At 41.8% G+C, this 144,179-nt stretch overlaps 1 protein-coding gene across 1 annotated transcript; it reads left to right on the top strand.

Annotated features, from left to right (window-relative positions):
* The first annotated feature begins 34,406 nt into the window (after nucleotides 1–34,406).
* Nucleotides 34,407–107,509, top strand: CLMN (calmin). The gene is made up of 13 exons (XM_074149654.1): nucleotides 34,407–34,488; nucleotides 87,190–87,251; nucleotides 89,762–89,857; nucleotides 91,378–91,461; nucleotides 94,208–94,300; nucleotides 95,597–95,787; nucleotides 97,995–98,188; nucleotides 99,182–99,264; nucleotides 100,695–102,014; nucleotides 103,048–103,229; nucleotides 104,566–104,626; nucleotides 105,712–105,770; nucleotides 107,318–107,509. The coding sequence occupies exons 1-13, from the start codon at nucleotides 34,407–34,409 to the stop codon at nucleotides 107,469–107,471; spliced, it is 2,661 nt and encodes an 886-aa protein (XP_074005755.1). The 3' UTR covers nucleotides 107,472–107,509.
* Nucleotides 107,510–144,179: the final 36,670 nt, after the last annotated feature.

The raw sequence follows: 144,179 nt of genomic DNA on the forward strand, positions 1-144,179 counted from the left end.
AGGAAATTTCTGTTAGACTATTTTTTTTCTTTTTGCAATGCATTTTTTCATCTCGCAGTTTATCTTCTGTGGAGCCAGAAAGTAAGCTTTTTGTGTGTATCAGACCTGTTCTTCTGGAACTTGCAGAAAAAGTTGGGACTTGATTTTGTCAAAGACGCTATACACAGATCAGGAAAGACTCTTGTCCAGCAGGGACAAGAGAAAAGTGCTTAAGAATAGATAGAACAGCTCACACTTGTACGGTGAATTAGTATTTTGTTGACCAGGTTCAGGCTGCAAACAGCTCTACAGCTGATCAGTGGGAGCTGATACAGTCAATGAGAATTATTATAAACACTTTTAGAGGACAATGAAATACTTCTGGCAGTTAGAAATCTCTTAAGCCATATATTACTGGAGAAACACCTGTTTTAGATAGCAGCCCTGCTGCTAGAGGATGGAAGTATCTGTTTAGGTTCTAGGAGCAAAAGGTGGCAAGTTCAATAAATAAAAATAAGAGGGTAAGACCCTCAAGTGGAGTAAATCAGTGTAGCTTCATTGAATCTGTTGGAGCTAAATCAGTTTACAGCAGTAAGAATCTGGCTTGTGGTCAACAGGGATTTTACAGAATTCTTAAAACCTACCCATTTAGAGAGTTCTCCTTTGCCTTATGCCTGTGCACTAAATCGTATCCGCACAAAAGTCCTCGCCTGTATAATGAGGTCATTTCGGATGTGAGCGTTCATTATACGCTTAGGTAAATTAAGGGGAAAAAAACCCACATCATTAGCAAAGTCTTAAAGGATCGAGGAAGGTTAGCAAGTGAGAACTATTTAAATAAAATCAATCTCAGCCCTGGAGAGTTGATGGGGAGTGGCTTTCCATGGAAAAGGGCTGATGGTGTGTTGATGCTGCATGTAGAAGCCGCGTTCTACAGCCATGACAGATTAAAAGCAGGGACTGAAGTTTTTTCTAGGTTAATATTTCAAGCTTTCTAAATTTCATTCTTCAACATACCACGAATGCAGCCTTGGTTTCCAACTGCAGAAAAACACTCTGATAAACACATATTGCTGGAGCAAATGAAACTGAAGGCTCATCCGGTTTTACCGTAGCACTCGTGGTATTAAGAGGGATTGTAATATAATCCTCTTCAATGAATAACCCTAACAGATGTTATCAGGGTTGCTCTGTACGAGCCGTGGACCTCTTGCTAGAACTCCCTCTGTGGAAGTCCAGTTCATAAATTGTCCTAATGGGCTGCCTGCCTCGTCCCGCTGCTGCAGCAGCATGAAAGGGAGCTGCTTACCAGCGGCCTTGAAAGCCGGCATTATTCCCATCTGGTTCGCATTACAATGCTGCTAAATATTTCATGCTTTTTGTTTTACAAACAAATAAGAGCAGAACTAATCTTTTTTGTTTAATGTTCCTTGATTGACATTTCAGTGAGGGGAAAAAAAAAAAGTTTGGGGTTTGTTTTGATTTTTTTTCTTGACTTTGGATCTTAATGTGGCTCTGCAAAAGCTTTTAATGGAAGATAGAGCAGGTCGCCGTCGACTTTTCTGGTGGGCTTTTTATGGCACCATCGATACAGGAAAAGATAGGGGGGAAATTCAGATGATGGATGTGCTGTTCAATCAGCTGGGATTTCTGTGCTTGCAAGGAGATAACTCGATGAAGTGCCAACAGAGACAGGGAGCAGACGTTGACTGGATGTCGGCTCGAGACAGAACTCCCTCTGGCTGGGGCTGCTGGAAAACACAGCAGCTATTAGTCCCCCTTTGCCCTTTCACAGTGCCCTGTCAGGGGGTCCCCAGGCACTGCAGCCAGAGCCATCCATTAAAGCAAAGAGTCTGTTTAATCACCCCCCTGTTTTACAGGGACCCTGGGGGGGGGTTCAGCCGGCATTTTAACCTCGACTTCCCTAAACTCCTGCTGAGGGGGATGAGCACAGGTGTCCCCACAGGCACGTCCCAGCATAGGGTGGGCAGCCCACCTCCAACAGGAACCTTCACCCAGGGGAGAAGAGGCCATAGGGGGAACAGGTCTCTTCCCCTCCTGTGGAAATGGTGGACAACGGTTTCCTTCCCATCCCAAGCAAGGCCAGGCACAGAGCGTGGCCTCTCAGCCAATACTTCTCCGCTCAGCCGGTTGATATGGCCTTCGGACAAACACCTTCATCAGGGTGCCCAACGAGCTACGTTAGCCGTGAGGCCTCATCACAGGATGGGGTGGAAGGTATGAAATGTCACTCAGAAAGGGCTAAATGTTGAGAAAAGGTAAATATCCGCTTTCTTGGCCTGTTGCACCTTGGCCCTGCACTGGGGTGACTGTGTTGATAGGTGCAGATAGCTAAATCACCATGCCATTTTTGACTACGTAGTCATCTTTTTTGATATCGTGGCATGAACAGAAACGAGTTTGTCTGATTCACTCTCGAGAGGAATCCTTGGCAGTTATTGCAGGATGGATTTTTCCCCGACGGTTGACGCATCAATTGCCCCATCCCTTCCTCCCGAAACCGCTGGCCTGAACTCAGAGGCAAGAGCGAGCCCCGGGGACTGACCCCAACGCTTGCCTGAAAATAGGCTTCATGACTTACGCTGAACAAGACACCCAAGCAGTAAAATTATATACTGCTTTTTATATTACATTTCTTATTTTCCTAGCATTTTCCTCCTGAGGACCTCATGGTCTGCTTGCAAGGTTTAACTAAGTCTCAACAGTCATCTGTGAATTAAGTTATTTTTGCTAATTACAGCTGAAATACTATTGCCAGAACGGAAGATTGCTGTTCTTGAGCATCTCTCTGCAACAGCACACGATAGTTTCACTCAGGATTGTAAAAATAAATTGTAACTTGTAATTGCCGCGGTTCCTCGCACTCAATCATTTTCATTGTGGATTTTGACGTTCCACTTAAAAAATTTCAAATCCAGGAATAGTAAATGCCGAGTCATAAAAGCTTAGGAAATGGGTCGAATCCAGAGTGCAAGGCAGCATTACAGTGTCTGATCTGCTGTCTCTGATAATACCCTCACAAGACAAGGGTCTCTTTTTTTTTCATCCCTGAACAAATGAATTGCAGCATGTATGAAATCTCCAGAGGCCATCTGTGACTGTAATTCATTTACCCACTGTATTATGGAACAGATTTTTCCAGTGAGTTCAAAACTCGGGAAAGGGGTGGGGGGAAGGGAGTAGTATGATGAGAAGGATCTGTGATCCATATCTAAAAATAAAAATATTATTCAATTGTCATATTTGATGGATAAAGTGTCTGACGTACCAGGCAAAGCCATAGCAACTAGATAAATATGTTTAAAACATTTAATTTTGATACATTAAGAATGAGTTGGGGCAGGGGCTTATCGACGCTGAAATTAAGCAGACATTTCTAAGTTCCTAAAAGCCTCTGATTTTGTTTAGCTTGGAAGAAATTTTCCCGTAGATAACTTGGAAGTGTAAGGGGAAGTTGGACTTGGTGCACAAAGCAGCAGCTCTGACAGGTCAGGACCAGCAATTACCTTTCTTCTTCATCTGTTATTTTCCAAGTGCCAGCAGCCCCTACCTGATTTGCATTAGACCGCACGAGGCCCCTCGGCAAACCTGCAGACCCTTGGCTTCTGCTTTTACATTGAAATTAGTACGTTCATTTATGACCTTAGCTGCTACAAAAATATTTTTATATATAGGGCCCTCTCAATATTTCTGTAGTGCTGTTAACATTCAGTAATTGTAATTAGTAACACATCTTCACGAACAGCCAATTAGTTATGTGGCTGTAAGCGTCAGATTTCCTCCCCGAGTAATTCCAAGGAGGTCACTGAAGTTACAGCAGGAATGAATTCAGCCCACGGTGGCTGGCAGGGTTGGTGTTTACACTGTGTGTCATGTTGGTGCCCGCTGCAGGGTTTTACCTTCTGCACCAGCTCCTGTGTTTCTTCATAAAATGATAACATGCAGAAGAGGAAAACGGTGCAAACTTCTAAAAATTGTTTTCTGTAGACACCTGACCGAGAGCTATGGCTGAAGGAGGAAAATGTTCACTTCCACGCAGTAATTATGGGGGCTGTATCTGAGCGGGGAGGGGTGGAAAGAAGGTGAGAGAAGGAGCAACACCCAGGAGGAGCAGTGTAGTTTGCCGCCCGTCTGAACTCAACGGAAGGAGCTGCACTGAGCCTTTTGCCCGCAGCCCCTGCCAGCTGAAAGCAACAGTGTCAATTTTTTTCTCCTAAGGCATCAGGCCCTGAAATATCTTTCTTCTGAGCCAGTGCAGAAGTGAAGACGACACACGCAGCCACTTTCTTTTCCCTGAACTTCACAGGGTTGCACACACTCATCTCGCCTAACTCGCGTGGGTGCTGCAGGGCATAAACCGAGGGGAGGCTGGGGAGCAGCTCAGCAGGGATGAGCAGGAGCAGCCCAGCTGCCAGCCTCTGGAGAAGGATTCGCAGCTCTCCAGTTGTGCAGAGCAAGCCACGCATACCGGCTCGGAGTCTGAACGTAGCCTAATACTGCTAATATCGCTACGTTACTGCTTTCAACATGACCATCACAGCCCATTAAGGATGAAGTAGCTGCAGATTGTATTTCTTTTTTGCTTATGCCTGCATGTCTATAGCAGATAAAATGCTACGTGCAGCTTTTTGACTGAGAATTATACAACACTGGCAAAACATTCACTGACGGGACACGGTTTATACAAGCAAAACTGCATCTTTTTAACAACGTTATTTTTCCAGTGGAGAACTAAGTCATATTGGCAGAAATATGCTTTTACTGATACAACTATATCTATGACACAGGCTTTTATTTACATGCCTGTATATATATATATATATATATATGTGTACTCCATGATATGTGTGATCAGCAACATTTGTAGTCTTGGGCTTGCCTTGGTGAACACAGACACAAGGCAAGAGGCTGGTAAATAGAAGCAGTTTAGGCTGCTCTCCATCTCAGCTTTGCTCATCACTCTGCAAAAGCTGAGGAAGATGATGAGGTACGTGACCGCTTTGGCATTATAGCTTAATTTACACAGGGTAGCAATTTGACCCCAGAAAACTGAAATCAAATTCAAAGAAAAACAAAAATCATTCAAAACCCAAACTGTCCAAGACAAAACCAAGGAAATGGAAATAAGGGAAAGATGCAACAGCAAGGATAAAAAAAAAAGAACAGCATTTATGTATGGAAAATAAAAAGGGTAAATGACGAATGAAGTGACGGCTTTCTAACAAAGGGAAGGGGAAAGCGGGGAGAGCCGCAGATGGAAATGCTGCACCAGGGGGAAGAGGAGAGAGCCAGCAGGGAGCGGGAGTGGGCAGGAAGGAGGGGGCTACACAGCATGCCTAGCATGGGGCTGGCCCAGCGGGAGGGTGACACAGAGGTAACGGCTCAATGCCACAACAGGCCTTTTGCGGAGGCACTGGACGAGCCTGAGATCTCTGTTCTGCCTCCGGCTGGGCCATGGGTGTCCTGGGGTCACTGGAGGAACCGGGGTGAATTCTTGCTGTCCCATGGAATCTGGCTCACAAAAGTGGAGAGGAACGGGGCGGGGGTTGATATTTTCCACGACCAGCTGTGGGTACCTGACCTGCAGGAGACCCACAAGATGCAGGACTTGGAGTTGGAGCAAAGGCACAGCCTCAGGCATGGCCGGGTGCTCTGCAGGGCACAGGAGACACATTCTGCTGCTGCCAGGGGATGCTGGTGCCACCTTCCATCCACCCCGGACAGCTGAGGTGCGGTGAGACCTCCAGGAACTGACTTGTAAATAGGGGATAAACAGGGCTTTGTAATGCTTCTGATGAAATTTGTTGCCCAGCTACATTCCCTGAAGCAGAGCTGGGTTTCCCAATGGGAGCAGAGACAGCCAGGCTCCAGCCATCAGCCTGGAGGGGCATGGCCATGTCAGGGATCTGCTGCCCACACTTCAGCCTGTTTCCTCAGAGCCCAGTAGAAAAGCAAATTGCCTTCTGCTAAAAGTCATGTCTGGAGATACTTTTTAATAACATTTTCAATCAGGAGTCACGTTGCTCATGGTAGGAAATTCCAAACTGATCTTCTTCCATGTTCGCTGTCTTGCTGTGTTTGGCTCTCCAGCTCCCTCTCGGCAGCGAGCCAGGAGGAAGAGTGCTCCTGGCTCTGGGGGATGCCTGATCTCCCACAGAGGAGCCGGAGGCTGCACAGCATCCATCCCCTGCCCGGCTCATGGCTGGCTGGCAGGCAGGCTGGCAGGGAACCAGCAAGGCTAGTCTCCATCCGACGTTTGGCAGAACTAACCCATACCCACAGAATCCTTATAACCAGCAGTTTTCTCCTGGCTCCATTTTGCCTCCAAAACCATCTCGATGGCAAACAGAAATTGGCTTCTGACCATGCCCACTGCCGCACGGCACTCACAAGCCATGCCTTTGCCTCCAGGGCTTTGTCTCCAGCCGCCTTGGACGGTCCCAGCCTGCCCTTCAGCCCCTGCCAGGGGGTGGTGGAAAGGGGCAGCACAGCTGCCCACCAGCAGCACAATCCTCTCCAGAGGGCACCTGGCAAAGCTTGAGAAAAACTAGAGGGAAAGGTTTGTTGGAGAGTAAGGTTAAATTTCTGCACGAATGCAGTCAATCTCTGCTAGTGCCTGCCTGCCATGCTGGAAGGGCAGCTGGTGGGCCTGGGTACCTCCTTTCGCTTCAGAGCAGCCCTGAAACTTGAGATTTCATCCCAGGATGAGCAAGGCTGGCCACTCTTGTCTTCCCGGGGTCAAATTTTGAGAAGAGCTGTTCCTGCTCTTGTACATGTGGTATTTGCCCTTGATAGAAGCCTTGCCTTGCCCAAGTTATTGTTATGGTGTTTTAACCACTAAGTCATCCACCTTGGTTTTGCTGCGAGAAGAGCTAAATGTGGCAATTAGCAAGAACTGGTGCAGTGCCCCAGTACTTTGTGGTGTGTTTGGCAGCTCTGTCCCCTACCCACCTGACATGGCAGAGTACGTTACCCTGTGAGTTGGCAGGGGTAACGCAGATGGGAATGGCCAATATGGGCATTGCTGGGCAGTGACAGCAAAACGTTGCTAAATTTCCTATGGCAGAAAACAGGCTCATGAGAAGAAGTCTCATGTTAAGCAGGAGGAAGAGAAATGTAAGCATTTCGTTTGGTGCCAACTGGAAGTCAACATCTCAGAGAGCTGTGTTGGATCAAGTTGGTAATCCAAGGTAGCACCACACTACTGTGAACACAGGTTTCATGCTTTCAGCATCTGCAGCTGGATGTCACATTGTTCTGGATGTCTTTGCCTAAACTTGGGGAAAAACTCAGGTTCAATAAAAATTGACAGTAATTGTGTTAGGGCACAGGAAGCTCTTGCTTGCATTTCATTGATATTGGAGAGAGAAGAAAGCCAGAACATTTCTATTGGCACGTAACCAGCATCTAACATCTAACAAAAATCACACTCAGCGCTGCCCACTCTCTGCTCAGATAAGCGCAGGCAGAAGTACTAGCAGATGGCCGAAAAAGGATCACTTCTATTTTTAAATCCATTTGTGTTAGCAACTTACCTGCGAGGAGCCTGGGATCGCTCGCTCACTCAGTAGAAAGGTGCCAGATGAGAGTGGCTGGGACTGGACTATGATCTTCAGAATGAGAGATTATCTGATTTATTTGTTTATATTTTTTGAGGATTTGGGTGATAAGGCCCTCCTAGGAGAGCCGGTGTGCTGACTTTGGATGCAATCACATTCCTAGTTTCTATCTCCAAATTGTCCTGTTGCTGTGGGAAGCTCTCTTCAGGACACATGTGTGTGCCTGCTTCCCAGGGGAAGGGGACAGGCTCCATTTCCTCTGCCCCTTTCATACCACGGCCTGAAACATTTCTGTTTAAATTCCGTCACATAGTGCAAAACCTCTTCTGTTTCAACTGGCCAAAACCAGCTGCTATTTCTTCTTTTGTTTGAAATAGTGAACCAAAGCAGTGTTTACTTTAATTCCTGAGAGTGTCACAGATAATCTGTGGGATGGAGTCCTCATTTTCCATGCACTCCAAAACCACCGAGTGTCACGCACAGCTGTCGGTAGTACGAAAAATGAAATCAAGTTGCTCAGCTCAGAGAAAAGCAGATAAAAGTTCTGTGCGTTTTCCTGTAAGGGAAAAGGAGGAAGGGATGAGGAGAAGAATCTTAATATAAAAGAGATGTGAGGATTTTAGAGACTCACAGGAGGATAAAAGAATCTGAAATCTGCCAGTAAAGAGGGATCTGTTGCCTTCCTGAAGCATGGGGATCTAATTACTCTCCCTCCCCCCCCCCCTTCATTATAAAACAACTATTGCAGAACATAAATGACCTTGTAGACTCACTAGATACTCCTGCCAAAAAGGGTATCCATTATCAAGTAATACATTTTCTGCTTGCGTAGCTCCAGTGTGCTCTTTTGAAAAGCAGTAAGTTCTCTTCTGACTCCCTTATCACATTTCAGGATGCCTGTAGTCATGGGACCCTGCTTATTCAGTAGTTCATGTCAAATTTACTTCAGTAAGCAAAACTCAAAGTTCTTTGAGAGTTGCTTTCCTGTTCGCCAGTGAGAGAGGTGTTGGGCTTGCTTCTTCTCTCACTAAAATATGTTTGAGGTTTGCTATTGATTTCATGGAGGCCACGAAAGCACAAAACAATACTTCTCAAGACCAAGTCTCTTTGGAGCTATGCTAATTCACACCATCTGAAGTGTCTTTTCCCAAGAAATCAGCAGCAAAAAGAAAATTGTGTTTGGGACAAGGACTTCAAAAGGTAGAAATGACTATGGAAGTGGGTCTGCAGAATTTTAAAATGCATCACAGTTCAAATCATCCTGACTGGCTGGTTGTCTACACAACTTGCACATCGTGAAACCTGGGTCTCTCATAGGGAATAACTTTAGATTGAAATTAGACAAAAATAATTCTTGATAAACAAAAAAACCCCAAAGACTAGAAGCCATCTGAAATGGGGTGGTTGTACCCCGGTGCCTTTGGGAGACACTCCCGGCCAGCTCTCCTTCCTCAGCTGGTCCTAGCTCAGGACCGTGCTATTCGGCGTTGGCTGCAACCCGACCACGGACCATCCCAACAGGTTAACCACAGAGATGGCCACGCGGTGGAAATGGTCACTGTGAAAAGCAGTGCAGCTTAGAGTCCCACATTCAGGTAAGTACATTGGCCTCTGATGCTGAAACCTGGATTTGAGTGCTTTGCTTCATGATATGTTAAGTGCCACAATAATAAAAGATTATAGTTTTGTTAAGAGTGAAAAAATATCCACTATTTTTGGCTTAGAGAGTGAGCCTTTTTTTTTCTCAAAATAACTCATAAATGGTAATTTTGCCCTTAATAATATATCTACTCGCTTTCATTTAAGAAAAATTAACATTGGTATTGTTACTGTGTCCCACTTTGTAGTCAACCATAATAGCACTTGGGTTTTTACTATTGTAAAGCATTCAGGTATTTCAGTCCCATGGGTGATGAAACATCAACCATCCGTATGTGATGCAGGTTTACAACAAAAGAAAAAAAAAAAGGGTTTGCAATGAAAGAGTCCCAGAATGCAGGAAATTGTTCTGATTTTTTTAAAAGATGTTTCTTTTTAGGATCTGTCAGTTATGATAGCCCCCCCTGCAGTGCTGAAATACTGTGTGTCCCACATTCATACCAGGGTCATTAACGGCTGTCCCACATGCTCCATGCACCCAGAGGAAGGCACTTTCTCTCTGTGATTTTGTGGTTTCCCCAAATTCTGATAGGAAGCAAGACAAACTTGATCTGTTCTGCATGTACACACGTCAGATACTTCAGGCTTTCTCAGTGTAAGAAGTCCAGTGTCACCTCCGAAATGAGGTTCATGGCTCTTCCCAATTCCAGTCTCGCCTCCCACCCATCCTTTTGACACATGGAAAGAGGACAACATCTGAACATGCTTTAGTACAAGTCCAAGCCACTGCTCAACAGGCTGGACAAATGAAACGATGTGCATGAATAGTCCACTTCAGCAGCAAATACTTTGGCTTTGTCATGGTTACAGCTACTCTTAACTTCCCATTGCACATAAGACCAGAAAGTTCTTTTGCAGGATCTGGAGTGACCCATATCTAGCTCATTATGTTCCTGGAAATAATAATGAATATTTGAGAGAAGGTCCCCTTCAAGGTTTGTGTCGTTGTCCCCACTTACAGAGGGAAAGGAAGGGTCACAGGCTGCCTTGCACAGGGTTACCTGGCAGCGCGAGGACTTCAGGGTGACAAGGCTGGTGTGCTGGGTCCTTCCCAAGAAATACCACTTTGGGATTGCGAGGGCTTTTCCTGAGCCCAACACCCCTCTTGAGCCAAGATCGCCCCGGGGAGCTGTGCAGTTCATGCTCTAGGGAGAGAGATGCCCAGGATTGTGCCTAAATGTCAAATCCTCCTGCCCTCTGAGCTGTGCCGGAGCCCGTGGCTTCCCCAGCCATGGGCAAAACAAACCTGGTTTCTGGCTCACTTGAAGGAAGCAAGGGCTAAACCCCACCACTTCTGCAGGAGGGGGGCTTCTGGCAAAATGTTTAAGAGCCACTGTTTTATTGGGCCAAGGAGTCTCTAAGCTCACCACAAAGTTCTCTGTGTTGATCTGAGTGGTTAAAAATTCAGTATTTACAGCTTCTGTTTTAATTTGTGCTGATTGGTTCAAATTTTTCTTCTTGTTTGCAAAACAGGCAAGTAAGTTATTTTTAAGTGAGTTTTTTCCTACTGGTAGTGTCCTAGTAGCTTCATCTGGGTGGATGTGACTCCTGGGATCCTTCCAGCCCCTCTGCTGACTTGGAAATGGTACAGTCGGATCACCTGCAGATCCCAGGCAAGTCAAGTCTGTCAGTCTCGCTGTCCTCTAGTTTTCCCTTTCTGAGGCAAAATATAGTCTTGTATTAGATAGTTCCACTTTTCTCTATCCCTGGAAAACAGCTTCATGCTGAAGGAGAAATGGTCTTCCAGGTAAGGCAGAGGACTTGTTTGATATGAACTGTCTCCATTGCTTTGCTATTGATTTCTTACATGATCTGGTCTTGAAATACAAGTTTTCCCTCTCGTAAATTCTTGGTGGTGAATGGAATGAAGTCCAGTTGGCGACCGGTCACGAGTGGTGTCCCACAGGGCTCGGTACTGGGGCCGGTTCTTTTCAACATCTTTATCAATGATCTGGACGAGGGGATCGAAAGCACCCTCAGCAAATTTGCAGACGACACCAAGCTGGGTGGCAGTGTTGATCTGCTGGAGGGTAGAGAGGCTTTGCAGAGGGATCTAGACAGGCTGGATCGATGGGCTGAGACCAACGGGATGAGGTTCAATAAGGCCAAGTGCCGGGTCCTGCACTTGGGTCACAGCAACCCCAGGCAGCGCTACAGGCTTGGGGAAGAATGGCTGGAGAGCTGCCTGGCAGAAAAGGACCTGGGGGTGTTGGTCGACTGTCGGCTGAACATGAGCCAGCAGTGTGCCCAGGTGGCCAAAAAGGCCAACAGCATCCTGGCCTGTATCAAGAACAGTGTAGTGAGTAGGACCCGAGAGGTGATCGTCCCCCTGTACTCGGCACTGGTGAGACCCCACCTCGAGTACTGCGTCCAGCTTTGGGCCCCCTACCACAGGAAAGACATTGAGGTGCTGGAGCAGGTCCAGAGAAGGGCAACGAAGCTGGTGAGGGGTCTGGAGCACAAGTCTTACGAAGAGAGGCTGAGGGAGCTGGGGTTCAGTCTGGGGAAGAGGAGACTGAGGGGAGACCTTATTGCTCTCTACAAGTACCTGAAAGGAGGCTGTAGAGAGGCGGGGGTCGGTCTCTTCTCCCAAGTTACAGATGATAGGACAAGGAGTAATGGCCTCAAGTTGCGCCAGGGGAAGTTCAGGTTAGATATTAGGAAATATTTCTTTACTGAAAGGGTTATCAGGCATTGGAATGGGCTGCCCAGGGAGGTGGTTGAGGCACCATCCCTGGAGGTATTCAAGAGAGGAGTTGACATAGTGCTTGGGAATATGGATTAGTGTTGGGTGGTGTGGTGGTGTGTGTGTGGGTTGCGTGTGTGGTGGTTTTTGGTTTTGTGGTTTGTTTTTTTTTTTTTTTTTTTTTTTTTTCATTGGTTGGACTAGATGATCTTAAAAGGTCCCTTCCAACCTCTGTGATTCTGTGATTCTGTAAATAAAGATATTTATATGTGTGGCAGCTTAAATGGAAATATATATTGATGTTTTTGAGACTACTAGTAACACAAATGCCATAGAACAGCTTTATAACTACCTCTAAGCAAATATTCACATCTATCAGCATCAGAAGAAGCAGATCCTGGTTTGAGGTGAATTTGCATCTTGTAGCTGATTTTTTTTTTAAACTCAGCGGGCTAAAGCTGCAACATATGCTTGCAAGAGAAGACTTTATGAATGCCCCTAGCACCGGAGAGAGCTTAATCAGAATTACCTTTTATTACACACAGGATATGTACTTCATCTTGGAAAGACAACTTGAATGATGGGTGGATTTTTATGCCTAATAAAGTATTAACCGTGATCTAAACTTTTCCGGCAGTTAAAGTATTTAGAATGGCTCTTGCCTGTGTGGATTCTCTGATGTCTCTCTCTTCTACCTGGCTGCTTATTTAACATGGAAATTGCAGGAATATCCTGTCTTTGTGATTTCTACTCCTCAATCAAATCTGGTTGACACTGGTCCATGAGTTCAAAAGTTATTATGAGAAGGTCAGATGGAGATGCACAAACACGGAGTGTCATCACATAAGCCTTTTTATTCAAGCTAAAAATAGAAAACTGATGAAAAACCCAAAAACTACTTTAAAAGGTAAGGCTTGGGCTGGAGAAACTTGTTTCCATCTCCAGTATTAGCCATCAGTATTTTACCATCTGCCCTCAGTGTGTCTGTGGGGTGCAGGGTAACCTACTGGCCCTGGTGATAGTTTCTGTGATATGAACACTGGGAAGTTGTACCGCAACCTCATTACCTGAAGGACTAGTACATGAGTGCAACTGTTGCCTTTGGGGAGGAAAAGCTTCTGGTCCTTCCCTGTGTAGCACGGTTACCAAATCATCCCTTCTACAGGAGCCTCTCCAGGGAATGCCACTGCCCCCTAACTTACATATTTAGATATCACAAATAACCATGGAAACAGGATGAAGCCAAGACTCATATGGGAGTTTCTGACAAAATTTGGATCAAAATCCTCATGGTGGGACCCTGGGAGGGTTGGGAGCCTCGAGCATTGGTACCTTGCTGACACGCCTGTGAGGGTACATCACTCTTTCCCCATAAGACCTTCCCCAGGACAACAAACCCACCAGCCTGTAAAGCACCAAATCCACCTCTCTCGGTGAAGATGATGGACGCTGATGAATCCCAGTGGAGCGTGGCTTACCCAAGCCAAAGCCATCAGGTCACTTTATCACAGAGTAGCTTTTTGCAGGCACGAGACTTGCTTTTCTTTGTCTACCCAAAGCCTAGGGGTTTCCGGTGTTGCAGAGAACTGTTTCCATTCCACCTGCTGCTTGCCACAAAGGTGTAGTTGTGCTGCCACGCAAAATGGAGACGGCTGCAGAAAAGCACCCAGACTGCCTCAACAAAAGGCCCTAAACGTGAGGGAAACGTCAAAAAAAAAAAGCAGGGTAGCTCAGCCAATGCAAACATGTAAGAAACTGTGCAAGGGCTCAGAAGAGAAACCAGATTGCTGTTGAAATAGCTGGTTAACATTTTGTCTGGAAGCACAGCTTCAATAAAATAGGTAAGGAAACCAGCTAAGGACCCCCAATGGCAAACATATTTATTGAGAATCCAATAAAAGTCTCAGAACAAATAGCCTGAAGGACCTGTAGACACAGCCTCTGCTGTAATAAAAATGCAATACAAGGCATCAGGGAAATGGTAAGGGAAAAGGGCTGCTCCATGAGAAAACCAAACAAGAATCCCAGAGCACGAGGCCTGGAGACACAGGCTGGGATGTAATAAAATAAATGCCATTGGGGAAAAAGAAAGAAAAACAAAACATCTAACAAAGGCACAAAGAAGCCCCAGATACCCCAGCTAGTCTAGAAAATCAGCACAAGTTGCCGTAAAAACACATGGGAAAATAGGAAAAGAATAATGGCTGCAAAGTGATCGGCTCCTGCAGGTACCTAAAGGCAGCGCGCAGGCGAAGGTCCACAGGAAGCCATGTCAGCTGCAGTAAACTCTGAGGGGGCCTAGGAGACAAACCTGTAAAAGGTGACAAAACAGCGGCCTCGGAGGGGCTAAATCTCTGCACTGGAGAGAGATTGACATTAAATGCAAACCTCCACATTGCACGGAGCTGCGATTTTTGTTTTATTTATCTTGGTCAGTAAAACTTTTCTGTAGGTACAAAAAGATGCTAGAGAATTTCATTATAAGTGCACAGGAAAAATTGGTTTCAGGTAAAATTATTGCCTCAAAAAGTTCAATCTATATCCGCTTATTGTGAATTTTCATGTACCTTAAAAGCAGCCGGGAAAACGGGCAATTATTTATTGTCAAAGTCATTGTCATGTTAAGTACTGTTAATGAAAATGACATAAAATAAGGGTTGGTAGGAATAAGCAAGAAGTTTTATTAAGGCAAATGAGCAAATTGAGAAAGAAGGTGATTTTCATTTCCTGGCTTCAGTTGCACGCTGCAGGTTATGGCCGTAATAAAGCCGTTGCCTGTCACAAGGCAAGGACCTGCATCCTCGGGGTGTGCTGCTCCCTGGACCCCTGCCCTGCTAACAGAAAGTGTGTATGGACAGGAGAGGTCTAGGCTGGCATCTCAGGAGGACATCGTCCTAGCTGGCGGCAATTTAGCCTGCCTTGCTAGGGAGAGATGTTTCAATATAGGTGGGTCTGCCATTGCTACCCCTGGTTTTACCACCAGTGAGCCAGGGCAGCGTGCCATGGTTCTGCCTGGGCTTGGGCAAGGATGCCCTCAGGACAAGCCAAGGTGCAGATGCCACCTGATTCTCTCCAGATAAATGCCAGCCTTGGAGGAGCTGTAGCACACGTGCTACAAATAACACATCTCCGCAGTTGGGATTTTTGAGTCTCTTCAAAAATTCATTCAACCCATGCCTGGAGGTTTTGTTTTGATTTTTTTTTTTTTTTTTAATATATATACTTCTCCGGAACAACCACAGAGTTAATTTGCTTAGAAATGTGTAAGAAGTTGGCAGTACAAAGTATTTTTTTGTTTACAAGCCTCTGAGCTAGGAAACCTAACACTGACTATTAAGTCAGATCCATGAATTCACTTATCACGTTTTACTTTACATCGCTGGCAAAGAAACATGTGCTTTTTCAACAACTTTCCTTCCACCTGTTTGTTACCTCTGTTCCTTGCACCAATCCCTCTAACGCCACCTACACTCCTGAAATTGTCCTTCCTGAACTGGGCTTCCTGGGCTGCAACGGTCCTAGGGTTTGCTGGGCACCTGCTTTAATGGTAGAGGATGGTATTTTTAAAATTCCTGGATGACTCTTCAGTCGAGCAGGTGACAGGCTGTTCCTCACTGCCTAGATCTCTCCAGCTCCCGTCGACACCTTGGGGTGGATTTTGCCACCCTCAGGTTATTCACAGTGTCGCTCCTTGCCGAGGAGACCTCAAGTTATAGCCACTTTTTCCAGCTGTCAGGACAACTGGTGTGGGTTTATCTGCCATTACTGTGATGCCACAAAGTGCTCCGAGGACACAGGGGTGTCTGCAGTTCACAAAGCCATACGAGCAGGGGGTGCTCTCATCACACGCAGCTCTGGAAGGAAGAAAACCTGAAAAGCCCGGTTAGAGCAAAAAGGTTAAGCTGTTATTATGTCTGTGGTCCAAAAAAGTGGCGAGCTGAGCTCATTCCACCAAGTCTCTTGCTAATCTGGTGCTCTCATGGGTGTGAAATATTATCAGCTGTTAGAGTTATTAACCAGTGTTAACCAGGTAGTGCATGCACTGAGCTGTGTTTAAGGTTAACTGTGCCATTAAGGGCTTACAAACTCAATTAAAGATTTTAGTGCTCAACAGTTAATGGTTAATTTCTGCAGATGTCCTGTTTCCAATTACTATTCATATATAATGTAAGCAGCATGGCATCACACTTCAATTCAAGACAGACCGATTTTTTTTTTAATATATTTTATACCAGCAGAAGGTTTCACTTAATTGTGTAATACCCAATATTTAGTATTCCTGAAGTGTCTTTGAAATCTCTTTTAAATCCTGAGTATTTTCACCTTTCTTTTTCCATTATTATCACTGCTCCCTGCCTCACATGTGCTCATCTAACCCTGCAAGGGTGTGGAGGTGTTCTCCACGTTGTGCCATCACCCTGCAACCAGTAGGGAGGAGGACACACTGAGAAACACGCTCTGGCACTCCTGGTCCCCCGGTCACCATGAGAGACTCCGAGCTTTTCTTTTTTCTCTCTCATTGGAAATGACTTGGGAAGCTCACAACCCACAAACGGTACTGAGGAGCTCAAACATAGATCTAAAAGCCTAAATTTGAGCCCCCTGAGTTTGGAAAAAATTAGCAACAATAGCCTTCTTGTAAGACCAACTCTGATAAGGAAGCGTTTGACTAAATCTGCAGATGGAGTTAACTGGAAAGTTCCGAGTCCTGGAGTTACACCTGCGTGGAAGAAAAGCAGCTACTGTCAGTAAAGAGAAAGAGTGAATAAATCAGCTCTCCACTAATGAGACAAATAAATTCATAACTAGAAGCTGCATTCTTACCAACTCACCCATTAGGAAAAATCAATTCCTTTCTATACACGCAATTGTGATATTCCTCCTGAGAAATACTCTCAGTTCAGCACAGAACATGAACGCATACCTAACTCTGCACATGCGAGTAAATCTACGCTTATCATTAAATCGAAGTAAAGAATATAATTAAATTGAAATTAAATATGAAATGCCTTGGGAATTACTCATGAGCTTGAAATTCAGTCATTTAAATGCAATGTTGAACTGGGGCATCTGGGAGAAAAGGACCCAGGGAGACGCACAGGGCGCTAGGCTTGCAAAACTCTCTGAGATGGTTTCACAAGCACTTTCAGCCACCTGATGATTGCACTGTTATTAAAAAGGCATGCCCCACCTCTTCACCCTGTCGCGCTTCCCCAGCACAGCAATCATCCAGATTTTTTGGCCAACAGACTCAGCAAACTGATCCGGACAAAAAACAATCCCACAAAAAACCCAATCGTTTTTAGATGGGTGTGCCCTCCGATTGCTCTAACTGCATGGCCACGCAACTGCAGGCACTGGCTTGTGAGAGAGAGGGGTGAGGGTACAGGGGTGATCCCACCTCTTGTGGTGGCTGCAGAGTCTTCAGCTGGTCAAGCCGATAAGGAAACCTGATGTGCTCTGAGGGCCTGTTACAAAGTTTGTGTCATTTGGAAAGTCTTTGCAGTCACTTCTGATCTGTCCTATTGCATGTGAAATCATGGCTCTTTGAGTCATTCTTTCAGGTAGATGAGTTTTTTGGAGGATATCTAGAGAGATAATGTTCTTTGAGATTCACAGAGTTGCAGCACCAATGCCTCATATGGCTATATAGGCTATTGTTACAGTTCTGCTTTCCCTGCAGAAAAGATGTGGGCCACCCAATGGTAGAAATCTATCTTTTTTCTAAAATAAACATCAAGAGGAGTCACTAACCCCAGTGGTGTAAGTTCATGTGATGGCATATCTAAAAATTACCATGAATGGAGATAACAGGTGGTTGGGGCCCAGAATTTGTCTAGGCATCTCCAAAGTTTTGGGGTGAGATCCATTCTTCCCAGACGTACAGAGGTTTTATGGTACCGGTACAGCTGTTCTGGACAGAAGTCTCCACTCTGGTGGTTGTTCAGAAGCTGTGGAAGAAACTCCAGCAAGATGTAAGGTCCGTCCTAACCCTCGGTGCTTCTTGCTCCAAATGTTAGGAGCACTTTTTAACCTTGTTGTCTCCCACAGAAAGACAGACTATTGGGCACCTCTAAATTGCCCCCACCGAGTCCCCATATGGGAGAGACCAGCCCACAAAAACCTGTCAGCAAAGAGCAGGAATGAAGCATGCATGACAGATATTCATCAGGTCCTTTGTGGCATCACTGGATGAGATTCACATGGATCACGCAAGTATGAGCAGTATAGAATGGATCCGAAAACGTAAGATTTAACTATTAAAAGATAATGTGTGGCTAATTTTTTCTTTCATCTAAGCTACTGAAAATGCAGGAGCAGACAGTCCTGCTTAAGGATGTGTTTCCACTTAGTGCTGAGCACCTCACTGAAGACATTTATTTTTATCAGGCATTTATTTTACAATAGCGGTGGCACCTCTAACCAAGACCAGGCCACCAGAGTAGAGAATAACCCCAGCTCCCTACAAAGAGACTAAATCAACTGACGAGCTGAAAGGCTTTCTCAGACCTCATAGGATTTTTCTTTGTTTTTGTTTTTGTTTTTTTTTGCCTCAGTGAAAACTCAGAAAAACACTCAAGTGGATGGCAAAGTGTCTCACAAATATCTTGTATAATTTGGCAACCACCAAGTTTCACATCTAATTTCATTACAGCACATTAAATGTTTTGGGAGGTTTTATAATGGTTTTTGCACCTTTAACAACATGTTGATTATTGCATTTTGAAATAACTCACTTCTTTAAGAATAACTTAAGTGAAAATTTCATTTAGAATTGCAACACCTGGAGAAAATCAACATCATGTGACTTGTAGGCACTTCTAAACAGGAAATACTCCATTTATTTTTTTAGCTGTGTTTGTGTAATAAAGTCTAGCATCCAAGTGCGAGCAACACATTTTCTTGTTTTATTAAACAGCATGAAAGGATTTATTACTTCTTCACTGAATGCACTTCTGGCACCAAATGGAGCTGGACGATAATTGTCAGGCACTGAGTTTAACATTACGAGAAAACACCTTTGGTGCAGTTCAGAGTTTATTGTATAATGAAAAATACACCTAGATGGTGAGGCTTCCTTTGAGAATTTGCTTGGTGAGTGTAATCTCAGGTACTGCTGCTTAATAAATTGGATTCTTTGAAATAGAAATTAAAGTACTGAAATAACATCTAAGAAGGTTATTTTTCTTTTCTTCCTCCAGCTATATGAAGTTCCTTGAGGAGGAAAATAAAAATAGAGGGAACGGAGAACACTTCTTTTACCACTCAACAGGTTAGGGCCATGAGATGCTCTCAAAGAGCAGTGCACCATGCTCGGGACTTTTCTCCCCTTCTCCTCTGATCTCTCTCAACTGCAGTAGCTGCTCCTGTCCCTGTGGTCCTACCCCAGGCCAGAGCTGGGCATGAAGGACTTTTCTCTCTGTTTTTATTCCCTGTATTGTAAGGGAAACGTAAGGCAGGGTAGGAAATGTGCCCCCGAGAAGATGGGCTTGGCTGGAAAGAAGCTGCAGAGTCTTTTGCAGGTGTGCAGTGTTCTTGCACTCTCAGGAGTTCCCCAGAAACAGAGGCTGATGAGCAAAGGGAGAGATGTGGTTAAAATCCAAGTCCTGCTCTTTAGATGATGAGCAGAGGGGGCCAATCTGCAACACTCTGCTCAAAAGTCTCCTGCACCTCGTACAGGCAAACGTCCCCATGGAAAGTGGCTGGAAATGGGGCAACAGAGCTTTTATGCTCTCTTGACACTGTCACAAATGACTGCTCAAGGTCGAAATGAGGAAAAGACCCTGTATATCTCGAGTCCTGGACTGACAAATTCCCCCCAAGGTCTCAGTGGAGCATTGCAACACTCAACATACGATTCCTTTTCCACCAAGACTGGCGGTGCATGTGTTAGAGGTTTCGGGTTAACTACAGGAATGGGAAAATGCTTTACACAATCCCCAAATTAGGGGTTCCGAGTAATGAAAAAGCTCTCCCATTAACTGCCTTCCTCGGTGCAGGACAGCAGGCTCCGGGCACCGCGGCATGTCCCGGCCCCTGCCCCCGGGGGAAAGGCAGGAAGACGGGGAAGGAGCACGGGTGGGCCCGGTCCCCCCTCATGCAGGGAAACACTGAAAAGCTCCTTTCTGAGAACTACCACACTCTTTGTCTTTAACGCACACACACAAACACACACATCTTTAGTGATCTGTAAATTAGTAAGTTGGGTTATAGCCGAGAAACCTCACTTTTATTTCCTGCATCGTGTTATCCCATGGTGCGGGTTTAACACTCCCACCCCCCGAGCGCCACATCTCAAAAGCGTGCCCGGGCCACCCGAAGCAAACCGAGATGCTGGAAGGCGCCAGGAGAGGGCAGCGGTGCCCAGGGCTGGGCTGCCCCAGGGTGGGAGCCCTGCCCAGCGGCGGGGGGCTGCGGCCGGCTGGGCTCCCCCCGACCCGCTGCCACCGGCACTGCCATCCCACCCCTCCCCACCCCCCAAAAGAGGGAGGGTGCACACAGGCAATGCATTAAGGGTGATTTTCTGCATCAACCGTACGGACTTCCAATTTGCTTCTCAGCTGAGGTTCAGTGTTTCCTTTGACAGTGCATTACTCACCATAGAATCATAGAATCGTCTAGGTTGGAAGGGACCTTTAAGATCATCGAGTCCAACCATTAACCTAACACTGACAAAGCCACTGCTAAACCATGTCCCTCAGCACCACGTCTACCCGTCTTTTAAATACCTCCAGGGACGGTGACTCAACCACTCCCTTGGGCAGCCTGTTCCAATGCTTGAGAATCCGTTCTGTGAAGAAATTTTTCCACATAGCCATCCTGAACCTCCCCTGGCACAACTTGAGGCCATTTCCTGCTACTTGGGAGACATATAGAAAACCATCTTGTGATCATCACCCAACTGTAGTACAGGCAATTTCTTAAGGAGCTGCAAGTTTTAAGGTCAGGTGAGAGCTTTACAGTGAGACACTTCGCTCTCCTGTCTGAAATGAGCCTTGCATTGTGATCCCTGTGAACAGCACAGATCCCTGTGGAGAACTCTCCTGTGTGTTTGGAACGTGGAGCATGGTGGATGTGTAGTGGGAAAGAGGGGTCCTCCTCTTGTTGCACCTTTTGATTCTCCCAGTGCCAGCCAGTTCCAGGAGAGCACACCAGACAAGATGCCCCTCCTGCCTGACTCCATCTGACCAAGTCTGTGCTCCCATTTCTCCGTAGTGAAGAAAAGTTGCCATGTATGTTTTCTTTAAATGGTGTTTATTGGTTACTTTTAGTTGCTGCTTGTGAGTTTAAATGATCCTTTTCATTTGGGTGGACTGCAGATCCCATTGGCAATGCAGGAGAACAACAGGTGAAGCAAACTGGAAACAAAATAAAAACCTGTTGATGAGTCTCACTGCAGGAAATGCAGAAAATCACAGCCAGTAAATATAATTAAAAGTGAGATACATCTCCAAAACTGTTTATGCTTTTACACACTAATGTCTTCATCCAGAAAATAGTTATGCACATAGGTAATGTTACCACCATGATAACCCCATCATGGCACCTTTGCCATGGGTATTTGCATTTTTATAGAACTAGAAGCCACGAGAAGATCTTTCAGTTCTACCTCAGTTACACAAATTGCAAGATATGACATCCTTAAGAACGTGTAGAAAAATGACATTTTGAGGAAAATTATTATAATTAATAGATATTATAGGCTCAAGACCTGATTATAAATAACAAGGTCATTGCTAAAATGGGGATGCTTTCCAACCAGTTTTAAAATTGGTCTGGCAAAAAATAGGTCAGGCCATCCTAAGTGGCATTTGCAGCGTGGTTCCAGGCAGTTCTGAAATCAATTTGGAGGAACTGATTTAAAACCTATATGAGATGTATCATACAAATTACAACCTCAGGGAACTCATAGTGTTTTTATGAGATTCTGCTCTGAGCATGAGACTTTGGTTTCAAAAAAGCAGAATAATACCTGAACCTAAGAAATCAAATGTGAGAGAGAAGTGATCAGAAAATGTCCTGAAAACAGTCTTTCTCTTATACTATAGGTGTGTATGGGAAATGAAAGGTGAACTTTTGAAGCAGTTCTTAGGGCCATCCTCATTACCTTCATAACTCCCCCTCCTTACAGATCACAGATGTCTCCTTGCAATCAGACCCTGGGGTCACTGATCCAGGGCATCAAGCCTTCATTTGGCTGGGAAATTACTCCTTCTGAGTACTGCCGTTGCACACACAAATGTACACACTGTATGAAGCCTGTTCCTATGGAAAAATGCAGCTGGGATTCGAGCCATTGCTTATATTTATACTGTGTGTGCTTTTTCATAAAAAATATTGTGTGTGATACTGATGGCAATTCTTGGGTGACTAGACAGCCCCGTGCCCGGAGACTGTTTCCACAGACAGAAAAACCTAGCCTGATAACTCATATTTGGTGAAACTGAAGTCTGGTAGGAGTAAAAATAATTACAAGTATTTTTTAAGATGTGATTGCTTCCAAGTCTCTACACAGAAAGCTAGAGCTGGCACTCTTATCTCATGCTAACAGACGGGACATTGTTCCTGTCTGACAACTCAGCAAAGCAGCTAAGCATGTGCTTAGATATGAACGAGGGAGGGAGAAAAACACGATTGAATTTAGCTGTTCTTCCTAGGTGGCCTGGACCCCAGAGGTGTGTTGGGATGAGGAGGCGGTCATTAGAAATCAGGTAATTACATCAGGATTAGCAAGAAAAGATTCCCTCTCAAGAAGGGAGGGAATTGGGAAGACTCACATGGCATTGACAAAATGTATGACAATCTAAAACCAAGCCAATAAACCCATAGCCAGCCTCCAAGTCAAGTCCTCTCCAGCATCAACCCCATGAAACACATGCAGATGGGAATAATTCCATCACCCCAGTGTTTGGGACCTGTGCAGGAAGAGGTTAATTCCCTCTCAGCCTTTATGGCACAAAGTAAAAGCTCTTGTTATTTTTGTTTTGTTTTGGTTGTTGGTTTTTTTTAAGAATGGTGTGGAGAAAGAGGCAGGCTTTAAATATTTGCGTAGGCTGCTTGGCAACAAATTGCACGTGATCTTTATAAAAACAATGAGTTCTCATAGAATTTACATTGTGTTTGAACTGGGTGCTAAGGGCTCCCACTCAATGGATGGTTTGTGGGAAGAAACAGGGAGAGAGAGGGGAGATATTGTGCATTGTATGCCACTATTCCAGCTCTCCAGCTGTCAGAAGTTGAGGACTAGAGCTGAAATAAAGCTGGGGCTTTTGGAAAACATCAAATGTGTTGGGTGAGAACTGACACTGGCTGTGGTGGGGCGCTGAAGGCCACTGCTGTGGGGTGCAATCCATACACACAGCATGGTGCTCCCGAATACAGGTGATGGCTGCAGACCTGTCTCCCTTCCCCTTCAGGAAATCAGCTGCCTACCCAGTATTTTTCCTTCAGAGATGATATCTACTTGTCTGCGGTAAAGGTGCTATTAAACAGATTGTAATCCTTTCCCTATCAGCTGAGAACTGATTTAAAACTGATGTATCGTCTCTTCAGCCATGCAGAAAGGCAAAGCATACCTGCACTTTAGGTGCTCAAAGATCATTGAAACCCACTCAGAAATCATGAGATTTCTCACAACAGTAAGCACTACTTACTTTTTTCTTTCTTTTTCTCCCACCTCCCCTCCCTGCCCCCCCCCCCCATCCATTTTGTCCCTTTCACCTTTAGGATACAACTATATCATGTTTTCTTAGGTTTCTTCCACTACTACTGAAGCCAAAAACATACTTTGCCCCCACCAAAATTATCTTCCTGTTGGGAAAATGGACTTTTAAGCAAGTATCATTTGCAAAAGCAGGAAAAGAAACCAGTGATGATTCCTGGTACTGGGTTTGCAACCCCTCTCATAATCCGGGGAGGTTACACCATTTCCCTGCATGGATGGCCTTGGTTAGGACCTGTTGAACCATTCCCGGTGAGGGTAGAGGGGATAAGCACATGCAATACCAATGGAGTTCCAACTGAGCTTCCAGTCTTGTAAATAAGAAAATATTATTTCAGAGAAGTTCAGTGCCTTGCACATGATCCTGTGTGCCCTAAGCCAGAGCCAAGGACAAACTAATGTCCAAATTTTCCAAATTCAGATGCTCTGAATTCAGTGAATGGTGATGGTAACTTCCTGTAGGTGTGTACTACTTGTGTTTTAACTCTCAGAACATACCAAAATGAAGAAAAGGAACTCTCAAAAAGTGTCACCCAGTAGCAGAGCACCCACTGGCTATCTGAGCCTCTCTCTGCAGATATCATGTGAGTGTTATGAGTCTTCATGAAGTTGCATGAGAGGAGCATAAGGCAGTGGCTTCTTGTGCACAGATGTGTATGACTGGTAGAGATGGCCCTGAACGAATGCAGATGTGTTCACATGTTCATGTTCTACCAACGCCACTCTTCTGTTTACTCCTATATTAATTAATTATATATATATGTGTATGTATATGTACATACATAGATAATTTTATACACGCTGGTGGCAGAGGGGACAAACAGGCTACATACATATGCAGGTATGAACGGTGCTATAACAAATATCTAGCAACATGTGCTTTCAAATGTTGTGGCAATAGTTTTGTCTATAAATGCAGGATAACCCTGCAAAAAATGGACTGTGTGTTTTAGTGACTGTCTTGCTGAATTGATAGCAGAGGATTAAATTATGACTATCAAACCATTCACCTTTGTCAATGGATCTAATCGTCATCTGTTTGATAGTGACAAAAAAAAAAGCCGTCTGACGGCAGCTTTGCAGCTTTGTGAATGAGTGAATTAGTTCCCACTGGCTGAGCACTAACTGCAAACTGTTATCACTTCGCAGTTGCTGTTACTGCTTTTCCTTTACTCAATAGCTTCATTTTCCAAGGTAGAAACCTGTAAGGAATGGAATTAAAACTCTTTGACCTAGTCTGTGTAAGAGCTGGAAAAATAAGAAGAAAAACAATACCCTTTTAAGATAAACCTCACAAAACTAAAGGCAAAGGACCATTAGACAGATCCTCTGATCTGGCTTTTATATTACAGGCCATTACACTTCACACAATTAACCCACTTTTGAATAAACTGTACTGTGTTTGAGTATGGCACATCTTCTAGAAAGGCATGCTCTCTTTCTGAAGACAGTAAGAGTTGGCAAATTGTCATTTCTCTGGATGACTGACTCACTATTAAAATCTCCTCATTTGGATTCGTCTTGGCTTCAGCTTCTGGCCATTGGTCTTTGTCTTCCTTGTCCCCAGTGCATTTAAAAACCCCTTGATGCCTGGTGTTTTCTTCTTAAGAAGAAAATTAACCATATGTGTGAAGAGCCCTGAACACTTTTGCCTCTTCAAGAAAGACTTCAATGGTATTTCAGCAATCTTCGTGAGAAAGAGCTCCTGGACAGTTACATATTTTTTAAACCAAATTGTGCAATGAAATGCAACAAGATGTGTAAAAGCAGGTAAAAATCTCTGAATACAAAAAGCAGAACTTTCTAGCACAATGGCATGTGGTTACACGTTCACCGCATCCTGGAATCTCAAAGAGCTCCCATAGAAGTTTGTTTGAATTAAATGGGATAAGCCATTGACTTGTATAAAACAAATATATATATAAAAAAAATAAATCTTTGAATGTTCAAGCTCTGGGAATTGGGCAGCCTTACTTGATCTTACCAAATCTAGGAGATTTGGCAGATTTTTACACTGGCACTTCTACAGTCTTGGAAACAGTTACTGCTATTGGGACTTCCATTCAAACCCATCACACACTACTGGGCTGGTTTTGGGAGGTAGGAGATTGCACCAAATGTCTTTTTTTTTTTTTTTTTTTTTTTCCTCACTAGTTCTTCCAAGGGGAAAATTAGTGTTTTCCATCCCCAAACTTTCTTTTCAAATTACACCAGTTGAATTTTGTACTGTGATATCATCTGCCAATTCAAGTCAAGGGAGTTGTAACATAACTGGATGTATCCCTGAACCTTTCTCAGAAGCAAAGTACAAACATTTCTATCAAAGCTGGCTAAAGAATATTTGCCAAGTGATGATCCCTCATACTCATGTCTTCCTCCTTAGCTGCTGTTCATTTTTGCAAAGAAGTTATTAAACCAGGGAGAACTTCATAAATACATACAAATCCATCCATTTCCTAGCCCCATCAACACTCATCTCTGCGATCCAGGCGTGACTGGGTGATGCAGGGGGAGGCTGGACATGGGGAGAGGCAACTTTAATGAAATCCCCATGATGAACCATTGGCAATTTATCACTTCAGCCTGCATTTCTCTGCTCATGCACAGACAAATACCTACAAACTGAGCACAGGAAGCTCTTTTTGGTGTGCCACACCCTGCAAACAGCACTGGGTTTTTTCTCTCCAGATTTTTCGGTTTAAAGGAAATGTTTGAAAGCCAGAGCTTGACTCTCATCTATTCTCGTCCCCTTTTACCAAATGCACAGTGATAGGAAGCAGGCAGCCACCTCCCAGTAGAAACACATCCTTACTGGGGTGCTGCTCTCAAACCCAACACCAAGGGCCTTGCTGATCCCAGCAAAGCAGGGATATAAAAATTTGCTTAAGCAAAGGCTCCACTGTGTTCTCTAACATGACTTTTAAAGTGTTCAGTCTTCAATGTCATATTGGTTAGCGGTTGATAAACCCTGATGCTTGCAGTTAACTGTGGTCAGGTGAAGTACCACTGACCATGACTTCTAAACCTTGTCTAACATTGGTAGTGCTCCTCAAGGTCATACTTTGAAACTGGGTAAAGAAAAACCTCAAAATCATCAGCCTCCTTTTGCTAAGAAATCACTGCTGGCTTTTTTTCCTCCCTATTTTCAGAGGCTTCTGGCAGAACTGTTACATTAAATATTCAGTGAAATACAAGTAAGGTTTGAAAATGCCTGCACTGAAAAAGCTTGGAATCATTAGTGCATCTCATACTGAAAAAGCCTCCGCCTGGCAGGTTATGTATCAGAGCCATCCACTTTTTACCTCAAAAAGAGATCAACTTATTTATCAGCTGTCCCTGGGGAAGTGCCCCTCCATTTGACTCATATATTTCTGTTACTTGCAAGGCTAATGTTTTTTGGGATGGTCAGGGAAGGAATCTCTTCTCAAATCTCTTTCCCAGTCAAGCTGACTTGACATTGGATGGAAAATTGAAACCACTTCTTCAAATAGAAACAAACAAATAGGGGACAGGTTGAAGTACTCCTGAAAGGAGCTGCATTGACAGGCGGTTTAGCTGAATGTGGCATTTGGAGAATATTTGACATCTCCAGTGCTGTGAGAGAGGTCAGGCAGATCAAAGGGAGCCTTCTTGCTTGCTTGCTTCTAAGAAACTAATTCGTGTTGTTATTATGATGAAGTACACAGAATAGATCACACATAATTCATTCTTCCACAAACATTTTATTGCAAAAATATGCAGGTTGTTTTCCATAATACAAAATATTATTTCAAGACTTGTAGATTTTGTTTCAGGCAGGTTAAGCCAGGAAATTACAGAAAATTGCAATATACAAGAGATTTGAGATGTGCAGATGGAAAGCTGTGTATAAAAGCCAGCAATGCTATCATTATTTTTACAGCATCTGAAACTGCAGTGCTTAAACAGCGTAATAACTGCTGCCCTGCTTCCAGTCCTAGTATTCGCAGGGTAAAATCCAGATCATTCAATCTCCATTTTCTACTTGAAGCATTCGCTTCTGGTTGGTGTTGGAGACGGCTGATTTATAATTTACAGTGTGTTAAATATTTGTCGTTTTGTCCAGAAATAGTCTTTGCCAGTGAATATTACTGCAGAGGCCTTGACTTGTATTTGCTGTGTATACAGTGAAAGCACCCAAAGTTTCTCTAATCAAGGTAATTCAGGCAGAAGAAGGTAACCTGTCCAGCTGGGGTCACCTGCAGTTGAACATTGTGCAGCAGAGTTGGCCTGCCCAGAGCAATGTTCAGCTGTGGCTGGATTGCTTCTTCCTGCATAGCTTCACCAGCTTACTTACCTCTACAGGATCCTACCAGCAGCCATCGCCATCTACAGAAATACCCACCACACCAAATCACCGCTGCATGGTCCCTCCTTCCTAACATGAAGGAAACCCCTACATGGCATAGGCTCTTCCGCTTCTTGGGTCATTGGTTAAGCTGCTGCTTGCACCAGGTTGGCATCACTGCCTTTGCACTGGGATTGGATAGGACAAAACAATGAAACTCACGTTGCCAGAGCAGGTTGTGGAAGAGTTGGAAACTCCTAAGAGACACTCAGATGCTCTCAAGATGAGAGCCTTAACTGATCGGTCTTTTTCCTGGCCTTTAGGGTGCTAGACAACATCTATACCTGGAAAAATGGTTCCCTTACTGCTACACATTGCAAACTTCGTTCAGTATCTACTGGCACACCAAATCTTTATAGTGTGCTGGAGCGTACAGAAGTGAACCTGAAGGTCCTGAATTCAGTTGGTCACACATGACTGAGAGCAACTGGGCTCAAAGGGGCAGAATTACACAGTACTGTCACATGGATGAGACCAGCTGCATTCTGCATCCATCAGAAATGGAGGAAAAATAGGAAGGGGAAAAAAGGGAAAAATAATAAAGTTTCCAAAAACTAGACCGAGTTTTTACTGTGTCAAGTCTTCTTGGAATCAAGGAAGGGTTTTCCCCTAGTAAATGGGGAGATTTTGAATTAAAGGCCCATGGCAACAGAAACAAATCAGCTCCACGAGTACATAATATTCAAATGAGTTTTACATAACTACCCTCCTTTTCTTCCAACTTTCAGACTGCATGAAAGAGTGGCAGAAAACCAAACTGAATGTAAGAAAACCAGCCTGCAGGCCAGGGAAGGGCCTTTCCCACTTCCTCTGTCAAATAAAGCACGCATGTTCTCAATAAATCACACCTTAAAATAAACCACACTCACCTAAGAAAATGAAAAAAGAGCAGAGGAAGGACTGGGAGTGACCCACATAATCCTGCTCCCACCACACCATCTGCCCCGGTGAAAAATCAGAAGGATCTCACCTGCACAGCTCTTGCACATGGAAGCTCTCCCTGATGTGACACCATCACCCAAAAAGACCAGGTCTTGAAAATACCACAGCTCACTGGAAAGCGTGTTTTGCTGCTGTTGGTACAAACTTCACCTTGGTAGCAAGCAAATAAAACAAATTCACCTGAAGCCATCCAAGTTAGAAGCCACCAGAACTCCTGGCATTTTTTGGAGACTGTGTGGTGAAACTTATCTTCAGCTCATAGAGACCTTCTAGCAAGTCCCATGGTCTACTTATTGCCATTACATGGCAAGAGTTGTCGTGGCTGATCAGTGTGGTCTAAGTGGTGGACTTCTGGGGATCAATGAAGGAGGAGGCACAACACAGTCAAAGAAGGGAAGCCAGTCAACATCCAGAGTTTGTATAAATGCTCAGCGGTACATTGAGGAAGGGCCAACAGTCACCACACCTCTTCCTCTCTTAGCATCTGAAAGGCCCCAAGATGAGGACTGGTTTAGTGGGGCACAGCACTACTGTTCCTGAGCTGGTATTCATTTTGTTGATTATATTCTCAATTAATTCACTGCTTGTTATTGAACTTTGGTTGGAGAAACAGAACACATAGTGCGCCCTCCCTTGTCTTTAAAGAAATAGTCATAAAGTTCTTATAGTTCTTACTGACCTTACTGATTTTTTTGCACATGACTGCCAGTTGCTTAATCCTCTTATTACAATATCTCTCATTCCTTTTGCACCTTTTCCTGAGTGTCTCCTGTTTAGTTGCTTCAATTAGACTGCCTTTTTTCTCCTGACTTTTTCTCTGTTTTGCTTTGAAAGTCTGTTTTACACGGTACCCCTCCCATGGTTTACATGTGTGTGGGCAGAGGAGCCAGACTAAGAGGTGGCTGCTGTCGGACAGGATAATAGAAACAAAATCTTCACTTAGCTATTCATCTGGCACAGCTAATGTCTCTTTTCTCATGGTTGGCACTCCTGGGTATTTCAGATATGGGCTAAACAAGGAAAATGAAGTGCTGATGAGATCTACGGTGGCATGATTATTGGCCAGAAATGGAGTCACCATTCAGGTCAGGTTGTACTGTATCTGTAAAATATGAGAGTTAAACAAGAATTTGGATTACTTTCCTGTGTTACAGAGTTGAACTTTCCTCCCTTTTCCTCATTCAGCTGTAAGGTGAGAAAGCCTCTGCTTTCAGTCCTCTTCCAGGAAGACTTCAGAAAAACTAAACGGATTGAAAATTGCGTGAGATCCTCACTTTCTCTGTAGCCCCTTTTTAAGGAGCCAGAAGAGTGTGCAAAGACTCAAGGGCTACGCCAGCAGTGTAGGGGCAGGACCCAAATGCCCAACGCCTTTCCAGAAATGCTGTTTGTCGTGGGCAGAGGAGCACCTGGCAGGCCTGCGGCGTGCAACAAGGATGTTCTGGGAGCACGAGCAGAGGGAGATCTAGCTGGAATCAGTGTGGAGACATTTTTGTAGCTCTTTGACCAGAGCAGCCAGGGCTGGCTAAGGCATGTCTGCATAAGAAGTTACGCTTCTGTGAGGTTTGGGGTGAATACACACATGGACATACTTACTGCAAGATAGACAACATCTTTTTCTAGTTACCATTGGTCTGGAAATGGTTTAAACAAAGCCAAAAAAGAATCCATTCCTGGAATGATTGTTCACATGGGGAACTCTGTTTATAAAGCCGAAGCAATTTAACTACAATGGCATAAATATCTTCCTTAATTCCATAAATAGCTTCCTTTGTGTCAGACACCTTCCCTTGCCATTTTAGCAAGAGCCACAAGGCACCCTCCATCCGGACAGGCACAAAAACTAGCTGTAGGATTTGAGGAGCTTGTTGCTACTGACAAACAATCTTCAAGTATAAATTTTCTTCTTAAACTGAGAATTCAACTCATTAAATCACTCACAGGTAAGATATGCAAAGGACGGTGAACTAAAAGCTTTTTAACATCTTTATTCTGCATACAGTAAAAAGAAAAAAGATGAAGGTGATGTAGAACAGTGGTAAGTTCCCCATGAACTTCCTATTAGACTCCCTGCCTTCTCATATGTGACCAAAATCTTTTTTTAATAAATCTGTTATTATAGTTCAGAGTCTCTGCCAAGTGTTTACAGTGTTGCCCTCAGTAACAAGTCTGAGCCAAGGGACTTAATTAAAGGTAACCTGCTTTTTCAGTTATGGAATTGTCCTTAAACATCAAAAGGCAAGTGAACTTTAATAATAAAATCTGCAATCACTTTTTGTTTAAGAGAAGTTCTTTACTCGTCACTGTATATAATCAGTTACTTCTTAGAAGGCATATAGTCTTTTCACATATAATTTCCCACAAGCATTTACAGATTTTATGACAAGTAACATAACGTTTGGAGTTCTGGCTTTATGTGAAAGTCTCAGATTTCATGCTTTCTTCTCGTGCTGATTCATAGATATAGGGAAGAATGTAAAAACTTAAAGAAGAATGTTTATAAAGGATGCCCCTTTTGATCTCACAATTTTTTAGTGTCCTTACAATTTTAGAGGCTTTGCTTTTCATTTTGGAGCACTTAATTCTGGATATGTTGCAATTTTTTTTACAGCCTTCTCAGAGGAGGTTCTACCTAGGAGGGCTTCTAAGTTGGTTCGGGGAGGGTGCTGAAGAGCTCTCTGAAAGTCTCGGATGGACAAAGGCAGGGGACACGGCTGCTGCCTCCCTGGACAGAGCTGCACACCTGCTAAGTGAAACGGGACCCGAGTTTTCATTCACAGTTGCTCATGGCCCAGCGCATTCATGTAAGACATGGTCCACACAGCTTCTACTGATGTGCTGGGCTAGAAAACAGAGTGGCCAAACCTGACAGATGGACCAGGACCCCAGGCCAAGGTTGAGGTCCCACCTGACTCACCGGCAGGAGAAGGCAGGCTGCGATGTTGATGCTCTTTTTTCCCATCGGTGCAGGACGAGGGGGCAGTGCAAGCCTGTGCTGCCTGCTGGACCACACTAGCCAGTGCCATTTTGCCAGGCCGTTCTCCTTCGGAGGATGGGGGTGGACAGAGCAGACGCTTTCCCAGGTAAGAAAGGTTTAATGCTTTTCTCCTCCCACTGCGTGGAAGTTTTAACTTCCGTGTGCCCACAGTGTTAATCATTTACAACATCTTAAACCCAGCCTGACCCTGAGACCCAGACTGTGCAGGTCAAACGCAGCTACCCAGCAGGCCTGGAGATGTCAGAGGCGCCGGGGCTGCACCCTCAGCCACCCTGGTCATGGAGCTGGGCAGCTCTCACACAGGGCCAGGGAGCCAGGTAAAGGGAGTAATTAGCCCCAGAAAAATATGCAGAGAGCAATGAATCATGGCTGTAACATCACACGTCAGGTGGGGCCGGCAGCGAGGAGTTACCGGATTGCTTCCTCTGACCTTTGCTCCTTCTGCTGCACCTTGGTGTGCACCTTCCACTGCTGAAGGTTACCAACTGTTCCACTTCTCCTTGTTGATTTACCTGCGTCACTACCTTTCTCCAGCTGGCATACTGACCATGGTAAGCAGTCACTGGGAAGTCTCACAGGCAGGCCAGTGCAGACTGGGACAGGAGATCTAGAGAGCTCACCAAACCTCAGCTCCTGGAGCATGCCCACACATAAGGAGACAAAGCCCCAGCTGTCCCCAGCCGGAGTTGGCAGTAGCCCTGCTTCGAGCAGCAGCGTGGACGAGGGACTTCCAGCCATCCCTTCCGGACAGTATTTCACCGACGCTGTGAAGTCATTCTCCTGCTTTTCCCACAGCCACACCAGCTGTTTCCAGCTCCACCTCTAAATGTGGTACTGATGCGTTCAGTCCGCTCAGATACCTCCTGGAAAAAAACAGCGCAAAAAGAAGTCAAAGCCTGGCACTGTGATCTGTACAGATCTGGCTGATTTCAGATGCTTTTTCCTTTTCACAAGCTGTTTCTTCTGCTTCAGGCAGAATTCAGGCTTATAAACTCTCCAGCACGGCATTCATCTGCTTTCACATTTGTGCAAAACTTTTAAGCCTTGACATGTAAACATCAACAAAGCTGTTTATTAATATAATATATATATAATATTAATAAAGACTCAGATTCTTGGAGACCGGATTGTGGGATAGCTGTCTGGTGTGTGTTATAGCGATGATGAATAGTTCACCTATTAGATGCTTTATGGATGACTTTGAGTTCTCACCATCTCCATCTGATTTTGAGCTGTAATAGAGAATCACCGGAGCGGGCTGTGGGAAGAGCGCCGCATTCCTGAGTTGGGTGAAACAACTGGTTGCGTGGAGTAAGCATTTACTTGGGATCACATAAACACTTCCAACTTGAAAGAGCCACAATCTCTACATCCCAGTTTGTTTATATTTAACTTTGTAGATCTCGGCTTGTGTGTTTTGCCAGTCTAACTAATGACGCTATACTAGTCTGACTGGATTGTGTCAAAATTTTCTGTTTACATTATGTAGTCTTCATGGTTGGAAAAGAAAACAGGCACAAGAGTACAAATAGTGGTATACTGTAATGAAATGCCTTGTATGTAAAGGAAATGCTCATGCTCTTCACCAAGTCTGTAGAGCGCAGATCTTAGTGATACTGAAGAGCCCTTGATAACAATTACAGCCCAATTTTAATGAAAAATGGTGTAGATGAAGATACGCGATGTGAAAATTCGCCACAAAGGAAACTTGACAGCCTAAATAGACTGGCAAGAGCAGGCTAAGTGAGTATGCAAACAGCTTATTAGTGGTTTAATTTATAGTGGGGCTTATTTCACCTTCACGAGGAAAACCCCTCTGCCGTCCGTACTTTCCCCTTCCATTTCGGCCGGGGATGGGTGACATTCGTGCCAGGGAAGGACAATTCTCCCGCCCCCAGGCACAGCAAACAGCGGGCAAGCGCTCGGTATTGTTTGCAGCCCCCCTACTGCCTCGGCAAGAAAAAAACGTTATTTATTGCGAGTGCCCACAGTGCCGCTCCCCAGCGGGATGGGGCGAGGGGCGGCGCGGCCGATGTTCCCTCCGGGGCTCAGCAGCGCCGGGGTCGGATCCGCCCGCGCCCGAGGGGGCGGCCGGTGCGGGGGTCGCGCTGCCGCCAGCCCCGCTCTCCAGGGAGGGGATGCGGGAGCTCCCCCCGCCGCCAGCGAGAGGAGGAAAGGGAGGGGGTCAGGCGAAGAGCTGCCGGCCGCCGGGAGGACACGGCCGGACCCGCGCCCCGCTCCGCCCCGCTCGGCCGCCCCCGGCCGGGCGGAGAGAGGGAGGGAGGCGGGAGGGAGGGGAGGACCGCGGGGCGGGGCGGAGAGGGGCCGCCCCCCCACGCCCGCCCCGCTCCGCGCCCGCCGTCGGTGCCGGTGAAGGCGGCGGTGGCGGTGCCACCGGCTCCCGCCGCCACCCCCCTTCCCCCTCACCGCCCCTCACCGCGGCCCCGGCCCCCGCAGCGGGCGGCCCCCGCGTCCCCATGGCCGGGCAGGAGTGGGACTGGTTCCAACGCGAGGAGCTCATCGGGCACATCAGCGACATCCGAGTGCAGAACCTCCAAGGTAAACCAACACCCCCGCAAGAAACCCCTCCCTCCGCCCCCGCGCCGCCCCGCTCCCCTTCCTCTCCTTCTCCCGCTGCTGGTCCTTCCTCCCCCGCCTCTCCCCGCGCCACGCCGCGGGGCTCCGCGGGCTCCCCGGGCAGCCCCCCCATAGCGAGGGCAAAGGAGCCAAAGTTCCCCCCCCTCGCCCCCGCGGGAGGGACGGGGCGCGGGGGATCCGCGGGGCGCGGGGGATGCTGCGGAGGCGGCACAGCCGGCGTCCCCGCCCCGGGAGAGGCGGGGGACACACACACACTGCCACCCCCGGCCTCCTGGTGAGGGCCGTCGGGCAGGGGGCTGCAGGCTCCGGCTGCCCGTCGGGGGGACCCCGCCGGCTGGGCGGTGCGGAGCGAGCGGTGCCGGGGCTCCCCCGGCCTCGGCGGTAAGGGGCGGCTTAGCCTTTCGTTCCCCCCGGAGCCTGGACGAGGCGTCCGGGGAGCTGGGTGGGGGGGCAAGAGCCCACTCCGACCGACCCTGAGATTGGGAGTCCTCGGCCGCGGTCAGGATGCGGCTCCAGGTCCGTATCAGCGCGATCCGGAGGGATGCCGGTGGCCGAGTACTCAATTTAATGTACCTTCTCACAAGCTGCTGTTGAATAAACATGGACGGAGCTTTTGGATAAAATTATCTACGAGATGCTCTCCTCTTCTGCCACAGGCTGTGCTGGCGGAAAGGATGCAAATACCTAGGTTTGAACGTAGTTTGGCACCTATCTAGTAGTTCCTCCAAAGTTAAGTTTGCCCCTCACCAGCTAACTCTTTGTGATGGACAAGGACAGCAAAAAGAAGAAAAAGCAGCAGTGGTTTATGGGAGAACAATTCGTTTAATGTAACATACCAATCGTAATCAACAGCTCACATTATACAGCAATGTATCTTCATGTTCCATAAAAATAATAGACTTGAATTATAGGTCATTATCTTTTCCTGTTTATGCATAATGATATTAAAGCACTGTCTACTGGCAGAGGCAGTGCAGTTGCTGGAAATTAGTTTTGGTTTGGCTTGATTATAGAAGATGTATAATTAATCAGAAAAGAAGAGACCCAAATTAGCCATTCTTTCAGCTCTGATGTTGTATTAATGCAGTTAACTGCTGATGGGGTCACTCCGCAACATTTTGCTGTGCATCATCGTAACCTCTGAAATTCAGATTTTGAGTACAGCCAGGGCTGTTGATTCCAGGTTGAACTCCCCTTGGGTTTTGACAGTCTCTCATTACAGTGTAATTCTACATTTCTGACTCCTGGCTGTGTCTCTTTCAATTCTGTATCTTGGCATGGATGGCCTGCCTCTGATCTCTTGTTGCTCCAAACTGTAGCGATTAAACTGGGTTTAATCCTTAATTCATGGGCTTTTTTTTTTTTTTTTTTTTGAGAAGGAATAGAATAGAAATCTGTTCTTTAAACAAATAACATGTTTTTGGCTATGCCTCTCAGTCATTTGTGGAAGAAGGAGTTAAATTCATTTCCCTTTCTGGAACTTAAAATGCATTTATACAGATGCACACAGCCTTCTCTAAAATTCCTATAGGCCTGTAGGAGAATGTCATCCTACAGGGCAAATTCCTTTGAATAACATTATGTTCATGAAAAAGCCCTCCTGTTCCCTTCTTACCATACAAGAGGAAATTTGAGAGATATATTAGTTGTCACCTTGCTTGTACTGCTAAATAGGATTTTAAGAAGTTTTATGCCCCTTGTGGGCTACTGTAGGGGAGAACAGGCTTTTCTTCTAAGGTGCTGCTCCAAAGCAAGTGATAATATCTATCACTTACAGTCTATATGATTTGTAACACGTAGTTCTCACACTATCTTCCAGAGATGAAAAACATTTTACAGATGGTGAGTCTGATACTTGGGAGAGTGTGATTTTTGTCACTCAGGAGCTCAGTGGCAAAGCACGGTGCTTCTCCTCAGTATCGTCTCTTGTAAAATGGCAGCATATGCTCTATGTTCATATGGAGTAATTAAACCTGCTTCTGCTTTATAAGCCAAAATTCATTCTCTCAAAACAATGCAAGCTGAATCACCGCTAGTATCCTTGTCTATCAGTTGCAGAATCAATAACATTTTGATGGACTAGAAAGTCATGAGTTTAGGGTGCAAAACTAGCTGAGAATGATGCAGAGTTTCCAGCAGCACCTGCAGAGCTCCTGCAGGGCCATACTTGGGGCCACATGAAGGATCTTGGGTGGTGAGGGTCCTCTGCTGCTGCGTCTCCTGCTCTCTTGCAAGACCAGCTGTGTTTAGGGTAGGTGCTATGAAGTTGGTGGTTTGCCTTACTGCAGAATGCTCCGTTTCAATGGGAGATTTTACATATGTGAGGGTGCTTCCCAGTCTTGGGGAACTCCATGAGATGTACTTAGACCCGAGTGGTGTCTGCTATGCACAGGGAGTATGTTGTAAGGAGAGGATGGGAGGCAGCAGCTAAATATTTGCAGATATGAACAACACCTGAAAACACTGGCATGTCTGTGTGCAGACCTGGAGACTGACCACCTTCCTCTGCTGATGCACGGAGCCAGCCAAATATGAGCTCTTTCAGGTCTGGAAGGCAGATAGAGGCGTTGGTGTCAGGCTGTGTCCAAGCCATCCTGCCCAGTAGCTGATGGCAGAGCCCAAGATGAGCCCAAGTGGTGCTGACCTTGGCGATGACTTGAGCAGCCTAGCTGGTGTTACAGTTTCTGCAGGCGTCATACAGCCATCTGCTGTAGCAGTTTTCCATACCCTTTTTGCTTTTTAAAAAAGCTAAAATTATTCGTTTCTCTTGAAAAGTTCTTCGTTATGTCTTAGCTAAGCGATAGAGCGCCGCTGACGTAAAATACTATAAGAAGATGGCATATGCTGTTTCAGTCTGTTGCATCTTCCCTCTCTAGTTTGGTAGTTCCACATCCAGGAAGGATCCAGTTATTGGGAAGTGTCTGCTCTCGCGGCAGCGCTTTTGCAGCGGTATGATCCCTCTGAATTCAGGAGTTGTTCTAGGTGCATGTGCTGGGTGCAGAAGTAGCCTCAGGAGCTATATATCCTGTCGTGTAACTGATGGGTGAAATTATGGCATGCATGGGGTTTTCAGCTTTTTCACAGAGAGACTAAAACTGACAGCCAGGGGTGAAATTTGCTAAACTGACTGGACACGGGGGAAAAAAAAGATGATTTTAAAAATGGAATTACAGCTGGATACTTAGACATAGGCATAGGATGATGGACTTTTATTTTCCCTTTCCATCAAGATCTGAGATTTTCCATTTTATTACCTTAAATGAAGGAAGCGATGGTTCAAAGCTGTTGCAGGTAAATGATGCTAAAAGCCAGGCGTGCTGCTTCCGTTCTCGACAGAGGTGATTTCAGGGAACAGAAGCAAAAGTGACAACCTGATTTCACTGAATTTCACTGAATTTTTTTTAGAGTTGGAAGGGATGGAGAAGAGGAGAGGGGGATGTAAAGAGGGAATAAGCGCCAGGTATGATGATGCTCAAACCAAGTTGCTTACTCCAGGTCTGTTCGGTTTCTAGATGCATTTAATAAACTGATATTTTTGTGCTCTTTGTTCTGTTTGTATATTCTCCATAGTGAATTTCTCCACATACTGAAAAGAGAAAAATGGAAAGCCTGCGCAGAATGTAGGAGAGCATCATCAAGCAGTGGAATGCTCAATAATTAATTTCCTGCCAGGAGATGGGTTTTTTTTTTTCCTCTTTCTTTCTTTCATTACAACACCAGAGGGAACATTTTGTTACAACATGAGAATATTTTAAAATCTTCCCTACTGGAAGCTCGATTTAGGATCATCAAAAATACACTCCCGTATGTGGTGAATTGCACTCACTCAGTAGAAGGAGGCAACATCCTCAGCAGGAATTACTCTCTTTTAAATGATATTTTGGTCCTGAATTTCGTGCTTTGCAATAGCCTGAATATATATTTAGCAGTACGTATCTTTCCTTACGTTCCTTGGAATGAAATACATGGAGACAAATCCTTGTGCAGTCAGATGTTTTCTATATGGCAAACAAGTACTATTACCACAATTTAAAAATAATTATGGTTTGAGTGTTCATTTCATATATTTATAATAGGGCACATGGTCCGGGATGATAGAACTCTACCATTCTTCTATCAGAGGACTAGACAAGGAGCCCAAAGTCCTGCTGCTTCCCATTTTGCTGCTCACTCTGGGTTTGATCCAGAACCCAAAGAAATCCACAGATGTATATTCCTTGATTTCAGTAGATTTAAATACTTTCCTGAGTCTCAGGCTGCTTTGCTGAGGGTTGCAAGGCCTTCCAACATGTTTGGAAGGCTACAAAGGACTATACTGCAGTGCAAAAAATGCAAAACAAAAGAAAAAAGTGATGACAGGTTGAAAGAAATAAAATGAGTGATACCAGCCCCATGGGCTCCCCATCCTTGCCCTAGTTGGTACCTTTGGGTGAATCACTTAGTCATAAACTCCCAGCGCTCTCTGATTTTGTGTGTCTTCCTGTTTGGATCCTTAAGATCTAGACTTTTATAAGCTTTGAACAGTGTTACTATAGTTGTTACTGATATGAACCTCAGCTTTCTTTGAGATAACAGGGCCCAAAGCCTGTATCGTAAGAGGTAATACGGGGGCTTAATTCATAATAGTTAACTCTTTCAGTAAGAGTATCTACATATCTTTATTTTGGGGGGCTTAAGCATCTTTCATGGACAACCGAAGGCAGATGCTCACAGTCAGTCAGGAACTCTTGAAAATGTTTCTCTATTTTTGTTTATTGTCTTCCATTTATATGTGAAGCATAAGTCTTATGACTGTTGCACTTAACTACCAAGAGTAATCTTTCCTTTTTTAGTTACAAGATACAGCAGCATTCAACCTGTTTGCTATAGCCTGACAGGCCTTTCAAACACATGGAAATTTTATAAATGGAAGGGAACTTTTTTTTAATGTATCCCTTCATTCTGACAAAAGTAAGGTGCTGTAATTGTTCCATTACTTTAATTCTTCCATAACTTGTTGCCATATTCAGCAGGATTTCATTCTGCATGTAGATATGTTCATTTCAGTGGAGTTCTTTATAGATTAAGGTGACATTTGGAAAGACTAAATTGCCTGAAGAACCTTAGACAAAGCCCTGTAGAACCACAAAGTGATCCTATTCTATATAAAAGTGAAGATAAATAGGCCTGAGAGTTATCAATGCGAAGCCCCAAAATAAAGATTCAGATCCAGGTATAAGAAACCAAAGATAATGCTGGAAACATGAGTCTTGTGGTGGAGGTGTTCTCTGTAAGGGCACCCTTATACCTGACAGTTTGTCAGCAATGGAAGGCAGACTTACCTGCTCCAGATGTAGGAAACCCTGGCAGTGAAATAAAGGAGCAGTGAGAGGTAAGACAAAGCACAGATTGCATGTTTCAGCATGCAGTTTTAACAAGGTCAATGCCTAATTTCTCTAACAAATTAGAAGTCTGGGCTCTCTGTCCCATTGCACGGATGAAATTACACCGAATTCAAATCATGCCCAGTAGCTCCACAGTCAAATGAACTCTTACACCCGTGCATTAACGCTTCATCGTAAGAGAGACTGTTTGTCTTCGGCATCGAAGCATGGACCTGACTCAAGGTATGGGGTTGGTGCACTGTCACTTGCCAGCGTCACCTTCTCTGTCTTCCTTTGGCGAGCTGTTATTCGAGCAGTGGCCAGCCTCAGCATTAGCAGAGCTGGTGACATCTCAGACCATATCCCTTGCCTGAAGTTGAACGGCGTTAGTTTAAAAATGACAGCCTTCAAAACACTGTGTTAAAACTAGTGCCAATTTGAAAATATAATGTACTCCTCATAGTTTCTCCTGCTGTTTTTTTGTTTTGTCCACTCAGCTTGGACAGAAAGTCAAACAATTTTCTTTCCCCTAAAGACAGTTTCAAGGTTATGTCACTTGCATCCTGAAGCATTTGTAGCCTTTACTTTGAAAATATTACAAAGAGATGACTTTGCTTCCTTTTTCCGTTTTAAAGACGGCTTTCTATTGGACTAGAAGAAGCAACCTTGGGCATTTTGGGTTGTCAATGTCCATTTAAACATTGTTTGTTTGTGTCCTATGCTGTTTAAACTTCATGTTATTGCAGAGTGATTGTTAAGGGGATATGTCTAAAGGGGAAGAACAAAATGTTATCTGTCTCTTCATGTAGAAGTCAAAAAGATTCTTAAGATTTTGTGTTCAGGAGAAGAGATTACCAGATGAGCAGTCACGTCTGTGTCAATGCTGGGGTGGTGAAGGGCATCACAGCACCTTTTAAGAAATAAGTGTCTTTTTCTACTTGTCTCTTTACCTGCTCTTCTATTTTTATCTCTCCCCCACCAGTTAAATAGAGGGACTGTAGGTGGAGGATTGCAGGATGGATTTTACTTCATTATAATTGCAGCATATTTCTGTGCAAACAGCTGAGCTGTGTGTTAGCTGGAGTTTGAGGCTTTATAGTCACAAACACAGGTTTAAATCGGCATCTTCTAAGGAGGCTCATAATAGCAACAGCCTGGATGTCTATAGTGTGAGTGCCTGTGGACATGTAACCTGCAAGCAGAGAGGATTTGTTTCTAAAACCAGAAATCCCACCAAATCTGAAAAGATGATATAAAAACCACTTAAGCAATAACTCTAATCTCTATGCCCATTACTTAATTTGATGGTGTGATTCAAGACATATTTGTTAAAATAGTGTAATACTTTCAGGGATTCTGTTAATTACTCAGACATATATAAAGCCATATTTTATGCTGTGGTATCTTGAAAGTTATTCCTCATATATATCAATGTAATTAAAACCCAGTGAATCTATGAACAAGTTACCCTGGTTTTTATACTTTTTACATTAGCATTTTTTACTGTTTGTAGTCAGAAATGAGATCTTTCTAGACCAGTGTTGCTGATTCATTATGATTGTTGTTTTATTATGGATATTTTTATGTTTTTCTCTTTTGCTAGTATAATTCTAGTTGTTTACAGAATAAATGCTCACTAAATATGTGCCACAGGATTAATTTCAAATAGAAATGTTTATATTCCAGTCTTGGTTCTCTTTAATGCATGTATCCCTTTGGATCTTCATCCTATCCTAATTAAGATGGGATGAGTGCACTTTATAGTGTCCCAAGCTGGGCATAGAAGTGTCTGCTCTTGCACAGTGTCCACTACTAGCCGTTTAGTGGCATCCCAAGTAACAAGCGATAGGACAAGAGGAAATGGCCTCAGCTTCTCAAGTTGTGCCAGGGGGGTTGTAGGATGGATATTAGGAAAAATTTCTTCACAGAAATGGTTATCAAGTATTGGAACAGGCTGCCCAGTGGCAGTGGTTGAGTCACCATCTCTGGAGGTATTTATAATACAGGTAGACATGGTGCTCACAGACATGATTTAGTGGTGGTTTTGTCAGTGTTAGGTTAATGGTGGGACTCAATGATCTTAAAGGTCCCTTCCAACCTAGACCATACAATGATTCTATGTCAGGGATGCTCTAGCCATACCCACCAAATGGCCCAGGTAGATCAGATTGCAACACCAGTGCCTTCATGTGCACAGGGATTTTAAGTAGAAGACCAAATCTTGTCTGTACTGGTGGGTTTGTGGCTTTTTGGGCAACTGGACTTCTCAGTTTTCTGTTTCATGTTTGGGTTGGGTTGGAGACTCTTGTAGTTTCCTGGTTGTGAAAAAAGTCTCAAGTGTCTAATTAACCTCTGTCACTGTGGATGCCATGGTGCTCCTATTCTTATACTGAGACCCCCAGGGCAGGTTCTCCACTTTTTAGCCAGACTGACATGGAAGCTCAGATTTAGGTCTTGTACTTGGGATTGTCCCTCTGAGGGACTGAAACTCTCTCAAGTAGTGGTTGTCCACAGTGGCACAGCAGTTGCAGTCTCTAGGTTAACAAAGAGCCCTTAAAAGAAAGCGTTTTGTATGTTGCACCAGGAAGAAGGTGCACCAGGGGAGAAAATGAACTTCAAATAAACTGCCTTCATGCATTTTTTCCCTCCCCACCCACCTTACCATCACTGTCAATGGTAACATGACAGCTCTTACTGTTTTGGACCTGTCCCTCAGGATAATTCATTTGTTAGTACTTCTGAAACCTGTGGAAGGTCTCTGATGTGCACTAATCTCACTAATGTCTCATAACTCTCAAGTGCTTATGGTAAGCCACATTTTTATTCTTCCAGCCTCTTTTTCCTATGTTTTCTTAAAGAAATCTAAATAACAGTACAATAAACCCTTCAACGATCAGGCGACCATGCGTTATTCCTATGTTGTGAGGGCTGTATCACAGCCTGAACCGTCCATTTCAAGAGACTCCAGCTGAACCTCTGAATTTCTGCCAAAGCACAAAGACTGGTAGCGTGCACAGGCTGTCCTGGGCTATGGTCAGAAGTAATTTGCCATTTTGCTTTAGTCTTTGCAAAGACCCCGCCTCATAGGTATCAATAGGTGTTTTGCTTATGCAGTCTGAGTAGTTCACAACTAAGGGCTGATTATGCTTCTCGTGGCTCAGTGAAAAATGGGAAGGGCAAGAGAGTCCTGGCACCACGACAAACGAGAGCAATGCCAATGAAGATAACTTTGTTAAAAACTGATCCTTCATATGACTGCGTCTGGACACGTGATTAAAGCTTTCTGGCTCTTACTGATGTCTATGATAAACATGAACTGCAGTTATAGCTTAATAAAGATACAGTATTTATAAATAACACAGTATGAAATGTCAGACATATTCATACTTATTGTCTGGAATATACATAAGGAAAGAAACACAAACCTGTCTGGGCTGTTTGCCCAGGGAGAGTAACCAGGCAAACAGAAGCGGGCAAATGGGGAAGAGCCATGGAAAAGCGGAGTGTCCGATCCCAGCTGCGTCGTCCTCAGAAACCTCACGATAGTCAGGAGGGACTGCGTCCAGCACCATCATGTGATACTTAAAATCAGTGAATCATGAAAATCCTGCCCAAATGAGAAGAAGAGCTTTTGGAGACAAAATTCCCATTGATTCTCCCTTTTTGACAAGGCACTTGGTAGGCCTATTCCTACAACAAATCCTGACTGATTACTGTTACTGTTCAGAGTAGCTGGGAAGAGTTTGGTCCCTGTCCTTGTTCTTAGGTTCCACACCACATAGGGAACTTCCCAGCCCTGGTTAATGCCAATGAACAGCATTTAGTTCCTGTTACTCTTAGTTGGGTTTTTTGTCTCTTCTTTTTTTTTTCTTTTTTTTTTTTTTTTTAAAGATCTCCCTGGATACAGAGCAAGGAGAGATCTGAAGTTACAGGGACTCTTGTGCGAGTTTTTCCATTTCTGCCCATTACCAAAAAAAAAGTTTTTAAGGGACCTAATGTTAGTTAAAAAGAACTTGTGCTTAGTCTTCTTCCAGGAGTTAATACGATTATTGACCTTGGCTGAAAGAAAACAGAGTATAAAATTTTGCTGGCTAAGCTGCATTTCTTCTTTTGAAGGTAGATGGTCTTTTTGATGTATTCAATGTTGGCCTTTCAAAACTTTAAAGGATTATTGTTTATCATCAGAAGGATCAAAGAAAGTAGGAGATTTAATTGTCTTCAAAAACTGTGTATCAAGAGGAAACACTATGTTTTGGTTGCCAGTAGAGCTAAGGGACGCTATAAAATTCTTCATCTGTGATGCTGCAGTTGACAGTATCACTCGTCATGAGTTTATTTTAATTTAAGAACTTGGAGGTTGCACCAGTGTGACTACTCTGAAGTCAGGAAGCATTTTTTACCCTGGTGATGGTAGCCCTTGTCTGCAGGAGAAGGACAGCACATGCTTCCCGTCCCAGCATCACTGAGAGGGGCCATACTCAGGTGCTGAGAGATCCAGGTGTAGCTGCAGAGGTCTGAAAAGCTGATACCCATCTGTCTCTCAAGACTGGTTTGCAACTAATTAACACAGCCAGTTACAATTAATAACTAATTAACACAGCCAGGGTCTGCACCTGGGTCAGGGCAACTCTCAGTATCAATCCAGGCTTGGGGATAAATGGACTGAGAGCAGCCTTGCTGAGAAGGACTAGGGGGTACTGGTGGATGAAAAGCTGGTTGTGAACCAGCAATGTGTGCTCAGAGCCCAGAAAGCCAACTGTATCCTGGGCTGCATCAGAAGCAGCATGGCCAGCAGGTTGAGGAAGGTGACTCTGGCCCTCAACTCATTTCTTGTGAGACTCCACCCGCAGTACTGCATCCAGCTCTGGAGTCCTCAACACAGGAAAGACATGGACTTGTTGCAGCAGATCCTGAGGGGGCAATGAAGATGATCAGAGGGCTGGAGCACCTCTCCCATGAGGACAGGGTGAGAGAGTTGGGGTTGTTCAGCCTGGAGAAGAGAAGGCTTCATTTGAGACCTTATTGCAGCCTTTCAGAATTTAAAGGGGGCCTACAGGAAAAATGGGAACAAACTTTTTATCAGGGCCTGTTGCAACAGGACAAGGGGTAATGGCTTTAAACTAAAAGAGGGAAGATTTAGACTAGACATAAGGAAGAACTTTTTTACACTGAGGGTGGTGAAACACCGGCCCAGGTTGCCCAGAGAGGTGGTAGATGCCCCATCCTTGGAAATATTCAAGGTCAGGTTGGATGGGGCTCTGAGCAGCCTAATCCAACTGAAGATGTCCCTGCTCATTGCAGGGGGTTGGACTAGATGGCCTTTAAAGGTCCCTTCCAACCCAAACTATTCTATGATTCTATATTCAATTTTTGTTTCAGCTGGTCAGATCTTGGGTACTTTTAAAATCCTTGACTTCCTTTAATGTGGAGGGTGGGTGTCTAAGCATTTTGTCATTATCTGTCCCACAGCTGGCTCTAGAGCAAATTTTTTTCATGCGTATTGAGTCCTTTGCTTTTATACTGAGCCTGATGACAGAAGCCAGTTGCAGAGGTGGTCTGGATGCCTACAGCAAGTTCAGATGAGACCCCCATGTTGCGTCACTCTGGCCAGTAGACAGCTTTGTCATTCAGGCACTTAATTATGAACCAAATGTTCACTTGACCTCTTATATTCTCATTTCACTAATGAACCAAAACTTACAAAGAGTGACTGACTGCAGAGCTGCTGTGGTTCAGGCTCTATGAGCCAAACTTTCCGTTCATTTCATTTATCACACTAATGATCAGTTTTGGAGCCTAAACACAGGCTGCTTCTCAGGAGCTGTGTGGAAAATACAGCTTAATGTGCTAACCTGATGTCCACGTGACAAAAAGATTGGCATGGGCTGCCCGCTGCTTTTTGGCTTGCTGGTCCTGCTACATGTGTATGTTCTTGCACACTGCATGCTTACAGAAGGATGGGACTGATCTGGGTGTAGAAGTGTTATTTAATAACTGTGGCTCTACAGAGGGAGTCCAAGCTTGAGATCTGGTACTCAGATAATATTGATGTGTGTTGGCTTTGTGTATGTCTTGACTAAAATTGAAATGTGTTCTTAATACATTCTAGCAGAGATTTATTTCTATTTCTTTAGTATTTGAACGTCTCATGGTTTTGATGTATTTCTCTAGATGACACCCTTATGTTAGAGTTGGGGATCAAAGCCACATGAAAGCCAGAGGATTTATTTCAAAGTTATCCAGACAGCCTAATGATATATTTTTCTGTACAAGAACATGGAAAGTTTTGGTGGAGCAGGCCTTGAACCTTGGTATTCTCTTTTGAAGGTGACCATCATAACTACCTGACCAAAATCCTCTCTTCTCACTTTCTTTTTCTCTCATTCACCATCTGACAGCAAAAGCTAACAACGTCATCTTAACAATTCACATGAACTGTAATACATATATGCTGCCTTGTCTATTGTAAATTTTTACAACTTGCTAACTCACGTGAAGCTACCAACCCATGTTTCATCCCAGCACGTGGTGTTCCCATGTTTAGTGGCAGGTGGTTTCCTTCTGGGTTAGCTGATGCTTGTTGGTGTTCTCTCCAGCGCACACCAGTTGATGTGAAGGCTAACCGAGTGCAATCGGGTTTCATTTTGGCTTGGCTTAGGGTTTTTTTAATGCAAGAAGAACAAAATGTTTGTGGAATGGAGTCAGCCAGCTCTCTTCTACTTCTGCCTATTTGTGAAGATGTATTTTTTGAAGCCTTATGTTGATCATCATTATAAGTTACTATTTTATCATCTTCAGGTAAAACCTTTTTTTCTCCAAGTGCTTTGGAATTATCTCAATCAAGATCCAAATCAGCTGTGCTCCGTCTGCCTCTTCTTACTACACTTTCAGTTCACCGAGTTTATTCCAGGAGTTTTGTCTGCTTTGGTTTGAGTATGTGTTGCTAGAAAGGAGATAAAGCGGAACTGGGGAAGGCAGAAAACTTGCTACTAGAAGCTGGAAGACGGTAATTCATGGTGAACATCTCCAGGAACTATGATTTGGTTTCTTTGATGAATGTATGCTAATAAAAGCTTTCGGTTTGCATGCATAAATGCATCAGATTAAATTTTATCCCAGGCTGAACTTGCTGTCAAATCATACTCTTCACTGCAGTTCTCAGAATTATCCAAATGTTATTTTAACAGAGAGCAGTGCTACATCTGCTGTCCTGAAACCCTGTCTCCCTTGTGCATGGGTCTGAAAGAACTCAGCGGGGTAGAGGAAGACCAAGGGAGAGCTTGCTTAGGGCATGGATGAGTCATAATAATCCTGCATGAATGTAGAGAGATACCTACCTAAAGATGTCTGTCTGCCCTGGGTGATTATAGAGATATGTTTTGCAAGAGAACGAAGTCAGAGAGTTAACAGAAACAAAGTTAGAAATAGGAGAGCAACCAGATTCTGTTTTTCCTTCCTGCAAAGGTCATAGAGGAATGAAGCAATTAATTGCCTCACCTTGAAATGCGGTATATAGTGGAAGCTCTGCGATACCTGAGAGTGTAAGCTGCCTTGACTCGAAGCCAGTCGCAGCCGGTGTCTTGTGGAGTTACAGCTTGATAAATAAGCCATTCTGACCTGCTCCTGGAACACTCCTTCTCTTCTTTGTTTTCTTCTCCCAGTTTCTTGAGCTCTTTGGTATTTATGTGGTGATCTCCACTTAGGCTTGGCCTCACAGTAGGAGCAGAGGAAAGCATTGCTATTTAGTCTCACGATTCATAGAGATGAGTTATTAATACGTAAAGGAATGAAGAGATGATAGGTGCTCTGCAGAGCCCTTTCCCCCCACTTTCTCAATCTTTCCTCCCACTGGCGCATGAGAAGTGCTGAGACCTGGTAACTCCTGAAATAGCCTGGAGTCCTCCCTGGGCAGGGCCTCCCCACCGCACATGGGCGCTGACTTGTGATCAGCATGTGCGTAGGAGCTGATCCATTGCTTAAGGCTTCTTTGGGAACCCCAAAGAACAATAATATCCTGTTGACTAGGATTTTACTATTTATATCCATCAGCTGAGCAGCCGCCTCCTCTCCCTGCTCCGTAGTTACCAGTCTGTAAATCTCTCTTTGGACCATGATGTCTGTTGCATGGTTGACAATATGATTTTTAATTTCAAGATGAATTTGTTTGAGGCGCACAGAAAGGCAGATGCACTGATGAAGAAAAGTGTCATCTTTTCCTGTTCTTGCTTTGTTAACTTGTTAGCTTTTTGGACATCGGGGAAAGGGACTATCAGGAAGCTAACCTAAAAATATGGGGTATCATTAGAAAACAGTGCAAACCTATAGCAATGCAAAGAAGAAAACAATTAGATCCCTTACAGATATGTTTATGGAGAAGTGCTGACACATACCTGTCAGATTAAAGACTGAATCCTGCCACCCACATACTCTCCCAGCAGTTTATTCTTTCCTTCCTCTCTTTCTTTCTTTTTTTCCCCCCATCTGCTTGTGTAGAAAAGGTGTCATCTTCCAGAAAAACTCTTCCCTGGCTTTGAAACATAGGGAAAAGCATGTCAAATTTCGCCTGGTATTTTCTAGGCTCCTTTTTAAAGGTGAGCCTGTACAATTTGCTTTGAAGAGAAAAAATACAGTCAAACGTGGGAGTTTGCTAGAGTGAAGTGAAAAGAAAGCAATTATTTCACTGTGAGCTTTTTATGAAGATTTCTGAGGCTCCTACCAGAAATGAAATTGTGTTAATGATGCGACTTTATAACTAAGTCCAATTTTAACTCTGCTATGGATAAGCTCTGTCACGGAGGGAGGGGGTTAAACCTGATCTGAATCAGAAGCAGCCACTGCTCCTAGTTCGAGATATCTTTGATGCTATGAACGTGGCTCACATAGTTCCCTAGTTTTGCTTCGGTGCCATCCTGCGTGGAGGTCTGTGGACATGCCTTCCACAGACCAAGTCTTTTCTGAAGACCTTGCTGGTGTACCCACCAGGGAAGCACCATACAGCTCTTGGCTTCCCAGTTCCTTCTTCTCCCCACTTTGGGAATGTGATGGTCCTGTAGAGCTCCCCTCACCCGTGCTGTCGCTCCCCAGCTTTGCCTTTTGAGGCTTTTCTAGTGCATGTACATCCTCCTTGTTAAAATACTGCCAGCAAAATACAGGGCATGTTCAGCAGTTAAAAGTGAACTGGGAATACTTGGGGAAACCAGTATATTTTCTAAACCCATTTTTTAATTATGGTGAAAGCTTTGTGCTTATAGAAAGTTTAGAGTATTTTTGGTACCATCTGGATACCTACGCTTGGACAACAAATCACTTCTGACATAATGACGACAGTATATAATACTGTGTTCTTCTAACCCATGTCTCATTAATGTGGAAGCACATGGATTTTCCTGCAAAATGTCGATTCGCCATCTGTGCTAGTATTCTTTGTATGAAGTGAAAGACTGCCCTTTGTGTTGCGATTGCAATGGATCCGTTCTGCTTTTAATGACTTCTCTCTCTTGGACCAAATAGGCAGGTCACAGAACAAAATAAAACTACACCAAATAGTACTTACTGCTAATGGTTATTTACCTTACTTTCAATATGGGAGCTATCAAAATTTATTAAAGGTGGAACTCACAAGATTAAGTAACATTTTTCTGTTGTTCTTACTTTCCCTTTCCCATGCTTTGGCTTTAATTTGCTTTTTTGGGCTGTAAGCCCCTGATCTTGGGGAAACTGTGAATTCCTTGTATGCCCCTTGTAGATGTTGAAATCTGAATTGGAGAGTGTATAAAGAGCAGTAACATTGCTAAAGTGGTATACATAGATTTAAAGTGCCATAGGTGAGAGTTGCCCATTGAATGGGTTGCAGCTTGATCTGAGTCGTGTTGCTCCTCAATTGTAGTTGCTTGGAGGTTATTTACTTTCAGAGCTAGGAATTGGCATTTTGAGTCTGGTCTAAGTCTGGAGATCCTCTGCTTCATTGCACTTCTCCTCCATTGAGTTTTGAACTGCTCTTTAAATTCTTCTGCCTTCATTGTGAGGCCTGTTATATTTATGGACTAATAGTAAAGAGTCTTATATAGAAGATGTTGCAAAGCAGTCTGTCTCTTCACTGTCATGTGAGTTGAAGTATCACAAAAAAGATATTTTTTTTTTTTTTATTTGCTCTGAAACTTTGTTCCACTATCATATAATAGGTGGCTTCACTCATACCACTGAATTTCACAAGCCAGTACTGATGGTTTCCAGATGAAACCCATCAAACCCAGGGATCTTTAACCATTTTATTTTTTCTTCATCCCTCTCGAGTGCTTCTTCTTTTTCATATTCTTGACCCTGAGAAATAGACCGAACATCTTTAAGTAAGTAAATGAGTAAATTAGCAGTAAAAATTCAATCTGCTTCAGTAAATTAATCAATGTAGTATGACTTAACACAGTACAATTAAGGAACAGATTCTGTTTTCTTGTACTTTCGGTAGCTTTACCTCTGCAACCTCCTGGAGATAAGCTGCTTTATGAAAGATATTGATCTGCATTTTATTAATGAGTTTTTAAGGTAATTTTGATACATCAGTAAATAATACCAAAGGGGAAGGAAAGGGCTTAAGAACAGATTCTTTCTCATGTGCTATGACAAGAGACGTGGAGTATCAGTTGTGGGGTTGGACTTCTCTAAGGACACTGCAGGGGAAAATGGTTACAACAGGGCGGTGAGAGAAGACTGTTCTGGAGAGGCTGGAGCTGGAGGAGAAGCAGCTGGTGGGGCAGGAAGGCAATGGATTGCTGTCAGTCTCTCTTCAGACACACTGACTCTAACTGGATTCTCTAACAAATTGGAAACAGCAATAGCAAAGCCTTTCTTGGCTCTTCGAGGCTAACTTCTGGTGGGGTCTAACAAAGTAGAAGCAGCAGTGGCTGACAGCGATCGGCAGGATATTATCAGAGAATTGGCTGCAATAGCGTTTTCTGAAATGAGAGGATGTGAATAGGAGCGACTTTAACATGTAGGTAGATAAAAGCCTATGATTTTGCCTGCTGCGATGAGAAAATCCAAGTGTGCTCACTGGGGAGATGGAGGAGGTGATTATGGCATAGGAAGCTAAAAGATATTTTGGTGCTTTGTTCATGACTTAGATCCACTGAATTATGCACATGTGCAAACCTCTGTAACTGTAAGCTGCTACGCTTGCCCTCATCCTCCCTACTTGTCATATTAATATCTTTGCCCGCAACTGTGATCTGATCTTGCACCCACTGAATTTTTTGCTGTTGATCTCAGAGGGGCTAAATCTGGCTGCTGCAGTGGAGGAGCTGCTCGTCTCTGCTGATCTCACGTGCACAGAGTTGCATGCTGCGGCTCCAAGCGCGCAGGGAAGGCCCTCCAAGGGCTACAGTATGGCTGCAGGCGGTTTGTATGAATATATCTGCCTGCAGTCCAAAAAACTGAATATACATCCCAGAATTAGATCCAGATCTAATGGATGCGGGGATCTGCATCAGCCTGATATCCCAGGTACTTGTCCTTGGTTGGCATGTTGTCAGGTGGGCCAGCAGCACATCTGTGCAACAGGAGTGATGTGGAAGCCCCCGGGTGGATGTTACAACAGCTTTATGCGTGTATTTGCCTAGGTGTAGGAGGCATTATTACAGCTTCTGGCCTACTTCTCAGCAAAGCAATTAGCAAGTCCAAAAGGTCTTGCCTCAAGGCTCTCACAAACCATGAATTATGCATTTAATTCTGGATCCTGCCTTCCATTTCTCTAACATGCTCTTTCAGAAGATTGTGTAATGTCTTATTTTCCCCTCACATAAAAATTTGACAGCCTGGTGCCCAGAGCAGGGGAATCCGAAAGCCTTTTCATCATCTCTTTGCAACATACAACTTTTTTTTCTTTTTTTTTTTTTTTGTTTTTTTTTTTTCAGGTGGTGTTTATGAAAGAAAATGCTTGTTGCCATACAATAATATCTTTAGGCTATTCAGTACCTCAGTACCTTACCTGATGGGAGTCCTGAGAGCAATAGCAATCTGCAGGGCATTCAGCAGCAACAGCTGCTGCCTGCCTGATACCATTAAAACACAGATTTAGCATTTATTTACAGTGCATGGAGCAATGAACCTGCCCGCTGCCACTCTGATAAGGTGCAGCTAAGGAATAACGTAGAGTGTGTCTACATGAGTACACTCAAAAGTTAATCCCAATTAACTTACCGGAAAGTTGATTAACAAAACCACTCTGGATGCTGGCATGACGGTTCCTCTGCAGAACAAAGGTAGCTTTACCTCAGCTGTTTATAGTTAGATGTAAACTGAATTAAGGACACTATTTTTCCCTCTGCTAGTGTTGTACTTGAGATGAGCTGTTAGCGGCATGGGTCTATTGCTGCCTGTTTGAGGTCGACCACAGCCCCGGCAGCGGAGGCAGATGCAGAGCAAGCGGTGAGGGTGGCAGAGGAGAGGACCCTGACCTCTGAGTTTGGACCGTCAGGGCCCAGCGTGTGCTTTTTACCAGGATCAATAGATGTGGAGCTGGGCTCAGTCACAGCCGCCGGAGGCTGTGCCAGGAGAGGCGGGCACAGGAGTGGTTGAGCTGGAATGGCTGAACGCAGAGCCCTGTCCTGCCAGAGCGGTGGGGCTGAGGCTAATTTGTGTGTAATTCTGGCTCTTGCTTTTGTCATTTCCTTGAGGCACTGGGGAGGAGTTGTGCGGCTACTCTAAGCAAAAATAGGCTAGGAACGAAATCCATGAGTATTTCCCTGTGTTTCTGTCCCAAGAAGCTCACTGGGGATGCCTGAGCTCTTTTCAGTAACAAGGATGCTGAAAAGGGGCCATATGCCTGTGTAGGGGGGTATGTTTACTGTGCAGCTGACAAGGCAGGGTTATATGCCTTAATGCACTTTGTTCCTGGAAGCAGTTTATTAGTCATCACCAGACTTTGAGATGTCCAGGGAAAATTCTGCTTCCCTAAACTCTCCTGGGTATCCCTATGCTGCCCCATGGCTATACATTACCTGTTCATCTGCTGATCCATGGGATACAATTATTCCTCCAGCCTTGCAGAAAATGCTCTCCTAATTCAGTGCCGTGGCAGTGAATGTGGAAGGAAAAATGGCTTTCAGCCACTTCAGGAGCTCACTGCTGCTGCCTCTCAGGAGTCCCCGAGGAATCCCACACGCCTGCAAGGGAGCCAGCTCGTCTCTCAGATCTTTTTTTTTTTTTAGGATACAGACCCACCCACACTAGGGATGGTAATTCCAGGCAATGTCAGCTGGAAGGTAATTTGGTCCCGAGGCCCATCATTTTGCTGCTGGGGATTCTCCCTGGATGCTGGGATTGCAGCATGTGGGGGTGAAGGAACTTGTGGATCCGGTGCCCACACTGGCAAAATTATACAAGCTTTGTTTCCAGTACTGGTGTTCCCGTGCTTTCTTTGCCCTTCTGCACTGAAAATCTTGTTTACTTACAAAAGTCAATTATAAACTGAGGCTGGAAGTCTCTGACTTCCAGCAAATGGAAAATTCAATTGTTAGGATGAGAAATATTTGAGTAGTGAAGCTGCTGCCATAATATAAGCAAGGCAAGGTTTGTAGGGAGAGGTAATGTCTTTTATTAGGTTGGCTGATAAGTTGCTTTGTTGTTTTTCCGTCTCCTGTTTGTTGGCCTAATAAAAGCTACTACCTCACCTCAGACGTTGTTGTTTTTTGTTGCGTGCTTATCTGAGTAATAGAAATCAATGAAGTTAGCCTACTGCAAGTGGTCATGTTTCCAGACTGGAAACTATGAAACAAACAAATTCAAGGTTAATTTGTATAAATACAGATAATTTTTTGCCTTGCAAGTTGCTTTTGTTGTCTAATTTGTGACCATTGAGAGAAAAAAATACATTCTTTCATTTATACAAAGTAATCTCTAGAAAATACATCATTGCTTCAAGAGCATGACTACACATAAACAAGATTACAGCAGTGACTGACTGAGAATTGATTAGTAAGCAAAAGTACAGCCAGCCTGACTGCAGTTGCAAAATGTGAAATTTTGGCCCTGGTAGGTAGCAAGTGGATGGATTAAACTAAAATTGTAGGCAGGAGAACATTGTGTAGCTATGCTGCCATAATCTGGGTTTTCTGGGGTCTGCCTGGTCCCTGAGGAAACTCACACAAGCAGTGTTTCATGATAAAATGCCATGCATAAAATACACCTATCCAGTTTACAGGCGTGTTAGGAATCCCAGCATGTATAATGTATCAAAACAAGAAGTTTCATTGCTTGAAATGTAAAGATTACAAATCATACATACATTTTCCCTAGCTTATTTGACTGTGCAGGGCGAGGTCTATTTGAAGTTCATCCTGCCTTAGTTTGTTTATGCATGGGAAGCACTTGAGGACTACTCCAGGGATGGGGCATGGGCGAAGGCTGGGAGATGCCGGAGTGTTTCCCAAGCCCTTGCCAGGCTGTCAACATTGTTCCAGGGTTGGACATTCCTTGGAGCAGCCACAGCGTTGAATTTACTGTTTCTGTCCTTGCCATGGCTAGCAGAGTGGAAATGTGCTTCAATTTACTAAAGCAAGAGTCAATTTGGGAGAGCATCGGTGTAAACAGGAGGGAGGTTGCTTGGACTGCTCACTTTGAAACTCTTTTGCCAAACGGTTCCTTGATGAAAATACAGTCTACTCCAGTCTGCCGTCACCATAACTGCTGGTATTACGCGCCTGGAGGGTCCCTTGTGTTGACTTAGTCCTCATTAAAGCTGTGTGTTTCTCATAGCTGTGGCTCTTAATGACAAACACCTTGAGTTGTGGCTCTTGGTAGTGGGTGGATGCGATTCCTGAAGCTAGCTGTCCTGTCTCATGAGACCCCTGAGACTCCCTTTACAATTTTGGCTTTATGGGTGGCATTTCTCTCTCATAAACCCTAGCTGTCTGGGATTCTCTCAGTTAATCATGCAGACTTCCTCTGGAGCCCTGATTTTTCCCTATTTTTCATGGTTGTTTGCAGTACGTGAGAATGTGAAATGCTGAATACCGGACTGGGAAAGAACTCCTGTTTGTTGTGAGAGAATTAGGCTCAATTTCTGCCTCCCCTGTAACTCTGCCGACACAGAAAAAGATTTGGGGCCAGCAATGTAAACATTGGGAACTACAGCATTATCCCTGCCGCTCCCAGGATGGCAGGAGCGGCGGTGGGGGCAGAGGCCACCCCGACTTCCTTTTGACAGAGTCAGCAAACACTAATCCTTCTTCTGCCAAGGGAAAGTTTCCCCTGCTCACTCGCAGGGAGCCCTCGGTCACCTCAGCCCATGTTTGTGCATGGCACATGGTATAAGAGCAAATAAAAGAGTAGAGTGTTCTCAGCTGAGCCCCCCTGTTCTACATAAACGCCGCCTTGTTTAGGCAGCTTGGATAGTCATTTTTATTTCATTTCGTTGGCAGAAACTCCTTTCCTTTTTTCCTGTGGTGTTTATAGAAGAGTGTGGCCCATCTATTAATCGCATGTGGTTCTTGCTCGCCGTGTCTGCCTTGGAAACCTCCAGGTTTGCACGTCTGCACTGCCCCGGGTGAAGACCACAACATTACTTACCCGCAAGAGCCATTTTCCCCCTGCCAATACGTATTCTGAATTCAGCCATATCTGCTTACCCACATTCCTTCTTTTCTTCCCTAATGCAGATTGAATATCAAGTGCTTATGCACACATAAAACTGTGTGTTTTAGAATTGAGTCAATCGGGTTAATGCTGAATGAACAGGGCAACTAAGTGGGGAAAAAAACCTTGGATATGGTTGGGATGTTCATCTCTAGAGGAAGGCAGGGTGCTCTGACTTACTTGGCAGAGATTCGTTCATGCCCAAAGAGTATTTTGCTGTGGAAAAGAACAAATGACTCTACCAAATCCGAGTTTCTGTTTAATCTAAAAAAAGTTGTCAGGTGATTTCAGTTTTTGGTGTTTTCTCTGTGTTCTTACTTTGTTCCTTTGTCCTCCTGTTCCCCATCCCACCAGCCTGGAATCATCAAATACCATTAAATAGCTTCTAACAAAAATTGGAGCTCTGGTGGTTGCAAACCTGTCCTTGCAGAGCTCTTTGCTTTCCAGAGCAAAGCATGCAAGGTGTGGAGCAGAAGGCAACTCTAGCCCTTCCTCTATGAAAAAAAATATTTTCCCAGGTCAAAGAGAGAATTTTCAAGTGCAGAAGTTAAATAATACTCAAAGTGTAACCTTGTTCTAGTAATGTTAACTGCTTTTAAACAGTTGTTGAAATAGTATTGCAAAAAACCCAGTGGAAAGCCTCCCAACACCCATCATAGGTGCTGATTCTTTTCAAGAGCCACCTGGCTACGGTCTCCCTTGTCACTTCTACCTCAGCATGGTGTGCCACCTTGTACATGTCTAAACTATGTTGAACTTGTCTAGAAAGAGACCGGAAGCGCTTCAGGGTAGTCGCTTTTTGTGTGCGCGTATAGCTATGCAGTCTGGATCAAGCTCTCTTTGATTTTAAGCTCTGTTAATAATTAACCCTCAGCTTGTAATAACTATCCAGCATAATGATAACCACACCGCTGGCTCTTGTCCACAAGCTTATTAGGTACGTACTACACAGCATATCCCTTCCGCTCCATGTCTGAGCACTGACGTCTGTGAATGTGAATGAATGTGAAATCATCTAAATTAGGGACACTTTCCAGTGTCTTTTTCTGAATTCTGTTACTTTATAGGCAGATCTCGGTTCACCCATCCTTCGACCTTTTATGCCAGGCTTGGGGAGCATTCTCCTGGCAGAGACTTCGTTAAGCTCTTGAGCACACATTGTGGGCTATGCTCTCATGTTTGCGTTAGTGATAGTGCTTTTTCGTGTTAAACTGGTTTGACCGTAAACTGTGCGAGATTATGTCCACATCTGTTTTATCTAGATAATTTTTTCCTACTTCCACGTTATGTGAGGGTGGGTAAGCGAAGCAGTAGTTGGGTCCCTGTGTTTCCAATTGCTTTCTCCCCAACTCCTTGAGGTACGGGAGAAGCAGAAAGGCAGCAAACATGTTTATTGCTGCTGATCACCAATGCTTTGGCAGCTCGTATAGAAAACACTAGTAAGAAATTAATTTTTGCTTAAAATTTCATCTGCTTTAAATACCAGCTGCTCTTTCTTGCCGGATCCTCGTTTCCTTTGCCCTAGCTGCATTCCCTCAACTGATTGTCATCAGAGCCGAAATCCTGGCACAGGTCGTTCGGCTGTGGAGCTGCATGATTTAGCCGCCAGATCGAGAGTCAAACTCAGCGAGGAGAAACCAAAGAGAGCTCAGGTCAGCCAGGAAAGAGAGCAGAAAACTCGTCTTCCTCCCCCTGCCTGTGTTCTGCCCCATCACAGTGACCCCGCAGATGGCCCATCCTCAGGCTCCCAAGTAGCCAATTTACGGCCTCTCCTTAAGTGCATGTGTGAAGGAAGGGGAAAACTGAGCCGTAGTTAATCTCGTGTTTCTAAGCAACCAGGTAATTCTCTGCAGCTGATCCCTAAAGGGAAATTCCTGTTCTCCTGCCCCCCTGTTCAGCTGTGGTGGAGTACACCTTCCTCTCTGCCATCTCCAGCTCTGGGGACCTGGGGTGGTGGAGTCCAAGGATGGCTACAGCTTTCCAGCATTTTTCCAAATGTCATGGGGAAGGGTGAGGAAGCACAGGAAGGGAGCTTTGTTAATGGTTTGTAACAGGTAAGGAATGTTCTTTGCAAAATCAGTAGAATAGAGGGCATGTGAAAAGTTTAAATGTTTTACCCAGGGCTAAACTGAAAATTAGTCACGGGGGCTTCCTCTGCCCCAAAATAGTCTATTGCAAATCCTATTTACAGTGAAACCTCTGTTTGCTGTGAAGTTTTGGTGATAAAAGTAACTGAATTCTGTTTTGAGTCTGTTGGAGTCACTATAAGGGTCCAGGCTTTTATTAATAAAAGATTCCTGAACTTGAGACTGTCAACATAAGCATTAGAGGAAATAGAGATCAAATGAAATCTCTGAGCTTTTCCACTGTCTGAAGAATGTGGATGCCTGGTTAGGGCTCCAGAATAGCAATTATTAGACCTTTTTTTTAAGGAAGCCACATGAACAATGCGCAAGCACTTATACTGCAGGGACCTAAATCTGCTCAGCACCATGAGTGAAGGTGACGTGGTGAACCTAGAGGTGTGCTGGAACGGTGCGGGAAACTGGGCAATTAACCCAAGTCCCAGCTCCAGCCCCAGCAGAGAACCTTAGTGCCTGCTCAGTGAAGCAGGGCTGGGGAACTTGAGAAATGCTCATGTGGGTCCAGGGGCACATTTCTCTCTTGCTGAAGGCTACCTGTTTGACCAAACATAAATGCAGGTTAGACTGGGAAAAAAAATCTGAAGGGATACAATGGTGGTCAACAGGAGGAAATACAGTTAAGAGAAGTGGGTATGCCTTGGCCATGTCGGACAGACGCATCACTGACTTGAAGTTTGGGATTTTTGACTTGCTTGGTGTTTGATAATCTGAAGCTCAACTGAGAACCAGTCCCTGTTGTCCTTTGTCCTGTGTATTGAAAAATAGATGCTATCAACAGATGAGATTCTGGGTCAGATGGACATTTAGGTCTGATCCAGCCTTATCACTGTCCACAAAAATGCACACTAAACCATCCTGCATGAGGGCTTTATAGCTTGGTTAACCAGATGCTGAGAGCATGTTTCTTTAGAACGTGTCTGATACTTTTGAGCCTGTAACAGGCACAAGCTTTTATAGGGTGGAGTATTGGAGTAGGTGAACTTTTGACAATATTGCTTCAAAGTGCTTTGTATTTTCAGTTGTAACCTATGGGGAGGGTACTTGTGAGATGGACATGCCTTTGGCTAAAGCGCTGACCAGTCTTCTCATCCTGTGCGCCTCCTCACTGGCCCCAGGAGAGCCACAGAGCCAGGCTTCTGTAATGGCCAAGGACCTGCTTCATCCCCCGCCACCCTGGCCCTTCACTGGTTTGCCTACTTGTAATGCGCCTGGAGGTTCAGCTGGACTTGACCGACTGTCGTGCAGCCGTGCTGGGGCTCACCTTGCATGGGGATACACGGTGGAACGCAACCAGCGCTGCCTGGAGCTGGACGGCTTTTATTTCAAGGCAGGAAATGTTGTCAGGGTAGATTACGTGAAAGGGCCAGGAAATCTTCCAGCAAGCTCATTTTAATCTTGAGTCTGGATATGTTTATCTGTTTTCATGTAGCCGTAGAAGAGTGTGCGTCGCAGGGCAGTGCAGTTCACAGCCTTCCATGCCACATTCAGTTGTGTAGCTACCATCAGCATGGCCATCACGTGTGCCATCACGTGAGGCTATGTGTAGATAGATACCAAGGAGCAGGAGTATCTGGCAGCGTGTGCAGAGTAATAGGAAGCACAATGAGTTTCTTCCTCTCATGTACCTTTGCTGAGGATCTGACCATGGGCAAAAGGAAAGATTAATGGGTAGGAAGTGCCTGAGAAGACATAGAGATTAAAGCTGTTGTAATTTTGGTTTGGGAACACGGCAGAAATATTCTAGCTGACACCACCAGAGCTGCATTTGAGGTAGCTGTTTTCTGTCAGGCGTGTCTCCTCTCAGCACCAACATGGGCTTTCATCTGTCCTTAAATTAGTGTTAATTACAAGTCATTAATTTTTTTAAAAAACAGCAAAATGCAGCTGAAAGCAATTACCCCTAATTGCTAATTTGTGTATGTACACCCAAAATGGTAATCTCTTCATCTGAACACCCAGTTCTCGCTGGAGTCAGTCGATGTGTTTTTGCTGCCATTTTTTACTTCAAGTTTGGATTGTGTGATGGTTATTTTTTTTACTGGCTTCTCTGAAAGCTACAGAATCTCTTCCTACAAGTGCTGTGATCTTCCTGAAAGCATGACCTTGTTAACTGTTAACGAGGCCACAGTAAAGAGATGCTCTTTGGCTTTGCAAGTAAAACTTAAATGGCGGTCACTGACATCGGGAATTACTCAATTCTTGCAAGTTGTGTCTAAAATGCTCCTGAATTTCTGTTGGATTTCTATTTCATCTGTGAACACCACCATCCTTTTTCAGTAAGCTAAAGGCCACACAGACTGCTGCTCTTGTGCTGATAAATTCATGGTACAGTTCAACGCTGACCTCTGCAATCCTAGGTCTTGGATTGCTTTGGACTTGAAAAATTTAATTCGGAAATATCATGGCTTCTCTTTCCATCTGCGTATTTTCATCCTTGCCAGTGGAGGAAAGATTCAAAGCTGCCAAATTCTGCCAGTGGGAAATGGCCTTTCTGATACTGCAGACACAATCTGGTGGAACAGATTGTTAGGTGGGTTGAAAACTGACGGGACCACCTTTGGCTGGACTCCAGGAGATCAAAGGGCTGACATCCAGATGGCACCGAGTAGTGAGTAGAGTACTCGGGGGCTTGGTGCTGGGGTCCACATTGCTCGAAATTTTCATCTGCAGGCTGGTGAAGACACAGGATGTGCCTTCCCCAAATGTGCTGCTGGCCCTAAATTAGGAGGAGCAACTGACATGGCAAATGGGAGAACCTAAATCCAGAGGGATAAAACTGGGGATGAGGCCAACATGAATCTCATGGAGTTCAGTAAGAAAAAGCAAAATGGTCTGCACCTTGGCCAGAACAACCACTTGCACTGGTAGAGGCTGGGAAGTGACTTGTGGGCCAGATGATATGGACACGGATATTACCGTGGATGCCAAAAGATGCCAGCAGATACGAAAGTTGCAAACAGCCCAACAGTGCACCCTGATTGCAAATAAGGTAAACCCTCTACCAGGCTACCCTGGGAAGGTCGTGGCCAGCAGATTTCAGGAAGCTATGATGCCCCTCTAGTTGGTTACTGGGGAGGCCACAGTTGGAGTGCTGTGTCCAGTTTTGGGCCACCCTCAGGTCAAAAGGCATGTGGAGAGGGTCTAGTGCAGGACTGCAAAGATGGTAAAATTACTAAAGCACGTCCTAGGAAAAGATACTGTGGGATATGGGTTTCCAGTGGTCCCTTCCATCCAGCAAGCCTGTGACTGCACAAGGAGTGACTCAATGTGCATTTGCATGGTCTGTGTTTTCACACTGTTCTTCTTGAACTCTGCCTCTTCGCACTTCCAAAGGAGACCTGAAAAAATATTAATATGCTAAGGCAGGAAAAATGGTTATGGGTAATTACAAATCATTGAAGCAATGGCTTTTCTTTGTCTAAAATAGCCCAGCTTTTAAAAAGAACTGAAGGAGGAAATACAAGTGATTTTTATGCCACCTAATCTTAGTGATGTTACAGAACTGCCTACTGCGTTTAGAAGAATTGCCGTGTTGCAAGTGCACAGGAATTTCTTCTCGGAGGCCAAGACCTGCACCTGAGCCCGGTGCTCGCTCTGCGTGCTGCCCTTTGGGCTGCCGTTCCCACAGCCGGCAAATGCCAACTGCGATGTGACCGCTCCTGAGGGAATATTTGTTGTGACTGATGCTGATACGCTTTCATCCTACGGTAGGGAGGATGCATTCGTTAAGTGGAGGCAGACAGAGGACTCTTCCATGATCTGTCTTCAGGTGTGTTAGTTCAGTTTAGTAAGCTGAGTATTCAAAGGGACTTTGTCTTCAAACGCTGTTCTCTGATTTTTCTTGTTTTCATGTCCTTGCCTCAAATGGTAGATCCACCTCTTAGCCTGAGGTATATCTGTAGTACTTTTCCTCCCGCTAATAAGGATAAGAGGACTTCTGACTGTGCCACTGGCATTTCAAAGCTGTCAGGCTGTTGAGGAGGAAGGTTCAGCTGCCAGCTTTACTACAGATTTTGCACGTGTCTGCAGGCAGCAGAGCCAGCCTCCATCGCCAGGCTGTAACACAGGGATTTCTGGAGCGGAGAAGGATTTGTTCTACCCCTCATCCTGCCTGGGTAGATGTGGACTGTGCTGCCCGTGTGCCCAAGGGATCGCAGTGAGCCCCAGCAGAGCTGGCAGCACCCAGCTCTCTGGAGGGGCTGCCAGGGATGGCAGTGAGCAGCAAGCTTTGCAGCCTCAGTGAGAGCAAGGGTTTAAGTGGGCTTCACCTATGGAAAGTGATTTTGCAGGCATGGTCTATATTTAGCCAGCTTCTGTTTGTGCCGCATTAAGTCATTGGAACAAGATAAGTTTATTGTTTCATTTCCACTGATGTGGCATCTTGCAGCTAATGCAAGTCAAATCCCACACTCTTGTTTAACCCTGTGGCACGTTTCATCCTGGAGCAGCTTGTAAAATTAAACTGAAAAAGGAGGAATCTTCATCTGCCTGTAATGTGCCACCAGGATGGGGAAAACAGGACAATTGTGTGAGTCCTGTGGAAGGCAGGGAGATGCCCGAGCGATGAACACGTTACCCAGCTGAGAGCCAGAGTGACTCAGGAGCAGTGGGTGTGCGCTTTGCATGTCAGACCTCCGCTGCCAGCCTGCTCTGCGTACCTCTGAGTGATTGATCTTTGACTCTTCCAAGCTTTTTCTTATATATCAAAGTCTTGATCTGCTAGATGTAGTTCTGCTCCTAACTGAAGATTTAATTCTCATACAGACTACCAAGTACCCTTTTAATTATTCATTTCTTCAGATATGAAATAATCAATATAGAGGATCCTTTTATGGTTAGCTGGATTTAAAAGGTAGCAGTTCCTTGTGATTCTGATATTTAATGCATGAGCAGGGACTGAATCCTGCTATGGGGCCTCCTGAGATGGTGCATCAGCTGCTGCCTTTGGGCAGCGTAATGCAGAGATGCCTGAGGGGAATTTTGTTCATTTCGTCCTGACCTGAAATGTTATAGCTGGAGTGACTAGGTATGTGTAACGCTCCTCTAACCACAGCTATCTCAGAACAGCATCGGTTCTGGTTTTCTAACTTGTTATCTCGTGAGGAAGGGAACTACCTCTGTAGGATCTGTGCCACCTTATCTGCTGTGAGATGGAAAGAGCGAACAGAGAAGGGAAGAGGAACAGATAACCATGTACCAAGATTACAGACAAGATCAAAGACTGAATGGGGAAACCAGCACTAGCAAAACAGGGGGTAGGAATGATAAATGCAAAGAAGGCAAGGAGTTTCTTGATCCTTCTGTCTTCAGCCACTTGTGCAAAACAAGTTCCGCTATTTACATCATTGGGAGTAGGAATGGGATGAGCAGCTAACAAAATGTGTCATTTAACAGTTTTGAATCAACTGTATGCGTACTTTATTCTGTGGCTTATCACAGGGTAGGTAGAGGCAAGGATTAGGGACAAAAGGGAGAGAGAAAATGAATAAACTCTTAAGATAAGGACTTGTCCTGTAGTGCAGGGATGCTGCCTCTGAGCAGCCCTGCAAATACACAGGAGAAGACTGGACAGCCACCCTGTTAACATATATTACACTTACTTGGTTTGTGTCACAGCTCTATGTTACATTTTTAAATGCTTTTAAGAATCTCAAGAATCTTAAGGTTTGGTCAGTTATTTTTTCATAGACATGCAAACAAAAGATTAGCTCTCATCCTGAGATCTTACTAGTGTTTATGAAAGGTGGTGACGTTGGGACATGGAGGTGGATTTGTTTGCCCTTTTCATGTTGGCGGCATCTCTTGGTAATCCTCTGCTCTAACTACCGGGCTACAAATATTTCTGAAAATACAGCCATTATATAAAGCCATTGGATCACTGAATATTTGATTAGACATATCATAATTTTCCACCCTGTGTGAGGACTCAAGCTTTGTTTATGAAGTGTCTCCAGTCTGGACAGCAGCAAAAATCTGTGTGATGTATGTGTGACTCAGGAGACTAAATAAAATGGCTCTAGGGCTATTAAGACATACTTGTACATACAGTTTAAATAGAAATAAGCCAGTGCTGCTGCCAAGACAGGCAGAGCTATAACACACCCTTTTCCCCCTTGGCTCATACAGGCACAGTGTTTGTGTGACTGTGCAGTGAATTGGATCGAGTGACCAAGTTAAAATAAACCCTTTTGTCCACCAGGTTAATTTTAGCTGGCATCAAATCCTGCATTTGGTTTCCCATAGAATCACAGAAGGATTTAGACTGCTCTTCCCTATCTCCCGCTTTGCCCAGGCCATTAGAGTTTGTGAACTGCTGGAGAACATTAAGCAAATCTTTGCGCAAGTCAGGTATGTAAACTGTGAGTCTGTGATAAAGGTAGGGAAAACCAGATGTGACACTATGCGTTGAGTGTAGTCATATAGCACTAAAGTACAAAAAAGAAAGCAAGTTGTCATTCTGTTGGGTCTTTTCTTCCTGATGAGATACCTGATTGATACTGCAGACTTGCAGTTGTGAAGTGAGATGTGTATTATATGGCTGATTAAGCCTGTTGTAGGCAGTTAGTTCTCCCTTTCTGCACTTCTGCTTTTGATTGCTTCCCAGGACGAAGATTTGAATCTATCTACATTAACATTTCTAAGTTAGAGGGATAGTTTAATGTTTTAGTTACAACTGCTGTGTCCAAGACCAGGTAATAATGAATTACATGTGATTGAGTCATAAACCTATTCAAATATGATATTCATATTAGAAGTAGTAGATAGAACTTCTTTGCTTTTGAAGACTGTCTCTCAATACCTTCTGTGAGAGTATCCCGTCCCTTGTGAATAAGCTCTGATCCAGGCTCTCCTCAGCCAGTATATTTACAGGTATAAGGGCTTTAGTTTTCTTCCAGACCTTCCTTGGCAAGGAATTGAGGGTAAGGTGGGAGAAGCAGAAGCTGCTCTTCCTGCTCTACATTCAGATACCCTCAGTGGGTATAAAAAGAAGTTTGAAGCTGTCCTGGGTTGGATAGCAACTAGCTGTGCTAAAATGCAAGATGAACCAAGAGCAAACTTGACATTAAATTTTTCCCTTCTTCTGTTTGATGCCAGGACGTGGTGCACAGGCTAATGGGTGACAGCCCCTGACTCATGGGGGAAGTGTTTCCCAATGCCCCTGCTCATTAAAAACAGGGGTTGTTTTAACGCTGCCTAGCCCATAGCTTTTGATATTGAATATATGTTGTTACTGTACGATAAAGCAACACAGAGGGTGATCCAGATCACACGTGGCCTCACTTACTCTGCTGAAGTCACCGGAATGTGCAATGAAGAGTTTGGCAGCTCTATGCTGGCTGCAGGAGACCAGATAAAAACTAATGTCTTCTAAAACTTGGTGGTACAGAGTTAACTTGCAACTTGTTTTAAATAGTAAAGCTGCTAGGTTAAGTTTGTATTAGTTCAGCATTCTGTATGATGTGGGTTTTTAAAAAAAAAAAACTGATTCTACAAGCTTTAGGATGGATTTGCTGTACTGTTGAACTACAGTGTTCTTCTTTGCTGCTTATGTTATTAAGTTACTATGTTTATCTCTGAAGATAATGAAAATGAACTCAAAACTGACTTTGCTTAGCAAAGCTTTTTGGAGGCAAACTCTTGACTAGGGAAACCATCCTCAACCCGGAGTTAAGAATATCTTTTTGAATGATTTTCTGGAAAAATTATAAAACCTGCATTTGGGATGCAAGTTACTGTGGGAAATAGAGAAATTGAATGCATATGGGGAAAAATCATACTGTCTCTAATTGCTTTTCTTGTCATGTGTCTTGGAACATCAATAAATGTTAAAATAAATTACATTTTTGTAAGGGTAGGGGTGCATTTTTCCAAAAGCATTAAGCAAATACTTCAGCTGTTTTCAGAATGTAGCATAAAAACTAAGCTGGCAAAGGAATAAAAGATGATGGAAATAATCCTTTAAAAAAAACCCAAAACATATGCAGGAAACACTGTCAGCTTACTAAAGAAATATCTAGTGACTCATTTCAACAGTTTGTTAAACAACAGGTGTGTTGCTTGGGCTTCTAACATGTAGGTGACCTGAAATCTCCAAAAAAGGCTTTGTGCTCCAAACGTGCACCAGGATATCTGTCCTTTCCCAGAACACCATCAGTCTTCCTGTGGCACCTTCTTATCTCATTCTTTTCCTGCTTGTGTGCCAGGAGAGGAGTCTAAGGTGTCTGTCTGCAAACGTGGCTGCAGGGTTTATATCCTATTCACAGTTTAATGATATTTTGCAACTAGCAGGATTAGATTTGGGATTTTGTAATAAAAAAGTTCCTTCTGATAGGTAGAGAGAATGAATTAGTTAAAAATTCAACAGATCTCTTAATTCCTTACGATTCAGTAGAACTCAGTACACTTTGCATTATTTAACAAACATTGGAAATGCAGTATAAGTTTAACCCAAACTTACAGAAACTTAATGTTTCAGTAAATTGTGGCTGGATTGGATATTCTTCTTTGGAGCTACAAAAATATCTGAGATGCTGCCACTTGATACGAAGAGAAAATCTATAGTTGGATATATACTTAATAGTGTGCATAAATCCTTCCTTTTTTCTCTTCTTTTCTTCCATCCAGAACTCTCTTGGCATGGAAAGTGTTATTTTCTGTCACATTGCAATTTCACAGCCCTTTTGATGCATTACACTGCCACACTTTTTTCATTTGGGGGCAGAAGCTCTGAGCTACTGATTAATCTTATCAAGGAGTCATACCCCAATTATACAACAGGAGTCAGTGATCCTTTTGGAAATCTTAATAGCGTTCAGTCAGTTGAGGAATAATGTACTTACTGATGAGAGTGATGCTTTTTAAAGGAAGTGGCAGACATAGCTGTTTCCTTATTGTTGAAAACATTTAAGCTGAAAGCAGTTTAAAACATAATGCTGCTTCTGTGGATGCTTCTGTAGAGGAACCTTTCACATCCCTGAATTATTTACAGTGCTGGTCTGCTGTCCTTGCTTTTCTATCTGCTTTTAACATGTATGCAGAGAAAATGAAATATAAAATGCTCATGATTTGCATCCACATTTTTGCCTTGCTCTTGAACAAAAGGAGGTGATTTTTTGCCACAATGGTGTAAGGTCATGTTCCTACTGTAGGTCAATTTATCAAAGCTGAGGAAGTAGCCAGAGAAGTAGTGTGTCTATGAGGAACCTCAAGAACTGCGAAAAAGCAAGATGGAGCAATTTACATTCAGCTTCGAGGAAGAAACACAGGTTACAGAGGGGAGGAATCTGGAGAGCACCAGCAAGACAGGCTGTGAGACACAAGCCATCCTTGCAGTGCTTCCATGAGCTGGTCTTGGAATTAGCTCAGGTCTTTCTGAAACTTGGTATCTTCTGGTGCTTGGTATGTGCAATAGAGCTGAAGTCGTCAATGTAGCAAATAAGGAATAAAAAGGGAAAGCAAAGTAACAATACCAAGAAAGACTTGCATCCTGCACAAACTACCTGGTGAAATTGGCTTCTTGGCAAAAAATGCTTGTGTGTGCATGGAAGCAAGAACAGAGCCTGAGTGCCGAGAGGACAACAGGAGAAAAAAAAAATAAAAATTAAAAAGCTTTACTTCATTTCATTGGCTAGTTGTAGAATGGTAGAGGAGATGACAAGCTGGTGAATCTGCAGTATTTCTTTCTGCTGACTGTTGCATCAGTTTTTAATGGGATGGAATGAACCTTTTTGGGGGAGAAAAAGGTATGCAGTTGTTTTTTCTTTCCTGACGATTCAAGAAGCAGAAGAGGGATGGATGGTGGGATAATCTGTGGAACATGTGACTTTATATCCCAGGAAAAATTTAGAGGAACAGATTCAACCCTAGAGAAATGCCTGTAAATAGCAAAGGCAGATGAACTCTTTGGGGAAAGGATAAAATAATACCAGCCGCTAGTGTGGAAAAAGCTTCCAGGCTGCAATTAAAGGAGCTCAGAGGTTAATAAAGGCAGAAAAAGTAGCATCTTATCCCCTGTGTGCGTTTTAGACAGTGATATGCAAAGTATGAAGTAAAACTCCTCATTGCAGGTTGAGATGAGGGAAGGAGGACAGCACCATATGTGGTCCCAGGCTGGTAGAAATCACTGCTGGTTGGCTGCAGGGTCTGGGAACTGGGCTCTGGGCAGGCATGGTGCTCCTCCACAGCATTGCTGTGCACGTGGGACCTCCTGTCAGGGCTCGGCCACTGTGGTTCCACAGCTGGGTTAGCAAACGGGGATCGTTTCGACAGAACTGGGTTAGGAGTGAGTTTTCTCTGCAGTTTTGAGAAGAATTGGCAAGAGGGCACAAATCTGGGACGGTGATCTGGGACGCTGGCGTAGTGATGTGGAGCACAGGGGCATGCATCAACGAACAGACACCCAGAGGACATGGGGATAGGTGAATTAGCCCTCACTGGGTCTGTAACTTCATAATGAGGAAGAAACTTCTTTTTCTGTCTAAAATGACCAAGTAGAGGACAGATATTATCCATTTCCAAGGACCGATATGTCCGATACTACTCATACCATGAACTATATCTAGGGCAGAGGGTTTCCCTGTTTTAAACTAGGGTGGAGGGTATGGTTTGCAGGTCTAGCTGAAACACCTAATATCGTTTATGAACCTCTTGAGTACAGGAAGCTGTGGACATCAGCTTGGTTTCATGGATGTTTTGGTACAATTTGAAGCAAGAATTAGAAGGGCATCTAATAGATAAAGCCTAAGTTGGTGCTTCCAAACTGAACGTGAAAATTCAGGTGTGCCATACTGGCCACGGACCTCTCATTGATCCACGTTACAACCTGAGAAACTATAAGCTGTTAAAGGAACATCTTCTCCAAAATATGTAGATTGCTGACAGTGTTCCTCAGTGTGGAACAATTCCACATTCGCACCTCCATGTCTGAAGTGGATATGGAGTCTCAAAGCCACAGGAAACTGCTGATGAATGCCTCCAGACTGATACAGATCATTTGACGTTCAAGTTCTGCAGCGTGAGAAGTTCCTGCCCAGAAGCTGCAAGTGGTGGCAGATACACTGAAGGGGACATGTTCTTGGGAGTGCAGCACAGGTGGCTTTGAGGAAAAAGTGCTTGGATGTGCACCTTACACGTAGGTCATGAGATGGGTAGTTGCAGCAGCTGGGGACTGAATTGCTTCCTCAGTAGGAACACAGAGTCCTTTTTGATAACTGTGGGGTTCTTCTCTTTTGCTCCAGGTGCAATACCTGAAAAAATACCAGTTAAGAAACACTCTTTTCTGTTGGTGGGGTTTTTTTTTTGTCTGTGTTTTGTTTTGTTTTGTTTTCCTTCAGAAAAAAACAGAGGCAGCAATGAGATGCTTCGAATTAAAAGAACATTCTCATATGGCACCACACCAGCAGAATTTTCCAGAGTCAAATTCTTAGCTTGGTATTTGACTGATGACTTCTCCACCCAGACCTTGCTGCAAAGTCCCAGGATGCTCTTATGGGCCAAAGGCAAGTGCATTGGACAGGAGGTGCTGGCTCTCCTGGAGAGGCAGGTTTCTTTAAAAGCATTCAGTTGAAATTGTAGTATTTCCTTTTTAAAGCAAGTAAATACAATGGTGACCTTGTCTGTCAAGAAATTTCGTTTTTAGCAAAACCTTTAATAGCAGCGGTTTCCATATCCCTAGCTGTTCAGCAAACCTATACTTCAGTACCGGAATCTCTGCTGATGAAGGAAGGGGAAGAGGAGGGGTGTTCATGCAGCCTTGTCAGCCCAAGGCAAGACAGGGACAGCCCAAAGCAACACAGGCAGAAGTGGCATTTTCTGATGTCTGAGATGCAATTAGGGGCAGGCTGAACCAAAGAGATCTGCAAGGGGATGGAGACAGAAATCTCCCAAGGATGTTGGCGTAAGTGAAATAGTGCTCGTTATGTGGGTAAGAGAAAGTAACTGCTCTTTGCATTCTAGTCCACATCAAGCAGACTGTTTCTAGTCTAAAAATATTCTCTGTGCTGACCTGTCTGAGAATAATTTTGTGTCACTTTCCTGACTTTATTTCTGGCTTTTGATTTCCCATAGAGATCTGGAGTCTGATGGATTAGACCGGTTTCTGGGAGTAATTGCGGCAGTCCTGTCTCTGCAAGGAAGGGCCCCGTATCTGGAATGTGCTTTCCTTGGCAAGCGCTGGGTGGTGGCAACCTTCAGGCTGTGACAGGAGACCTATTTATTTACTTTGGTTCTTATGCTTACTGTAGGGGTTTTTCTCTGTGTGTCCAACTTCGGATGCCAATACTTCTCTCCCACCCGTGGGCTCAGCGATAGCTACGCCCTGTAAGACATACACTGCAGAGATTTTTCATGGCTGTTTTATTAACAGTCAGGCTGGTTTAACAAGGCCAGCTGTTTTATAATAGGGTAATACACTTAAAATTAATATAGTCATTTGTTATATCAGTTGACTTTAACAAGGGGTGTTACTTTTTACCAGTAAAAGTGGGTGAAAAGCTCTTGGAGCAGGTAGCCAAAAGGGTTGTCTTATCCTATCCTTCCCCCTCCCTGCCTTTTTTTTTTTTTTAAAAATGTTTCTGTCCATTTAAGGGTGGGACCATCCAAGATCACTCAAAGAAGATTGTAAATTGATGTCAAATATGGTAACGGTCATCTACTTATCTGCAGTGGTGGAAGCCCTACTGTAGATTGGACAGACTGGGCAATGGTAAAAAAGAAAACCAACCCCAAACCTCTCGCCTTCCCATGAGCACATGGATTGCTATATGAGCATGATACTACAAAGGTTTCTCACTTCTTTTCTCTACCTCCCAGGGCCTTTTACCCAAAGTGACCTTTTGCTTCAGCCTAGGGCTGTGACAGAGTGCCTTCAGCCCAGGTTCTCTCTGCCTTAGCCCACAACTGAGACTTGTCCGCTATAAAACCTAATAGAAGAATGTACTGGAGGCCATGTAGTCACACCAAGGGTCTGTCTAGCCGAGTATCTCTATCTAGCAGTGACCAAAAGGGCCCTGTTCTAGTATAAGAACAGGGCAATCAGTTTTCACAATTTCCTCCATTTTGCCATTTGCAAACCAGGGACTTCCAGAGTCAGAAGGGAGTTAATTGCAGTTAATAAACATGGGTGGATTTCCCTTCTGTAAGCTCTCACTAAATGTGTTGAATCCACAGTGTCTGGCTGTGATGACTTCCACAATGCAACCATGTTGAGGCAATTCCCTTAATTTTGTTTTTAAACCTGCGTCCTGATGTTTTCATTTGATGTTCCCTAGTTCTTTTGCTGGGAGAGACAATTACAAATTAGTCTCTCTCAGTGCCACTCATGATGTTACAGACTGTGCAGAAAGAGAAAAAAATATTCTGTCAAATCTTAAGTCTTCCTTTCTTTGGATCAAGTAATCTTTCTCTTGCTTCCTCTCTTATATCAAAAGATAAAAGAATTGTTTGTCACCAAAAAAAATCCATCTTCCAGGTAGGTAGTCACAAGGGATTAGCATGATGTCTTCCAGCACCTCTGTTCTGGTAAAGCATAAAGAAGACTGGGCAAAGGCTGGTGTCACCCACCCACTTTTTTGCAGAACCGACTCTTCTGAGGAGAGACATAAACCAGCAAACACTCTGCCAAACCCACTGCAACTTGGAGATCTTGTTAGGAAACATGCCAGGACCGGCGCTGCCTCCTAGTTGTAGGTGGATATTGGCAAGAAGTTCAATGCAGGGTAACCAGAAGGGATGCTGGAAATATGCAGCTCCATCCTCTTGCACTCTCACAGTGAAGTATTCACCAGCATTTATGCTTTACCCTTGAAGAAACTAAAGACTAATGCTTACATGAGTGCCTGGGCAAGGAGAGAACCCACCCCCTGCAACCAAGCACCATGGTGACTTCACAGATTTCCTCCACTGGTTCCCAGGAGCTCCTCAGAAATGTGAATTTCATCATAACTTAGCTGGGGCAGCTCTGGATCCTCATTTTATAAATGACTGGTGCTCCAGTGTGCCAGGCATGGTACAAAGTCAGGGTACAGTTCCTTCCCTGGAGTGCCCACAGTGCCCACTCGAGGCCAGCTCTCTCAGATTTGAAGAGTGTTTAGTAGTGTGTCTCTATTTTTATGCCAGAGATCAAAAAATGCATTAGTGCTCCTCCTAATGCATAAGGACTTGCATCCATTGACTTCTGGAAGTAACTAGGACCACAGATTACTGTTATTGCTCTCTTAGTTATTAAAAATAGATGGATCCTGAGAAATTATGAGATTTGACTAGAGCAGGCAAGTTTCAGCACTGATTAGCCCATCTCTGTACTTGAAGAACAAACTGTTAGTACAAGATATGAGTGGAGCAACTGTATTTAGAAACTTGTTTCCAGGGAAACATTAGTTTCTCTGGAAGACAACCCTGAGACATGAAATTTTATGTGACTCTTGGGACAAATGTAAGTTTGAAGACTTTTTTTTCCCCCTACTTTTTATAGCGAGTACATTCTGCTCCAGATTTATCCGCTTCAGACCTGCATGGTAAAACCTATTTTAACTGTGGAGTCCAGTATCTCAGTGGATTTCATTAAGAAAAGGGCCCACACAAGCTGCAGCTTAAAGATTGGTTGCTTGCATAGCAACTGCAATCAAATCAGCACTTCCTAAGCATATCTGTACACACCACGCAAAGTGTGACCTTAAGAGCAAGGCTTAGGTTGTAACTTGGTTTCTTGTGTGACATCAGACAAGTCCATTAACTGTAACGTGTTTGTAAAATCAGTATAGTGATAATTTCTTACCTTTGCCCCTAAAATTGCAAAGATCACTTTATTAGGCTTCTAGAAATCCAGAGAAAAAGGGCTGAAAGTTTTTCCTTTGACTAGCTCTTCCTCCTGAAACCAGACAGAGTTTCATCTCTTAACCGCTTGGCAGCTTCCTTACCAGGCAAGTTTTCTAGAAGACTCTCACTTAGTGAACCAAGTTTATGTTCTTTATACCAAGGACGTTTCTGTTGAAATTGCAAATACTATGAACTTGTTGAAGTACTTTTTGTCATTGTTGCAATTTACTTATTTAGAAACTCAAAGTTTTTTCTTGCCTGTGACAAAACTATGTCCTTTGCTCTCTACTTATACTTCTATACCTGATTGTTTCTTTTTGTTGTTTTGTTTTGTTTGTTTGTTTGTTTTTTAAATGGAGAGAGCAGTAGTCTGGAAGTATACAAGTGAAGAGAATTATATAATTAAGCTTTAAGATCCTCATTGAACACAGAAGTGAATCAATTAGTTATTATTTTTCTAGCAGAGACATATGAGCCAATAGTGGCATTTGTAAAAGTCTGCATTTATCTCCATTTTTAGTTTTCCGGCCAAGGTAGGAGAGGGCAGATAAAGTTTGTCTTGGGAATTTGAAAGGCCCACGGCCCTTGCTTCTCATCTGTTAACGTCCAAGAGCCTTTGTTTGCTTACACGTGTGAGGTTTAGTGTGACCATCTGTAAAACAGCTATAAAATTAAACCTCTTCAGTGTTGAAAGAACAGAGGAACTATTATTTATGTCGCAATAAAATGGACTACGGATTAAATCTGTTTGTTTTGGTAAACAAATGAAAGCTAAATCCTGGTGCCTTAGATGTGGGTGCTGTCAAGGTCGAGTCTCTGTGGGACACCGCTGTCCCCAGAGCCCTGCAGGATGTGCCATGAGTGGGGGATGAAGGCTCTCCAAATCTTAGAGGTGTGCAGCATGTTGTGGTGTCATAGCATCAAATCCTGATTAAATTACGTGCTTAGGGATTTCTGTCAAGCTTTTCCTCTTAATTGCCACCCACGTGTTTCATCTGGCTTAGAATTGTAGGTAATTATGTTGCTGTCTTTCGTCCATACTTGATTTCTTTGCTTTTATCACCTGCTGATCTCCAGCAAAGCAGGAGAAGCCCTCTTCTGATGACCTGTCTCCAGTCAGATGGTTCCCACCTACTCTGCACACACCACAGAACGTGAAAATGAAGAGTGTGCATGTTATTGGTATTGCTATTGCTGACCGTTTGAAAACAAACAAAAAGTGAAATAACTGGTCTGGCAGCCAGACACAGCTGTAGTCAATAGTGTGAGCTGACTGGCAGTAAAGCAACATGGAGTGAAGTTATTTTTCAATCAAGTTAGGCTTTACCGTACTAATCCACTGAAACTGCAAAGGCTGTTTTCAGTAAACTCGTCACTTTATTAAATGGGAGCCAAAGCCAAAGGAAATCCACTTAAGAAAGAAAAGTTAAACAATGTAATTCTGCAGCTGTAGAAATAAATTGAAATGGAGAAGGTGTATTTTCAAAGCCATTCTTACAGCTAAATTGCAGTCATTATTATTAATGAAGAAATAAACTAAAAGATAATAATGAAAAGTTTCACTGTTTTCTTCCAAGGGAAGATACATCAAACAAAATTCCCATCCTGACTTTTCAGATGACTTGCTTATGAATATAACATTGCTGAGCAAGGGAAGAATGGTCTGCTGATGAAGTTCAGTTGTAATTTTGTCCCCTTGGTCACTTCCAGTATTCATAGGGTTAGTAAGTAAAAGGTGTTGCTGTCTTTCCAACTTTTCTGCCCTGAATTGAATTTTATACAGGTGCAAACAAAACTAGCACAAGAGTTAAAACTAGCACACTGTTATATCATCCTGTTGGCATTCCTGTCTTGGCTGGGTAAATGATGTTATTGATCAGCAGTTGTGATATTGTTAGACAGATGCATCACAAAAGAATCTTCTAATTGTTTTTTTTCCAAACATTAGGGCCTGACAATATAGTTGTCACTGAAGTATCTGACTGCCTCTGCAGTCAGTGTTTGTGGGTTTAATTTCAAGATCCTTTCAAAGCACGAATGATTCCACTGTTAAAAATGAGAAGCACAGAGATCATGGAAATTTGCCCAAGGTCTGAAAGGGATTCCTTCAGTCATTTAAGACTTTGATCCTCCTTCTCTCTATCTTCTAGCTAATATTTTTAATAGAGGTCACATTCTGGTATCCATCACCTTTCTAGCAATATGTTGTAGCCAAGTCTAAATGCTGTTTGGCATTGAGAGTTCTTTTAATTTTTTTAATGATACCTCAGTTTCAAGCAGCATCTTTTGCTTAAAGACTTACTGTTTCCCTGTTGCCATGCAAAAGGCTGCAATCAGGTAGTTGTGTTCCTGGGTTTAGTAGTTGTTTTTTTTTTTCCCTATGAAGATTTCATTGTGTTTCTAATCCTGAGGGGAACTGACTGTACGATCATGTTTTAGTCATGCTTACTCAATTCTCTGGTCTGACTGTGCTTGTAGCCTGTGTGCTGTGAGTGCTTTGATGAAGCTCATTGCCATGCACACTTGAAGCCTGCCAGAGTCCTTGGAATACTTAATAATGTCTTTCCATGACCCCAAAATGACAGACACTGGGGATATACAGTTCTTGAAACCCATGAGTCAGGTCTCATATTCCTGAAATGTTTGGTTTGCCTTAAGTTATTTCATACAGCTGTAAAGAGTACAAACTGTTTGCAAGAGTTAAACTTCTTACTTTAAAACCAGGCTCTCAAAACGAAGCAGTTGCTGAATGGTGGGAGCAAGGCACGGCACTGATTGCTGAGCAGGACCTTGACCATCTGCAAAAGCTTCTCAGCTTAAAGTCTCTAGGTCTAAGCATAGACATGGCCTTAGTGAAGAGAGCGTCTCATCATCCTCTGTCACCCAAAATTCAGTGTCCATGATTGTACTAGCTGGGCTGGTCTCAATGTTGTTGATAAGAAGGTGTTGCAGACATCAGAGGCTGCGTGCAGGGCAGCCTTCCTGGTGCTTCTGATGGCTTCTATTTTACTGGATGGTCCAGCTGAGTTGCCATAAGGAACTGGAGTGTGTAGTCTTAAAAACAGCAATGTCCTTGCTATCCTCTTCCATTGCTCATCCCCCCATCTCACATCCTACAGATGAAGAAAAATGGAGGTTGAATAGTGATTTTTCTGTTGGAGAGCATGCACATTCCAGCTCTGTAAGTACCTGCAGGCCTAAAGGAGGTAGTTGTCTCACCTATTAACCATATCCAGCACGTACCAGCGGTGCTCTGTGGTGAAATTGGCAGGTGTGCCTGTGACAGTGACAAAAAGAGTCAGAACAGGAGCTGACTGATTAGAGCTCTTCTGACTCCTACAGAAGTAGGAATGTTGTCAGTCCTCATGCTCTGCGTTATTCCCATTGCACGACGTTCATGGTTTGATGTGGCAAATGGATAAAAAAATGTGAGGAACACACATTAACCAGAATCCTGTGGCTTGGGCTTGAGGCGAGAGATGCAAAGCAGCGCTAAAGCAACGTGGGGCGGGGAGAGTGAGCTAATCTGATAGTGTCTAGAGATATGAGTGCTCTCAGGCCAAGGGTTGATGTACACAGGAGGCCAGCTCTGCTGCCAAAACACTGTTTGACACCCTCCTTTGTGCCGGCCAAAGTGTTTGCTGAGCCTCATAGTGCCAGTGTGGAGCTGTACTGGGTAAAAGGGTATATGAAACTATACTTCTGTGGGGTGCGACTTTGATGTCCCACCAAGCAGGCTGCAGTGACTGAACAGTTCCTTCTCTTCGTCTCTCTGATAGTCTTGAGGAGTGGCCAAGAGCACCAGGAAGGTGGGGGAAAATCATTTTAATTGGCATGAAAAGAAAAATAAAAGTCGCGAACTGATTCAAAGGGCTGTAGAAACCAGATCCTCTGACAGAAGCTCCCTCTCTTTCCAAAGTGCCTTTATTCCACTTGTGCTATGGACTATGACATATATTTGAAGGTCCACCTTTCTCTGGAATGTCTGATTACCATTCTTCTGAGTACAAGCTAACATAGCAAATAAAATGGCTTATGTCCCATTTTGAAGTATATCTCTTAAATCCATCTCAGGAGGGATCGTTACGCATGTTGAACACAATTCAGAGCAACAAAATGCATGGTCTTTCCATGAGCTTTTTTTTTTTTTTTAAACTTGCCTTTTGGAAAGATGTGATGCCATCTGAGCACCATTGAGTGTATTAAAGGAAGGGCTTGTTGCTTGCATGATAATTAGTCCCTGAAGTTCTTGGTGCTCCCATGTTCTCCTTTGTATTGGGAGACAATGCTATGTCTTGTCCCCAAGGAAGTGAAAGTCTGATAAGGAGGGTCACAGAGCTCATCGCGTTGAAGGTACTGTGCAAAGACAGAGTCTAGCTATGTAGTGACAGGTTTTTGCTTGAAAGAAGGTTGTCTTGCTATGAATAATACTGTACCAAATGCCTCTGCTAAATATTGTTTCTGGAAATTTCCATAAATAATACAAATATTTGCTTGGCACTTAAGTCCAAATTCTTTCATGTTTGCTTTTTCTTCCTGGTGGATGCTCTGCATGGGCCATGAAGGACAAAGAGTGAGTTTTCATGGTTCCTGCCATGTTCTCACTTGAATTTTGGAAAAGAGTTGCAAAAAATAGAGAAATAGAAAGGTGGTTGTTGTCCTGGAGGTTACAGGTGAACTATTTAATGAGAGACGCAGGAGGCAGGGCAGTGTCAGTGTTGAAGACGCATGCAGTGTCTACAGCTCATCGGGCTCTGGTCTTTTGATGGCATTGTTTTAATGCCATAAAATGGTAGTATTTTAGTATTAGATCCTCAGAACAAGAGAGCCTGTGTACATATTTCTTTTCCTTGGGTTTTCATCCTGGCAGATTTGCTGAAACCTGCCTTCAGGCATACAGCTAAAAACGTGGATCTCTATCAAGAGCTTCAGTCAGACACTTGAGGGCTGCATTGACACATTCTGGGAGACTCTTAGGAAGAACTGGGATCCTGAGTGTCACAGGAGGCCTCAATCCAAGCCCAGTCCAAGATTTTGTCTGATACCTTCTAGTTTTGATTAATTGGTGAGCTGTGCCAATGCTATTTCTGAACGATCTTCACACATTATAGCCTGGTTTCAAAGTCTGTGGGAGCAAAAGAAAGACTGCTACAGACTTCAGGAAAATAATTTCTCTGCTAACTTTTGGCAGCTGGCATCACCCAGAACAATGCCCACAACTTCCAACTCATGGTGCCCTGTTCTACCTAAAGCAACGCTCACCAGTGTGCAGAGGGGACTGGGCTTTCTGCCGTGCTGCCCACGAAGCCTGTGCTGGGGTTAGAGGGGGCAGAGTTAGGGTCAGAGTCTCGTGGAGGAGGCTACATGATTGACTTAGCTGAGCACTCAGAAGTTTGCCATCCTTGATCTGCCCGTGGCAGCTACCCTTTTCTCAGAAAAGCAGGTGTCACTCTGGGAGCATACCTCCTAGAAGATCATTTGAGACACGTGGCAACTCCTCAGGAGTATCCACTGGTTCCTGCAAGGCTCTTGCATTTTATAATGCATTTTAAAAATGACCTCTACTATAGTTCAGCTTTTTAGCTATTTTAATCTATCTGTGGCAGCTTACACTCTGCCTTCATCCATTTTTAAATGGCAGTTGCCTTGCTCTGCGACACAGCACCTTACAGCATAGCTCCCATCTCTTGCGTTGTGTTTTTGGTTTCATTTTCCTCTCCATACCTCCAAGAACGGTCTCGTACCCTCTACTTCAGATCACATGTCTGGCCCACAATAGACAAAGCATCTGCTTATTCCTCCAAAGCCACAGGATTTTGTGCTAGTTAATATTAATCTCTGTAAATCTCTTCAATCTTTTGCTCTTAGAGTTGCATCTATTTCTGCATGTTTCTAATATTCATCTGAATACTATGCTCCTCACTCTATTTCTTCTGTGCTGCTTAGTGGCTTTGATAAGAGCCAGTAAAGGGATGGATAAATGGGAGAGAGGCAGAACACAGTGTGATTTGTGTATTTTTCACTAGGGAGACCCATATGAGGCCCCTTCCTTTCTTCAGCATACCAGTAGGTTTTAGCTGTCCATGCAGTGGGTTACTCTTTCTGGCTTTTAATACTGGTTTTGCACATCTGCATATGTATAATTAAGTTTTACTTCTGAACCTCTTCTGACACCTCTGTGGTGTCCTGTTCAGAAGGCTTCATAAGCATTTCTTGATTTGGATTATATACTGGCTGGGTAATGTCCCTGAGTGTTTGGGGACAATGGGGGAAGCAGAAAAAAGAAACCCAGAATCCACAGGCACCCCAACAGGCAATTCTTTGTGATTTCATGACTTCTGCAAGGTAGTTCTGTGTCACACCAAGTTTGTGGTTGCCTTTCCTTACCTGGTTTTAGAAAATGAAACTACAGTCTTCTAAGTACAAGTTTCCTACAGGTAAAGGCAAATTCCAAAGAAGATTATACGTCTCTGGCAGTTGTCTCCTCAGCCCTTCTGTACCATCCTGTAGTTCTTTGAAAGGTCCTGGTTACCAATTGCGAGAGTTCAAATTTTATGTTAGACTGCCTCTTGTAAAGGAGCTCAGGAAGCTGCCCAGGGCTTCTGTTGGAAGTGGATGTGTTGCCCATCTCTTGCACCTGCATTTTCTTCCTTTTACTCACAAATTCAGTTACAATGTTGTCAAATGCATAAAAGTACAGTTAACCACCAACCTATTAACATTAACTGATGAATATAGGAGGCAGTGGGAATCTGGGCACACGCTAGTTCTCATCTGACTCTGAATGTCAAGAAATAACCCTGACACATAGTGTGGGTTTTCTTGGGCTTCTTTGCTCATCTCAATTTATTCAGGCTTTAGCACTGTTGTCAGAACTGATGTAAAGCAGAATATCTTGTTGCATTTCAGCTTTTGATGCCTCAACAAAATTAACCAGCCAAGAGGATTTTTTTTTGCCCTCTCTGGAAGGAAAAAACATAAACAATAGGGAATGTTTCACAGTCTAGGCTTTCTAGGTTTGCCACAACAAATACAAGGGTAAATGCAGAGCACTGGAGATGACACGGACTGGACTTTGTGATTAGCCCTTCCTTGATTGAGGTAGAATGGTTTCTGGAAGCTGTTTTTCTTTACTTCTTAGATGCTATGGGATGAGCACCGAGATCTTCAGTTAGGAGTGATGTGGTATATAGATGTCGGTGCAGATATTGGTATAGGTACAAGTCATTCTTCTCCATGTCAGTGGGAGGGAAGGGGTTGTGCTAGTGGTGGTAAGACCACTTATGTTGGTGTGCAGTTGACTCAAGAGCCATTCCTCTAACTAACAAGAAGACAGGGCTAACTGGTACCTGGCTGAATGCAGTGACTACAATTTTGTTATTTTCAGGAGGGCACTCCTGATTTTATTTTTGAGCAAGTGAAGAGAACCTGCCCTGATATACTCAAGTAGGTAAAAAAGGTGCAAGAGGTTGAATTTGAAGTTAAGCATTGCCCTTTGAAGCAGAGTTCAGCGCTCTGTCAATGGCAAGGGTTGGAAATTTTCCCACTGCGGAGCTGGGGACCTAAATACTCCTAAGAAACGTCGGCAGTCTCAGGAGATGAACCATTTGTAGAAACCGATACTAGTGCAGCAAAAAGCATTGGAACAGAGTGAACCCCCGAGCAACTCTTGAGTCAAGATGTTGTAAAAGTGCATTGCTCCTAATGGCTACTGCTGGTAATAGTGAACCCTGTTGATTTTCATGTACAGAAGGAGGAATTATGCTCCTTGTACAGCATGTAATACCATGAGAGGTGGTATGCACAGTCTGAAAACCCCTTGCTGGATCAATGCTTAAATCACTTGCTAAATCAATTCCAAAGCCATTGAGTTTAACCTAATTACTACTTTGTTGGGTCCCGTAACATTCCCAGTAAACACTGATGTTTGCTTCATTCAAAGTGTTCAGAACAAAACTGTATCTCTCTTTTTTAAAATTGCCAAATTTTGTTTCACAAGAACTTTCCTGGTATGTAAATGAGTAATTTAGTTAATCTGTTCAATAACATTTTCCATGTATATAAAAAGTCATGAGAACAAAGATGTTTGCTTAGTGATTGAAGGGTACGGGAAGGGGAATCTTTACCATCTGCCACTACCAAATTACTTTTCAAGGGGGAAAAATAAATCCCTCTCATTGGAAGCTATTTTGATCAGCTCTAACAGTAATATTTTATGTAGGATTTCTCTTCCAGAGCCCAGTAGAATTTACAAGAAAATTCATCTTCCTAATGCTTTGGTAAGAGGAACATCTGTCTCAAGCATTGTGAGGATTGAAGCACTAAGAGTTTTTTAGAAATCTCATATTCATCCTGCAGTATTTGTTTGGTGTATATAATCCTAATATGCCAGTTGCAGCACTAAATATTTTTCTATAACCAGCCAGTGAACTCCAAAAGAAACCTGTTTAGCTGCAGCTAATGAAAATGTAATGCCTGTGATCGTGCGATGTTTTCGTTCTGCAGCACCAACCTGAGTTTTAAAGTATTTTGAACCAGTAAGACTCAGACTCTGCAACTTTGATGGAATGTAAAAGCCTCAAGCTTTCAACACCTGCCATAGAAATTTAATAAGGACCCTAATAAATGGGTCAGTTTCAACAAACAATTAACTTAACAACTTCATCTGGAAGGCTTAGAGGCCCTTTTTCATAGGATGTAACTTGAGAGCAGTCTCATGTTATATAGTGTAGTTAATGTTTCCTTTAGAAAACCAGAGTTTTTTAAGATTTAATATTTCATGTGCTCCAAATTACATCAAATTGGCGTATGGTACACAACAAAGCTTTCAATCCCTATATAGATCAAAAAGAAAATTTATATTCATCTTCTAAGCTGTTTGGGGGTTTCTTGAGCACAATATACAATATACATATGGGAAAATATACAATTCCCAGGAATTCAGAAGCTTATAAAATGAATTTTGTGGGCAATTTGGATAAAATTATTCCTTATACTTTGATTATGCCATTAAAATTCACACTCCTACAAATATGGAGATTTTCTTGTAAGTACTGAGTACTCACTGAGCAGTGTAGCTGGACTGCACCATATAGACTTGAGAGGAATGTGTTTTCCTACATGTTGTCTTACATTGTGAGCTACTTTTCAGCCTCTTGTAAAAATATATAATAGAATTAAGTCTCTGAGGGTTCATAGCTCTATGTGTTTAATGTAAGTCTGCACTGAGATGAAGCAAAAGAAGAAAATTTAATTGCACTTTTCCCTGCCCTACTTTACACATTTCATCTTAAACTCTCCATTTATTTTGCTGTCAGTTGCTACACCCCACCCAGTCTCCCTTTCTCACCCCCTCTTTTTTTTTGTTGTTACAGTTCACCTCTAATCACCCCTCCTATGTCAGATCTGTTGCCTCGTCTTTTGTCTTTGCATCTGAACTTTGTCCCACGTGTTGTGTTTGAACAGTAAAAGGTCTCCTGGACAAGGATCTGTGCTTCCTTACTGCTGTCAATATCCTGTACCGAACATCAACATCCTGCACCTCATGTCTGACCGCTTATTGTAACTGATGGCATGGCCTTTATTTGCCTGTATGGCATATGCAATTACTTGCATCTATATAGGCACAAAAAAGCAGAATAGGATTCATGTGTCCCAGCTGCACTGTATGCAGAAGCTTATTGAGGCAGATCTTAGTCAGACATCATCCTCTTTTTGCTGGTTTGACACCAAAATTCAACCTGGGTACTCAGTGCCATTTGTCTGGGTGTATGCAAAGATACAACCATCTAATTAAAACAAAAAACCTAAGAAGTTCTCTTTAGCTAATGGTATTGCTGGCAGCCTTGTCATGATCAGTAAGAACAACACATGTTGACTTTCATGTCTGGAAATGCACTCTTCAGTGCTTGAGACGTAGTAGTGCAAGCTTTGAACATTTTGGGCAGCAAATGAGCAATTTTAGGTAAAATCAATTTTCTAAGATGTCAGGAAGAAATTTTTCACAATGAGGGTGGTGAGACACTGGAACAAGTTGCCCAGAGAAGTTGTGGCTGCCCCATCCCTGGAGGTGTTCAAGGCCAGGCTGGATGGACCTTTGAGCAACCTGGTCTAGTGGGAGGTGTCCCTGCCCATGGCAGGGGGGTTGGAACTAGATGATCTTTAAGGTCCCTTCCAACCTACACCATTCTATGATTCTATGATTAAGTTTGCAGAGAAAACAGTATTCAGACTTGATAGTATGATCATAGAATCACAAAATGATGACCAGTAATCAAAAATACCTAGACTGAGTCACTGTGTAGGATCACCATGAAGCCTGGTTTAAAATCCACTTCTCGTTTTATTTAGTGGCCTGGAGTTTGGGCAGTTCAAAAGTAGATGGTTCAGTGTGTGTTCATTAGAGACTGATTGATTGCTTGGCTGTATGAACTCAGGTTTTGGAGTGAGGAAGGCGGAAGGAGAAGAATTTGCATTTCCTAAGACTTAGGATGTCTGAACCACATGTTTATAATTTTGAAGTTAAGCTGTAGTATTTAAATATCATATATTTATGCCCATATATTTTTGTTGTGTAATAAGAAGTACCATTTTCTCCTGATTTAAGACTTTGGCAGGTGCTCAGGTCCCTCTAGAGCCAAACACATTATGAGCTGGTTCTGATGACGTGGATATGGGACGATTCTCCTGGCAAATTATTGCCTCTTAAGCCAAGGGCAGTCAAAGCATCCTCTTCCACAGTTAGGTGGCCAACACCAGCATTTCTGTCTTGAACACTTGCTTCATGTTAATAACAGGTGTATCTTGTATCTATAAAGGTTGTAAATTGCGGTAGAAACAAGGAAGCTGGCTTTTGTGTGTGTTATAAAACTAGTCGTTAGCAAGTTGTCTTGAAGGTAAGTTGCAAGTGGATCTAAAAGCTAGCTTGGCCTGTTGTGAAGGTTTTAACGTCATCTGATGATGATATCCTGGATGAAATGGTAATAGCTCTGGAAACAAATTTAAGTGACCTTCTGCTTTGCTTTGGGAGTAATATCCATACATGCAAATCAAGCAGTTTTCTGAAGCTACGTAATTACACACTGACGAGTGTTCCACTCAAATCAGCTTCCATGTTTCATAGTTCCTTCATGTGCCCAGCCCCATGGTGGTGTGCCTCAGAGGATTATTCATAACTGGTTCTACAACAACAGAATAAATAGTATTTAAAAGCAAATCAACATTTGCTATCTCCAATTTGCTGTTGAACCCAGAGGCTGTTAAGGGATTGGCTTCTTGTAGGTATTGCAACAGTTGTGACCTTTGAGGAGATCTGAAGAAGAAAGAAGTGGCATTAGCAGTAAATGCCTGAGGAAATTCTAGGCTGGTGGAGAAGGAAATAGTGCCACAAAGGGAAGTAGCTGAACTCTCTTCTCCATTAACAGCTTAACCTTGAATTTGTCCAAGTGGTTTTTTAACTAGCTTAGTTTTCTGTGATAACTTAGTTGCCTTTGCCATAAGATTTGACAAACCAGAATGTATATCCTTGTGAATATTTAGTTGCAACCTGACTAGGGTGCAGACACTGGCTGAGCCAAATTCTGCCAAATTCTGCTGTCCTCTGGGACACAGTTATGGGGCAGAGAACTGTGTGGGTTATACAACAGGCTCATCATCCTACCAGTACACGTTTTCCTTCTCTAGAGGTTTCTTCCCCTCTATATTATTGCAGCTAATGCCTATTAGTGCCTTACCCGTGTACTTGGTATAAATACTGTGCTTCTGCCACATCTTAGACCCTACTATGAAAGCATGTTGCAGTTGAGTTTATTGAAAGAGTATGGAAGGCCCAGCTTCTGTGTGGTGGTCAAGATTTCTCTTTATAATTTTTCTCTTATGCCAAGGTCTGGGCTGAGCTGAACCAAAATGGCAATTCCAAACTTTTTACTACCTTCCAGCATTATATCTTTGAATCCAACCCTCACAGCAGGCATCCTTCTTTTCCAGCATAGGATTTGTGTGCAGGCCAGCCATATGGTGTGTGTAATTATAATTTTATAATGGTGTTATTGCTCTCTAGCTGCCCAGTAAACCCAGTGCAGTTTCAGTAAACTATATGCATAAGCATAGAAACTTTAGACTTGAACAATTTTCTTCGCTATTATACAATAGTAGGTGCGAAGGAGAAAAAAAGATTCCATTTAATTTATAGAAACTGTATAAAGTTTATAGAGTCTCCACAATCATCTCAAATGAAAAGGCTGTGGAGAAGAGGGGCTGTACCGAAACTGGGAGGTCCACAAAGAGAAGAATAACAGTTAAAGGCACACATCGGTAAATACCTGCACTGAACTTTTCCCATTAACTCTACCATCGAGCATATGGACCGCATTAGGGGTTTGTCTGCCTTAGGGATTTTATAAACACGTTTCCTCCCCTTTCCTCTTCCCCGCCCCGTTACTATTGCTTTAGACTATTATAGAATTGAATAGTGTCCATTCTGGGGTCATCATTTTTATTGGAAAGAGGCTGTTTGCTGTAGAAACATTCACTGATTAGTGTCAGAAACCTGTGTATATATGCAAGTGCTTTCCTGAATGTGCCTTTTTTTCCCCTTGGTGTGTGAGCTTCCTAAAGCAGTCATACCAGCTTGGCTCACCCACCCTTTCAGGCATATGTGCAACTCTAATTTGCACCGATGGCAGAATTTCTGCAGCAAAATTAGAAGCCAATGTGTGCTCAGTTTTATGGATGATCTGTAAATAAACACAGCTCACTTTTGCATCTTTATTTACCCTGAAAATGAAGGTTGCCAAAGTCATTGGTGAAAAATAGGACCCAAAACCAAGAATCTAAGCCTCCGATGAAATCAGAAAACATTCATTATGCTTCTGTGTACTCTTCTGTGATTTTAGCCATCACTGGAAGTCTGTATGTCCAGCCCCCAGAACCTGGTGCTGCCCATCCGAGCATTCCTGAGCTTGAGGAAGAGGTGGCCCTGTTGCCTGCTGCTACCTCCTGCACCCATTTTGCCTTCCCCTTTGTACCAACACATGTATTTTAATAGAAAGAACTGTCTCTGGGAATAGATCTGGCTTAACATTAACCTCCACCCACCCTCAAGAGTTAATTTTAACACATCGATGGTGGAAGTTACACCCTAGGTGGCACATAGAACTTCTGCTGCTCAGCCCTGGATGTGTGAGTGCCTGGCAAGAAGTTCTGGGGTCGAGGTGCTGAAGGAAGGAAAGCCCAAGAAAGATGTGACACATCTCTTAGTTTATTGTACTTTGAGATTTGTAGGTGGTAAATGATGTGGGTTTTTTACAGATATTCTGGAACCCTAATATAATTTACAGTTTCATTTGTAGAGAGCTGTTTCAAATCTGTGCACATTCTTCTAAGATGTTTTAAAAGAAAAGCCAACAGCAATAATTAGTTTGGCATTTTCCATGTTTTCTAAAGCACTTAAGGGGTAATGACTTTTTTTAACCAATCTTACATAAAATCAGGTTTTACAGGAATAAGAGGACTTAAAAGGCCTGAATGGCCGTCAGTGACATGTAATTCATGCTGAAAGCTCTATTCCAATACATCAAAATAAGGAAAACAATTATACATATGATTAGAGGCTGCTGACCCTTCAGTTAAAATGATCAAAAAGAACAATATTAAAATTTGATTTACGGAAGCTACTACTTAGCCTATAATTACTCTAACCAATAAAAACAAACCAGACTTTTACAGAACGTGATTTCCCAGAAGATAGGTTAGCTATTTTTGTAGGGCTGAAGAAACACAAAATGGTTTTAAAATATATTTGATATGCTCTATGAGTAAATTGAAATACAGCATATAACTACTTTTAATGTTTTTTGTTCATAAATTGCCAGATTTCCTTAATTCAAGTGAAATTTGAGAACCACTTGAGAATAATTGTCTCTAAAATGAAATATTACTTTGTCATTCTACTTCATTTATATTAAATATATGGTTTACTTTTTTATATTAGAAGGTAAATGAAAGTTGGTCAGTAATATGATTCCCCTTACACTTTTGCTGTAGTTCACTATGGAAATGGGTTCAGGAAATGGCAGATGTGATTAAAAACTCTTCAGCTGGCCCAAGAGCTGTTTGTACAGCACCTAGCACACAGCACTTCTGGCAAGGAACAAGCACTCCTCGTCTTATTGCAATATAAATAACATGACTCTTCAATGTAGGGACTTAGAATTTTGATTTAAAATGCACTAGTTAGGAGATTGGGAAGATGAGATTTGATGAGGCTTTTTTATTCATAAGAATGAAGACACAGTTGTTGTGCTGGCTGATGCGGTCCTGCTTTCTTGTGCACGCGAGTAAGTACATTGGAATCTACGCCAGACCAATTTGCATGAGGGTGTTGGAGCAATAATCCTATAAATTGACATAGAAGGGTCAAGCTGCCTGCTCAGAGGCTGACATCACTGGAGAGCTGTGCACAACACATAAATACATTGAAGATTGCAAAACTAAGAGAGACTTCTTCCTATGTCCTGTAGAATGCATCTACAAGTGTAGAGCTCATGTCTGGGCAAAGACTCAACCTTATATCTCCCAGTTTGGAATATATTTGTTTTATTCACAGACCTCTCATGAATTCTGACTTTTTTGTGCATCAGTTTTTGAAATTTCCTACCAGCTTTCCCTCGTCTGGAAACTTAAGTGCTGTTTTTTGTTTCTGATATTTCTAGTGGAACGGGAAAATGTACAGAAGAGGACCTTTACCAGATGGATAAACCTACATTTGGGAAAGGTAAGACTGACAAACAGTCTTGATACTCAGATACAAGGACTCAACCATAGACAGGTTGCAGTTAGTTTAAAGTAGCTAAAATTTGGAAACAAAGTTGACTTCTGTGCATATGGGGATGTTTGGAGGAGAAGGAGGGGAAGCTGAAAGCATGTTTCTGGGTAAATGAAAATGCTTGGCTGGCTTTAGTTCATCTCAGGTGCATTTAAGTCTTTAATTCTACTGACTGTTACCATGAGGCTAAAATTTTCCCACAGAACGTACCCACATAAAATCAAATGTGGTTGAGGCTGCTCTGAGGTGATGATGACTCTGTTCTTCCCTGGACTGGAAATTCAAACATCTAAGGCATCATGGCCAAAGACAAACGTTCTTCAGAACCTGGCTTCATCCCAGATCTGCAGATGGGAACCTTGTCAGTCATGTTTGGAGGGGAGGGCTGTATGATGGGATTTACATATCCACTTACATTAGAAAACTAATTTTTGGACATCACTTCATATTTTGAAGATGTAATTGTCTCTTAATCACACCATAATATGGCTATTAAACCTAACTTACGGTTCTTATTGATAGCAGATAAGTAATGACTCTCCTGAGTAGTCTGCCATCCAGAGAACAATTTTTCTGCTGTTGAGGATGAAAAGAGAAAAAAAATTCTACTGTCATTTAAACTACAGCAATGCTTAGCGAAGGATTAAGGAATTGGACCAGCTTCCTGATCTAGACAAAGTCCTAACTCAGACTGGAGTTTGAGCTTCACAGTGCAGTATCTGTAGCTAAACTTCATAAAGTAGAGATTGGGACTAAGTTTGGGCTTCAAGCGGACTCTCAGTCTAGCTCCTGTAGTTCTTGGAAGCAATTGCATTTCATACATAGTAAAGCAAAGGAGTTTTAGAAGAAAGACATCACATATATAGTTGCTTAAGTCCACTACTCTACAGTGAGTGTTGCTGAAGGAATAAAGGGATCCTCTTAAATCTCACTGGAAAATCAGAATAAGGCTAGTTAGAAATGTTTTGACTAGCAATTGCTCCCAAAGGTCTCTCGGAACCAAGACAGTGTTACATGATTCCTTCGTGAATCAGGCTCTAGGGCTTTAAACTAACTGCAATTTTGGAAGTTGTCAAAAAGGGTTGTCAAATATGTGACTGTGGAGAAGGTCTTTGATTTACAGAAGGAATTAGATCATGAAAAAGGCTGTAGGGTGCTGTTAATTCTGCTGTGCCAAGCATATGAAGTCTTAGAAACTTTGTGGGCAGGTGAAGTGTTTTCTCTGGAGTGCGTACAAATTTTTTTTCCTCTCTGATTCAACCAAAAAAAAAATGCTTTTCTGAAGAGAGGGCAAAAGTCTGCTGCTATATTAATGTTTTTCCTGGAAGTGGCATAATAATTATATCCATGTACATACTGAGAGCTTTGCTAAAGCTCTCTTTAATTACAGGTGATTCCCTGACGACACCCACTGAGGAAGGTGGCTTCTGTCTTTAACCTCAAAGAAGCACTTCATGCAAAGTGGCTTCTTTTTTTTAAGGCCAGCAGTGAGGTCTTCTTGTACTTCTTCAGGAAACTTATTGTTCGGTGCGTCCTCTTTTGGAGCAGACCATCCCATTTGGGCCATCCTTTGAGAGGAGCTGACTCTTGCTGGTCATGGGATAGTTGGGAGTAGTCTGCATCTTCCAAGTTCTGGTGGTTCTTGTCTTAAGTAGTGAAAGAATGAAAAAAAGGCTTGGGTTTGATGCTTTCAGATAGGTTATTTAATTTTGAAATGAATGTTTAGTACTTTTGGCTAAATTAAAGACTAGTAACAAAAATGTACAGTCCCAGTTTGCCAGAAGCTGCTTAATTGGGCATTGCCCAACCAAAGATAAAAAGACTTGGCTCCTTAGGGACAAGAGAGTGAGTGACACCTGAACAGAGCATAATTGCTGCAGCTGAGACTTCCCCTAAGGGCTGAGCTGACTTGGCTGTGTGCCTCACAGCGCACACATCATCAGACACTTCAGTGAAGTGAAGAGATGGTTCCCTTTGGAGGAGTTTGCTCAGAAGAGAGATACACAATACAAGAAATCGCTTTTCAAAGTACTTAGAAAATACTGGGAAACAAAATGGCACCACCAGAAACCTTACAGAGGAGACAGGACATTGTGGCCAAGCTGGATCTTGGGCTTATTTTGGGCATAAAGGGGGATTCGCTTCTGCTGGACTCATCTTAGTCTGAGAGATCAGCTCCCAACCCTTGTGTGGTCACTTCCTAGGCAGACAATTTAGGGTGAGATTCTGTTATAGGAAATCTGGAATAAGTCCTTGTCTGATCTCAATTACACGAGCACTATATCCCAGTTTTAGCTCCCACATTTCTATCACAGAATTGCCACTGATGTGAAGAATAGTCAGCTAAGATTTACTTCTAGTATCTCTGTCTTGTAAAATTCTCCTTCTTACTTTCTGAAATCATGGTGATTTACCAAGTAGTACTGCTTTAAAAGCTCCCTGGTTTCTTTTCTTCACAGTGCAAGCCGCCTCTGAAAGTGAAAGACTTGTTTATTGATATACAAGATGGCAAAATCTTGATGGCACTACTGGAAGTCCTGTCAGGACAAAAGCTGGTATGTATACAAGAGTGAGAAGCTTCTGTAGGTATGGAGCTGTATGTTATGAGGAACAATGTATGGGCATCCAAGGAATAAGGGGGAAGTTGGTCCCATGTCTTGAGTATGGTAATAAGAATCTCAGCAACTTTACTGTGATTTCCTTATGTTACAGACTGGTGTCCTGCATTGTAACTTAGTTTTCAAGAAAATATATAACAATGATATGTAAATGGTGTGCTATCAGTGTAAATGTTCCTACCCCTCAGTTTTTTTAAGGCTTTATTATATTAGTGCTCACATTTTCCATTTGGAGATCACCCAAGTCACATTACCAGGAAAAGATATATTTGCTGCATTATTTTTTTTAATCCATAAATTCTGTTTCTGTTTTGTCTGGGATCATTATGACACTAGCAGACACATGTCTGCTGATGCTTGGTGTAGTTGTGAGTTTAGTTCCAGTATCCTGGCTTAGGATATGGTCTTACTGATATGGTCTAAATTAGAAGGGCAAAGCTTCACTTATCAGAATCTTTTTCTCTCCTCCTTTCTTTGTAAGCGCTGTATAAAGTCCCACATACCAGAAATGGAAACACTCAGTGCAAATACAAATGACCAATTGCAGTTAACTTTAATGTTTTCTTCCTATATCAACCTTGTCAGCAAGTACCGACTTCTGTGTGGTGTCACGCTTGGGTGAGAGACCCGTTCTGCAGCCCTCCCACCACTGCAGAGTCACTTGCAAACACCTGGTGATGCTCTGTAGCGACTGAACCCACTGCATACTGCAGCATACTCCACTGTGGTCACACATTCAGAACTGCCTGGGTTTTAATATTCTTGCAGTTTTGGGGAGCTGTAGCAGAAGCAGCAGTGTCTCTTGTTCAGACGGATTGCATTGAGAGCCAGGCTGGAAAGGAACTGAGGGGGGAATGGCAACCCTAGGCTTTGCCCCTAGCAGGTCAAGGAGAAGGGCAAGGAAGGAGGTAAGGTCAGCTGGCCAAACTTGCTGCACTGGCAGTTAGGTGTTCCTGCACGCATGTGATAAAAGCAGTGTGCCAAAGTGGTATCGCAGGGAGATGGGCATGCAACAGATACGTTTCATCTCTGCCAAAGTTAAGGTTTCTGCCTCCCACCTGCCTGTGCCAGCTACAAAAACTGCTCACGCTTCCTAATTAGGATCATTTAATTTAATTCAAGACAAAAACAATCTATTATTATGAATTTTCAGGTAAATTTGATCCTGAGACTGAACATGGTTGGGAAGTGATTACATAAATAATCAACGTGGCAGGTCCAAGAGAGTGATAACATCTGGAGAGTGGGAATGCTGGTTGCTAACCCTGTTTTGCTACAGCAAGGACAGATCATGTAGTTGAAGCACTTTACTGATCAGAAAAGATGACAATAATTTTATATAGGTAGATTTCCTTAGCTTTAATTTGCCTCTATGTTTGTAGATCTTCTAAGCTTTGTAGATAAGTGGTGACTAATTTCACCATTTCTAAAAACAGCATGGCTTTTATTTTTTCTAGATGCACGAGTACAAATCTTCAACCCATCGCATTTTTCGTTTGAACAACATAGCCAAAGCACTTAAGTTCTTGGAGGACAGTAATGTGAGTATTTTCAAAGGCTGGTCTTAATATCTTCTCTTGATGTATATTGCAATTTGTAATTGTTGTAGTTGTAACTCGTCTGATGTGCTGCATGTACATAGGAGGAATGTACTGCTTAAAGGCACTGTGACTTACCTTAGCAGCAAGGCTGAAAAGCCACATAAAAACGCCCAACGAGAACACCTACAGAGTCTAAAACAAGGATTATTTGTTCATTTTATAACGTAAAAGTTCAACAGGATTAAAGGCTCAGGAACCCAATATTAAAAGAAAATAGAAAGAAATGCAAGTAATCTTTATGAACTGGGTCTTAGTGGCATTACTTCAGTTACATTGAATGTAGATGACTTTCATCAGAAATGCTTTCAGTGTTACAAATCATGTATTTATCTGGTAAACTGCTGCAGCAGCTGATCATGAGTCAAAGGCAAGAGAAAATGAAATCTGAGAACATGACATAAATGCATAATTCCAGGAATCAAAACCTTATAAGGATATAACTTCCCTCAGAGTCCGTGTGGCACTACTGCAACATCACTTCCTATACTTGTGACCAAGCAAGATCAGACCCTGTAGCTTGAAATGATTAATTCCTTTTTTTTTTTTTTTTTTTAATTTCTCCCTTTAGGGCTTTATTCCAAAGCCCTACAGATGTGGCCTGTTCCTTGAAGACTCTCTGCTCTTGAAAAATGTTGAGAAGTAATGGGGTCAAGAGAAGTCCCAGCCATGTAACAACTCATATACATGGTATACCTAGATCTTTCAGAAAGCAAAAACAAATATTGGACTATTTCCTAGAAAAGACTGCAGCATTCTTGCTGTACTGAAAGATTTTTTTAATCCAGTTATCTGAAATAAAGTTTTGCAACTTCTCCACTATACCATCTGGGAAGAAAATGTAATTGAAGATCCTTTTGACTCCAGAGTGCAAGTGCTCAATAGGGTTTAAACTTTATGGGCAAGGAGGGATCCAGTGTGTGCATAAGGGCAAAACCCTGCCTTGCATGGAATGCCACACTGATGTCACTTTGCTGCTTCCCTGCAATGAGCTTAGCTCTTGCTCAAGAGACCCTGCAGCAGAGCCAGTCATGCAGGAGAGTCACTGCAACCCCAGTGCAGGAACAAGCATGTCATGAGGCCTTCGCGGATCTCTTATGACCTGGTAGATGTGGGAGGTTTAACCTCCTTTGGCTTTTTCCCCAGGAGATGATGTGAAAGGTCAAGAAGTTGTCCAGTAACTTCCAGGGGTTCCAGTCTCCTTTTGGAAAATCCACCAGTAGGGGCTGCTCTGGCCCTAAATGTCAGTGTCTACATGTCCTGCTGTAGAACCGCTAAGACTACTTTACAAATACTCAAGATTTCTTAGCAGTTTCCCAGTTGATGATTTCTACCCAAATCCAGCTAAGGCCCACTGGCAGATGAGATTTTTTTTTTCTCTGTTGATACCAACACATTGCAGAGCTGCAGCTGAAGCACATCTGGTTGTAGAGAACAATGCAGACCCTCAGTGAGCAAGGCCAGGCAGGAGGAGTCTTGGACACAGGCGGCCTTTTAATTAGTGGTGCTAAAACACCTACTTTTCTATGGATTTCTTGTTTCCTTAAGAGGAAGCAACCCATCTGTTATAGCCAGGTATCTCTAGTGAGCTGGGTGACAAACATGAGCAGCAGTAAGAGGACAGAGCTGACACCGAGAGCAGTCTAATGGTAAATGCCACTTGCTCCCCATTTTGGAGAAACTGCTATTCAAATGTACTAGGTCTTAAAGACTTTCCTGTGCCCAATACCTTGGAGCCAGCAAGAAATGTGGGCCTTGAAGTATGACAGCTAGAGGTGTCTTCTTGCTAAGACTGAAAACTGTTGTGCGAACCACTAGATAAAAAGTTATTTTGCTTTCCTTTTTCCACTGTAACCAAACCGGTTAGTGAAGGGCAGTGATGAAAGCGTTGGCAAAATGCCTTGGCTGCCAAGAGCTTCAGGGTTAGATATTAAACCACAATGGGTGGAACCCGTCAGCGTGTGCTTCTGTGGAACTCTTAGCAGGGTAAAGCGCTGTTAAAGTGATTCATCCTGTACAGGATTTCTCAGTGATAAAATGGGCTGTATGCTGGGCTTTAACTCAGTCCGGGCGTCACGTGCCGTCCTGACAGCTTCCTTGCTTCCGCCCTCCTCCGTGACCTTTGCCAAAACCAAGTCTGTGTCGTCTAAGAGAATAACATCCTGGTGTTATCAGGTGAAAGAAACCACAGTGTGGGAAAGTCTAGAGTTTGCTTGGATTAAGCAACTCTATCCTTTGCTAAGTGATTTAATCAGAACTCTGTGACAAGCTGTGTAAGGTGAGATAAGCGAGGAGAAAGGAGATGCATAGCAAAACAGAAGTAAGCAGATCTTACTAGGACTTTCATTTTTCTATGAGAATTGACTCTCTACTTGTTAAGAATAGGATCCACTGGAGGAGTCACCATCTTGTTCCATTTTTCTATGGAGGAAATGTGTTTGTGGTCCTGAGGATGCAGAACTGGGATCACTTCTGTTCTGCAGACTATGCTGGGGGCTTGAGATCAGAGTTCCACGAGCAGGATGGTTGTGATCAGGGCAAATTCTCATTAACACACGATTTCAGTCTTGCTTTTTGTCTGACCAGTCAGTGGCAGAAGTCTTCTGGCCATATCCAGTAGTCTCAGTGCATTTTTTGCATTTACCTTGCTTCTTTGAATTCAGCTCTGGATTTACGATCTCTTCTACAGGTAAAGCTTGTTAGCATCGATGCAGCAGAAATAGCAGATGGAAATTCGTCTCTGGTACTTGGACTAATATGGAATATAATCTTGTTTTTTCAGGTAATAAAACTTGAATACTTTAATCATAAGAGAACAATCTTCATGGTATCAATCTATTCCAGCTGAATACTGATTTTTAAATTGATTTTTAATCCTAAAGAACATAATTAAGCATGCTAACCCTGAGCTTTTCCCTCCTAATATACGCTAATTTTATACCTGCAGCTGCTTTCATTTTACTTCATTGGACCTATTTTGGTGTAAATAGCAGATAATTTAAGCCCTTATTTGACTTGGACTAGAATTAGAGCTTCAGATTACTACTTTCCCTTCTCTCCTGTGCATTCTCAGGGTTCTGCTCCAGATTCCCTGGATCTGAACCAACGTCTTGGGTTTGGTTCCAGGTCACAGTTTATTTTCAATAACCTTCTCTGGATTTGGTCCAGTGTGGTGGGAAATTCCATGTAAAATCACTGATCTCCGGAGGCTTACTCAACATGGCAAAAATTCGCAACTGATGTAGAGGGCCAAATGAAAGATCTTGAAGGGCCTGGAACTGATAAAACTGATTTGAGCCTGAAAATTGTTTTAGCCTCAGTCTTAGATTAAAACTGCTCCCTAATCTACACATACTTTGACAATATCCTTCTAGACAATACCAAGTTGTTATGAAGAGAGAGAGATGGAGGGAGGGTTTCTGCAGCTCTCGTGAAACTATGAGGCTCCTTCATTCTTTTGGACTCATTTCTAAATTGGCTAGCAGTTTAAAAAATAATCTCCAAGTGGCACTGGGATTCCTCTCCCTGGCTGGGCTCCTCGAGCTGAACAGTGGTGCACAGCAGCAGTTTGGCCAGATGGACTCGCAGGCAGAGATGTGACCAGAATCTGTCACCCCAGCAGCAGAGGGAGGGCATGGGGGGACCTAAAACCAGCAGAGTGGATGATTTGGACTCAAATATCAATGCTGAGCAGGACAGGAGTGCTGCTGCTGGTCACCATTTCTTGACTAAAAATATTTCACTCAAGCAAGTCCCAGGAAAAGAAAGAACAATTTCAGTTAAACTAACTTTTCTTTCAAGGACACATTTCTTTGCTTTCTGTTTACTACGGATTTGCTCAGTTCAACCTGAACTGGTACCTTGCCCTTTCTGTTTCCTGGGGTTGCCAGCTGGGCTGCTGCTGCCTGTCACGCCTGTGCAATACGAGTTGAGAGTTCTAACGGACAAGTCTATAATTACCTCTTAAAATTCAGTTATGGCGCTGTTATCTGTCAAGTTTGCATGAAAACAAGCACTAGAGTTTTCCATGCAGCTGGTGTTAAACCAGAGCACTGGGTGTTTCACCCTTTTATTACAGATTAAGGAGCTGACGGGTAACCTCAACAGGAACTCCTCCTCCTCCAGCCTGTCCTCTGGGCCCAGCGGTCCCGAGTCAGACACGTCCCACCCCAGCACTCCCTGCGTGGAGAGAAACATGTCCATTACAGTGAAGGACCAGCGGAAAGCCATCAGAGCCCTTTTAATCTGGGTTCAGAGGAAAACCAGAAAGTAAGCTAACAAACCCTCGTGGAAAAATGTGTTTTGCCACCTCCCCTTTTGAAGCTGAATCTTTTCTCTCTCCTGCCCCATGTGCGTGTTACCATGTGCTGTGGCTTCTGTGCAGTGCAAGGTCTCTGCAGGGGCGCATATCACTACAGCTGGGTATCTCCAGCAGCAGTCTGACCTTGAAGCTGTGTGAGTTGCTTGCTTCATGATTTAAGTGTTAAATGTTAACTTGCACTAATCTGCTTGGTGCTGTTTCCCTCCTCCCCCTACCCGCTGGCTTTCATGCAATCTGTTTGATACCTTTCACTCATTAAAGGGTAGGCATAAACAAGGGGTGAACTGAAAAAATAAATATATTGAAAGACTTTAGCAGCAGCCTTTTGAATTAAGCAGCAGCTTTGAAGGAACTTCTCTCTGTGCTGCAGAGTGCCTTGAAGGACAGGGCCCAAATTAGAGTCCCTCTTTCCTCACCACAAAGATGATCAGAGGGCTGGAGCACCTCTACTATGAAGACAGACTGAGGGACCTGGGGTTGTTCAGTCTGGAGAAGAGAAGCCTCTGGAGAGACCTTCTAGCAGCCTTCCAGTATCTGAAGGGGGCTTACAAGAAAGCTGGAGAAGGGCATTTTACAAGGGCATGTAGTGATAGGACAAGGGGTAACAGCTTCAAACTGGAAGAGGGTAGATTTAGACTAGATATCAGGAAGAAATTTTTCACTCTGAGGGTGGTGAGACACTGGCACAGGTTGCCCAGGAAAGTTGTGGATGCCCCATCCCCGGAGGTGTTCAAGGCCAGGCTGGATGGGGCTTTGAGAAACCTGGTCTTTGAGCAACGCCCATGGCAGGGGGTTGGAACTAGGTGATCTTTAAGGTCCCTTCCAACCCAAATCATTCTACGATTCTGTGATTCTGAACTGGAGGGGAAGGAGGTGAATCTTGGGTTCCTTCTCATGAACTTGTAACATTTGGGTCCATTTCCGTTGCTCAACACATCTCTTTCATCTTTAATAAAAATGCAGTTCTTTCACCAAAGCGTTTTGTCAGTAATGCTTTAACCTGGCAGAGTTACCATTGGGTTAAAAAACTTTAGTGTGAGATGTCTAGTGCACGTGTAAATGGTTGGAATGTATTTTACATATATTATCGGAAGCGATGACTGCCAGAGAGCTTTAAAGAGGGCATGGGTTAAACTTACTTACACAAGTTGGATAGCTGAATATTTGGTATTTCTGCCTGTTGATGAATTTATATGTCCAGATCTGCCTGTGAACACAAATGTTCTGTGTCTAGTGTTGAAGATAAAAATTTATATCCTAAATACTTGGTTCTGTGGGCCACATCATCCCTTGGTTATCTCCAGTGAATTTAGGGGTGCTTGTTGTGCAGATATACTTGTCCCACTGAGATCTGTAGTTCGCTGCTGCCAATGTACCCATAAAGGAAGCACAGTTTTAAGGCCAAAATTATGCTGATAATGTCATTAATGGGGAGAGGGTACAAGGAAAGTGAGGACCAGAGAAGTAAAGGCCACAGACTTTTCAGAGCAGTCAGAGTACAATTTGTGAACATCTAAGAGGAGAAAATTGTTCTTGCAACTGCACCATTAAAAACATAATAGTGTCATTATAATCCCGTTATCCAATGACCTGTGCAGAATTTTCTATTCTGGGGCTGTATTTCATTGCAAGTTTGACAGTTGTTTTTTCCTCCAAAACTTTGGGCATCTAACACACTTGTGGTTTATACATATACTGACGCCATTTGCATTTGGCAAAGCACAATTTTCTGCTATAGAAGGCCAAGTACATAGGAATGTGAATCATTTATGCTTATGTTTTTAAGTACTTAAGTGTTGGCAGTCTTCCCAAGATATGGCATTAAAATGCTGGAGAGCAGCAGAAACAGGAATCACAGAGACATTTGGTTTTGTGAATGTTAAATGTGGTTGATGAGTTCTTGAGGGCTTTGTTTTTACTAACTACTTCCTACAAGCAGGTTGATGTCAGCTGTTAGTGACACCAATCCAGTTTGTGAATCCCGGTGTTCTATGGATGTATTTTGTGCGTTTTGAAATCCAGAAAGATCGCAAATGTGACTAGTGCAACTCGGCAACCTTATTTTTGACTTTCAAGAGTCTTTGAAAATGATGCTGCGTTTACTTTGGATTTTGTAACACAACCACCCATATAAACTGTATGTGATTCTGTTCAGGTACGGTGTCGCAGTTCAGGACTTTGCCAGCAGTTGGAGGAGCGGCCTTGCTTTCTTAGCTGTCATAAAAGCAATAGACTCTACTTTGGTAGACATGAAGCAAGCACTGGAGAAATCGGCTCGAGAAAACCTGGAGGATGCTTTCAGCATAGCACAAAACAAGCTGGGTGTTCCTCGGCTCCTAGAACCAGAAGGTAAAACACCTACATCAGCTTTGTTGGGTAACATTCTAACTATAATGAATTAATGAATATTGCATTGTGATACCTACCAAAAACCTCCCAATGGTTAGGCTGTTGATGTAATCAGTGCATTGGGCTGATTGGTAAGAAAAATACAAATGAATAGGTCACTGGCTTGTAGTCGTATGCTTCCAGTCATATTTGTAAGCTCCTTAGGGGCAGGGATCTAACCATAGTTTTAGCTATGTACACTGATCCTGGTTAATGTTTAGATGCTATGTGATATCTGCATTACTAGCGGGCATTAATCCCCACCCTGTTGTGCTGAGAGGTCTCTCCATGCATTAGCACCATCTCGTAATGCCTACAGTCTGCAGAGACTAAATGTCACTCCAGGATGAAGTATGCCAGTCTGCCATACCAGGAAAATGGGTAGACAGCTATTGAAATGTATTTGAATCTCCCAGTTTTTCCTTTACAATGCATATATACACAGATATATTTTTATATGTAAACATAAACATATATGTGTGTGTATAAATGGAGCTGCTTCTTGCAGTTTGTTTTACTGAACTCTACTAGACAGGTATTAGCCCTTGATTTTATGACTGAAAGCACAGATTGGTTATTTGTGCTTTCATGGGTCACCTCTTTGAAGACTGGGCCGTCCTGCTAAAAAGAAACCTCTGTGCAGCCACTCAGCGAGATCACTGTCTACTGACAACAACATAAATGACAGTATGAAGGTGGATGAAAATCCCTGATCAGGGTTTGGGATATGTTTGGAAATAAGAAAAAATTGATGTGATTAAGATGTTGAGAACTCTTTCAACTACCAACAACAGTGAGAAGGATTTTACCCTCTCTGATCTGTCAGAGAAAGAAAAGTCCTTGTAGCTGTTATTTCTGTCATCATAAAGGCCGGATAACTGGCTGACAATCTGTTCCAATGCAAGAGCATTTTAAAGCCATGTGTGCTTAAGCCCCTTGCATCTGTCCCCATAGATATCATGGTGGAATCACCTGATGAACAGTCAATTGTGACGTACGTGGCGCAATTTCTGGAACACTTCCCGGAGCTGGAAGGGGTATGTGTTTATTTTTATTTCTTTAATTTGCTTTGTCATACTTAATAAAGTCAGATATTGCTGTAATTGTCTTCTAGTTTTCTTTCTAAGCTATTTAAAATAAACCACAAACTTAGTTTTACTTTTTCACATTTTTGTTAAATCCAGTCAAATGGGTTTTCATTAGCGATTGCTAAAATGCTTTAGGTAGAACTGTGCTTTTAAACATTTACATCCAATTATAGCTTTCAGAGGTTAGAACTGGCTACTACTTTGCTATATTAGTCTCAGAGTAAGGCTGAAGTTTATCCCTTCATCTATGATGATTCACTGGACTTTGAATTTCATTTTGACTTCTGTCTTCTCAAGTTTGAGAGCCACAATCAACCTCAATTTAACAGATATTGTATCAGACGCAAGATACCAGGCATTGAATCTTGCCAATAAAGCAGTCAAAAGTACTCCTTGTAAGCACGAAATAAACTACAGCTTAAAGGACCAGGACTGTAATACAAACTTTATAAAAAATAAAGAACTGAGGAGCAAGTAGGGACTGACAGTGCCAGGGAATGACAAAAGTCTTTTGGAGAAAGAGAGGATAAACTTATAGAGGAATTAAAGGACAGAAAACTTGAGGAAAAATGGGAAGCTCCAGGAACTGGAGAAGAGATCTGCCTAAGTTGAAACAACTGTTCTAGAGGCTGCTCGTACTTCCAGACAAACCTAGTTCAGCATAGTCTTTTTGGTTTGAAAGGGTTCCCAAGGGACTCAGTGTCCCTTGAGTAGCTGGGTAAGTTTTTGTGCTAAAGTACCTGCACGTAAATGATGGTTCCTACACGAAAGGCATTTCTTCTCATTTCTTGACTGAAGGTTCCAGTTGGTATGTATTTTGTAGCTTATAAAATCGGTGGGCATTACTAAAGTCACTGGAATTAAAATTATTATAACAATCTATTTATGATTATTAGAGTAGATGAGCATTAAGATTTGTTGGCATTAAGACTTGTGGGCATTTTAATGGACAAAGAGAAAGCCTACTTTTTAAAAAAATACAGTTGGAATGGAATGATCTAGCATATTAATATATTTCACAGCGGATTTAGTGGACTTTTTAGATTTATTTTATTCCCAGGGTTTGGGATTGTGTCAAAAAGCCAAGTCAGTTGTCTCCACAAGTGCAGCAGGGAGAGATGAATACATTACCAGCTGAGGAGTAGGCTTGTCTACATTCTAATCACCCTCTACAAGCAGCTTCTTGACACTGAGCTTTGTTCAACTCACTTGACTTGCCAAATTGGTTTTCCTACTTTCAAAATAAATGAGTCATTAATTGGCCAGTCACAAGGTAATAAGGTGATGGGCTAAGTAGTTACTCTGTCTGTAGTGTTTGGGAAAAGTAAGATGGTATCTGAGGTTTGATTTGTCTTTTAATGGTGTATCATCACTTACAGGAAGACTTTACAGATCCTGACAAGGAGCTTCCAATTGAGTCCACATATGTCCACATCAAAGACACACCTTCAGAAGAAGAAAGCAAAATCTTGATTTTAAGTGAAAGTGAAGAAAACCTGTATACTGTTAATCACGAAAGGAGTCATCCTGCTCCTCCAAAGGTTCATATTCATGACACACTTGAGAGCATCCCATCAGAAACTGTTCCTGAAAAATGTAATGGGAAATTGAGTCACGTGTTCAGTGATGCACAGGAAACATCTGAAGAGGAGCCTCAGAGGCCTACCTCACTGAAAATTGCAGGATCTGTCAGTTTTGAATCCAATTCCTCTTGGGAAGTTCTAAGTGATAAATTCATGCCAGGTGAAGGGGGCATATCTTATGATCCACTGAAACAAAATGATGAGCTTTCTCCAGCTGTTCTGACAGATCAGAAAAATTCTGTTGACTCTTTTGAAGACTACTCTGAAGAGTTAACTAAGGAAACCTCTACGGAATATGACAACGAAACTAAGAGCCTTTCAGCCAATACTTCTTCTTTGAGTCCACTATCCTGGACTTCAGGTATACTTACAGATGAATCTATAAATAAAGTAGAAGAGACCAAGCCCCAAACTTCAATTCTTTTACCAGAAGATACCTCAAAACAAGAAGATACACATAAGTATGTTCTTCATCTTCTAAATGAGGAAATACTGAAACTTCCACAGAATGAACATACAAAGCAATCACCTGACTTTGAGACAACAGAAACTAACCATTGTTCACTGAATTGTTCTAATCTCAAAAGCCAAGAACAATCTACACAGCATGAAACATCTGACGATTCTCTCTCAGATGTACCTAAAACTCCAGAGGACCTGGACAGCTCTGAAGAAGCTGAGCCTTCAGATGAAATGCTACCCAGTTCGTCAAAAGTATCTGTAATACCCCATGATCTCTTTTATTATCCACATTATAATGTTCCCATATCAGCAGTTTTGGATGCTTACCTTGAGCCTTGTATTGAAGGTTATAATACTGGAAATGGCAAAGCTTCCTCTGAAACAGTAATGGATGTTTTACATGAGAAGGGCATACCAGAAAAGAACAACAAGGAAGATGCTCCAGAGCCAGACTTAGGGAATAAGCTAGGTGGTGTCCCTCCATCAGAAACGGATACTGAGAACGGCAAGGAGGAAGCTACAGACATTAACAGTCACATGAATTCTTCAGATGAAAATGAAGTGCCATTACTAGTAGTAGAAGAGTTAGAAATTGAAAAAGATGGTAAAAAGACCACCAACCATCAAGACTGCACTATTCCAGAACAACCTGAGGTATTTTATTTCTTTATTACCAGCATTTCTTTGTGTATATATGGAGGACCAACATCTGACCTCAATTGTTTTTATTTGGTTTCACTTTGCAATGTTTTAGAGAAATATGTAAAATGTACTTGGTTTCCTGTCTGGTGAAGCTGTTTGCCACAGCCCTCTACTGGAATAAATAGAATTGCAGATCCCTAGGAAGATCTGACATTAAAAGACAGAATAAGCCGTAATACTAGTAATACTGCAAAAAAGTGAATTTTAATTATGTTTTAAAGTAGTTTGAGTCTCCTGTATGATCTCTAGATGTAAAAGATTATCACAGAGGGTATTTTTAATAATTTGTAACGAGATGAACAGAAAGTAGTATTGCTGATATAGAAAGGATACAGGCAAAGGTAATTTTTGTCAGAATCCAAATAAGTTTGCCTACAGAAACTTGAATAAATTTGAGTAGGAGAATTTATGTGGGTAAAATGAAGGCTTGTCTATATTGAAGGTGGAGAAAGAGATTTTTGGTCATTATTCTCTGTATTGGATTTAGGCAATTTGCTACTATATCTCTACTTTCAGAGACTGATTTTGAATTGCCTTACACGTTTTCCAGTGCAGTAATTTTAGATAGTGTTTTTCAGGACTGTGTGTCCATTTAATGTTACTCTACGTGTTACGTAGATAAGTTGCTTGGACATGTTTCGGTCCTGACACTTACTAGAGTAATGAAGTTAATTTGCTATTAGCTTCAAAGACTAATTGGGGATAGATTAAAAAAAGACTTAGCGGATTACTTCGAAGAGCCATGCCTTCTTATATAAAAAGAACTGACAACTAATTGTATGTATGTTGAACTGATGTTACTTTATAGCTCAATGTATCCAATATGATCTTCAAGAAATTAATTGCTTTTTATTCTCTTTAGTGAGACTTTCAATCTTGTACTACATGCAATTTAGCATCTGAGTAGGCTACACCACTAAGATAGTTAGAAGGGTAGAGTCAACAGTCTTGTTGTCTAATGCAAAATGTTTCTTAATTTCAACAGGCCATAATAGAACATTTAGAGGATTTATCAATAGGCATAGAGAGACCAGAAAAAAGTAGTATTAGGGAGGAAGAGGAGAAAAATATGGTCAAAGCAGAAGACTTGCAGATCTCAGAAGTCGCCACTACTGCTCTGTCACAAGATAAACTGGAAGAAATTGCTGATTGTCAGGAATTATCCAGGTATTTCACATTTACTTTGTCTTAAATACACCTAACTAGTATGAATGCCTGGTCTTTTGAAGCGTTCCTTGTCCATTGGATGTTTCTTGTAGACTTAAAAGAAGTCAGGAGCACTGTATTGGGACTCATTGGCTTCTTCCTGTGTTGATCTTAAACATGTGTGTTTATATTAAAAATGAGTGATTCAGTGCCAATGGGACTTGACTTGACTTTGCTATACAAACTTTGCTACACAAAACCCAACTGGAACCCCATTTTGAACATGGCAGCGTTATAACTGTTTTTCCAACAGAAGGAGTGTTTTGTAATGTAGATGAAATAATCCATGTGCATTGTTACACTATGTAGAAGTGTAACACTGCTTCACTTCAATAAATATTTGTTGGCCTTTTTTTTCTCTCTATGAACAAATGAACGAGTTTGGTAGGTTGACCTTGGCTGGCCACCAGCTGCCCACCAAGCCACTCTCTCACTCCCCATCCTCAGCAGGATGGGGGAAGAAAATAAGATGAAAAACTCATGAGTTGCTTCAGAAGACAAATGCCTTAATAGTGAGAGTACGTGCGTGTCCCTCTGCCTTCCTCCTTTCTTTTAGTTTTTATTGCTGAGCACAACGTCATATGGTATGGAATACCCCTTTGGTCATTTTGGGTCAGCTGTCCCAGCTGTGTTCCCTCCCAACCTCTTGCCTACCTCCAGCCTACTGGCCTTTGCAGAGGGTTGGAGAGACAGCCTTGGCGCTGTGCAAGCACTGCTCAGTGACAGCCGAATATATAGGGGATGTTATCTGCACCCAAGCCAGACCCAGTACAGAGACACTCAGCTAATTGTACTCCATTTGCTTCTGTTTCCTCTTATGTTCTAATTAAGTTCTCAGGTAATGTGTTTGAGTGGGACATGAACTGTAATTTGTTGATGCTTATCATGATAGCATTTGAAAGAATTTGCTTAGAAAAACCCATTGTCTCCCTCAAGCTTTCTGTTCCCTGCAAGGTCTGTCAGTCCTTTATTTTTTTACAGACAACCATAAAACCTGGGGTATACTCTCACTTAAATGTAAATGACACTAAAGGTGCAAAAACCCTATCAGATACCATTTTTCAGTAAATATTTGAATTTGGGCATATGGATTTTTTATCGTGGGTCAGATTTTCCCAGAGCTATTTTTTATATTGTTACTGATAAATTCAAGTCCATATTGTAATACATGCAACAATGCATACTTGTGGTTTTGGATAACTTAAAACAAGCATGTGCAACTCCAGGGGCTTTCTTTGAAATCAAAACAAAACTTAGCTTTATGAATTTAAAACATTTGGTTTTACATACATTTCAGAACCAGTGATAGTGATTCCAACATTCATCTCCGAAAAAGATTTCCTAATACTTCTGAGAAGGTAAGTATGTGGAAAATTACCTTTCTGTCACTGTTTCTCTTCTTCTCTTAAACTCCAGAAGTTCACATACTGTAAAAGGGTCTACTCTATAGATAAGATCTATGATAATCCAAAAGCCCTGTGGCTTCTAATAATTTTATTGCCAAAACCAGGCAGAGCTGAAAAAGCTTTATTGAACTCTCCCAAATATATGGAACTGAACCTCACTGAACCTTGAACAAACCCACAAAGGAGTACCTAATACTGCAATTAAATCTATTGTAACTTTGATGCTTACTTTGTCGTAACTGTATAGCTGCAGCATTCCGCTTCTTTGAAGCTGGCTTTATTTGCTGCTCCAATTCTCTTGACATTTTGGTATTCTCTGTATGTATGTTGCTGTCCTGGTTACTGCCCTGCAAAAATGCTGGATGTCTCCTGAAGTGCACTTTTCAGAAAAGATTGGGCTCCTTCCCTGTCCTTCACAGTAGTAGTGTTATTATATCATCTCAATATCAGCAGCTGGCCCTAAAAGAATTTTAGCTGTAATGTGAAACTGCATCCTTAATGGCAGATGTAATTCATATTGGTTTCTTGAGAGCACACTATACAACGGAGCTCTACATTTTTATTTTTTCACTTGGAAGGAAGGGACAGCAACAGCAGTCTGGGCACGCTGAGCAAGGATGGGACTATGGCTCTTTTCAGCACCAAATAAAATTTTGACCTTCTTGAAGTTTTAAAGAAATGCTGACACCAATGTTCAATGAAATGGAGGTTTCACATAGATGCTGTGGTTTTGCCATGCTGTCAGAGCTATTAGAAATATATATGAATGAGGAGAGCCTTATTCAACTGAATGAAAGCAGCTGAAAGCAAAAAAATCTTTTTTCACAATTTTTTTCCTTTTCTGTGTGTGTACCAGACTGCAGTTATGAATGTGCAGGCAGGGAACAAATTTATAAGCACACTTGATCATTTTAGATGAGCAAACGTTAGACATACTCTGCAAAGCATACACACACAACTTTCCTCTTTGTGAGATGCTGAATTTTATTTGTTTATATAATCTATTCCTGGTTTGTTTGTTTGTTTGCTTGTTTCAGGAAACCTGTGGTGAAAACAAGAAGATGACAGATATGGATGAAAATCCATTAAACATCAGGTGAGTCGTTCTTATTCAGACAAAGCCCTTTTGCAAGGAATCCGTAACTCCTAGGTACTTCTAAGAATGTTACAAAGGGAAATGAAAATTAACTATAATGGTAGAGACTGACTGGACACCATGTGTAATGGCTCAGAGTCCTTAATTCCCATAGTTGTAAGGTACAAAACTTCTTTATTTTTAGTTCTCCCCCTTGACTAAAATGCTTTTTCTTGACTTGAAAGATTCAGCTGCCTAAGCAAGGCCGTGAGCACTGTCCCCACACGGTGGGTATTTCAGACCAAGAAAGGAGTGGGAGGACTTCAAATAAGAGGTCCTCTGGCAGTGATGACTCTTTCCAGGTTTGGAAGACTGTCAAGACCAGTGTTTAGTGTGGTCAGTGCTAGGGAAAAATGATTCAACAGAGTTCTGGCCTCTGTTAGAGCACCCATCCGTTTCTGTAATTTGTATATGTGTTTAGTTTAGACTTAGGGTGCTGTGATGGAGCCTGAACTCAGAGTGTGTATCCCTTTGCTATTAGGGTCTACGTATCTATAAGAAACAAGGATTGCTTTACGTTTTCCCTCTCAGTTGATACTGAATAGTGTGTCCCAGAACTTAAGAGTTAAAATGATGGTTGCATTTAAATGCAGAAAACACACAAAATATTATCAGGATCCAGTGACCTGGTCTCACGCTTCTGTTAAAAAAAAAACAGCTGTCACAGTTCTGCCTCTTTGCAGACTGCTGAAAGCGAGTAAGTTTTCTGTAATACTTAAGATATATATCCAGTATAATATCTGAACAAGCAGGATGCCCCAAGTCAGAAAAAGGACTCATTAAAACAGGCCAAAAACCAGTTTTCTCCAAAAGTAGATTTAAAAAAAAGTCTACCAGAAGGTGATTCATATAGTCTCACAAAGTTATAAAATGAGTGTACCGTCTTGTGCCTTTTTAAGTAAGACCTTTTCTTGTCTTTGTGAGTGCTCAGTGGTGCTGTTAGAGTCCATTGGGCTTTGCCCTTATGAATCAAAGCTGGAATTTTGGAAGGCTGGAATTTTGAAGTTGTCCTACAAAATGCCAACTGCCACTTGGTTTCTGGAAGTCTTGGGCATTTCCGTTTAATGTTCTGGTGTCTGACATAAGAAGCTCTGAAAGTAGATCATTTGGGGAAAGTATATCGGAGTCAGCTACGGTGCGCAGGTAAAATTGTGGAAGAGTGGTATGTGTTGCCCAGAGCTATGTTTACTGTTCTGAATATAAAAAGACATATTTTTGACTGATAGAAATCACCTTACATAACAGGACTATGCTGCAACGGCATGTATTTAAACTACCTGTCCAGATTTTTCAGAGGATTAATTGCTATGCACCATGGCTCCCGAGGAAACACACTGCTAAAGCCCATTATGCACCTCATAGTCTAGCTTGGATTCCAACTGACTAGATTGAAATGGTTCATTAAACTGCTGTCTTTTAGTCTGCCCCCTGATCTTTGCAGTAAATGTTAACAGTGAGGGCTTTTTCTTCTTCTTCCTGCCTCTTATCAAATTTTCTACTATTTTCAGGAAGGAAAAGGACTCGGAAGCAAGTGAGACTCCAACACCAACTCATGAGATTACAATTGCTGAGCAGCCAGAGCTATTCTACTTCATCATTTTCTTCTGGGTGCTGGTCTACTGCCTTTTACTCCTTCCACAGCTTCTTAGCAACAAAGTTTGATCTCTGTGAGGGGTGGAAAAATAAAGGACGGTGGCTGGATTGCTTTGTGTATCTGCATATGAATATGTTCCTTCAGGTGAAGCACAAACAGAAATGTAGGACCTGGTATTTGTGTTTATTATCAGGTTGTCCTCTATTCCTCTGCTGTTGTGCTATGACAGTGTCTAAGCACATTTTATATTATGATAATTGTGTAAATATATATAAAAATGACCTGATTTAGTAGACGCCATTTTGTACATTTGTGCCTTGCTTTATAAGATGCTAAATAAAACCAGATAATTATCAGTAGAAATATAAACAATTCAGAGCTCTAGTCTTCAAAAATTATTCTTCTGGCTTCACTTCCTTATGCAGGGCCTGACAGCTGTGGAAGAGGGGTGGTGTCGACTTGCCTATGAATCTGGCCCACCTGCAAGGGCAAGGCTAGAAATGCTTTTTCTCGTTTTCCATGGAATTCTTAGAGAGAGCTGGAGGCTGAGCAGAGCTGCAGGTGGTGGAACATGCTGACCCCAGGAACTAATTACAATTCTAATGGAAATCTGGTAGACCAACAAAATCAGGTTGAGGGTTTCTTTGGGTAGGGAAGTTTAGGTTTTCTAGGATTTAAATTAGTTTTTAACCTGCACATTTGTTATGTTTAATTTGCAGGAATAATTTGAGTGTGGAAAAGTGTGAAGAATGTGTAGGCTAGTCGCTTCTTAGGAAGGATCATATGGGAAATTTTGCCCAGAAGCACCCTTTTTGTACAGTAATGATGTCAGCCACCTTTGAAAGGGTGTTCAAAGAAGCTTAATAATTTTATCAGGAACCGATAACACATTTTTGTGGTTGTGTTTTTGTTTTTTTTTTTTTAAAGTACCTCACTGCTGCTGAAGCTGCATCTGCTCCCTTTTCTCTGCTGCTTTCATTTATCAGAGCACGTGAAGATTTCTCTTTTTTGAAGATACAAAAAAAACCAATAGGTAACCTAATTTGCTGAGGCTACTGTTAGGGCACAAGTGCATGGTAAAAGGATTAGAAATATCCTTTAAGTGCCCAAATCAATAAAGAAATGACAGATTTAAAACTAAATACAGAGAAACGTTGACAGGTGGTATTGATTTTGTCATGCAACTGAAGACACTTCTGTGGCTTGTCCACAGACACAGTTGAGCCACTTCTGCACCTTGTAATTTTTGTCCACATCAGTAAACACTTCAGGATATTTGATTTAGGATTTTTGACAGAAGAGGTGTACCCGTGCATTACAGGATGAAAGAGAAGTCTTCAAATTCAATTTAATGGCAGTATCTTTTCTCTGTGTGACTTTTAGTGAAGTCACTATTTCTCATCGGCACATTTTTAGTTTCATATTATGCTTTATGAGACTACATCATGTTGCTGCTTCTACTTGAAAATTCCAAAGGTTGACTGCGATGTGCTTCATAAAATGAGGGCTTTTATGACTTACATTGAGTGAAAGTTACAACACGTGACTATAAGTTTTACATATTTTGTTTTACCATAAGGTGTATCTCTAACCTGGCATAGTTTTCAGCTGAACTAATGGTACCTGGGGTCAGCACACATCAGATTATATAGCAATTTATTTGCAGGTATTTAAAACCTGTTTGTAGTTATGTCATCTGCTGGGGTAATCCTAACTGTCCACCACACTTCATTCTTCTTTATAGGCTTGTTGTTTCCCTGGGATTTTTCTTAGGAGCTGCAGTTAGAATTCAATAGCAGCAGTGTATGGTAGGAGATCTTAAACATTGAAAGTAAAATTCTGAACCTCTTTCAGTCAACAGAAAGTTGAAATCTTTTCTATTCTGTCCTGTCACCATTGACTAGAGCTGGATTCACACTATGAACCAAAAAATAAGATCCTTTGTGCTGGGCGAGGAACAGATACAAACTTCCCAACTTAATTCAGTGCAACTCAACATAAGTAAACAAAATAGTCTTTCATCTTGCCAATGAAAATGTTCAGCATTTTGAATCACCTGATTTTGTGATGCGTGAACCTCTTTGTGCTTGTTGATGAAGATAGTGATCCTTTCTTCCAAAAGAAAACCTATGTTAGAATTTTTGAAGATGCTCTCTTGAAGTAGGCTAAAATATAACATGGAAGGGCTTCTACTTTTTCTCTAAAAGAATAAAACTTAATACAAGAAACTTTACATCCTCATCCTGAAAACCAGTGAATACCAGGCTGGAGCATGGCAGCTACTAAATGGCAGCAAGTAGCAATGCACGTAAGTTTGGAGGAAAAGTGTGGACAGCTCTTCATTATGTGCCACTCTTCATAGGCTCCTTTGGCTTATGACAACTTTTTCTGAGCCTTTGTATCTTACTCTCTGGTTCTTCCATGTTTTCTTAGTCTTCAGCAGAGATTATCTGGAGTTGGATTACAATCCCTTTGTAGGACTTTACAGCTATCAAAGTTCAGTCAAATAAAGTAAGCTCCCTTCTTGTGTTCTCTCCTTCCTCACAACAAAATTAATGAGGAGGCCTTCGGATGTTTCATCTAAACAACTGACACCCATAATGAATGGAAAAGTGAATGGGAATGCACCGATGCTGGCAACTTCATTATTCAGTATTTTCTTCCAAGAGAGAGAAAAGCCAGGGTTTTCCTTCTTGCCTCCCACTGATGAACAGTGACTGAAATAGTGAAATGAGTAGTTTAAATGTCAAACAGCATCCAGCAATTGTCTTGATCATCTCACCCAGTGTTGAAACTGATGTACGCTTCCCAGCTTCTCCCATTAAGAGATGGAGATTGTTTCGTCCATGCAAAATAGATGAAAAAAAATACTAAATTAGTCCATAATACTTGGTATTAAGTTGCTTTCCATACTTGGGTTGGTTTAGTTGTGGTTTTGCTATAACAGAAATAGTCTGGGTCTACCTTAATCAGCCATGCCGTTGGTCAGAAGATCTAGGGTAAAGAGTTAAGAGTAATCATTCTGGTATGTTCAACTGTGCCTGAAAAGCACCTGAACTCTTCAGGAGTTTTGCCATTATTTGGAACCACAAGAGCTGACATCTGCATAAGCAGCAGCTCCCCCCCACCTTAAATTGACTTGTAAGCCTGCATCTCTTCTTCCACAGCACAAGATCCAGTCCCTCAGTGCAAATGCCATATTCTGAAAAAACTGCTTGTTGTTTGACTTTGTGTCCTATTCTGAGCTCACAGTCCAAAAGCCTGATTGTGAAGCATTCACTATGGCAAAGCCCCTTCTAACTTGCTGGGTAGAGGACTGGCTTGAGGTAGCAGAGGTTTTAAAGGCTGGTGGGCAATCTATCATCTATCCATTTTCCAACAGATACGTGCACTGTCTGAAGAAGGAAGTTTTTCCTGAATTTTTGCTTGGTTTTGCGAAAACGCTAAGCTTGAACTGACCGCACTTGGTATTTTGATTTAGCAGCAGAATTCAGCTACACTGATCTGTTAAGACCGTTTCTAAACCCCGATGTTGTTGAGCAAATGTGTGGGTAGCAGCGTATTGTGAAGTGTAAGTGTCAGGAGGTGCTTGAGGATCACTGGATAAAGGGTGATTGGTGTTCACAAAAGCACCATTAAAGACCAAGAGACAACTGTAATAGGATGGTTCAATGTTATTGTAGTCATGTAACTGAACAGCAAAGTGTTTCGTTGTGAGTTTATAGAAAGTGCAAGGAGAGATATGCTATTAAAGACAGAATCCTGCTAAACATTTATGGGGCAGATGTCTTAGAGCTGAAGAAACAAGTTAAACAGTCACATAATCTACAAACTGAATTGAATATAGCCTTTGCCAAAGTGTAGGAAATGATCAGTGCAAAGATAGGGCAAGCACAGATTACAGTAAAAAAAATGACAATCACTTTTCAATGCCATGAATATTTTTGATGGATTGAGCTCTAAAATGTATTTTTATTGAGTTTCTAGATTGTAATGAATGTGTCTACAGAATTTTATGCAAAGCTTGAGAGTTCAGCTGTTTTAAAATGATTTTTTTATATAGCGGTGATTATTTTATCTATATATTTAATAGAACTGTAAAACCATTTTAAGAGTACCTGTAAAATTCTATGTATGTGATATGATTATTTATTAATTATGACTCATGAGAATGAACATTAAGCTATGCATCAGTTGTGTCATCCATTTGAAAACTGGAAACTGCAAACAGGAGAAGAGTTTTTAATGAACAGCAGACTTGGAAAACATGGGAAATGATTTAATACAATTGTGTGATTCTTAAAGCTGCATAGCAGTATGTCATTTTGTGATGTTAAACTTTCAGCTAAAGTTGCAAAATATACAGAGTGATTAAGCTACTTTCTTCCATTAAAACTTCCTGAGGCTGAAATTTCTACATGTTGATATTTGGTGTCTAAACACACTTAAATCCTCTACATCTTCTGGAGACTATCAACTGACTCCAGCTCAGTAAGACAGTAACCTCTTTATCCATGTAGTGCTCCGTTGAGTTTATGGGGGTACCATGATACCCAGGGGTTCTTTTTAGGATTTTCTGCACCAATGCCCACAGAATCAGAGCTTTACAAGAATAATTTGGCCATCTAACAAGGTAATAGTTCTAATAACGCATTATCACTTATGCTAGCTTTAACTACTTGGAGTCCCTTCTTGCCAAGCGCAAGCTTGAATGCATCCAAGTGATGTGTTCAGTTCCTCGACTTCTGTGGAAGTCAGTGCAACGCATCTGTGTGCTAAGCACACACAACAGGATCTGCTCTGAGGGGACTTAAATCAACATTAATCACATAGGCCAGGAAGTAGCTGAAGCCTACGCGTGTCCCTTAGGCTGGATCCCCTCAAATCCAATGTACACAAGCAATCCCACTGATTTGGGTTAATCCCTCTGTACGCATAGTATTTGTTTGCCTAAATTCTCCAGGATCAATCCCCTCTTCCTTCTGGGAAGTTAACATGCATGTCCATTTTTAATTAAGAGAACAGCAGTGGGGGAAGGAATGGCTGGAAGATGAGAGTGAGCTTACAGGCTGGAATACAGCTGTGAAAGTTCTCAAACAGCTACAGGTTGCCCGCTGTTTTCCATTGAGCTAGTAAGTAGTGCATCTGAATAGAGTTAAAAAACCCTTAAGTTTTTGTGTTTCCACATTGTGCAGTGTTTTTTCAGGTAAATGACATCAAATTCTTCCCCTCGACATACTACTGACAACACTAATTTACAGCTGCCCAACTTACGACTGTTCACGTTCCAGGTTTGTATCTAAAGCAGACTTGCAGTACGGCTTGTTCCCACCCAGGTCGCCCCAAGATGGTGAAGCTACTCGTGCAGGAGGATGGGAGGTATATACACGTTAAATGATATGGAAAAAGATGTTTTCTGAACAGGGTGGCTTGCTTACTCTGTCCATCGCTTGACACAACTCTAGAGCTCACAAAGGGTGAAAAATTAACGTTTTTATTCTCAAGTCCATTTCAAGGTTATCTTAACTGAAACTGTGGAACATCGAAGTATTTCTTTCCTCCTCTGAATGTGAGACATGGAAAGCCTCCTTCCACCTCACAGGCACTTTTGATGACTCCCTTCCAGGCAGCTGCTACTGCTGGTATTGAAAAAAGAGGCCCGTGTTCTTTTCTCACCATGAGGGGAATGTCTAAGTTTATATCTCTGGAACATAAAATTGGCTCCTGCGTGATTAATGTACGTCTTCATGAAAAAGTTAGAAGGGGCAATAAAAAGAATTAATTTTACCTCGGTGAGAAATACTAAAACCTGCCGTTCCAAGAAAGGCTAGATCCTGGCCTTCACTGCTGTGTTCAGGTCAGGTAATATTTTATTCTGAAAGTAGTTTCATGACTTTCACTGGGCCTTCCTGGAATCTCTTTGACTGGCAGAATAGATTTGCGCTGTGTCCAAGGACCGATTCATACAGGGGCTCCTGATCCACAGCCATTATTAGACTCTAACAGAAAATCACCAGTGTTTAGTTAGAAATGACTGGTCTGATTTAAATCACAAAATTTTCAAATTATATGCTGCTAATTTTTGGAGAGAAATAATGCAGCCATTTTAAAATGCCAAATAACTTACATAAGTCAAATACGTCTATTTTTATTGTAGTAAAAAAAATTGAACTTCTGCTTTTTTCTTGAACAAAACAACATATTTTAGAAGGCACCCACTTTGTGCTATTGTATTCTTCTGTGTAAAAAGCTGAAGAAACTGTTTTAGCCGCCTTCTTAAAGCTCTCCAGTTTAAAATGTAATCTGTAAAGTGATAGTTTGCAGAAGAGTTAATGAGGGACTTTTAAGCTGAAGAAATAATTTGTCAGTAAGGAATGTAATATTTAAAGTACATGTTTCTCTTTGGCAAGTGGTGAGGAATATTGCTTATTTAAATGAGAACAAATGCTGGGAGGATTTGAGTGGTATCAGAAGATATACTGAAGGAGATGCATTTTTGTGTACTTTCAAATAATTTCTTCTGAATGCGTTCAATCAGTGGTTTGTATTGGATGTTTGCACTTACTCAAAGCTAATTTTTGTGAGAAAAATATATTCTTGTGTATAGCTGGTACACTAGAAAAGAAAATGTTTTTAGAAACTGTTACGCTGTACTAAGATTAGTATTTACTAGTGAATAGTTCCACTTTCTTTTATAAAATCTCCAATTTTGAAATAAATGGACAGGCTTCCTATATATAATCTGTTAATCTGTGGGTTTGTCCTTTTTCTCCTGATAAACTATCTTCAAACATCTCAGTTCAGGAGAGATCACCATTTTGTTCTTATTTTATTTATTTATTCACTATTACCATTACAATATATAAGTTATATATTAGATATTTATATTACATATAATATAAAAAAATTATGTATTTTTTTTATTTATTAATTTGTTTCCATGTCCAGAAATTATGTTCATTTTTTAGCAGGGAAGACCTCAGTAAACAGCACAAATTCATAAAGTGCATTGTTTCCCCAGCTACTCAAAAAAGTTACTTTTCATTTTAGAGGAAGAATCCAAACTTTTCTTCTAGTCAACAAGCAGAATAAATTAGAATTATTTACGAAGGTGAAGACTTAGCAATTTAATAATGCATAGAAATTGGCATTATAAAGGCAACCCAGGGGAAAGCTTACAAAAACATTTGTGCTGAATTATATGCTCTTCTTGCAGTTCAGTTTATCATCCGGCCTGTTTCTAAGTAAATGTTTAGACTTGTGGATCAGTAAATTACTAGGTGCGGTACTGATTCATATTTACTATGTTCCTCCCCTACACCTTAATTCCCTTTGCAGTATATGAGAAAAGTCCGACAGAGATGCAATACGGTTCAGAATCAACCCCAGGATCTGTCTCCTGAAAAAGTACCTAAACTGGATAAACACAGAGAAAGAAAATAGTATATGGGGAACGGAGTAGGAGTGCTTCTTCTCTAATTAAAGTTTGGTAGCTATCACGCTTTAGGAATTGTAAATTCCTCTTCTCCTTCTTCAAAATCAAACATGCTTCTCATCACCCCTGAGGTAGCTGATACCTGTCTATCGGACCATCTTCCCCCGCACCTAATCCTGTAGGGGGTAAGAGAATATTCAAATTGCTGTTGGGAATTTGGGAGATTTGTTAAGTCAGTCCTGTTAGCAGTGCTGACTTCATTACTGTAACTTTAACATCTCTAGATACAATTAGAGACCAGTAACTTTTATTGGCGTCATGAAAGACACAAGTGGAGAATCAGAACTTTGTGACTTTTTTTTTTAATTGGGTAATTTTTTTGCAACTGACACTGTAATTAGGAATTTGCACATGGACTGGGAGGTGGTGGTGGTGAAATTCAAATATGCAAGATGGGTCAGCTCGGAATGTGGGAGTAGAGTAAGTTTTTACAAGAGTATGGGATACAAACTTTAGTTCAAACTCAAACACAGTACGAATAGGAATTGTTGGATTTGATTTCTTTTCACGGCCCTGGGATAAAAGTAATTCTGATAGAAACTGCAAAAATAATCTCCCATATCATTGCTGTGTAAACACAATTTTTGTAGCTTAAAGAAGATGCAAGTGCAGTGGAGGAAACATAAACAAAGCAATAAAGCCAAGCACAGGGTTCATTTCAGATAAGGAACCACATGCAAGTATGCGTCCCGAGGATGCACACTCGGGTCATGCAGGAGCCCAGACCTCCTGAGGATCACTGTGGACATCATGCAGCTATTCCGGTTGCTAGTGTATATTGAAATCTTTCCTCTCACTTCACTGCTTATTTGACCTGATTGGTAAAGAGGGGCCAGCAGGGGCAGGAGTACCTTCAAACTGCGGGGCAGATACAACAAAACCTTAGACCGAGCTCTGATTTCTATTAAGACACCACTATATGGCAATAATCTTGAGTTGCTATTTCTATTGATGTTACAAGGATTATTCCCAGGAGAGTTAACTGCAATACTTTATGAAATGCCTTCTAGTGACTAACTCCATTCCTTGGTTAGATGGTACCACTGGCAGATCTCTGTCCTTGCCAAACTGTACACTTTACCTGGGAATATCATGCAACATATGATCAAAGCAAAATGTATAGCTCCATCTGCTGTAAATACTTTGAATTGATTATTTTTGCATTACTTTTTTAATGGACAATCTGGACCCTGGGGAACCGATTTGTCACTTTGCTGATACGTATTTTTTGCATGTTAGCAAGAACCAGCATAAATACAGCAGCAGGTACATTTATGCATTGCAAAGTGGTATTTCTCAGTTCTCTGGCAAAAAGGAGCACCAAAAAAAGTGTGTATTTCAAGGGCATTAGAAATTTTTGTTACTTACTGTATGACAGATCTTTTATACTGTGTCATTGCAGCTGCTTGTGAAATGCAGAAATGACATGACTTGCTTAAGTCAATGATGGATGAGAAGAAATTCCCAGTTATGCTTCTGCAAAGTGATGGCTTTCCACAATCAGGAATAGCAACTTTTTTCTTGGCAGCAGTCCTCAACGCTGAGTCCCTGCACAGGAAGAGTGACTGAGTTGATATCCTATTTTTTATACTGATTTTACGTAAACCAACAGTTTAAAGAGGTCAAAAAAGATACTAAAGCAGTTAAAAATATTGACGTTTCTCTTGCACTAGGGAAAACACCTTTATTTAGAGTTAGGAAGTCTGGGTCACTGAAATGCGAAAGCACACCAAAAATTTTTCTTAAAATAGCATCTTAGGGGGGAACAAAAAGTTTGTGCAACCCAACACCTTTTAAAAATCTCAGCTCCTATTTTAGGAATGGACTGTTCAAAATAGGTTCTTTCTCTCTTTCTGTCTTTCTTCCAGCTTCCTTCCCCATAATCAGACCTGCAGCTTTTTCTCATAATACATTGCAGATGTTATTATTAGCACTGTGGTTTAAAATGTTTGCAACTGCTCTTTCCTGCAGTGATTCACAGCCATGAAATGAAAAACCTGGTAGCCAGACTAGGAGCCGTTTAAGAGGAAAGTCTCCAGCTAAATTTTCTCCAGTGAGGTGCAGAAAAGACACATCCTTTCTCGGTCAGAAACTTGAATGCAACACTCCAGCCCGCATTTTCTCGATAACTGCCAACTTGTTTCAAAGCGCATTATTGAAATAGTGTGTGACACAATGACAAACTAGCATCATGGCTGGTATCAACGGGAGGGAACAACAGAGGTCACCATTGTCTCGCAGGAAGGAATCTCCTCCGAGTCCATTTTAGAACCTGATGAGACGTGTAGAGCAAAAAAGCACTAAGCCTGGTTTCTGCTGGCGTGACTGCACAGTTCTATAGCATGAACAAAGACAATTACTTGTGACACTGATTTTTTTTTTTAAATTGCAATTTTTCTCTTTTTTAACCCAAGCACAATTTTTTCTTCCTCTTACCCAACAGGAGAAAACCAGAAATAACCCCCTCATCCCTTACTGATACGATTTTTTAAAAAGGGGAAGGGAGATGAATGCCCCCATTTTCTTGTTATCTTACAACAGTTATCCCAGAGAGTAAAACATCACCATTTCCAGTACTAAAGAGATGGGGAAAGCTGTAATTAGGTACATTATTACTTACTCTGTTCTGGATTTTAATTAGTTGGGCTACTTTATTCTTTTTGTTCAATGGTCTGTTTGCTTTGGTTTTAGGGATGGTTGTGTGGTTTTTACCAAACATCCAATGCCAAGCAGTTTGAAATATGTGGAATTTTTGAGGGTTGTGTATCGCATTGATAACTTCATCTTACTTTTCTTTAAAATCTTTGTAAGAAATTTGGGAAATCAATAAAAAAGTCAATTTTTTTTAAATTTGGGCTTAAACTCTGAAGCTTAGCTGTCATTATACAAGGATATGACACAAAATATCCGTTTCTTGCAAGGCAGACAGAATAGTGGTGATAGAATAATAAGGAATAGCACAAAATTTATCCTAACTGTGCTTTTAAATCAAAACCACCTGTCAGCAGGCAGGCTCAAGGAGGAAGTAGCTGTGAAGAAAGACAGCCTTTTCTTTATATGAAAATAACTTCCAGAATTCTCCTGGCATTTGTGTGTTTTGTTTTCTTTGTTTTAAGTATTCTGCTTGCCTTCTCTTTGAACCTACTTGAATTGGATAAAATTCATTATTTAATCATGGCCTGCAGAGGATTAAGGAGGGTTTCTTTCTGCTCTATTTTACATTAGAAATAATCAAGAATGCCAATTTCCTTTGGTACTTCAGCTAAAATTGGAAAAATAGACCCATATGTTCTGACAGCTCCCACTGGATAAGACTGAACAGCTGCTCCTCTTCCTAAGCTTTTGTCACAGGATATAATTATTCTTCCATCTATAAAAAACGGAAGGATGCCCCTTCAATGCTGTAAAAATACCTAGTAATGTGATATTTAACAACATGGGCATCACAGAAGACTTTCTCTAAGTAGCAACAGAGGTTTGAGCCAAGAAAATACTTAATTTGATAATGCCCTAGGCCTCTGTATCACTTCGAATCTGAAATAATTTTACTTAGGTCAGTTTAAATGAACCTTAGAGTGCTCCAGTCAGCTTTATCTTCAAATACTGACTTTGTAGGCACAGTTACATTAAGGAAGATGGTAAATTTCTGACAGAGTGCAGATGGAATGAGGGAGGCTGGACCCCCCGTGACAGATCTTCCATTGCATACACGCTGCCTTCAGCTCAACTTAAAAGACCAATGTCCAGCCAGAAGAGGCTTTGTATTGCATTTATGGTTGTTTTCTTCTTCTTTATTAGGCAACAAGGACAATCTTCAGTCCTTGTATAAATACACGTGATCTTAGGAGACTCCTAACTTGGTCACCTGGCCTAACACAAGTGTAACTGGTGCTGTACCTGCACCAGAACAAGGCAGAATGGGGCCAGCAATGTATGTTGACGTTATTTAAAGATTTCCTTCCACAAAAGTGACCACATTGCCCACATGTGGCTATATCTCTACATTTTTTGTATGATTTGTGAGAGCAGTCAGTCCATAGATCTGACCACTCATTAGCACTATAGACAGGCCCGTTCTTCTGAGCTTTAAGTGTCTGCATCCCATCATGGTAATAAATTATGGTAATGTAAAGTCTTTTTTTTTTTTTTTTCTTGCAGTAAAAGTAAGAAAACTACTGAAAAGTAATAGAGCTTTTGGACATGTGCGCAAGTGAAGGATAGGGAAGAAGAGTTCAGCTTTAAAACTGAATTGTGGATTTAGCAATTAAAATGACACCAAACAGTCCCTAACAGTAAAGATTTTTACCACTTATGTCCATCTTTTGGCAGAGTTTTTTTTCTTCTTCACGCTCAGAAAAACAAACAAAAACCAGCCAAAACCAATCCACAACCAAACCCTTTCTTGTTGGTCAGCAACTTCATTTCTCCATTATGTAAATGAAACCCTGAGAAGAAGGGCATCAAGGTAAAAAGGATGAGCTATTAACTCCATGGAGAGAAACAGGGATAATCTTAACAGCTGAACGTTGACACTGTTAAATGTTCACTCACATTGCAAAAGACAAGCACAATGTGTTGAAGAACAGGTAGGGTGAGCTAAGCCAGACGCAGACTTTTCATGGTCACTTCCAGACGCAGCTCTTCAGCAGTGAAGCAGCAATTTTGTGCTCCACCATTATTGTAACTGATCAGTAGATATTCAGCAGGACAGTTCATCTCTGGTTCCATAACACTGCCATTTATTTGGGGACGTGACCAGATGCAAGCACGATGTGATTATTGCCTTCAGCTCTCCGATGATCCATCAGGACTTACGCTAGGCTGAGAGACTTCCAAACTTGAATTTACAAGAGACATCCTTTTTTCCTACTTGCCCTATGCATCTATCTAGTCCAGGCTGTGGCTATGGATCTAAGTCATGCAGTAATCAAACCTAGAGGTTCGGTTATTAGCTACATCTCTATGAGGAGGGATCAGTTTACTCACCAGTCACAAAGAGAATGCTGTTGGCAAGGGATGACATGGGTGGGGGGAACTAGGGAATTAAAATTAACTGAGATCTGAATTAAAATAAACTGCAAGGTACCTCCAAATGTGCTAGTTTTTGTGAACTGATATTCCTCAGTCCTATGTCCTGCCTTAGTGACCAGTTCTTCACACTTACAACTGAACCTTCTCTTACACCAGGTATTGCATTGCAGTCTTGTACTACAGCCCAGTTTAGGTAGATAATTTGCTCAAAGCTTTTTCATTGTCTTAGAAGTTTCTCCACAGTTTCCAAAGACACAGCCTGTAGATTTTTGTGAATTGTCATGGAAGTAAAAGCTGGAAAATGGCAGCACGCAAGGCACATGAGAAATTGTGTTCTCATGTTTCAGCACCATGCATTTCCCCCTGGATCTTCATCTGTGGTTGAACGGTTCTGATGGCGGAAAAGTTACCCTACATCAGCTGTTTAACGCAAGAAATTTCAGGACGCTTTTAAAGAAATTTATTAGTAGCTAGTAACATCACTCAAGCGAGTGTTGACAAGAAACTGGAGTAAGACCAGTGATCCAGCTAGTTAACAATCTGCCTTAAGCAATGACAAAAGGAGATGCTGCTTAGGGAGTAAACATAAACCCAACCACCTCCAGTGGTCCTTCTTCCACCTTCTAGGACTAGCACCAGCAAGTGCTGAGGGTGCCAGCTCCCTGGTAGAAAAGCAGCACTTCACCTTTGGCAGGAAGGACACTCTTGATGGAAACAACTGCCTGTGTGTACGAAAGGGTGGGACTTCACTACACAGAGATGAGAGAGCTCAATGCCACTCTGCCCAGACACCGGCCAGAATCACCCAGCACTCCCTACTGCTGCCAAAATGATCGCCATTCTCGCAGGGCCGTAAAACAGCACAGCCCCATCCCCTCTGATCCGCCCCTCGGTGACCGCTCCTGCCTCAGAGGGAAGCGCGGAACCCCGGCGACGGCCTGGGTAGCTCCACGTACCCACACCCCCCAAAATGGCGGCCGCCGCCCTCGCCTCAGCGCTGCCGCCTCACGCGAGGAGCAGACCCGCCCAAGCGCGTGCGCGGACAGCGAGCCTCGCAGCCCTCCGGCGGGGGGGGAGGGGAGCGCGCGCGGGCACGCACGCACGCGCGCGCGCGCACATACACATACACATACACATACACACACACACATACACACACGTGAGCCCCTGGACCACCCGGCGGCTCCCCGGCAGCTGCTGTATCCCGCTCTCGTATTGGCTGTCTGGTGAACCTTTCACCTTTTACCCGGCTCTCGTCGCCAATCGCCCGCCTCCTTTCATATCGTGGGAGAGCGGTGTCCGTGAGCTGCGCAGGGTGAAATTCTCGGAGCGGGCTTGCGCTGCGTGCGTTGGGTGGCCTCCGTTGGTATAGGCGGGAGGGGTGGGGGTGGTGCTCCGTTTGCGTAGGGCCGGCAGCGCAGGGGGAAGGGAGGGGGAGGAGGAGGCTGTCCCGGGCCCAGGTGAATGGAGGAACCTGACAGTTGGGGGGAGCGAGGCGGCGGCGGCGGGGAAATGGCGGCGGCGGCGGCACAATGAGACGCGGCCGGTAGTGGGGGGAAAGCGCCAGGCTGGGTCCCGTCCGAGCAGGTAGGAGATGGCGGCCCGAGTGCGCCTGCCCCTCGCCCCGGGAGCCTGCATGGCGGCAGAGCGCGGCTGTGGGAGCCCCGGCCTGAGCTCCAACCCCACCGCTGAGCGGGGCGGGATAGCGGCGGTAGCTCCCTCCCGCCGATGGGGCCCGGTTAGGTCTGCCCCGCCTCCGGCCCCGCGGGGGCCCCTCCGGTACCGGGGCCGCCGGCAGGGCCTGGGCTCCGCGTCTGGGGCGGCGGTGGGGCGGGGGCCGCGATCCGGCTCCTCTCGGCTTTGTCTCCGTCCCCCCACCCCCCGGGCGGCCGCGCTGGAGGCCCGGCGGGGTGGGCGACCCGAGGGCCTGGCCCCGCCGCCCGGGGCTAGGGGTCTCTGTAGCCCGCCTGCCGTGCCGTGTGGGGCGGTCAGAGAGTTTCCATTCCGAAGCGCTCACGTTAAAAGCGGTTTCAGAAACTCTTCGCTTGGTTTCCTTGCCGTCCTCTCGCAGTTTTTAAGTGAAGGCAGCGCATGGAGTAAGGAAAACGTAGCGGGCAGCGTGATTAAGGCAGCCCTTGTGCTGTGTGGTCTGGAGTTGAAAAACAAAAGGTTAAAAACGCAATTATTTTTGCACTGGGGTTTGTTGCTGTGTTAGGTAATCTGATGAGTAGAAAATGGATTGTGATACTGATACCTGGAGAAAAAAAAGACTGTTTTTTGTCTATTATCATTAACCAGAAATTATTGATTCAAAAAAGTGAATCTCTTAGTGGTTCGGTTAAATTCAACTGCTAAAAGTCTGGAAGATGTTTGGCACTTCAGATGACCAGTTATGAGTATTTGTGATGATAAGAATTTGAACTTAAAGTTATGTGGTGGGCTCAAGTGGTGAAAGTGTGTGGGCTAGGAGGTGATCGCCACTTCTAGAGAAATGACAAAATGGAAAATCCAAACAGTTAACTTTGTAGCTGCTCAGTTAACACTATGTTGTATTAAGTTTTATGCTTTTACTTTTTATAAGACATTTTGGGTGCTCTGTTGAAGTGCAAACTGCTGCTGGATGTTTAGTAAATTGTGTGGTGGTGTTTGTTCTAACAGTTGATGCAGACACAAACTGAAATTGATTTCTGTTATGCCATAACTATCGTCCAAAATCCCTCTCTTAAGAGAGCCTTTCCCATTGTCTATGTCTACAAAATAAGCTGTAGTCTGTTTAAAAGCTTTGGAGGTCTGCTGGAAGTTTTCAGCTGGAATGCGTGTTTACATGTATAATCATTGGATTATTAATTTATTAGTCCATAGGATTAAAAAATACATATGTATTTATTCAGAAGTGCTGAACTCTGAATTAGTTACTGCTGTTCACCAAGATGAAAGCATCTTGGTGATACAGTTCTGTGAAAGTGGCAGCTCAGTACTTGACAGTCAAAAGGTGAATAATGCTGGAATTAACAACTAATTGAGAAGAAAATGGCATCAATATGCCATGGTATAAATCCTTTCTGAGGCCATATATTTAATACTAAATGCAGTTTGGATTTTTTACCTTCATCACTCTTCTACCTCAAAAAGGTTGTATTAGGATAAGAGAATGGTAGATTGAAAATTAACTAGAGCTTTTCACCCAGGGAAAGAGATACCAGTGGAGGGATAAAACATGACATGAAAATTAGAGTCATGAAGAAAGTAGGTAGGGAGCTGGTTTGGTTTTTTGTTTGTTTCCCTTGTCTTTGAAAGATGTCTGTATTCTACAGATTCAAAACAAATGAGATACTCCTTTACACCACGTGTAGCTAAAATGCCTGGTGCGGCAATATATTGGGAATGCTAAAAGTTTACAAGAAAGTTGAAACACTTAATTTGTAGGGAATATCATCAGATACTATCAAACACAGGAATATCTTCTCAGACTTGGCACATGTCAAAGTGACTAGTCAGTGGAAGGTATTCCTGCTTGCCCTGCTGTTTATACTCCTTCGTGTATGTCCTCCATTGGTTACTGGTAGAGGGAAGCCAACAAGCTAGAAAGCTGTTTTGTTTGACGTAATATTTATTATATTAACATTTTTATAGAAGTTACACTTTTTTTTGAGAAATACCTTGATCTTCTGTAGCCATCAAGAAGAAAAAAAAGCAGAACCTGCAATTCAGGTAAAACCTATTGTAATGGTTTTTGTGTCCACCGTAAATGTTTCTCATTTCCCATTTAAAAAATTTGTAAAGTACTCTTCCAGTTTTTCAGAAAAGTTATGGATTGCATGAAGTTGCTTTAGCATGGCTGATGAGAGTCTGAGTATTGCAACTTCACTTTCAGTATGAACCAACTAAATGGGCATTGATGTGTAATTGAATGCAAGTTACTGGCAAAAATAAATACAAAACCATGTGTATTCCTCTTAGAGCAAGGAGACATCTGGTAAAACAGATATGGTAAACTTGGAGTTGAAATACTCTGATTTCTCTTTGGATAAGCTGTAGAATATAAGTGAGAGCGAGTGTTCAGGAAGATCTTGAAAAGGATTGTATAGTTTAGGGATGACGAGCATTATAGTAAGTGCCAAGCCTACAGACCGGAGTTTTATTTCAGGGCATAATCAAGCCTATCAGGCAGCAGGTAGAACATCAAAACATTCTTTGAGATGGATTGTTCCATTATTCTGTGATTCTTTCTTTATCTCATGTAGGTGGTACAAACTAGGGAGTATACTGAGCTTGACAGACTATTGGCAGAACAGCGAGATGGTTCCTGTGCTCCGCTTCCCTCCTGTCCTAATGCTTGGCCATGTAACCACTGACCATCTGTATCCCATCACCTTCATATGTTCAACAGTAATTTTTTCAGGCCAATAGCACAGAAGTTTGGTTATATTTTTTTTTTTTTTACGTTTTTTCCCCCCAGGAAATAACTCCCTTTAAAGAAAGTAAATGTGTAATTATAGTATTGTAGAGAACAGGAGTCTCTATATAATTGTGTGCAATATGCTTTTAGAACGCTCTACCCTGAAGGCTAAGAATGATTGGAGTGGAGGAGAAAGCATCATTTTTCTTTACACCATCCAGACATCTTTCCTCATCCATTAGCCTTTCATGACTTCCATATGTATCGTGATAAACCAGAAGAGACCCGATATATGGTAAAAATGAAAAGTTCATTTTTTAGCTGAAGTTACTGCAGTCTTTGGTTGGGATTTGTAGGTTCAGTGTTCAAACAGTGTTCATCATTTGGGGAGATGGATGGATGCAGGAATGTCATTATAATAACCACTCTAAAAAGACTTAATCTACAGGACAAGGCAGTGCCTGCTTTAATGTATGCTATGATATATTAGGCAAACTCTTGAATTTTGGTAGTTCTTGCATGCATTACCTAATAATGTCATAATTTTTCAAGTTTGAATGTTGAGCAGTATATCTCAAACTCCCTTGTTATTTCTGCTCTATATTGCAGACTGCATCAGTTAAATAAATTTTCTGTGACATTTGTCACTTTCAAATTCCTGCAGCTTTTGGAGTCATGAAGTGGAGAACTGAGACTAGTATCAGGGAATTTACTTGTATTGTCACTAAGCTGGAGGTGTTGAAATGACCTTCTCTGGTGGGGAAAAATAGGAAGAGCAGTGTTCTGCAACGTCTCCTTGCCTAAATACTCCTAAATCCAAGAGACTTCAGTACCTCTTGTCGTGGCTTTTACTTAGGTGCAATGCACTCATGAATCTGTGATCCTTGTTTTGGTTGGCACAGGTGTTACTTTTGTGTCCCTTCTTCCCAAGGGAAAAGAACCAAAAGTGTTCTCTTCATAAAGGATCAGTTCCTTCGGGTTCACCAAATAAGTGTGAATTTGTATCTGAAATGCAGGAGAGGGACTGCCGACTTGAGGGATTGATTGCTGGACGCAGAGGTGATCAGGTTGTGACTATTTTAGCTGTCATTGGGATGGTTTTTAGTTTTGTTTTAAATTGCTCATCAATGTCCTTGTGTTTTTTTCTTTTGTACACAAAAAACCTCACCCCAAACCCCTTACTGTTAATTATTAAAACCTGGTTTCCAGTGCCTGTCTCGTTTTGGAATCTGATTCCTGATAAATTGTCAAGCCGTGTAGCAGCCTTTTCCTTGGCAGAGATGCTAAAAAGTAGCTGGGTAGGGGTAAAAAAAAATTGGACTCCTTGACAACTTAAGAATTTTTAAAAAATCTTTTATTTTTGAAAATTGGTTTGGTGTTTTAGACCTGCTCACTTACTGACAGCATAAATTTCCTTTCCTTAGGAAGTGAGGCAAATACAGCTTGCTTTGTAAAGTTGATGACTCCATTGAGATGATTTGGCTATGCAAGCATGTCTGGGCTGGCTAACTTTGCAATTCGTGTTTCTCTTTTGTTTGCAAAGTCTACTTTGTTTCTGATTAGATCAAGTTTCTTACAACTTCTTGCAACTCTTACTGCCTCTTTATGATGACTTTGACTGTATATTTTCTTTTTCAAAAATAAATGAGCAAGGCTTACCTACCTAAAGGTGAAGTTCCTTCATGGTTGATAGTAAAAACATCTAGAGATGATCTAGTGGTTAATACATTGTCTAGTATTCAGAAGACCGAACTTTTCTCACTGACTTTGAGTTTTGACAAATTAATTCAGTATCTCTCTTTTCACCCCCTCCTTTGAATTTAACTCTCAAGCGCTTAAATAAAACAGTTTTATATGTTTACATTCTGCCTCTGTACATTAAGACATTTAGAATTACTTAAGCTGACATTAATTATGAATTCATAAAGCCACAATGTTCATTGATTATGTATTAGATCATCTTTTAATCAGGGTATTAGTGCCTGGGATCAGTCTCAAGACCTTTAGTTCCTCACTTAAGCTTTGTACTTCTGAGCAGACCAACCTGAATACCTTGCTGTCTTCATGGTCAATGGCTAGTAGGTTTTCCTTTTTGGAAGAGGACATAAAGTGGAAGAAAGTGCTTATAATACAACTAAAAGCTTTGGCCTCTCATTTTTTCAGTTACCCACAACCTTTTGTCATATTTCCACTACAGTTAAATACCTGTATTGTCAATTTGCTATATAAAGAAGTAAAATGAGGTCTGTGAAAATTTTTTTTGGGAAAAAAAGACATGCCCCCTCTCACCCAAGTTACTGAAGATCGCTTTTACTTACTCTTGCTGTCTAGCAAAGTGCTGTCTCATTGACCTCCCAAGACCTTCAAAACCCAATGACTACTGGAGGTGGATAACAGGCATGAAAAATAAACTGCTTCTAAAAAAAAGAAAAAAATTTGAACCTCTGTTTCTGCTGTGTGTTCTATGAGTAGTCCCCAGGAAGATGTGTGTGTTCTTCATTTATTCTTCTTGCTACATATGCTTTCCTGTTTCTGTGAGGCAAAATAAGAGGCAAATTGACCATAGAAATTGAATGGTTTCTACCGGTGTAGTGAAAGAAGTCAGCATGAATGGCAGAGACTGTAAGAGGAAAGTGACAGAAGCACGTTACTAAGAGCCATGGGGTTATCATTCTGTTTCCCACTATTTCTTGTTATTGTAAGGAAGGTCTGCATTTTCTGTTAGTTAATGCAAACTAAACAAAATCCCACGGACTACCTTATAATTTTTTACCACTTAAAAAACATTTTCCCACCGTTTTTTTTAATCCTTTTTTCATTGTTTCCAAACAATATTGAACTCTGTCAGTATCACCCTACTGAGTTGACTTACATCCATGCTAAAGAAACATGGCAAACTGTAACTGATAGGGCAAGAAAAAGTTTGTAAACTTTCAAAGATCATAGATAAAAAAATTAAGAAGTGTGTATCCAGGTATTCAAGGCCATAGGTTTATATGCTGAATGGATCAGTTGATTTGTTTACTGTATAATCAGACTATGATTTAGTGAAATCTTCCTCTGAAGAAGTGTGACTATCATGTACTGAGGAATTTATATCCTGGGATTTGAGGGGAAAGAATTTGAACTGTGGTAGGTGACAAAGCTCTGGGGGAGGTGTAGGTTTTATGAAGATAATGGGCATCGTAGGCCTCCATTTTTACCTTGAAGTAGTTCATTGAAAAAGGACTGGGAGAATGCCAAAAATATTTATGAGCTCCCTGGGTCTTTGAAAGACACACGATCAACTTCCAGGAGATGAGTAATTTTCCCTATGGTAATCTTTGCATGGCTAATTCTCTGCTGTGTAGAAGTTGGGAAGTGAAACCTGCCTCAATTAATACTGAATTGTCTGGAAAATGGTCGTCTCAAGACTATGTGTGCCCTAAACTGAATAGAAGGTGAGTTTTCAGTGACAAAATCAATGATTTGTTAAAACTGTCTCCTGACCGGTTATTATCTCAGTGGATGGGGGTCTACAAGGAATTACTTGATGATTTTAGGGCATGTAGTGACTGGCATAATGATGAAGCAGGTGCTGATTTCTGGCAAGAATTTTTAGTAGCATGCCAATAATGATTCTAATGTATACGTTGACTGCCAAGCATTAACAGTTGTTAAAATCTTTTATTGGTTTATCCTGTTATTGCTGTCTGCTGCCACTAGATGTTTCCTTTTGCTGCATTCAATTAGTTCTGGACTAGACAGCAAGAAGCTTTGTTTCTGGAATTTTTAGGTTTTTTGTCACTACTGTAACACAGGTCAGCAACAGTTGGCAATAGAGAAGAGAAGCTGGTGTCTGGTTTTGCGTGACAGTCAAAAACCTGTTGAATCCAATTTGCTTGTTTTCTGTAATGTAGGCAGTCTCCTGGCTGTCAGAATGGATGACAACTGTCTCCTCATGCCAGCTCTAACACTCGTCTGATCCCCATCAACTACTTAATTCAGCTTGCTGAACCTGCAAAAAACTTGCCTGGGTCAAAAAAAAAAAAAAAAAAAATCACTTGGTTAGTGCGCTGAACTGTTTTTCTCCCAAAGAGTCATGCAAGTGTCAAAAGCTGTTTAGAGAAGGGAAGGAACAGTGAGAGTGGGGTTGCTTCATGTAGTACTAAGCTGCCTTGGGATTGGATCTGCAATCTCGTGAAATCTAATCCCAAACCACTGCTTTCCACTTGATTGTCTTCCTTACTGTATGAATGTTGATTTCTCACCTATTAAAATAGCTTTCATATTTTTCTCAACCTTCCGCTTTCTCACTTATCGTTAATAGCTGCTGTTATAAACAGATGTATTATTACAGTAATCTTGTGGTCTGTATAGGAGAATCATCTGTGGTGAACCCAGGATATGAACCAAAGGGTGGGGGGGAACGCATGGTGTGTTATGAAAAGGGAATAAAAATTCCATTAGATCTAACTACATTTCTTTAGTAATATTCTGAGGCTTTAGCAGCTCTTTGAAAAAGGTAACAACCATCAGAAATTGCAGTAGTCAAGATGGAACGCTTAGGCTCTAGCAATTATCGTGGGAAATTCTGATCTGAAGTTAAGTCTAGTTTAAAACCTCTCATTTTTATCTAGTGGTAATCTGTAGTTGTGAATCCATAATCAGGGAGTTGTGCAAGAAACTGCTTAAAATTTTAGGACACCTTATAATCAAATACAAATCAAAGCCTAATAACCTAAAAAATTAATGTTTAAATTAATGTTTTCCTCTATCCAGTTTTCTATTCTTCTGCAAGTGATAGAGTGGGGTTGGTTTTTGGTAATTATGCGTTCAAGTTTTCTGGCATGCTTTGATTAGCTTTCAAAGCTCCTGGAAGCAGTGTGGTTAGGCTTCAGGAAGGGAAAGGTAAATCATTGTCCTGATTTAAAAAAACAAACAAAAAAAACCAGTCCCCTCCAGCCCCCAGAAACCAACCCCAAAACCCCCACATACATTAATAAAACCCAAAACAAACAAGCAACTCTCTAGTTTGTTTATGACCAACATGGTAGAGATTTGCAGTCCTTAATTTGAAATCAAAGCTTTAGGGCTTCACATTATCCACAACAGAAGTCTTTAAATAACTATGTGGGAAGTTCAAAAGTAACAAGTTGGACTAGTTGAGGGAGCCAAGTCACCTTTGTAAATCAGGAAAACTTGCAGATTTTTCCATTTTCCCCAACATGAGTAAGGTTCTGTTTCTCTGAACCCCATAGATTTGCTTTCAGAGTAGAACTGGGGGTGAGATTAGGCTATACAAATTTTCCAGACTCTGGAGGCGTGTGTGTGTGTGTGTTTGGGTTTTTTTTTTCAGTAGGCTAAAGTTGGTTTCATGGTGAAAACTGACTGCAGTTCTTGTTAAAACATGTAATTGAATGGTGATAATACAGTTAAGATACATTATATCTTTGAGCTAGAGTATCCATAATGTAAACAATGTGCCTTTCAGTGTGAGGAGTTCAGCATTTAAAAGTGTGGACTAAACTTTTGTATCCAGTTGGATGTATGGGGTAAACAGTATTTGCGAGTTTCCATTTACAGGCACACTTCTAAGAATATTAGTTGGGTTTATGTATAATTTTCAGCAGCCAATACTTAATTCAGGAGTATTTGCAATTGATGGTATGATACTATCACAGAATCATGGAATTGTCAGGGTTGGAAGGGACCTCTAGAGATCATCTAGTCCAACTCCCCTGCTAAAGCAGGATCGACTAGAGCACATTATTCAGGACTGCACCAAGGCGGGTCTTGAAAATCCCCAGAGTAGGGGACTCCACGACCTCCCTGGGCAGCCTGTTCCAGTGCTCTGTCACCCTCACCGTAAAGAAGTTTTTCCTCATATTTGAATGGAATGTCCTATGTTCCAGCTTGTGCCTGTTGCCCCTCATCCTATCGCTGGGAACCACTGAAAAGAGTCTGGCTCCATCATCCTTCAACCCACCCTTTAGGTACTTGTAAACATAGATAAGGTCTCCCCTCAGCCTTCTCTTCTCCAGGCTAAAGAGCCCCAGCTCTTTGAGCCTTTCCTCGTAAGGGAGGTGCTCCAATCCCTTAATCATCTTAGTTGTCCTACGTTGGCCTCTCTCCAGTAGTTCACTGTCTCTCTTGAACTGGGGAGCCCAGAACTGGACTATCTAGAGGGTTAATTAAAAAGTCAAAAGCAGTAAAGTTTAATATAAAATACTCAAGGTTCTACTCAAAACAGTAAATAATTTTTCCTGTTAGGTGTCTGAGGTGCATAGGCTGTTTCTCGGGCTGTAGTTTGACATGCATTTTAGATGGTATTTCTGCCTAAAAGGAAAATATGTGTGTGTCCCTAGCTAGTGGTATTTGTTGTTAAGCTTGACTGGTGCAAGCGTTTTGAAGTTGTATGGTAAAGTGGATTAAGGAGACCAATTAATCTAATAATCTAATAAACAATTTTATTCTGTGTAATTTCTTTATTCTGTTGTGGTCTGTCTCTAGACCTGGTCACAAATTACTTGGAAGGAGTTTTGACAGCATAAGAGAGGATTGAGGACAGCATTTAGGTTGAAGAGTGAAGAGGAGTTATGCTCTTGCATGTATAGCAGTGCCATATTACATGCATAATAAGCTGTCATCTGGGGGCGTTTATCATACAGCATTTTGTCTTGCTGCTGAGTGAAAACAAAAGAAAAGTGATAAAACACAAAGTGACTTTCCTGTATTTTGTCTACACCAGGGATATTTGCTCTAGAAAAGTTTGACTGTATGAATAGGCATATATTTGAGAGAGCTAAAGTGAAATACCAGTCTGGTGAAATTATGGTATGCTAAACCTCTGCGTATGCTCTGGTTTAATCCTACTAGAAGAGGAATAGTAAAGTCACTCTTCTCAGTGACAGCTTGTCCATAAGGGCTTAATGTACTTTCATTTTTTGAATGAACTTCATTGTCTTAGTTGATTAGTTTCAGCTTCTTTAAGCTCTTGTCCGTGCAGTGAAGTCAAACTTTTTTTAAAAAAAAACCCCACCTTTAAAATTTCATTTCAAAACTATTTTTATATTGCAAGTCTTAAAGGTCCAGACTTATTGCCTGGCATTTTGTTTGGGTTTTTTTTTTTTTTTTTTTCCACCAGTTAGTTTTAGTATGTATTTGAAAAATGTTGAAGTAATTTGAATTATAAATTATGAAAATGGCCATTTTTTTTAATGAATTATATGTAGTTATGGAGAAAAGGAAAGTTTTTGAGTGTTGGAATTGTATCCTGCTTTCTCTAAGTATCTGTTTATTTGGTCTTTAAAATGTTGAAAGCTAACTGCATTTTTCCACATAATAGTACTTTTTATTTTTGTTGTGCAAGAAAAGTAATTAATCTGTTAACTAAAGAGAAGGTAGAGATTTCCTGTTTTTCAGGTTGAGAAAACGATGGTGGGGAAGAAGTGGTAAAACTTCAAATCTCCATTGAAAGTTAGGCATGTAATCTGCTTAAATCGTTTTGAAAGTCATACCAATCAATTATCTACCTCTTTAGGCATCTTGGTGCATCTGTTTATACCTACTCAAATCAGTCAGCTCATTAACTATAGCTGATAAAAGCAAATGATTAGTCAATGACATTGAAAGCCAGTTGTATTTAAATATTTATTTTGCATAATGTTTTATTTATTATTATAACTTCAAGATATGTTTGCATTGAGTTGTAAATTCTTTCCAAATACACTGTAATATGCATAATAGGCCATGGGAGAAAATTGTTCTACATACTGGAATATACCAATTAATTAGCTAAGTTATGTAATTACTTGAATGTTAATAATGGCTATGAGACTACCCTCCTAATTAATCGGATATCTGTATTTGATTGTTGCAAATCAAGGTAAATCAACATGGAAGGCACTTGTTTCTAAAGAAAATTAGAATAAGAAAATAAATTTCTAACTGATAGAAACGTTAGCTCTATGAGAAACTTTATATGTAAGGTTTCCCAACATAAATCAAGATTAAATTAAGGGGTGTAATGCCTTTGATTTAATCAGACTTGCTGTATTGAGATGTTTATGGGGGAGTAATTTACCTTAAAATGCTTGATTACTCCCCTGCTTTTAAACCAAATTATTTCGTACCTTAAGACTTTTAGTAAGGTGGTTTTTTGTTGTTTAGGTGGGTTGTTTTTTTTTTTTTTTAAGCAGAAATAGCTTTACTTTTCCAAGACTTTAATTGCATTCATGTTTTTCTGGTTTGCTTGTAGAAACTTGCTCCTTTCCTTTTAGTCCCTCATAATTAGATTGAGTTCTTTGTTATTTAAATGCTGGCAGTATTTCTTCTGATCCTATTAAAAGGTTACAGATTCATTACAGCTGCTCTGCTGTCCATTGCCCTCTGTGCTGCTCCATGGATGCCTTTGGAGAGCCTGGATTTGATTCGCCTCTGGAGAACTGCAGTCAGTCTGACCTGCTGGAGGTGGTCATTGCAGGGTACTGTGAGGATAAATGAGGGCAAGAAAGTACTCTTAATCCAGTACTCTTTGCGAACTGAAAGGGGTGAAGTATTTGCAGTGCTGCCCAACAAAAAGGTGTCCAGGAACATTTCCACAATGTACCTGCCTTAGAGTAATAAGATATCAAACACTGGATTTTCTCAAGTTAACCCTGATTGGAAGAATGATACAGTGATAACTGCAAATGATCATGTGTGAATCTGTGGTTTTGGTTTTTTTCCCAAATTCAGTATGGTGGAGACATGTTGTACTTAGCTGATTAGCTAAGTTGCTAATCCATGCACAGCTAAACTGTGCTTAGCTGATTCTCCTGTCATTTCCCAGGCTTTTCCTGTCAATCACCAGGATTTCTAGTGAATGTGCCTGCTAGGCTGTCACTGGGTTTTTTTGTAGGTCCCAATGTATCCAGAGTAGAAACTTAGGATACCAGCAGAAAGGGGAGATAGTTCAGGCTGTGCTGATGCAGCTGTCAGGTAAACCTCATGGAATTTGGTGGCATTTTCTCTGGAAACCCAGAACTAATGAAATAGTAAAACACCTCAGTTTTTGCTGATGGTTGCTTGATGTTGGCTGCCTGATGTTACTGCAGCCAAGCAACCTGTAAAATGTCTTCTGTTACACTTCTGGTAATTATATGATACTAGGCATAATGATAGGTGGTTTGACAACTTCTGTGCAAACTACAACTGATGTGGTAAGAACAGGGCAGAATTGTTTTTTTTGCTTGCTATTTCCTATTTGTTGGTGCTACTGTTACTTGATAACCAGTGCTGTGGAGCTGGTAATTCAGGTAAAGCAAAATCTGCAGTGATATTTTTAGTAAAGAGGCTCTACTGAAACTACTATATCTGTGTTGTGTCCTGAAAATGCTTTTCACAACTGATTGAAATACAGGACTGTATTTTAGTGTTACGGAAGAGAGAAATTCCTTCAACTGAGGGCTATGGACCAGGATCCTGTAGGTATTCCTGTGTTTCCAGTGCAATATTATGTCAGTTATTCAGACACAGTTTGGAATTGAAAGAACCATAGGAATCTATTAATTCTGAGTTCTGCTCAGCAGAAGAATTAATTGGCAGGTGCAGTACTATATTAATACAGTTATATTGCTTCCAGAATGCAAACTAGTATCAAAAACCCTCAACTGTGCCATTTACAAGGGATTTAACTCCTTTAAAACATTATTTCTCAGCTCTAAGTGGTTTTAGATAATAATATAGAAAAAGTGGAATTGTTTAGCGATATTCTATTATCTTTCCTTCTAACCTGCCTCAGTAATCATGGAGTGATGCAGTATTCAGTAAACCACAACTGCTTTGATGTCTGGAACCATTCTTTCATTTGTATAGCTGGGAATGCTTTTGCTTATATGCTTTTTGCTTATATGCTTTTGCTTATTTCACTCCATTCTGAGAAATGAAGGGTAAAAAATTAGTTTGTCTGCCTCTCCCCTTCCATTATTTTTAATGATGGCTGTAGCAAAATGGCTTATTTCAGTTTTTGAAGGTTTTTGTCATTCAACAAGGAGGAACAACTTGGATCCTTTTTTTTTTTTTTCACCACACAGTATTGGTATCCATTACTGTATTTGTAATGTGCAGGGTTGATGAGAAAAATTGGACTAATGCTGCACTGGACTGAAAAGATTCTTAACTGTAATGGAGACGTGGCATTAGGCAAAGGTTTAATTAATATACATTCAGAGAAGTCTCTCAAGGATACCTATTTTATCTCCAATTATTCTTTTTCATCTTGCATTCATTCTGCTCCTGTGGAAGATTGACAGATGGCTGAATCAGGAATGGGTTTGTTCTTATTTGTGCCTGCACTGGAGGTGTTACTGGTGCTTAGTTGAGTCAGTATTGGGGCTAAGGGACCCTTATGAACAGGTTACTTCAAAACTGTAGCATGGTAGGCTGTTTATCTCTTTGATCTTGTGCTATCTTTCCTAATTGATCAGAATGTGAAAAGCTTTCAAAGAATTAAAAAACCCAACAAACTTTTAAAATTGAAAGCTTCTCAGTCAGCGTTTAGACACCTGTGATCCCACATATTGGGGAGAGGAAGCTGTTCCAATTGTATTTTGTGGATCTTGAATACTTTTATTTTTCAAAGTCAATCATGATTCAATATTCACTCTTAAACTTAAGACTTCCATTCAAGGCATCTGTTAAAAAAAAAAAGGGTTTTTTTCTTCAATGAAAACTTTTGAGTTAGCAAAAGATGAAGTCCTCAAATCTTTGCAAACCATTCCAGTTTGTTTTTCTTACCTATAGTTCAGGACTGAAAATACACAAAACTAGCATGTATCACCACATAGTGTTATTTTTATGCCACTTTACCTCAGATGAGGACTTAGCTCTCCCATCACTACCTTTTCCTCAAGTAAAGTATTGAATATATCTCTATCAATTTCAGTATTATGTCAGTTGATCTTGAAGGTCAACAGTGCTACAGATCACAGAATCACAGAATATTTTTTTGGTTGGATGGGACCTTTGAGATCATCAAGTCCAACCAACCAAAAAAAAAACCACACCCAAAAAATTCTGGAACACCAACACCAAAACCAAACCAAATGCCCACAACCACACCACACCACACCCCACCCACAAACAGACACAAACCAACAATCTTGGTGATTCATATCACAGATGACCTGTGATATGAAAATACTACATGAAGCATCTAGTTTTATGCTGTTAAAATGTAATATTTGTGGCTTCTTGCGAGTTTTAAACCCCAGTCGGTATGCAAATCTGTGTGCTTTGTTGGGCAATATGGAAAAGTGAAGATTGATGCATTAAAATAAATAAAAATTGTGAATTGACATGACCTGCTGAAGTCTTATATAAGTTTGTTTAACTGTAAACAAGGTAAAGGAATGATCATGTTCTGTTCTAAATGCATCTATTTACAGGGACAGAAATAACAATGTCTATAAAATGCTATAGCTTTTTAATGTGATGTTCATTGTATTCAATTAAGTACGCATTATCTAGGTACCTGCTTCTGTACTGAAGCCTGACGCTTCAGTAGGATATCAAAGCTTCTGCTTTAAAAGTTGCAGTTCTTGTTTGTTTGACTCGAATAGGAAGCATTAATTGCTACTGTTAAAGGTTATATGAATTTTTATAAATAGAAAATTCAAAATACCTGGAATCTATGTAAAGTGCTTCATGGTGTGCAAAGATTTTTGGCGTTGGTCAGTAACGCTGCACTGCACTTGTTGATTGGAGATTATCATCACACATATAATTAACGCTGGCCTGGTTGATTCTCTCTCAGCTCCTAAAACAAGAAATAACTCAACATGAAAGCCTTTTCCGGCTGCTCTGCACAGTATGTTGGGTAGACAGATATGTAGGTTAATACTAAGAATTTCCTTTTCTAATGACCTTTTCCATTTTGGAATTAATTCAGGTAATTTTACAATCAGACACGTGTATTTACTTACAGTCATTACATGGGAGATTCTGTTCTTCACATCTTGTGTGAGGGTCCTTGCAACACGCCACAGAGCGTTTTCATCTACACCTTTAGCTAGTCTTACATATGCTGAGACAGAATTGATGGGACTATGGAAATGTCTTAACAATGGTTCATTTTTTTTCTTCACTAAAATGAAAGAATTGATGAATTAACTTTTTGGTTTGGTTTGGTTTTTTCCTCTGGTGTTATCCCTCTGGAGATTGGATTCTGTGGCATCTGAGCAGCTTTGTATGGCTTCTGTATTTGGGAGCAAAAATAGTCTCTTTATACTACATATTTTTATGAATTTAATATTGACTTCATCCCAGCTTCACATAAAAGAAATTTCCGGTAGTGCACTCACAAGTTCTTTGCAAGGAAAGAACGTGTACAGACACGCACTGTGACTGGTGAGAAGGCTTCCTTTTTTAGGCAGACATATTAAAAACTACAAAGCCCAAAAGGTAATTGGAGTAAATAATGAGCTAACCAGTACATAATGCTTCTGTATTTTAAGCTTGGATTAGGATGAGTTATTTTTGTGCACTGTTAATAATAAATGCATTCTTTTTCAAAAATAACCCAATTGTTGTGCGCTAATTCTTGGGTGATACATAAATTGATATGATGACCAACTATAGGAGATTGGAACTCTCATTTTAGAATTGCTCGAAATTGTAGAGGGTGACTTAAACCCTGAATATCTGCAGGTCTTGCATCATACAATTAATAACTTTAGAGAAAGCCTTTTGTAATGTAAGATTCTTAGTAATTTTGAATGTTCTGGCACAGAGATAACAGAAAACTGTCTAACATCCATGTTTTGGGGAGCTTGACTTTTTGCCACATGGAGAGAAAGGATTTAAGTTTATGCAGATAACAGAATTGAAATCCCCACATGGGGTTATATTCAGGGGGCAGCTGCTGCTTTTGCTTATCATAAGCAAGAATAATTGGTGCTTTGGAACTGTACTTGTCTCGCAGCTTGCCCCCAGATTGGGGAAGAGAGAAATCCCTGCCCTAATGTCTGTTTAATTGCCTTCCTGTCCAAAGATGTAGGTACCTGAAAGGTTTGAACATAACCTTTATATAAACTAAATAAACGCAAGTAACTAACTTGGTACCCAAGCAAAGGACCAAATGATAAATTCACAGATATAGTCAGTAATCTCTTCTTGTGGTATTGATATAATAATAGTATAGTTACCTATGTAAATTTGGATCTGTAAATTTAGCTGTTATTTTTCTGTTGGTTAGTTTTCAAGCAGCAGCCTGAAAAAAATTGAGTATTGTGTGGAATAATTTAATTCTAATTGCTGTTAAATCTAAGCGTGTTTCAGAGTGTTCATACAGTTCAGATTTTTTTTATTCAGAGAGATGTATCCCCAGTGTAATTTTTTTCCCTGACTTCCTTGGATGCTAAGATTATTTTGTTTTGGAGTTAATCTGAGGCAGCAGGGAGTTTGTATTGTGGTTTCTGACTAACTTAGTTGTTTGTACCATCATAAACCAAATAAAAATATTTGAACTATAGGGCTGCTGCAAGAACACACGGAAGAGAAGGATGGGTCTTGTTTTATAGTCACCCCTTTCCCCATTCCCAGCATCTGCGACCAGCTGTAATAGTAGAGAGACAGGATGCCAGCCCAGACAGACCTCTTCCTCCCAATCCTAATGGCTGTTTTTACCTTACCCCCTCTGATGCTGCAGGACTTCTATTTATGCTGGAATTCATTTGTATTTGCATGAAGATAGTTCACTTCATTATAGCTCTGTTGTGAGTTTGAGCCCAATCGTGTAGATCTTCTTGCAAGATAACTTTATTTGCCATTTGTTAACAGTTTGAATGATGGTTTATTTAAATATTAAACAACTACTCCCTCCATCCCAATAATGATCTTAATTTCAAACCATAGAAGATGTTGAAGAGCAAGAACATTGATAGTCTGTGTTTCAGATTCAGCCTGTTGCCTGTAGTGTGTCAGTAGGTCTTATAAAATTTCAGTCCTTTTCTGGCAGTCTTTTTTCATAGCAACAATTAAGCATCATATTAACATGGTTCTTTTCAAATACTGAATTACGATAGCAGGAAATAAAAATAAAACCTGTTGATATATTTCTCTGAATGCTCTTTGATATATTTGGGTACTTGGGGCTTTTTATTAGCAAATGTTTTAAGTAGCAAGTAGCTGAGATACTTGAAGATCTTGGCTGAGATCTGCAGAACTAACTAGTGGTCACTCACAGATTGCTAGAGAGCACTGGAGATTTGCAGAAGTGACTGGTATGTCACTGGGATGCTTCTCTTGATTTCTTTATAGGAACTGATTGGTTTGAGTTTTTGTGTGGTGGTTTTTTTTATGTTGCTGCTTTATTCTTTGAGTATTTGATGTGTTTGTGGTGTGTCTGGTTAGATTCTCCAAATGGCTAGTTACCTTGGAGCTCCCACCTTCTACTTTTAGTTAAAACATGTGAATATTGAGCTCTTAATTTAAAAAAAAAAAAGATTAAAAATGGTGGCATTACTGTTCAATAGAAGACATTCTAGAAGTCTAATTTTTAGCGAAGTCAATGTCATTAATTTTTCTTGTCCCTTTTGCTTTCTTTTAATAAGAAGTTCAGTCACTGTAGAGTAAAATGAGATTTATTTATTTAATGTGGTAAAAGAAAAAATTCTTATCAGACTGGACTTTGCTGAAGGGGTTGGTTGGTTACTGGGGGTGGTAGCCCTGGCTGTGTCCCTGGTGGGGGGGGATCACTGGCAAGCTGCAGGTGCCTTTGGCTTGTAGAGGGGAAGGATTGGCCATCCACTGCAACAGGCCTTTGTCTGCATTGGTGCACCAGCACCATTTAGATGCTAATGTGATATAGGCTGGCTGTTTTGTACTAGAACTTGACTGCATCTCAGGAATGTGGCCTGTCTGGTTTTATGTTGGCTTCCGCATTAAAAGGGCCTACGGTAATTCATGTCTGCCGATCGATTAAAGCTGCAATCTTCAGTTTTATGGCTTTGAAGTGCCAAAGGAAATTGTTGGGGTTGGTGGAGAATTACATACTTTTTTGGGGATATCCCAGATCTTACCTGCTGATCTGTTTGCTTTTTGTTTGTCATATATGATTAAGGAATATAGTAAATTTGCTATTTGAAGCCATATATGGCAGTACCTTTACTGACAGTGCTGAACCTTTTTTTTTTTCTGTTCATGTTGTTATATGGTGGGGTAACTAAATGCTGTGTTGTTCCTTTCTGCTTTTCTTGCAAATATTAAGTGGAGTATATTTCTCTATTTCTACCAGAGATGTGAAAGTTTTCTGTTAGCCTATTTTCTGGTTCATGTTTTAGAGGCAGTGAAAAAATGATTAACCTAGGCATAACAGTGACATATTGTAATAAATTTAAGTTCTAGTCACTGCATCCTAGCAGCAATTTGCAGTATTCTATGCAGAAAAAAAGTGTGTATGATGCAAACACAAATTTCAAAAGTAGCCTTGGGAATAAAATTTTTGTGGCTCTATTTTGTACATGGACGCAGTACTCATCAGTTTTTTCATGCTGCTCTCCCTACATATTCTTGCTGTAAAATAGAACAATAAGTGTTTATTTTCTCAAAACACATTCTCTAAGATTGTTTTTTAAAATGTGTTGAATGATAAGTTTCTTCAAGATTTCATTATTGTATCAGTTGAAACGTGCGTGGAGGAAGCACAGGGGAGGAAAACTGTAAATCTAGTTGGACTCAGCTAGCAATTACTTTAGCAGATAAAACAAAATATGCAAATATCTCCTGAGCACTCTAAGGCTGATCGTTCAGACACTGACTGTCTGTATCCCTAGCCAAAAAAGGACATATGATAATTAGATTTTGAAGGACCATGTGCTGTTGCTACAGAGCTAAATATTAAAATGCAAGAAAGCAGACTACCACATGGCACAATTGATTTTTATGGCAGTTCATGTTAAAATGCTCTCTTTTTATATTGCCTTTTAGGTTACCTAGGGTGAAACAAAATTACAGGCTTGGAGACTCTGGAAAAGCTCAGCATCAGCATTTGAGGTAAAAATGAACATACTGAAGTAATCTTGGAAGTGTCCTTCTTGTTAACTTTATGGAACTGATTGGAGTAGAAATTTTCATCAAGATCCATTTTGCATTTAAGTTTTCAGTATTGATTTAAATAAAAAAAGACTTCAGAATCTGTGAGTTCTCCCAGACCTAAAAAAATAATTTAGCTGAATATATCATGTAAATTTTTTATTTCAGAGCTGTGAGAACACTGTAGATCTGCTTAGATACAGTATTTTTGCTTTAAATTGTAGTTTTGTAGAATGGCTAATAGATCTATGAAATTCTTTGTCAAGAATTACTTTCTCTCCTAACTTTACTTGTAAAGCTAAATGTATTTTTATGCAAATCACCAGCTTAATTGCACAGTATTTTTACTTTTATAAAAAACACATGTTAATGTACTTAAGAAGAAATGGTTGTTGATTTCTCATGAGTTTAGTGTGTTATTTGTGGCTTCGAATTGTAATACTTTAAAGAAGCTTGAATTCCAGTATTAAGTGTTTAACTCAAGTGAAATGAAAAAGCAGTGCAATTATACAGAACATAGTAAAATTAAGTAAAACATACTACTACTTTATTTCTTGTATGAACTGGCTATTAACTTTAATCATAGTAACCTGTTAAATAGGATTAGGGGAGTATACTTGTACATTTAAACTACAAAAAATGAGCTTTTAATCACTTTCTTAAATTTTTGTTTCTAATACTAAACTAAAATAGTTAATGTTCAGGATGAACTTAAATAGCTCATATTCTGTCAGCAAGTTATAGTGTAGAGGAGACACATTTAAATGCTTATAAGCAACTGAATTGCCACATTTAACTCTGCTATTGTTTGAAAAAAGAACGGCAATCTTTATAGTTCATAGGTTTTGTTGTCTTTTTTTAAGAGCCGAAGCTTGCAAATTATGTGATTAATCTACAAGCTGATATCATGATGTCAAAATGCAGTTCGGGAAGCATAAACACAGAGACTGCGGAAATTAAAACGGTAAGACTACGCTTTGTAGTATGGGAGAAGCAGGTTTTTTATGTATCACTTCACTGTGTTCTCCTATTTGATATTTAAAGCTTCTTCGGGACCATGGAGTTAAGAAACTTATGTGTGTGAAATTATACAAATTTATTGTGGATTCCTTTGGAAAGAATAAGGAAAGTTGCTGATTTATTTTATCCATAGATGGTTAGGTGCAGCAATGGCAGATAAAGACGTTTGTCATGAAACGCATGCTTTGATATTTCTTATGAAGCTGACTATGATTAGAAATGTGTTCAGTTTTTTAAAAGGGTTTGTGTATTTAGATATTTCTTGTGGATTTTATACTCAACTGTGGTTGTGTTGGTGAAATATAATCAATTAAAAACAACAAGTGGGAAGAGGGCAGATACGAAAGGTTGGGATGAGAATTGAATGTATATGTTGTTCCAGATAGGAGATAAAAAGTAAATGGTGAGGAAAGTAAATGGCAGGTAAATTGTGAAGGCCTTAGTTTCAATAATATGCTTCAGTTTGAATTATGAATTCAGCAAAAACAGGAAAAGAGGCTATCCAATGAAAGCTATGTAGAAGAAAAATCGATACATAGTTTGATGACATAGTGAAGACAGAAACATCAAGTTTCTCTGGTTCTCATCTTGCCTTGCATCTTAGGTGCCGTATGCTTCAGGGTTTTTCTTTTGTCCTCTCTGTTAAGGAGGTAAAAGAAGAGTAGTCTGCATAGCACCAGTTCTGCACCACTGATTAAGCAACGGCATAGTTAGGACTGTTGCACAGGACCTTATACACATCTTTTTCAAAAATGAAACGGTTTGTTCCAGAATCTGGCTGCATGTTGGCATTAGTTAAAGAAGAAATGTCCCCTTTTGAAACTTTCATTCTGGATGCCTCATGTACTGGTGTAACTGTAGATATGCTAGAAAACTGATTTTTGTTTTCATGTTTTATTTCTGTACTGGTAAATGCCCTGCAGTCCATCAGCATGCATGTTATGCTGATATATAGCGGTATAATACTTTACAATGTACAGCAGCATAACTTTGGTGTGATTTGTGTCTTGCTGGCTCTGTTGATAGGGCTAGAATAATTGCAACAAAGTGTTTATTAGGCTTTTGCCTCAAATCCAGGTTTGGTCATACTGGTGCCTGAACACTAGATGAAGGGCTTAAGGGGTTGTGTGTTTTTCCAAGTCTGCTAAGTGTCATGTTGTACTCCATTTCTCTCCTATATACAGACGTTTAGGAGGAGTCTGCCAGGAATTCCAGCTGTTAGCTATACTGTATTGCTTGTAGAAATGCTTCAGAAGCAGCTCATTCAAATGTAGAGCCTAAATGTAATCTTCATTTAATAAGCTCTTTAATGAAACTTTTCAGAACAACAGAAAGCAGCCTTTGCTGCTTTGGTATGTCTTGGTGTTCTATTAGAGACCAACATTCTGCTTGTGCTGTTAAGACTGGTTCTGTATCAGAAAAATAGAACAAAAAAAAAAATCTTCTAGTTAAAGAACAACGTTCACAATGAATATTGATTGTGCTAGGGAAACCAGGGAAGGTGGTTCTTACAGGAATAGTTACATTTGAGCTTTCTAAGCATTTATGCATTCTGTTTGTCCTTCTTAAAAGGGAACAGATCTGAAATATTTTTTGTTTGGTTCTTTTTTTTTTTTTATCCCTTTAAGAATATAGCAAGGCCAAATATAAAGACTTCTATTAGGCAGTGCATGTGGTGAAGGTCTTTGAAGGATAACAGAGAGGGAGTGTCTCATGCAGCTGTGTTGTATGTTAAATATAGCATAATATAAAAGACTTCTGACTTATCTTATTAAGTAATATTGTTTGACAGTATTTCCTTATTTTATACCTTCTGGGCCAAATGATGTGGTTTAGAAACTTTTGAGTTAGGAGCAAGCTCAATGCCTAATTTTCAAAGTATCCTACATATCAGCTGCTAAATGAAGGTGGGGGGGTGGAGGATGGACAGATGGATTACATTTCCCATGGAAATGAAACTTTTCCACTTGTTTCTGAGCTGTTGAGTTTTGGGATATTTTTTCCAAATAAAAACTGGGTGTGTTTTCTTTGTGGGTTTTTTTTAATTCTCTAAGAGAACTGAAGTTACAGGAGGGAATATTCACAAAATATACTTTTTTAATGTGTTTGAACTATCAGAGTAAAAGTCAAATCACTTTAAAAAGTATACTTTTAAAAGATGATTTAGAAACCGGATTATGTAGAAATCTTGTGTGTTGACCTTCACTTGAGCAAAAAACAATTCTTGCCACTGAATGGTTATAGTGTAAGTAGAAGTCACTTTACTGCAGACTTTGTTAGTAGTTGGTGTAGAATATTCTCAGTGAATATTTTACATTTTGTAAATTAATACTTACATTCATTTTCTACTCTGTATTTTATATTTGTAATATTTTACGGTTTTCTCTTCCCTTGTTCCTCCATTACCCAAGTAAGAATTTCCTTTGTTAGATCCTTCAGTAAATTAATGTTCATGTAGCATTCGGACATAAAACTTACTATAAATGTGATATTCAGACTCTTTTTGTGTAAGAGAATATTCAAGCAGCAAGATTTTGTTAATTTTTTTTTGCATAGATTGAGGTTTATTTACTTTTGAGCAAGTGGATTATTTTTTTCCATCCCTTGAGGTTAACTTTTTTTTTTTTGGCTGATGCTAAGCATGTTTTTAGCAAGTAAATTAAACATTCCTGGACAAAGATGAAAACCTACAGCATTAGAATGTATAATTAATTTTTGTAATTGTTTTTGTATCACAAGGATTATATTGGGTACAAATTTACAAATAAATGTTAGTGA

Source organism: Numenius arquata, chromosome 6 (genome assembly GCF_964106895.1).
Source record: "Numenius arquata chromosome 6, bNumArq3.hap1.1, whole genome shotgun sequence".
Taxonomy (NCBI): domain Eukaryota; kingdom Metazoa; phylum Chordata; class Aves; order Charadriiformes; family Scolopacidae; genus Numenius; species Numenius arquata.

Coding starts and splice junctions, on each gene's coding strand:
- CLMN (XM_074149654.1), top strand. CDS start 34,407: ATGGCCGGGCAGGAGTGGGACTGGTTCCAACGCGAGGAGCTCATCGGG. Junction 89,858..91,377: donor TCCTGTCAGGACAAAAGCTG/GTATGTATACAA, acceptor TATTTTTTCTAG/ATGCACGAGTACAAATCTTC. Junction 103,230..104,565: donor GATTGTCAGGAATTATCCAG/GTATTTCACATT, acceptor CATACATTTCAG/AACCAGTGATAGTGATTCCA.